The following is a 123,373-nucleotide window of genomic DNA, read 5'->3' on the forward strand; positions in this document are numbered from 1 at the left end:
TCCTCCCCATTTTTTGTTGCCTTTTGATGAAAACTGCCTAAAGGGTGTTGGATAAGAGGTTCCGGTCAAATAATCTTTTGCGGCTTCATAAATGGTGGATAATTTCATTAGGGAGGAGCGGGAGATGGCCATCGACCACGATTCGCTTGCGTAGGTTAGATTCCGTTGTATGAATTGATGATATACTGTTGATAGGGCTTTAGTGTTCTTACTGAAGGGTTTTGAAATCATTGTTAAATATAGACATGTTTTTTAATTTTTATTATTCTTATGTTTTCAATCCTTTAATTTTATTTAAGTTAAATGACAGTGTTTTTAAGTATTTGCCATTTGGGCTGCGTATAATATTCCATATACACGAATGCCGCATTTCTGCAAATTTAATGATTAATTTTTTGTTGTAATCGTTTTTAACGCAGTATTAATTTTTTTCTCTTTATTACAGTATCTTAAATCAACGGCATTGTACCTTCTTAGTTATTATAAAGAGCATTTTTATGGTATATTTAAAATTTTTGATAACCTGGAAAATGAACATATTTTAGGAATTTGATTTGGTTAAATTAAAAGATGAACAAAATTCCTCAATTCTAAAAGTGGAATTTGATGACATTCTATCTGATTTTGAATCTTTATTTTTAACGATTAAATTTATTTCAAATCAAAAGAGAAATAGTCATTGGCAGATAGCCAGAGTATTGCCTCTGACTATTGCTATAGATATTCTTTCGATTAAATACCGGTGCTCACACGGGTCGCCGGTAACCCTTTCGATTAATGAGGCAATACGCTGGAGTAGGGTCCGAGTAGAAGGCCCCTGTATTCCTGACGTCTCAACAGCCAGGGGGACAAACACTCTCCCATTCCCAATTCCAGCGTATTTCTCAGCTTTTCTTTTCTCAGTCCGTTCAGACGGGGCTCCAGGATTCTCGATGCATAATTTGATATTCTGATTAGAAAAGGAGTTCACACACGTGACGTCCCAAACCAGACACTTTCCCCTCTGGAATGGAAATGTAGTCATCCCATCGGGTCTTCTGCCGTCCTCTACGAAAATCCCTGCAGGTTCCAATTGTGTGTGGAATCCCGCAGTTCGAAGAAATCGACAGATGATCTTTATTTAAAAACTATTTTAATTCATGAAACATTTATGTTGAATGCTTAAAAAACTGATCAGCTGCAGATAAGAATGATGGGTTTTACAGGTCAATGGTAAAAAATATTAGATCAGAGTTTGATCATTAGAAATTAAAGCATGTTGAAAATATACAGAAAAAAATTATTCGAAAATTCCCGAATTAAATGGGACTATTCAGAACTTCAACTAATTTTCGAAAAATGATCTCACAAACGGAAAATTTATTGCTTTATATGAAACCCAAATGATATGACGCAACATTGTCTAATTTTATCCAGCGATACAAGAAGACAGGCACAATCCATCGGAAACCAAGATCTGGAAAGCCAAAACTACTTAATGGAAATTATTTGAAAAAATTAATAAAGTATTCCGAAAATAATCCAACAAAAACGTTAAGAGAGATCTCAGATGAAATTACGCAACTAACAAATAAAACAATCTTCTCATGAATATTTATAAGAAATCTTAACGAAAATGTTTTCGGTCGAAATCGACTTTTTAATCAAATTAAGAAAATCTTAGTATAACTTGAATTCTTTATCCCAATGAATTCAATCGACAAGCTATCAAAAATTTTGAATCGCGATGAACAAGCATGTACATCTAACCCGGTTCTAACCAGAATTAGTAAGCCTCCACTACGGCCAGTAGGTCTGTCGCTTCTTATAAAGATAAATCCTAAAAGCCAGGATATAGGCTGGGCGCGGGTTTTGTTTCTTGTAAGAGGCAGATATCAATTGAGTGCTTTTCCAGGAACATTTTCAGTTCAGTGATTTTCCCACTGGGTCCATTTATGTTTAGTAGTAAAATTCGAAGAGATTTCGTAAGTCCAGGAATGGATTCAACATCTCAAAAGAGGATCAGAAGTACCTTTGACAAGAGTGGAAAGTCGTAAGAAAGGGAATGCCGTCCAAAAAGAAACAATTGAACGTTATGAAGGTCTCATAAACCCCCAACATTGATTTTTAATTTTATTTAAACATCAAGGCCACGGTCGAGCCCGAACAAATAGTCACGTAATCCAAAAGCATTCTAGCAGTAACCCAATCCTCCCTCGGTAAACTTCAAACGAGCCCACACAAAATCGCACCGGGCGGCTAGTCGGTTTCGCCGGAAAATTGGTCGGCAATCTAAAGTTCTGAATAATCAGATGCTACAGAGAAGCCGTTTTTATCATAAGAATAACGTTCGGTTAATCTATATGTCCTTAGTTGGGCCTCCTCGATTCTCCTCCTCTTGGTCCAAGATACCAGCAGACCCATGATACGAGGCGTAGGAGATGAACGGTTCAAAGTATTGGCAATAAATGTTTGCCAATAACGGGTGGGAACCGTTCCTCCATAATCCAGATAAACTTCTCACCACTTTTGTTTTCTGTTCACGTTTCCGAAGTGTGTTCTCTGAGTGTGGAGAAAAGTAAAGATGCATGTAGAGAGTCACTCCAAGGACCGTCTGTCTTCTGTTGAACGGCATGGCCACATTATTCAGCTTCAAAGCGACTGTCTTCCTTTCAAATCTTTTATCAGATGTAAAAAGGGACGTAGGGTCTTCGCAGCGTTCACAACGAGCCGGGTATCAGTTAGCCAGACATTGAGGCAATCCATATGACTAAATTAAGGAAAATAATATTTTAGTTGAAAGAAATAACGTTTATTATTAAATTTAAATATTGATCAATTTAAATTTAAGTTTTAGTATAGGCGTCAGCTGATCAATTTAAATTAGTGATTGTCATCGTGGAGCCAGTCTGTCAAATAAATAGAATTCAATCCGATTTGAAAAATTGACAAGTTCATACAAAATGGAGTCAACAGAAATACTTGAGATGACCAAAGAAGGTTTGCACTATCATTTGGTGACACGAGTAGTAGAGGATCAACATGTGGAGGATTTGCGGATGAAAAAGAAGAGTCTACGCCAACCTTCGTAAGAATCACAATCTATAAATCACTAGAATCGGTCTCCAATATCTTAAACTGTTCTTGAGTATGCTTTACGCTTTGTTTGCAATGTGTATCTCTTCCTACGTGGCAGTCATCGTCAATGACACTCGGCCCGACACTGACCAGTACCCTCCACTCCCAGATCTAATTTTGGACAACTTGGCCTACATGGAGTATGCCTTTTACTATGCAGAGTTCTGTGGGATATTCTTAAATATAATTTGGCTACTAATATTGGTGTTCCACAAGCACAGGTTGGTCTTGAATTTTAATCTTAGGATTATTCTTATTCGTCGTTTTTTCACTATTTTGGGGACGATTATAATTTTAAGGACTGTAACCACCAGGATTACTTCTCTTTCTGTTCCAAACAAGCACTGGCCCTGCACTGACGTAACAGTTTAAAATCATACATAGTTTACGACCGACCTTTTCCTCGACCGTTTGGCTAAATCTTATGAAATATTAACACGGATGTCAATGCTAACAAACGGAATTAGAACTTGTGGGGATTACATGTTTAGTGGACACACTGCCCTGATCACCCTCATCAACTACATGATTGTAGAATGTAATCTGTTGTTGGGCCACTTTAGATTCTCCGAACGATCTGTATTTCCTTCGGTCTATTTCTTGGTTTCTGAATTTTATGGGAATGTTTTTTATTCTTGCATCTCACGAGCACTATTCGATTGACGTGTTTATTGCATTTTTTGTGGCTTCTCGGATTGCTTCGTACTACCACGCGTTGAGTAACTGCAGAGTGAATGAGATGGCTTACATGCGCCGGTTCTGCTTTGAGTTTCCACTTTTGTATTTCTTTGAACAAAATGACGACTCGAGAGTATTGAACGAATATCATATACCATTTTACGATTACTTTTGTTCATTCTACCAATCCAGACGTGATCATTCCGATTGATTTGTTATTTAATGTCTTTTCTTTTATTTTTTTATAAAATTATTTTTGGGCCTGATAAGATTCAATTTAATATTTGCGACATTGGTTTTTCAAAGTTGTTGGATACTAAGATTTTTGACTTCGAATGGAAATGGTCGATGCTAAATAACCGGCGATAATTATCGGACTAAGGCCAAATTTATGAAACTCTTGTGGTTTTGTATTATACTTACGAAAATGGTGATTAACTTGGATAGGCATTGCTTTAAGATGTCCAGATTATTTTTTAGTCCAGAATTTACTGGTACCGTGCAAAGTTTCCATTTTATTTTGGTTTATTGTTGTTTCACGTGCGGATAGTTAGACAAAAGGATGTGCATAGTTAGACGAGTACATTTAGAATCTAATATTGATGCTATTATTATTTGTCATCTGTGAATATAGACTTCTAATAAGAATATAAATACACGACTGTTGGGAATGAATAGACTAGTTGATGATTTGGAAAAAGATGTTATGTTGACAAACATCCAGGATATTATGGCTATGTGATTTTTACAAAATCTGTGAAATTGAAAAAATAGTAAATATTTTTAAATATTTTACGAATAAAAATTATAAATAAATTAATTTAGCGCTGTTTGCTGATAACTGTTGTTTGTTGGTGCTATTTTATATTTAGTCATCTAATTTTAGAGAATTTATCATATTAATATTATACCATAGTTTATGAATCAAATGGAATACAAGCTTTATCAAAAAATGGAAGAAATGATCAGCGGAATGTGTAAGCTCACGGAATCTATGAACGCTCTCGCGATAACACAAAAAGAAGCTCTGGCCAACTTCGCTGAGGATAATCATAAATTTCAAAACCTTATCGACAGTCTAGCCTCGAAAAAATCATTTCAGCAAAAGGTTCAGCTATCCTATTCACTTTAGATTTCCGAGAATCACAGTTCTGAGTCATCGGTGAGTCGGTGAAATACTTTATTTTAGGCTTCTGTGAATTCTTACGAAAATTCTACGTTTATTGAAAGGAGTATGTTGCTTTTATAATTAATTCTCTTCAGTTGATGAAGAAGCCTGTAAACGACAGCAAACGCCCGTTAAGTCGAGTGAAAATGGTTTTCCGGTTCCTTGCAGTTTTTTAGATACGTCGAAGGACGAAATGGTGCTTACTACTGTTATTTGTTGTGTCTATTTTTGCAGGACAATGCGAAGGACAGTGAAGTTCCCTCAAACCAATTTTCTGTTTTTATATTTATTAATTTTTAGTTCAACTTCGGGAATAAGACAGATGAGTCTACAAAGCCTTTTTCATTTTTTCAGGGGTTTGGAATTTCCACTTCAAAGTAATTTATTTATCCCTATATTAGTTACTTAAATTATCAGTCAATAATTAATTTAATTTATCAGTTAACAAAAAATCCTATACTTTTAAAACTGTTATTTTAAAATAGTATTTCAAGCGAAAACCCGATAACCAAAACAACTGATAAACTTCCCAAGTTGAATATTATTGATATTGAAATAGTGATTCAATATTCCAACCTGCATTTTCTGCTCCTTCTCTTTTTGGGTTCGTAGTGTCATTTAAGTGATTTATTTAGTTTCAACAAACCATCCATTCCCACTATCGCGTATTACTTTGTTGTGTTTCTGATTTTAGTCCTAACCCTGAAAACCCTATCGATACTTCGTCTCTATTTGGGTAGACGATTTCTTAATTATTTTAGTACGAATCAAATTGCCGATACTACACCAAAATCATCCAGCTCCGTATTCGAAAGTACGTGATTTACCTTAATTTTATAGATTCTTTTTCCGATATCTTTAAAAAGTATGTTTTCTAAAAATATAGCAAGTTCGCAACCTCCGTTCTCATCTGGATTTCAACAAACAGGAAATCGTAGTTTATTCAACCAACCTGTGAAGAGTATATTTGATACTACCAAAGAAGAAGTCCAAGGAGACGGTTGGTCCTAGGTTTATCACTTCAGACGAGGAAGACGAGGGCAATAAGTCTTTTGCACAGAATTACGACGCGATTGTTAGTCTGGCTCCAGTAGAAGTGAAAACCGGGACGGAGAACGATGATGTCCATTTTAAAGCACATTGCAAAGCCTTTCGCTTTAATAATGAGTTGAAGGAGTATAAAGAATTCGGAATTGGGGACATTGAGATTCTTTACAATAAGGAAGCCGGTTTTTATCGCGTGGTAATGTATCGAGACACTGTTTTTTATTTGTATAATATTTTATAGTTGTTGACTGTTTGCATTAATCATTGGATTACGGGTTCTTCGTTAGTTCCAAAAACAATGAAGAAGCCTAACTCGGTCAATTGGGCAGCAACGAATCAGGTTACTGAGGAAGGCAAGATAGAAACGTTTGCTGCTCGTTTTGAAAAAGAGGAGGAAGCACAAAAGTTTATTGAGGTGTTTAAGACTTCTAAGGTTTTTGTTTTCTCTAATTTGCTTTCAGGAGTCTTGCGCGTCAAGATAGTAAATTTTTTGATTTTTTTCCTTTTCGATGATATTTTGTTTTGTGTTATCAATTCATTTGATTATCATATTTAAGATGACTAGCAATAAATGTTTTTATATCCTCCTCGACCATTCACCAGCGCAACTATTGACTTTTCCTGATCCCTATTCCCGATGTGGTTGCAATTCCATTTTTTAGAAAATACAAATGCTTTCTTGTTCATCACTCAGTCCCATGCACGCTCCCTAGTGTTAGTTGTACGCATAGAATTTTTTTCTATTGTTACACCAATATTAAGTTTAGTCAGTAATCTTTTGTCAACATTTGTATCCCGTTCCCAGGTTTCTGCTTAAGCTGTTATCCAAAGCTTACTACCTTAAATTTTATTTTTTGAGGAGAATTATTAAAAATATTTTTTACAGTTAGCGCGTTCAGGGAAAACTTTGTTAATAGTCTTTTAGTTTCGATGGTTTTTCAAATGAATAAATGAATTTAGGATACGACAGTAGTGAAGTCATTGCGTTTTTTTTGATGTTCCTGTCAGGGGTTGATATTGTCGAGAGATTGAGACTTGGGTGGTTTTTGATTATACTGGCCGTGGCAAAAAATTGAATTCCTTGATTGTGCTGGTTTCCTACGCATATGGTCAGTCAGAGTAGACTTAGTTTGAGGGATTGAATTTTGTTGGTTTAATTTTGACGAGGCATACATAAAGTAACTGATACAAATCATTAAAATAAACGACAAGAAATACATCTCAGAATCAAATACCAACAAGAAGACTTCATTTATACTTGTTACAGAAAACTACCCAGAATCAGTAGCATATTTTGGGAGGTAGAAATTCTTTTTAATTAAACATAAATAATTGTAAAAAAACAATTTTAGCAACTTCCAAATTAATAAAAAAGCGCTAAATTTTGCGTGTCGTTATGTCAAAAAATTCGTTTAGTTTCCCGTATGATCCTTACGGAATCCAAATCAATTTCATGGATGATATGCAAAAGTGTTTTGATATTGGAGGGGTGGGAATATTCGAAAGTCCTACAGGCACGGGGAAGTCACTCAGTCTCATATGCGGCAGTCTTACTTGGCTAACTAAACATAGAAAAAACATGGCAAAACAACGTGACGCTCTCGCCCAAGAAATTTTCAAACGTGAACAAGAAAAACAGACTGACTGGGTGTCTCAGCACCACCTGGTGTCCTCTCTTAAACGAAGAAGAGACGAGATTGAAGATAGTCTCCATCAAATTTCACTTCTCAAAGATAAAGAACTAGCACTCGACAAACCAAACATTCTTCGCGTGTTTTACTGTTCTCGCACACATTCTCAACTTACCCAATTTATCGACCAGTTTAAAATGACCGACTTTTCTGGAGAATTCCGATTAGTAACAGTTGCTTCCAGACAACAACTATGTTTAAATGAAGAGATTCGAAATCTACCCTCGCTGAACAGACGTTGTATAGAAATAATCAAAAACAAGACTTGTCCTTATTACAAAGCTTCAAAAAGTGATCTTTTAACTGAGAAAATCTGTTCTCGACCATTAGATGTAGAAGATATGTTCAAAGCCGGAAAAGAGACAGGCGCATGCCCATTTTATGCTGCCAGAGAAAGTGTGGATTATGCAGAATTATTGGTTGTTCCGTATTCTATTCTTTTACATGAACAAACACGTCTAAGCTATAATTTAGACTTATCGGGTCAAATAGTAATCATAGACGAGGCACATAATTTGATGGAGGCGATAAGTTCGATTTACAGTGCTGAAATTCCCCTATCAACTGCTCTTTGTTATTCTGAGATGCTGGGAATATATAATTCAAAATACTCGAATAAGTTATCTTCTTCGAATGTACTATCTATTAAAAAGATCATATTTTTCGTTGACCGTCTGATTGCTTTTATGAAGAAAATGGACCATAAACAGGCATGCTTTACTCTTTCTGATTTTATGTACCAATCAGGCCTGGTTGATGTGCGTGTGGCACATTTGGCTACTTTTTTGGAACACTCATTACTCACAAGGAAATTGAGTGTCTCTAAAGGGGAAGATATGGACTGTGTTGATAAGTTCGTTGACTGTATTGCTTATTACGACTCGTTTGAAGACGGGAGAATTATTCTGAGTACCACCCCCGTTGTCTCTATTAAATATATTCTGCTTAATCCAGCCGCCCGTTTTATTGAACTCGCCACAAAAGCACACTCTCTTGTATTCGCTGGAGGGACGTTAAGACCATATGATGAAATTAAGGAACTGATTTCTCTTCATACGAACAAGAAATTAATTGAACACTGCAGTTCTCATGTCAGTGACTCCCAAAACAGCCTCCTTCTTGCAGTTGGGATTGGTCCTGGAGGAATGGAAATAAAACTTAATTATTCAGCTCAAAAAAACGATTCCCACGTCAGACAAGTCTGTAGTGCATTGGTTAATTTGTCACGAGTTGTGCCTCGTGGGGGAATCGTATGCTTTTTCCCCTCTTATGAGTTTGAGGAGCGGTGTCATGCTGTGATCAAACAACAGTTTGGGGATTTTCTACGTAAGAAAAGAAAGCTCTTTCGAGAGCCTAAAATTTCTTGCCAAGTTGACCAAGTGCTTCGAGATTATGGGATTTCTCCGAGCGAAAGTATTTTGTTTTGTGTTATTGGCGGGAAACTGAGTGAGGGAATAAATTTTCGCGATGATTTGTGTCGACTGGTGGTGGTTGTTGGTGTTCCTTTCCCCAATGTAATGACTGAGGAATGGAAGGCTAAAATGGACTATATAAAGAACAAGGATAACAGTGATAGGATTACTTGCATGCGTGCAGTTAATCAGAGTATAGGACGGGCCATTCGACACAAAAACGACTTTGCTGCAATTGTCCTTTTGGATTCTCGATATGGAAATTCTTCTCTCTCGGATTATTTACCTTCCTGGCTTATGAGAAACCATTGTATTGCTACCAGTTTTCCTCACGCATTGACTGCTCTTCGTAATTTTTTTATTCTCCATAAAGATTCTTATTGATTGTAATTTTTTTTATTTGAGTCTCATTTCCACTTCCGTAGACTCACTTCGAGATAGAATTTTGGTTAGTTATCCCACGTTAGAGAGATAAAATTTATGTTCTGCAGTGTCTTCAAAGTTTGCAAACAAATGATGTCTTAAAAACGGACCGAATTTGCATAAAACCTGGCATCACGTCATCGAAATTTTTAGAAGAGGTGTATACTCAAGCCTGCCTAACAAATTATGAGATTCTACTATCTATATTTTATTTAAAGAACGCTTCTAAATTTTTTTGCTGTGAGTTCTAACTTCTCGCACAACGCTGTCCCCAATTTTGAACACAGAGATATAATTTTTCGACATCCGCTTTTTTGACAAATCAATTAGATCAAAAATACATCTAATATTAGACTAAATATTGATACCCTTCTCTCATGGTATAGGCTCTTATGGGCTTAATTAATACAAGGTGTTGATGAGTATTCTTGCTTGACATTGACAGCAGGATTTATTTTAAAGAACTTTTAATTATTATGAAAATATTTTTGTACACCATGGAAGCAGACACTGCAACGCTCCATACGTATATCAACTTGAGCTTCTTGAAATGTAGTCAAGTGTACAATTTGCCGTGGTATTTAAGTCAAATAAGCAACTAGATTTTTTGAGTCGAATTCCACAATAGAAGTATCCGAACTTGGTCGCAATGCTAAAAAATGCATCAGTCCTCGGATCGAAGTATGCATATGAAACTTTTTTGAACAAACATACACGAATAAAAACAAAGTATTGACTGATAAACACTTAATTCCATTTTACGTAAATTGTCTTCAAAATTTACTCCTTGTTTAGATAAAATAATAGACACCGATGAACAAAACCGGGGATAGGACGTCTCATTGGGAGGTGCCGTTGTTTGTTCTAAATGAATAGTAGCGTAGAGAAGAGTAGATAACGAATTATTCGAATGAAATTTTCATCGAGTATTAATTTTAATATTTGTATTATCTAGACCAGCGGTTCTCAAATGCGGCCCGCAGGATTTTTTTGCGGCCCCTCTAGAGTAACTAACTTTTTTAATTTTTTAATAATGTTAAAATTTAATTATTTATTGATCGTTCCAAAGATATAACCGAAAATAGTTTCGATCAATTAATATGGCATCACTGCATAATTCACCAGGAAAATCTTATCGCCAAGTCCATTAAAATGGAACATGTTTCCAAAAAAGTCGTTAATATCGTTAATTGGATACGCTCAAAAGCGCTCAATCACCGATATTTTAAATCTTTTTTGGAAGAAGTTGATGCTGAGTATGGAGATGTTATTTTTCATACTGAAGTGAGGTGGTTAAGTCGTTCGAAATGCCTTAATATTTTATTAAAGGTTCTATAAATTGCTTCCAGAAATTAAGGAGTTTACCAAAGACAAAGTAATTTCGATGAACTTTACGATGAAAGATGGATTGCCGATTTGGCTTTTTATGTTGATTTAACCACGCATTTGTCGGATCTCAATGTTGAATTACAAGGAAAAGGCAAACTCTGTTATCAGTTATATGGATATATTTCTTCGTTTATCGAAAAATTATATTTATGGATGACTTCCCTTAAAGAGGGAGATACATCTCATTTTTATTCACTATCTGAAAACAACGAAGGCGCTGCTTATGAAAAATACATATCCATAATTGGTGATTTAATTAATCAATTTGAAGCACGTTTTGGGGTACATTTATATAAATTTAATTTTTAGAATTTTAAAGAATTCCTTCTCTTAATGAAAATATTCGCAACTCCATTCAGCGTGGAAATTAAGGATGCGCCTGCAAAGTTTCAACTAGAACTCATTAATTTACAACATGATATAGAACTGCGGCATTGTTCAAAAAAGCGTCCATTATTAATTTATACGAATTAATTCCTCAAGACAAATTCAAAAATATAACACACAATGCATATATGAATATATCAATGTTTGGATCTACTATTTATGCGAATCAATATTTAGTAAAATGATTCGCATAAAAAATAAATATCGTAACAAACTCACGGATAATCACTCGAGTCAGCTTTTACGAACTTCTTTGACTTTACTTATTCCGGATTTCAAAAACTTAATAAACAAATAATACTTTCTTTTTAGTTACAAACGCCTTTTTTTAGATTTTTTAGCTTGTAATTCTTTATAAAGGAAATGGAAATTAAAAAAAAAACAGAGTCCAAAAACTCATTACGCATCAGCAGTGGCTGCACTTCGGATTGCAAGCGAGTTACCGGCTTGGAAAATATAAAAATATATAAAATATTTTTTGTGCGGCCCGCGAAGCTAATCTTAATTATCGATTTGGCCCTTGAGCTAAAAAGGTTGAGAACCCCTGATCTAGACTGCTGATTGAGTCAAATGCTTTTATAAATAAAATTACAGTCTTACGCCCGTTTTGAACGCCAAGTGTTCCAAAACAGAGGTTGTTCCAAACACAGAGGTTGCTCCAAAAATTGTATGAAAATGTTTTATTATTGTGTACATAATTATACTTTGTTAATTGTAAACCTGAGAATTCAACGGTAAACTAAAATTGTTTGAAATAATCAGCAATTTTTTGTTCACAGCTATATTTAAATTGCATATGAATTTTGTTCTAAACTAATAAAAATCTTTGAGACAATCTGGCAACATATTTAAAACGTTTCCCTCAAATTTATTTATGTTATCAATGCCTGTAGTTACGTAAGAAAAGGTGGTCATCCCATCAGATCTTTTTCCATTTCCACGATCTAGGCCCACTAGCTCTAGCTCCTAGGGGAAGCCTGTTGATTCAGGAACTCGTACGACAACAATATTAACAGCGGAGTGCCGAGGAGCTCCCCCAGCACTTTGTTTGCAAGAGAGTGGGTGGAAACCTTTAACGTCAACCATTTTCAATATCTGCATTGATGTTGTTCCCAGATGTCAAGTCCGAGTCTCAAGGCGGTACCAATGTCTCAAGGTATCCTCTAATAATGTTCCGAGGTCAGCAATTGGCATAGCATTTAGCCATCTGGGGATTTATGTAGAATCTCTAAGGATAGCCTTTGACAGAATGAGTGAAAGGACAGGAAAGCCAGGAGGGCAACGTACAGGGCAGATCTTAGGTCAGCTCCGCAGAATTAAGTAATAGTTTACATTACGTCCACTCAGTATTATCGAAACGAATGTTTAGGATCGATTCGGCATACAATCTTAACGTATTATTCAAAAGAATGCAATATTTCATTTTGTATATATCAGGGCGAGAATCTCAATAAGTATAATAGTTTGGAAACGTCAATGCAATTTTTGAAAATTAATAAAGCCATGAGAGAGTCAAATAGAAAGAAGCGTTTATAAAAACGGAACATTTCGACACTCTTAGCTTGGAGGTGGTTTTGCGAATTGCACTCTTCAAAAGGATACCCAAGAAAATTAATATCATTAAAGTGTGTTTTTTTGTGCCTGCCAAGATTTCCGAAATTTTTATATTACTAAACCAAAATTTTGTGTTGAAAATGAGATATTTATGATCTCAGTTTTTTGGTATTAACTATCAGCCCTATTTTTTTCTGGACAGGAACAATTTTAAATAACTCATCCAAGACCATATTAGCAGGATTCCCAATAGTAGCATCGTCGAGGTACCAGAGGTTGAAAAGTGTCGTAAAATTACGAGTCACATCGTCGATAAACAGAGCAAATAGTAAGGATCCGAGAGGGTCACCTTGTTGGACTCCAGTCCAGGAACGGACGGTGTGCTTTTCAAAGACAAGCGAATTTCCAAACCCGTAAGCAAGTTGAGCCAGTCTCATGATCTCAGGCGTACGGCGCGAGCGCAATTTCAACATACAGTTCCTCCTCAGACTGTTGAACGCGTTTTAGCCTCACTGCAAAGATATTCGGGGATTGTCTTGTATCGGCCCTAATTAATTGAATCTTCGTTTTGGAAAAAGTTTAACAATTTCAATTTTTTATCGTAGTTTAGGCTCATAAAACGTGAAGATAACAAGGAAAAAATGATCAAACAGAGAATACAAAACTGAATTGTTTATTTTCTATATAAAAAACTCGTCACTAAATTAAAAGAAGAAGAGAAGGAAAAGGGAGAAGAACCAAACAAAACCAATAAAGCGAAATAACCGAGTTTCTTTGCTGATTGGGGTTTAATCTGATAAATTTGTAATCGAATTTATTCTTTTTTAAGACAGATAGCGTCTTGCGGGTCCTAACCCTGCTTTAATTTACTTTCCAACTTGATTATTTACCAATTTCATAGAAATATAAAAATTGAAATGATTTTAATTAATGTTGCTGATATAACCAAGAAATACATTTTCAGTGAGAAATGCTTCCGCTAGTAATTTCATCATTTATGGAAGATGATCACTTTCCAAATCATTTTCAACGTACACAAACCACTTAAGGCACCACTTAACAATCCTAATCGATCACAACTTATTTATTTATTAGGACCAAAAACACCGTAATAACCATAATTAACTATTTCAGGTGATCCCAGCCTCTTTTAAAAACCTTCGCATCTTTTCTCTGTGCTCTACAGCGCATTGTCTAAGAAGTCGGGGATCCCAAACATTGACTTTTTTCCTGAGGTCTCCCCCGTTTTCTTTCACGATTTCTTCTAGTCCTTTTGGTTAAATTTTGTTCCCCGTGACATCCGCTAAGAGGTTTACAATCTCCATTTGAATATTGTCGATTTTTTTGACATTTTTATATGCTAGATTGCTTCCCCATACTGTACATCCGTAACCAATTGTCGGTTTAATGTATTGGGTGTATAGAGACTCTAATCCGTAAGTTCCTTTGGCGTCTTCCAAGTTTACAAGAAATGCTTTAAGAAAGTTTAGTTTCTTATTGCATTTCGTCAACACGTTTTCCGTATGGGGAGTGAAGGTTAGAAAAATGTCAAAAATGATCCCTAGTATCTTTAGAGTTTTATTTTGAGGAATTGATTTCCCTTTCATGGTCACATTTATCGACAAATTTCCCAGTCTTTTGTTAGTTGTGAAAAAGGTTAGCTCAGAATTTTCTGGCTTTGCTTTCAACAGATTGGCATTGAACCATATACACAAGTTATTTATATTTTTCTGTAATCTTCTTGTAGCTTCGCTGACACATATATCCTTCGATGCAACGATTATATCATCCGCATATGTAGTAAAATGCCATTCTTGTTTTCAGAAAGAGCCATATCGTTCAACATTAGGTTGAATAATACGGGGGATAGAGGGGAACCTTGTGGCACTCCATTCGGTAGTAGTCTTGATGCAGATCTTCGATTGCCCTTGTAGACTCTACCCCGACGTCCATTCAAAAAATTGTTAAGCCATAGTTTTAAATTTGGTTTCATATTCAATGAGTAAATTTAAACTCATAGTTGTTTGTTGAAACAGACCCTCCACAATAGCTAGGTCGCGGTGAGCGAAGCGAGCTGCCGAGCTAGTTTTAAATAATATTGTTTGTGATGTCTGGAAAACGTGTTAAAAGATGTAGAAAATTTATCCAAGAAAATCGTGTATTTTTTTGAATTTCAAAAGTAACAACATATTCCGAAAAATCTTTGTTTAAAAAACGTGTCGGCAAGTATTTTAATCTTTAATGTGTTTTCCTTTTCCTTATAAAATTCCAGAACTATTTTGTAGAAGAACAAACAAAATTTTTTGGCCAAATGTGACAAAATCTAGATTAAATTGTAACAAAATAGAATGTGAAGCACGCATAATTTTTCAAATATCAAATATTTGTTAGATTAATTGATTTAAAATAGTCACTTCCACGGGAAAAATTATAAGGACCATGATTATTAAGACGAAATTTCTTGTAATGTCTATTGTTGTAAGTCCGATATACTAAATATAGTCAAATAAAAATGTTTATACTCATAAGTTATGAGTCATAACACATATTATGGCCGCAACAAAAAATGATATCAGGAATGACAAAATGATTGTAATTTGAGGAATGGCTGACTAATAATTACAAGAGTAAAATGTAAAATTTACAGAGGTATGTGTGGTTTTAATTTCATAAATTAAATGATAAAATTCCTTATTTCCTTCTGGTAAAGTGAATTTCACAACAATCTTTATATTGCCAGTTTTATTTGTTAATATTTGCCCGATTTCTAAATTGTAAAATCAAATAAATACTATTGGTCGTTTCACTACATGAATCCTCGATGCACAAATTGCACGAACTGAAGTTATTTGATCTTGTATCAATGGAAAATTGGAGAACATTTTTGCGCATAATAAAACGAACTTTTTTGAGAATAAACGAAAAATCTAAATATAGAAAAGAATTCAAGCGACTACTAAATGAAATGGTTTCGTTTAAAATTTTTATTGTATATTTTGATGAAAACTTTCTTATCTGGGACGATGCAACATTGTAAATTATATTTGGTTTTACACGCGTAAATCCAATTTTATTATTAAACTTTGTCACCGGTTTTATAGCCCACTGGGTTGGATAACCCACCTACTGCCATATTTTATAATAATAATATTTTTCATATATTTAATTTCATTGGAAAAAATGATTTTCTTAATTATTTTAATAATTTATTGTTCTTTTTTTAACTATTTTAGCGTGAAAACTATAACTTTTTATTAATAAAGTTTAAAAACTGTGAAAATAAGTAGGGTTGTTCAATAAGTTCAATTAGAATATGGTTCTTTTGAAATTAACGACAAACCAACTTAATGAAATAAAAAATTTTGATGACACCACTACTATATTCGATAAAGAGAAAAGGAGAAGGCTCAGGACGCTTAAAAATCGTTTTTGCTTTAAAGTTCCTGAAAGAACGTATATAAAAGTCGGAAATAAAAAACTGCGTTTTTTTACTCTAGAAGAAAGTGAGCTAAAGTTAAAAATTATTGAGGTATCTATTTCAAAACAATTGAAGATCGAGCATATGAATACTCATTTTGGTAGAGACCACATGAAACTACCAAATGGGCGCCCTTCAAAATTTTTATGGGGGATAAAAGAGATTCGGAGCTGGAGAGAAAATGAAAAAACGTCGTAAGTGGAAATATGACGCAGAAGACATTGAAATTAGAGATACAGTGCTGCTGAAACACGACAGGGATGATAACCCTGGTAACCGGAGATACCCATTATATGACGAACTGGATATAAATAAGTACACAGTTTCAGAAAAATTTGAAACTACGTGTACTATTAATAAAGAAAAATTTGAAACTACGTGTAGATAATGGAGAATCAGTATCCACCGTTCATTTTAGTAGATTAAAAAAAATTTGATTAAAATTTTGATTTTTTTAAAGAATTAATTCTTATTTTTTATTGACTCCCATTAAATAAATAAAATTTTATTTATTTAAAAAATGTAAAGCACAAATTAATGATGTGTGATTTATGCAACATGCAGAAATATAAAAACTAATAAAAAAGAAGAAAATCATAGTTAATTATATTTTCTGATGATTTTTAGATTATATTTATATTTTTTTGGTAGTTTTTTCGATGGTGGGTTATCCAACCCGGTGGGCTATAAAACCGGTGACAAACTTTATTATATAAAATTACTAAAATCACCATAAATATATGTTCCATTGACTTAATTTCTGGGTCATGTTTCCTATTAAAACAAAAAGAATATAAGCGAAAATTTTTGTTCAACATGTAATTCGCATAAGGAACTTCTAAATTATGTTAAATATTTTTTATTAGTAACCTTGATACCACAGTTTAATTTTTAAAGTGTTAGAGCAATTAAGTACAATGTTATTTGTTTGATTTTGGATAATTTGAAAAAAATCTCACGAATTAAAAAATACAGTAGACTATCCATTTAACGAAAAAAAATTTAACGAAAATATTCATTTTACGAAAGTCAAAATATTTTTTACGTTTTTCCTTAGATAAATTCAAAAATAAAAATTTTTTTTCTTTGTATTAGTGAATATTTAAATATATTTAACGAATATTTAAATAACGAAAATTAAAATTTTGATAAAATTTTAAAATAATTTTTCCTCGCTATTTCTTTGTAGTAAACCATGTGTACAAGGGTGAACAATATGAAGAAAAAGAAAAACTTATCAAATTCAACAAAAACTGGAAGTTATTGATTTCAAGAAGAATAATCCTGCTGTTACTCAAGAAAATTTGGCTCAGCGGTTTAATATGCCTATTGGAGTGATCAATTCAACGTTGAAGAAAATGCAATTGTATGGATCAAGGCGTCACAAACAAAAAAAGATTACATTTAAAAGTTGTACTGATAAGATATGAACCACTATATGCATGGATTCAGAACAAACGTTTCTGTAATCACACCATAACTAATGAAATGGTACGCGAAATGGCACTCAAAATTGCTCAAAGATTTTATATTGAAAATTTCAAAGCATCTCACCCATGGATTTCACGCTTTAAGGAAGAGTATGGAAGGAGATAAAGAGCATCCGTTGGTAATCGGAAAATTCAAAAATCCTCATGGTTTTAAAAATATTAATATGAATAATCTTGGGATTCAATATGCAAATAGCAATAAATCTTGGATGACCAGTTTAATTTTTAAAAACTGGGTTGAACGGTTAAATTCCAAAATGAGTGTGGAAAATAGAAAGATTTTGCTTCTTTTATATAATGCGCCAGTTCACTATTTTGATGGCGAATTCAGTAATATCGAGTTGTATTTTCTTCCTCCAAAGACAACATCTAAGATTCAACCAATTGATCAAGGGATTGTGCATTCATTTAAATCGTTGTATAAAAAAGGAATGACTAGAAATTTGAGTATGGGAACAAATATAGGAACATTGTCATATACAGATGAACTTACCAAATTCAAATTAGTGAATGCTCTACCTTTAATTATTGAGGCTTGGAACGAAGTCACAGTGGACACTATCAAAAATTGCTTCAACAAGGCATTAAATAATTGGGCGAAGATAGATGAAAAAATACTTGAAGAATCCACTGACGAAAAAGGTATTAAATTTAAATCACCTTACAATTAGAGATAATAAAAGTGAAATTATGATTGAGTTTCCTGTCTGTGCACCTGTCGTCTGCGAAGAAAACGCGTATCTTGATACAATACAATGTGAGGAAGAAAATGAGCATGAAGAAATAGATAGCACAAATGACAATCCCATTGGTTATGCAGATGCACTTAAATATTTGGAAAATATTGAAAAATATTTTTTGCAAGAATCTGGTGAACATATTCACCTAATTACAAATTTGAGAAATATATTGGCAAAAATTAAAAAGAAAGAACCTAAAATTACCGATTACATGACACATTTTTAATTAAACAATTTTTTTCGTTAAATTCATTTAACGAATGCTCAATTTTCATTTTCGTTAAATGAATAGTCTACTGTATATACTTTTTAATGTACACTCATTTTGAATTGTATTTGGAATTAAAGAGAGGTTTGATAAAAATATTGCTTCCTTTCGAGAATTGTTAAAACTATATATCTGAGATGCAAGAGTTGCAAAAAAGCACAACACTGGGAGAACCATTAAACTACGTTATTAAATAACTATTATGTATATCATTTAACGTCGTAATCATCCAATTTGGATAAAAAGTTTATCACATACTTATTTTTTTAAAACAAAATTTTTTATTATAACAAATGAATTTTAATGATTTGATGGGCAAAAAATGACCGAATTGTGAAGAAGCTTGGCTCTTCGCAATTATCGGAGGGACCATTATGTGGGGCGATAACACAGGAAGAGGTTGAAAGGGCAATTGCTGGGTTGAAGAACAAGACGCCTGGCTTCGACTACATCCCTCCGAAGTTGTTAAAGAAGGCCCCTGAAATCTTGATACGAGCATTGACTATGTTGTTTCACGCCAGCTGGACGTTCGGGCACCTTCCATCGGCGTGGAAGCATACGATTGTTCGAATGATTCCAAAATCTGGTAAATCGACACTGCTGGCACAGAACTACCGGCCAATTAGCCTCATTTGTGCTTTCTCTAAGACAGGGGTCACCAAACTTTTTGCACTCGCGGGCCGGATTGACCCCAACACAATGAACGCGGGCCGGAGCACGTGCATAGGATTATAATTTTACTAGAAATTCATAAGTGTGTTTTTTACAATAAAAACTAATTTAAACAAAAATAAAGTAAACAAAAATTTTAATGAGAGCTATGGAACTGTGATCTTTTTTTGTATAAGTTCATCAATATTTGGTTTTAAATTGCTGCATCCTATCATGAGAATTGATTTTAAGTGTCCGTCAGTCAATCTTGCACGATGGGCAGACTTAACATATTTCATCCTAGAAAACGTTTGCTCACATTGGTAAGTTGTGCCAAATATAGAAATCATCTTTATCGCAAAATTCTTTAGTCTCGGAAACTCATCATCCTTGAGATATTCGTAGAACTCAGCGAGTTTGGTCCGTCTGTGACAATCTTTGAGCTGTTCATTTGATTGTAAGTCAATAACTTCTAATTGTAATTCATGTTGAACATTTTCAACATTACAAGAAAATGGATTTTCGAACAAAATTATATCGCTTTCAATTTTGTCAAGTTCAGAAAACTTATGTAAAAAATGATGTTTTAATCTTAATAATAAAATGGTATGGTGTGTGTCTGTCTGTGTGTCTGTCTGTCTGTGTGTCTGTCTGTCTGTCTGTCTGTCTGTGTGTGCACACCAACTTCAAATTGGCAATACGATGTCCTCGACTTACATGATGAGGTCCTTAAAACCTTCCCCCCCAAAAAAATTAAAAAAAAATTTTCTGCATTTTGGTTAAAATGAACAACTACAATGTCCTCGACTTACATGATGAAGTCCTTAAAACCTTCCCCCCCAAAAAAATTAAAAAAAATTTTCTGCATTTTGGTTAAAATGAACAACTACAATGTCCTCGACTTACATGATGAAGTCCTTAAAACCTTCCCCCCCAAAAAAAATTAAAAAAAAATTTTCTGCATTTTGGTTAAAATGAACAACTACAATGTCCTCGACTTACATGATGAGGTCCTTAAAACCTTCCCCCCAAAAAAAATTAAAAAAAAATTTTCTGCATTTTGGTTAAAATGAACAACTACAATGTCCTCGACTTACATGATGAAGTCCTTAAAACCTTCCCCCCCAAAAAAAATTAAAAAAAAATTTTCTGCATTTTGGTTAAAATGAACAACTACAATGTCCTCGACTTACATGATGAAGTCCTTAAAACCTTCCCCCCCAAAAAAAATTAAAAAAAAATTTTCTGCATTTTGGTTAAAATGAACAACTACAATGTCCTCGACTTACATGATGAAGTCCTTAAAACCTTCCCCCCCAAAAAAAATTAAAAAAAAAATTTCTGCATTTTGGTTAAAATGAACAACTACAATGTCCTCGACTTACATGATGAAGTCCTTAAAACCTTCCCCCCCAAAAAAATTAAAAAAAAATTTTCTGCATTTTGGTTAAAATGAACAACTACAATGTCCTCAACTTACATGATGAAGTCCTTAAAACCTTCCCCCCCAAAAAAATTAAAAAAAATTTTCTGCATTTTGGTTAAAATGAACAACTACAATGTCCTCGACTTACATGATGAAGTCCTTAAAACCTTCCCCCCCAAAAAATCAAAAAATTATTTTCTGCATTTTGATTAAAATGAACAACGCGAATGTCCTCGACATTCATGATGAGGTCCATTAAAACCTTCAAGGCAAAAATCTCACGTATTAAGAATATCCTTGATGAAAACGACAGCGAGAATATTAACAATGATGAACTCCCAATTATTCGCGATAAAGAAATTCAATTCATCCTATGTTTTTCTCTTTAAAATTAAATGCATATATCATTATCGACCATGAATCAAAATTAAAGCTATTATCATATTTGACTTTGACAGAATGTGCAATCACAGATTGCACGACTTTGAATAGAGTGTGCAATTAACAGATTTTGAAAAACCACTTTGATAGTTGAAACCAGATTAGCACAATCATTAACACAATTTACCACCAATTGACGCACGACCTTGAATAGAGTGTGCAATTAACTGATTTTGAAAAACACTTTGATAGTTGAAACCACATTAGCACAATCATTAACACAATTTACCACCAATTGACAGCGCAATCAGAAGAATTTGCGTAAAAATATTAGCTATTTAGTTAAGTTTTTCGTGAAGATAGAATTTATTTTCGGTATGCCTCTTTTCCTAAATTTTTTTATTATTCAAAATAATTTTTTCAATAGATAACCGAAAGAGGGAAGACGACCTTAAGAAAAGAAGTTTTTCGTAAAGATAGAATTTATTTTCTGTATGCCTCTTTTTTCCTAATATTTTTTATTATTCAAAAATAATTTTTTAAATAGATAACCGAAGGAGGAAAAATGAAGCTGAAGAAAGATGGCTAACGTAATAGAGGCGACGATATTAACAGGTAAGTATTGAGGTGAGGATGTTTATATTCCACGAATTCCGATAATTTCTGATGAATTACCATTTAGATTTAAAAGGCTGCAATTTCCTTTGAGGATGAGTTTTGCAATGACAATAAACAAGGCCCAGGGACAGTCATTAAAGGTAGTTGGGTTATTTTTAGAGAGTGAGTGCTTTTCACATGGACAGCTGTATGTGGGATGCTCGAGGGTAGGCAGAAGAGAAAATTTATTCATATATGCCAAGGAAGGACGGACGACAAACATCGTTTATCAACAGGCGATAGAATAGGGTTACATTAAACCAGGTAGTTTTATACATCTACATAAACTTATAGTTGTTTGATGAAACAGGCCCTCCGCAGGAGCTAGGTCGCGGTGAGCGAAGCGAGCTGCCGAGCTAGTTCTTTGATAATTCCAATTTGGAAAGTAATGTCGATCTCATTACAGTTTGCCTCACAAAAACTTTTAAAACAAGAAAAGTGTGAAAACTGACGTACTCCAAGTTGTGACTCGAATAACATCAATTTTTGTCGAAATGCTTTAATTATCCTGTAGAAATCACAAATTAAGTTTTCCTTTCCTTGTAATTTCAGATTTAGCTCATTCATGTGAGTTGTAACATCAACCAAAAATGATAATTTTGATAGCCAAGCAAGATCTGATAATTCGGGATAATAGTTATTTTTACTGGTTAGAAAAATATCAATCTCACTTCGGAGTTTATAAAATCTATTTAATACATTACCACAGCTAAGCCATCTAACTGCAGTGTAATATGGTAAGTCAAAATATTCAGATCCAAAATCGTCAAGTAAAACTTTAAACTGACGGTGATTAAGTGAGCTCCCTCGAACAAAGTTTATTATGCGAATAACTGGATTCAACACACATGAAATATTAAGAGCCTTCGCACATAGTGCGTGCTGATGAAGGATGCAATGAATGAACAAAGTGTTTGAAATATGTAATTCCTCCAATTTATTAGTTATTTGCCCAACTAGACCCTTTTTAGAACCAGCCATATTCTTTGCCCCGTCAATCGTAACACAACTCAGTTTCTCCCATTCAAGGTTATAGTCACTTATAGTTTGTTCCAATTCATCAAAAATATCTTTTCCAGTGGTTGTTCCATGAATAGAACAAACAGATGCCAGTTCTTCAGTTATGGAAATATTCTCATCAACTCCACGAATAAAAATAAGAAGTTGCGATGTTCCCGAAATGTCAACTGACTCATCCAATGCAAGAGAATACCACAACATATTACTTGTCTTTTCACAAATTTGTAAATATATATTTTTTCCAAGCTCTTCAGTTCTCCGTGATACAGAACTCGCCGACAAACTTATTCCATCAAATAAGGAAGAATTTAGTGGGCACAAACAATTAACTGCTTCAATAATGCAATTTTTGATATACATCCAATCACTAAAGGGTTTCCCGTGTTGTGAAATAATTTTCGTTATCTCGTATCCAGCTCTTGTTACATTTTCATTATTTTCAAAATTTTTTTTATAAGGCCTTGTTGAATTTGTAAAGTGCGTTTCAGTGATTCAACTTTATCCTCACGTAGCTTTCCAGTGTACTTGGAATATATCGGAGCATGATTCGTTTCATAATGACGTCGAATGTTATACTCCTTCATAACAGAGAGATGTTCGTGGCATATTAAACAATAAGCTTTCTGCTTTAATTCATCTTTCGCAAAAAAATACTTCAATTCCCATAATTTATTGAATACACGGCATTCGCGGTCAACTTTTCTTTTCATATTAGACATAGCAACAAAGAAAAATTTAACGTTAATGCTGATAAGTTTTTTTTCGAATTAAATCTTGCAAAATAGTTTTATTTAAGTTAATTATTAAGGTATTAATTGAATATCTCGAAATAGTGCGCGGGCCGGATCCGGCCCGCGGGCCGTAGTTTGGTGACGTCTGCTCTAAGACAATGGAAAAGATTGTCTTTAACAGACTCTCTGGTCATATAGAGTCACAAAATTTGCTTTTACCCGAACAATGGGGATTTCGTGGAGGAAGATCCACAGGGGACTGCCTCAGGGAATTAGAGCACCAATTATCCCGTGCTGACAGAAATGAAGCATGGCTAACTGTGGTGTGTCTGGATCTGGCCAAAGCCTTCGATAGGGTGTGGCACCTGGGCCTACTCTCCAGAATCCATGACATCGGAGCCGGGATAAAGACCTATCGATGGCTGGAGAGCTTCTTGTCAGGAAGACAATCATTTGTCCGCTGTGGAAACCGCCTATCGGGGTGTGTGGAACTTAGAAGGGGAGTCCCGCAGGGATCTATCTTGAGTCCACTTCTGTTCAACCTCTTCTTGGCGGACATTCCTCTGCCGTCGACACGTACTGGCAAGCTCGTTATCTATGCTGACGATATCCTGGTCATGGATACCTCGAAAAGGATATCGCAGTCTTGGAGACGACTGAAATCATACATTGCAACGCTAAAGATGTGGACTATAGAGAAGGGTTTGACCCTAGCACCGGAGAAGAGCACCATTTCATGGTTGCGGAGAGGGAGTCGCTATGCGGAGTCGTGTGCATATGCGATGAGTAGCTATGTGATGGATCTCCCGAAAAGCAAAAATCTTTCTTACCTGGGAGCAACCATCAACTGTCGTGGCTCGTACGTAGAGCATATAGCAAATCAGAGAAAGAGGAGTGTGAGGATCCTCAAAAGCTTAACCAGGTTCCATCTGGATCCGGAAACGTACATCTACGTATACAAAACGTGTGTGCAGCCAGTCCTCACATATGGCTACGAGGGCTGGTACGGTACGGAGGAGAGTGACTACCTGATCGAACAGTTGGAAAAGACAAGACGTTTCGCTATGAAATTGGCTTACGGAGTACAACTTGACGGAAGGTTAAAAGACTCACAAGAATCCTCTGTGCCCACGATCCGGATGGTCTTGGAGAATTGTCGTCAAACATGACTAGTATTGGGGATACGCATGGAAAGAGACACTTCGGTGCCTTGTTTTTATCTCCCCGCCGATGATTTCTTCCTTGTTTTTCTTTTTCTTTTCGCTCAATAAACACTATTCTATTCTATGGGCAAAAAATGGTCTTTATCGAAATATTTTTTTGATAAGAATTAAAACCGCACTTAAATTGCAATCATCTGATTTGATTTTAATTTCGAATTTATAAATATATTCATATATTTTAGCTCCATTCCTCTGTAGAATATCTCTTGGCAGCCCCAATAAGATCCACTATCTTATATTCTGTTTTTTGTCTACTCTGAGGCGGCTCTTCGAGACTTGAGACCAGTCCTTCGAATAGAAAAAAACTACGATTGCTTTTGCAGATGATATCCAACAATAAAGAAAAGCTCAAGGTCCTAATTTAGAAGATAACAGAGAAGCTGTTAGATTGGTCACTAAATGTGAACATAGAAAGAACAGAGATCACGAAGCTGATTAAAAAAAGACCATACTAAGAAACCAAGGCGCAAAAACAAGAAACTGGACTCTCTCCTTATTGAATCAGATAATATTACAAGAAGTAAAATCCATACTTACACAACACTCAAAAACAGGAGAAGACCTGGCTTGCTCGCAGAGGATTTACGATTAGGATTTTACGTACAAATGAGAGTTAGCAAAATTTTCAGTATGAACTCACATTGTTTTGTACGAACCACGCTTCAGAGGCTGTGCAAAGAAAATATTTCCGGATTTCCTTGACGAAAACCTTAAAAGCATTGTGAACCACCTTGAAAGCAAAAAAGGCGGTTTGGGATAGAACGAAATGGAGAAACCTGTCCAGAGATTTGATTTATTGTGTTGCACATTCTTCGTCATCGCCATTGAAATCCTTAGTGCTATTAATACTTGTTTACATCCCCCGCGGTTTTCCTGTCTATCAAACAAGAGAAACCGTTTTTTGTGTAGACAAAGATCTAGAAGTGTCTTCTTTATTTCATAATCTACAAGGTTTTTGTACGTAACAGGAGGGTTTTGTAGTTAATTGGAGGTCGTTTGTCTTAAAAATTTTCTCGGCTTAAAACATTATACTCTTGACAATGCATACAGGATTTGAATTTTAAGAGTTTAAGAATCTTAAAAATAAACATTAAACGCTTTTTGAGTTTTATTTCAGTAAAGACATGGCGTAACAAACTGAATGTTTTTTAAATCAATATTTCGCTCTTGTAAATATTTATTGTTGCATTTTTCTAAATAAATGAAAGGAGAAAAAATACAGGCGTAGGCAAACTAAATCCGACAGAGGGAGTACTGCCTTGTTTTTAATAAAAAAATTGAATTCAATGATATTTTTTCAATAAAGACGGATTCAAGTCTGCATGTGTAATTTTTTATAAAAAGTTACCGTGTTCAGGAAATATAATATAAAATGTCACTTTCAAATCAAGCACAACGGAATGTACGGCCTGCGATCAACAAAATTTATCCACCTTCACTTTAATACGACGTTATAAACCTAATAAATCAGATTAATTATTTGTCGGTTTTATTGTATTTATGGTAAGTAACCCACAGTTTTTTGTTTCTCATAAAATGATTACCCAGTCCCAGGTATGTGGCTTCCTGCTGATAAAGAGAAACACAGTAATCCCGTCTGGTCTCTTCCCGTCCCCCCGATCGATCCCAGTGGGTTCGATTATTAAGGAGATTTTGGCGACTTTTAAGGCTTTAGAGCAGCGTGCCGCGGAATACGACCAGCGTTGTATCTACATGATAGCGCGTGCAGATCAAAGCGACAATTGGTTAATTGTGCCTAGAAACTTTCATTTAATGATTTAAGTTTTCAAATAAGACAGTTTATAAGGAAAGAAGTTTGTGCGTAATTTGATTTCATCTAAATATGAATATCCCGAAAAAGTTATCTTTTTTATATTTTCAAAGAACTTTAATCTAAAAATAATTAATGGGATCACAATTTTTCCATTTGAAGAGGGGAAATCCCTAGTCTGGGACGCAACCTGTGTGGACACTCTCTGTCCTTCCAACATTGTCGGGAGCGCAGTGTACAGACTGTATGCCGCGGAAAAAACGATGAGGGCAAATGAGGGAAAATATGAAGCTCTGCGAGACCGATTCGTGTTCTGTCTGATTGTGGTCGAGACAACTGGAGGAATAAGTGGGAAATCGTTTCGCTTCCTAAAGAAGCTTGGACGCTTAGCCACATTAAAAAGCCACGACACACGTGAGACCCGGTGGCTTCTCCAGTTGATCTCCGTTGCTATCGTGAGAGCCTCTCACGATTTAATTAAAAGGAGAATTGATCATGAAGTGATTACTCTACATTGTATTATTCACCAAGAAGCACTATCTGCGCAAACGTTTCCGTAAGAAATTTTAGAAGTGATGGAATTGGTCATAAAAATGCTCTTTTGTATATGAAGGAATCTTTCAATGACAGGTTAAAAATGAATGTTTAAATATAAAAAGGTTTAAGGATTTTAGAAAAGAAAAGGCAACTTTATTGTTCGTTATAAACCCTCCATGGCTAAAGTCAGCACTTTAAATTTATTCCCATTTGAAATTAACGCAGCTGAGTTCGAAATGCAGCTATTGGACTTGACATGTAAAAAATTATGGGCATCAAAGTTTATTCGCCTTTCAGAATTACTTGAAACCTTGGAACAGAAACATTTTCTGGTAAAATTAAAAATGATATTAATGCTATACAAAAGAAACTTGAAGATGTGATTTTCGAAACTTGGAATTATCTTCCAGATTCTTATTATGAATTAAAAAAATTTGCAGACGGAATTTTGACAATATTCGGGTCCATTTATATGTGTGAACAAAGTTTTTCTCATATGAATTATATAAAATCGAAATTACGGAACAAAATTACAGATTCGAATTTGGAATCTTACCTCAGATTAAAATTAACAACTTACGACCCAGACATTAACCAACTCTCCAAAGAAATGAGGAATCACATTTCTCATTAATGTGTCTAATTAATTTAATTTCTTAAAATGAATTCTTAATTATTTTTTAAATTAATTTTTCGAAATTTCCAAAAATGTTCAAAATTGGCTCTTCTCCAAAAGTATTTGCCGACCCCCGGTGAGAGGCAACGCAACGTCAATAATGTTGGTGGGGTCCACTTCGGATAGATCAGTGGTTCTCAACCTTTTTTGTCCGCGGATCCCTTGTGAGTAAATGAAAAATTTCGCGGACCCCCTACATATTTATTAAGTTTTTTGTCAAAAAAATTTTACTTATCTAAAAACAAAATTTATTATTAAATCAATAGAGAAAATTAGTGAGAAGGTTGATATTGTTTTTTCGAGGCAATTTTTTCAATAAGAGGCTCGGTTGTCGACAAGCAAACCCTGATGTCATCTTCAATATTCAGTCTTGCGCGATGATTATTTTTTATATTGAGAAGTGCTGAGAAGCCATGTTCGCATAAATATGTTGTCGGGAATATAAGCAACAAATTTAATGCATTTGCGCTTACGGAAGGATAATGCTTACACATTTCGCACCAAAATCTTGATGAAGCAAGTTTTTCATACAAATCTCTTGCGTTTGAATTATTGATCATGTCAATAAAAGCCTCTTCGATATTTTCATCGACCAAACGTGGATCAACACTGAATGGTGTACGAATGAATTTCAAATCAATTTTGTTCAATTCTGGAAAGTATTTATTTACTTCTTGTTGAAGATATGTTAAATGTGCATAAATAAGTTCGGTTATTTTGTTGATTTCAAATGCATCTATATTTACAGATTGTTCTTCAAAAGATTCAAACATAGTAAAATTATTTAGTTTTATTTTTTCTTTCCACAGTGTTAACTTCATCAAAAAAGCACTAACAATTAATATGAAACAGTTAACAAACTTAATTTTATCCACAAAATCAATTATTGTTTCATGTCTTCCCTGAAGCGATTTGTTGAGTGAATTTATACGAGAGAAGACATCTCTCAAGTAAGCAAGTTTAGATAGCCATGAACTATCCATTAATTTCGAAATAAATTCCGATGATTTAGAATTGTTTTCGCGAATAAAATATTCAGATAATTCATTCCTCAAAGAAAAAACTCTGGCAAGAATGTTTCCCCGAGATAGCCATCTCACCTCAGTGTGGAATAACAAAGCCTTTCCATCCTTTTCAAATTCCTCGCAAATAAGTCTGAAAATGCGCGAATTTAAAGCACTCTTTTTAATATAATTTATGATATGTACGACATCACCGAGAACATATCTTAAATCTGAAGGTAATGTTTTTGCAGCAAGTGCATAGCGATGTAGCATACAATGCATATGTTTCGTTTCCTGGTTAGCAAGTCTAACTTGGCTGCCAGACATAGCTGTTTCTTGGCAGAAGCTCTAAAGGAATCGAAATAAGGCTTTCAAACAGTCGAAATATGTAAACATTTTTAGATTTTTCTTAATTTTTTAAACTGATATCTTCAAAATCGAGCACAAATCTAATATAGATCGGAAAGGCCTACAATTCAAAATTATGTAGGATAAATTTTATTTTTATCATGGATACTCGAAAATTTTATTAATTCTACTTAAATAAAATTAATTCTCACACATAGGTCTATTTATTCAGAATAATATCAAAAATTGGAAATTTACGATTATAAATCGCAAAACAGTTTATTTTCAAATTTATACATCAATCAACTCCCACAGACGAATATCGTTGTCATAGAAAGATGCAGAAATAACCTTGTTAGGCTCCGCCCAGTCACAAGCATATACCAATGTCTCATGTTCTAAATATCCAACAGTAACATTCGTTTCAGCTAAGAAAAAATATTTAATAAAAACCTGGATCCGACACGTCGATTACTCTCAATCCAGAATGGGTAACAGACACTAAAAGAATGTGAGGGTTGGACGGGCAAAACTTTAACCCCCACACACCTCCTCCTAAATTAGTAGATGATATATGTTCTCCCGAGAAATTCCTTTTGTCGAGAATATTCAAACATTGATCGTATCTAAAAAAGTGATTCCCGTCCTTACCCCCCTGTGTATACTGTGTTTCCAGAACATAGAATCCCACAAACTCCATATTTATATCTAGAATATAGAAATGAAAGATCAACTTTCGAAATGATACTTGCGGGTTACTACCAACCCTAAGATCAGAAAGTTTTAAAAGACCTTCGTCGTCACCTTAGTAAATATTGATTTCAAAAACAAACCTGAGTAAAACAAATTACTGTCAGAATCAAAATGAACTTTCCAAATCTGTGAATTATGTAATGAAAATGTATTTATAGTAACACAATCCTGGCCAAGTTGGCAATAGTGAACACGGCCGTGTAAATCAGAGGATATAAGCATATCTCGGGAATCAATGTCTAATGACAAAAGATGTTTATCGTTCAATTGAGTGGAAAAGAGTCGAGTAATCATTTTGTCGTCCACTGTATAGCCACAAACGTGACCATTAGCGTCAATTGAGATAAATTGACTCTTTTTTTCTCGCCAACAAATATCGAGAATGGCGGAAGTTGGTAAAGAGTAAATCGGTTCTAAATTTGATATATTGTATAAACATAGTTGTCCTTTATATAATCCCTATAAATGTTATATTTTTAAAAAAAGCCTCATTCAATTGGTACGATCCGCATATAAAACTATTTATTGGATCTTGATCAATAGGACAAGTAGAAATAACACAAGGATGTGGAGATGATTTTTGTTTATTTAATGTTAAAGTTGACACTGTGTGAGCCATGCTAAAAAATTAAAAGTTTAAAATATTCCTAAAAAAATATTAATATATAACAAAAAATTCTATATTTTGTAAGTAATTTGATATACGGACCCTCTGAATAAAGTGCTCACGAACTCGCGCTAGAATCTATTTGGGCATATTCCAAAATTGGACCCTACTATACAGAGAAAAAATTTGTATTTATTGCCCAAAAAATCAAAACCAAAAATACAAAGGAAAATAATTAACGGGGAGATAAAAAAGGGACCGAACTTCCTCTTTTAGTGCTACCCAAACTATGATGATAAGACACAGGTTTTCTCCAGGATCATCTCGGCACGGGGGATTCTTGCGAGTTTTCTAGGCGTCCGTTAAGTTGTAATCCGTAAGTCAATTTCAATGCAAACGTCTTTTTTTCCAACTGTTTCCTCCGTACCGAACTAACCCTCCTAGTCATATACGAGAACTGGCTGTACACAAATTCTGTATACGTAGATGTACGTTTCCAGACCCAGATGGTACCTAGTTAAGCTTTTAAGGATCCTCGCACTCATCTTCCTCTGATTTATTACATGGTATGACAGCTTACAATTTCTTCGAGGTAGTATAAATTCAAGCTCTTGGGAGATCCAGCCATGGTGCTCTTCTCAGGTGCTAGGAACAAATTCTTTTCTACTGTCCACTTCTTTAGCATGACAATGTGTGGCTCAAGGTTAAATTGAAATTTTTCAAGGTCAAAAAAATGTAACCGGTTGCCCATACGTATCCAGTCACATATTACATAACTGGATCACTGCTAACCGCCTGTCAGTAACTAGGTTTTATTCTGGACAACAACAAAATTCAGTTTTTCCGGACTCAGAAGATCCTAGGAGTTACGTTCAATGCGCGCGTGTGCTTCTCTCCACACGTGGACAACATATTCATAACGTGCAAAAGGAAAACCAATATATTAAAGTGTCTCTCTGGAATTTGGAAGTTTGGAAAGCACTCAGTACTTGGATGTCTATACAATCAGTACATCCCGCCTTGTTTCTCGCATGCATGCACGGCATGTGGCAACTCCATTTTCTGGTCCAATAAACAGAAGAGTGAGGCGAGCCGGAAAAGAACTCTAGCATTCACGGAGCGTTGGACAAAATGCAAGCTTTCGACTCATACAAGCATGGAAAACCTCTTGATACTATATAAACGATCAGATGAAGACATGGAGAAATACGACCACTACGTGCTCGCGCGGGAACCAAGAGGAAAATCAGGCCGACATAAGGAGTCTCCTCGTGCGTGTCGGGATCACGAAACGTTACTTGCTCTGTCTTTCGTGTTAAAAGATAAACTCCGTTATGGGAAATTTAATATTTTATATATTTTTTTTTAATTTTTGAATTTTATTTTATAATAAATAATAATAACGTGTTTGTATTTCTATGCCGAAGAAAATTTCTGTCAAAGACAAATTAGACATATAATTTTGATGGATGTGAAGGTTCTGAGCCCTTAAGAGAACCCGAGTGACAAACATTCATTTCTGGACAAGGTTGTTTTTACTTCGTTTAAAATGTAATAATTAAAAAAAATCAAATATGCCTAAATTTTTATAGATTAAGAAATGATAATTTAGTTGTTTCCGGACCATTATTACAATCTACCGCTAAAAAAGCAGTACAAATTTCAAATCCTAAAAATACTACTCCGCTGCTTCAGCCGCTTGATCTGGGAATAATTCGTTCATATAAAACATTTTACTCACACGAATTGGTTAAATTTATATGCTTGTTTGAAGGCGAAGAATTAATATTAGATGGTATTCAAAGTAGACAAATATGAAATAATCTTTTAAAGTCTATCAAATATAAATATGAGAAATGTTTTGTTAGCAATTGAAGATGCTTGGATGAATGTTACTATAAAAACGATCACGAATTGCTGAAATAAAATTAATGAGCAACGTACAGATGATGTTCAAAAAAATGTAATCAGATAAATGAAGAAAAGATCGAAGAAACTGTTATATCAGTAGAAATCTCTGGTATAGAAAATGACGAGGCGTTATATGACGGTGTTGAAAAATGCCAATCTACTAAGAAACTAATTTCTACAATTAATGAGATGGAAGATGGTATTTTCAGCTTGCTCCAGAGGTATTAACTGCATTTTATAACTTTAAAAAGATAACGATGGATCAATTAATTAAAAAGTACAAAATCTGAGATAAAATAACGGATTATTTTAAAAACAAAAATTAAAATCGTTAGATGTGAATTAAAATAAAGATCTTTTTTTGTTTTCAACTAACAAAACGTTATTTTATTGTTAGTATAAAAAACCCCTCTTTCTGGGGAAACTCAGAAAAGAGGTTAGACTGTATTTTGTTTATAAACAATGGAGCTATTTCTTTTCATTCTAATTAACACGCCAGGACAATTAGCGATTTAACAGTTAATGTAGATTTCTAAAAAACCATTATTCTTAAGATACGACATTTTGCTCAGGAATTTCTCGCGCAAGCATTATGATTTAATTAAATAATAGAATTCCGATCATTTTTATAGCATTTATATTTTTTGAAATTATCTGAATTATTTAAAATCAATGAATCGTAGTGGCAATTAATTTGTATTGATCTCTGCTTTTATTATTCAAAAGAATAGATTTTAAGCCACTTCATGTTAGCACTAGGTATTAATTATGATTTAATGCATTTTTGATTATACAAACTGTATGAGTTATGGTTAGATTAGTCGTTACCACCTGGCCTATCGTTATTTCAGTTTTATTTTTATAATTGCAGTTAAACAAAAATTCGGAAAAAAATAAAATTGTTTCAATGTTTCCAAATTTGTTACTATCTAAAAACTCGTTAAATTGTTCAAAATGTGATCACATTGAAACATTAAAATTGAATAAAACTTCAAAGTAGTTTTTACCTTTACCTACATTTATAAGCACGCATCCTAAGCATTCGATGAAAACTAAACTGAATCAGTTTTCAAAAGTATTTGATTCAAGTACTCCACTCAATCAAAAAATTAAAATTGCGATCAAAAAAACGACTCAAAGTTATAATTTCAATAATATATAAAGACTGTATTTTAGTAAAATATTGTTTTCAAGACCCATTCAGTTCTCCTCCAGATGATTTTATCGATAAAATTACGCAACTTTGTATCCTTGAAAAACAATCAAAAAATATAGAGATTAAGAAAAAATACAAATCAAAAAAGAAATAAATATAAGTTTATAAAGTTTTATTATACACTAATATAATGTTTTATTGGCATTAAAATATTTTCATTAGTATAGATCTTTAAAATATTTTCAAAAACAGTTTTTTGATCAAATTGAAAAAATTTAAGTTTCGGTTAAAATTTATCCAAACGATAAAATTTTAAATATACATAACAAGAATATAAAAACAAAGTGCAATTATCAATTAATTAAAAAGTACAAAAATCTATTAAATTAATAAGTATATAATTTCGATAATTTCAATGACAATTGATGAAACTATTGTTTCAGATTTACTGACAACTGATCTATAATCAATGATTACTTTTTTTAAACCGTCCTATTTGAAACCTCTGGAGTCACAGGAAATCTCACTACGTCCTTCATCTATAGCATCTGGAGAATGATTCCTATCTGTAGAAGATTGATGGGAATCGTCGTGGTTCTGACAAAGAATTTTGATTGCCGTTTTTTGAGGGAACAGTCAAGCAATTTTTGCCTCAACGTAAATGATTTTTTTTAATTTTTTCTTTATTTTTCGACGTATTAGACAATTTTTAATTAAAAAATAAAAGATCAGGTTTGTAATTTCTGAGTCACAATATCGTAAACTGACTATTAAAGAGATAATAGAAAATTTTTTCATTTTGTAGCGTGGTTTGTGAAGTTATCTTTCTCAATTTTCAAATGAATAAATGTTTAATGATGTGTGTAAAAATTTGATAACCTCAATAAAAGAAATCATCTAAATCAATACCATCTGGTATTCGCATTTTAATAAATAGAGACATATGGATATCCAGAAATGAATGAACAACAAAAGCAACAACCCTCTATCAATGAGAAAGTTCCCGCTAGTGTATATGTATTGGTTCTTGTGATTCTATTTGGATTGGTCATTATTTGTACAGTTATTTTTATATTTTACGGAATTTCTTGACTTTAAGTTATTCGTCATATCATAAAAAAATCCGCTCTGGTCTCGTCCCGGATGCACTCAGGGACCAACTCAGTCGGGTACAAGAAATCGATGCCGTCGTTTCACGACGGACGTATGACAGGATTGTGAAGAAGCTCAACTCTTTGCAGCTGCTAGAAGGACCATTATGTGGAACGATAACACAAGAGGAGGCTAAAAAGGCAATAGCTGGGTTGAAGAACAAATAACCTGGTTTCGACTACATTCCTCAGATAAACTTTGATGCAAGGACTGACTATGATGTTTGAAACTAGCTGGACATTTGGACATCTTCCATCGACATGGAAATGTACGATCGTTCGAATGATACCAAAACCTGGTAAATCAAAACTGCTAGCAATGAACTATCGGCCGATTAGTCTGATTTGTGCTTTCTCTAAAACTATGGAAAAGATTGTCTTTAACAGACCTTCTTGTTATGTAGAATCACAGAATCTGCTTTCGTCCGTACAATGGGGATTCTGTGAAGGAAGATTCACAGGGGACTGTCTCATGGAATTAGAATACCAACTATCACGTGCCTACAGATCTCGCAAAAATTTTTGCTAGCGTATGGCACTTGGGCCTACTTGCGAGAGCCCATGAGACTGGAGCCGGAATAAAGACCTATCGATGGCTAGAAAACTTCTTGTGTAGAAGGAAATCTTGTTTGCTGTGGGAACCGCCTATTGGGATGTGTGGAACTTAGAAGGGGCGTCCCGCAGGGATCTGTCTTGAGTCCACTTCTTTTCAACCTCGTCTTGTCGGACATTCCCCTACCGTCTGTACGTACTGACAAACTTGTCATCTACGCTGATGATATCCTAGTTATGGATACCTCGAAAAGAATATCACAGTCTTGGAGACGACTAAGTCGTACATTGCCGAGTTAAAGAAGTGGACTGCTGAGAAAGGCTTGACAATAGCACCCGAGAAGAGCACCATTTCATGGATGCAAAGAGGAACACGTTGTGCAGCTACGCTATGAGTGGTTATGATATGGGTTTGAATCTACGCTTCCTCGGAGTAATAGTCAACTGCCGTGGTTCGTACGCCGACCACGTAGCTAAACAGAGAAGAGGAGCGTTAGAATCCTCAAAAGCTTAACCAGGTTCCATCTGGATCCGGAAACGTACATCTACGTCTACAAAACGTGTGTACAGCTAGTCCTCACATATGACTACGAGGGCTGGTATGGTACGGAGGAAAGTGACTACCTTGTCGAACAGTTGGAAAAAACAAGACGTTTCGCATTGAAACTGGCTTATGGAGTACAACTAGAAGGCTCGCAAGAATCTTCTGTGGCCACAATCCGGATGGTTTTGAAAAAAAGTTGTCGACACCGACAATAATTGGGGATACGCATTGAAAGAGACACTTTGGTACTTCGTTTAATCTCCTCGTTATTCTTTCTTTACACCTATATGCGATAAAATTCTTCTCAAAAATCTGAATCAGTTTTTAAATAAATACGTCCCTTAATGATATGTTTAGTCGGTATTATTATTCAAGAAATCTCCTCTGACCTTGGTTTAATCTATATTTATCAAATAGTTTTGGCACAGTTTTTTATGAATATTTTCCTTAGTTTTACAAAAGACATTCCTTTGCGATTTAAAAGAGCACATAATATGAAGATCAAGTAACCTCAGTAGATAAATGTGTGAAAATAAAACAACTTAATAATTGGTATTTTACTTCACTGTCATCCAGTGTTTTATTTACTCTAAGTAGATTTTTAGTTTCATTTCCTAACGTCGTCGGAAGGGCTGCCTCGTCCGTGATAATAACGTCATCGGCATAAATAAGCACATTCGAATTTCAGTTTTTTCCATGATTTTGGAACGCATCCTCTCTGGAGGCTCGAATTAAAAAGGTTTGTGAGCCAAGACACCAAACAATTTGGTGCATGCTTAAAACAGACCATTGGAATCTTGTCATATCCTGTGGCCGCATTTTTGGCTGCCCTTATTGCTTCAAGAGTCTCAGACTAGTAATTGGATAGCGTCTCAATCTTCTTGTGTAGTTTGCTGGAGGAGGTTTTGGTAAAGACGCACATCGGTCTGCTTCCAGAATAGCTGCAAACTGATTTCGCAGGAGTTCGGTTGTCTCCTCTTGGCTCGACAGGCATCCTCCCGGGAGTCCCACGCGAATTACTTCAGCTTTTATTTGGGTTCCAGTTATTTTACTGTAAGCTGTCCAAAATTTTGGGTTTTTTGGATGGAGCATTTTTGATTGGCGTAACCAAGCACGTTCTTTTTCAATTTGAGCTGTATGACAAAGTGATTTTTCAATAGCACTTATTCATTCTTTCATTAAAGTTCTGTCGACATAAGTCTATTTTTTAAAAACAATGTTTATCATAGACCCCGGAAGTATTTGGGATTTTCTGTTTTGAGTAGATTTTTTCAGAGTACTTCACCATGAAGCTGCTCAACAGGCTTCTAATGTAGTCATCTGTTCTTTCTATTGCATCTTCATTCTTCTCGACTGTTAAACAGGAGTTTCCAAGATTAAAAGAAATGAATAGTTTATAGAAGGCCCAGTCCGTTTTTACGGTTCTATAGTGCAAAAAGATATCCTCCATTAATGTCGGGTACAGCATCATCTGGGGAGTATGATCACTCCCGATGTCTTCGATTTTCCTCGGGAGTTCACATAAGAACTTCAATAAGGGTGAAGTTAGGAACATCCCTAAGAAATAATCTCCATAACATGAAAAATGATTTGGCTCTTCCCATGTCCAAATATCAAAACCAACTTGATCGGATATAGCCCGCAGGATTTTTCTATCTGCCGATTTCTTTTCGACAGCCATAAGATAGGCATTTATTATTATTATTAAAAGCACTCCCGAGAAGTCATAAAACTAATTAAGCTTCCCTTGTGCCGCGTGAACAACAATACTGTCCCACAACCTTCTCCAGGTGCCTCTCCTCTTTGCCAATTCTCTTAGATTGTCGAGATCATCAGCAGTTTCGAGTTTCCTCCCAATAGTTTTGAGATCCTGATTTAGCACCGATGGAAGTGTTGTCCTTGGTCTTCCTCGGAATGCGTCTCCGCATTGCATGAAATATGTTTCCATAGCAATGTTTGCAGGAGTGGCGAAGTCCATCCGCAGAATGTGGTCAAATAGCCTCCATCGTGATTTCAGAATTTCGATCGAAAGAATTTCTGAGTTGCATAATTTGTATAGGTTGTCGTTTGTAATCTTCTGCTACCCCGTTTCTTCTTGTTGCCTTGCAAATTCTTCTGACAAATCCTTCACGGATTCTTCTGCCCTAATTGTCAATAACGTTAACCCTTTTCCTACTAATGTGCGCATTGCGGATTCTCACAAAATTGCAACGTGGAATGTAAGAGGACTTAGTACCAGGAAATTGGACTTGGGGCACGTGCTTCGGGAGAATGGTATAGGAAAAGAAATCCTGCTGTCTTCGTTCGCTGGAAAAAGGAAGCAGGGTAGACCGAAACTAAACTGGACATCTGAAGTAGTGAAACTTACCGGACATCATTTGTCGGAAATAGCAGAGCTGGTGGGGGATAGAGTTTCGTGGAGGGACTTGTCTTACAGAATCGCCAATGGCCGGAATCGGCTGAATATGGCTTAACTAACTAACTAACTAACTATAGAGACATAAGCTTTCTAAAGGCTCCATTTGAAAAGATTTTCCTTCGGGTAACATCCTCTGTGTCTCCCAGGAGCGTTTCCAACTTTTTGTGCCTTCTCCATGATTCATCAATGCGTCTTTCCAATCGGCTTAAGGATATATTCGGTTTTTTCGGTGTTCACAGTGAGAAACCATTTTTCGAATTTGTTCGGGAGCATATTATTGAGAATTTCTGAGAATTTCTCCGTCGTCTGACACAAAGTCCAAGTCATCTGCGTAGGATATCTCGTGATAATCATTTTTATAACTGATTTAAAGTCCCTCAAGATACACAATAAAAAGCACGGGAGATAGCGAGTATCCTTGTGGAACACCCCGATAGGCATTTAAAATTTAGATCTCCAGCAATTAGTGAAAATTGGTTGCGTTTGAAGAAATCAGCAATTTTGTTTTTCGCTAATTTTTTTAGAGTACATTTCTCAATCAGATCCACTCTTGTCCAGATAATTATTAACTCGAGAGAGACAAATTCACAGATGGTTTCGTTTTCTATTATCAAGTTTTTTCTCTTCAACTCATTCATATAGAAGATGGCCGTACCCGTGGCAGTAACCCCACCATCCCTCCACTGGACATCATATGAAGTATAGCCATCCAAGGTAAATATCATTCCATGTTTTAATTTTGACTCGTTTACTACTAAGATATCCGGCTGGTGGAAAGCAACGAGCCGGATTAGCTCGGAACGCCGTCTCCATATTGATCTAGCGTTCACTAGGGTGACCACAGAGAGCCCTTAATATGATAAATGTTCTTTTTCTGTCAATAAAATTTTTTTTTTTTTATTCAAAGTAATTATTGAAATAAGTTAGTCAATGATTAAAAGGCACTTGCGGTTGCACGCATGATGGAGTGTGCATTGCCGCGAACGACAGCTATTCCAATTTGTTGGAATAACCATGACACTTCTCGAGGCTCCCCACGTCGCCTAGCAACTTTTCCTCCGACTTCTCTGATGAAAGAAGTCGTAAGAGGGCAATAAAATATAAAAAAATTCAAAATTTGAATAAAAATAATCATAAGTTTTCCAAAACAAAGTCTTTTTTATAAGAATTTTAGAATAAATAAGGAATTTAAGTTGTTGTGGTGTTGTGCATGTCCGTTCCTAATGATATGAGGAAATCGAATCCTAGGGGCCTTCCTGCGAAAAAGGATAAAAATAACATAACAAGTGCAGGAGTGTCGTCTCTGGGGCTGGATAACAGCACAAGGACTAGTATTCATGACAATCCAATTGCTGGGAATCCTACTATCCCAACTAACTTGCATTCCCTTTCGGCCATTATCGATGATGCTAGTTGTGTTTCTGAAGCTGAGTGGGTGTCTCAGATTGTTTATGCCACGAAGCAAAGAATTGGGAGGATACCAAGAGGTGGATGGAACCTTATCCGTGAGAAGTTTAATTCAAAATTCTCGAAGAGTGCAAGTCTCAGTCAACTCAAAGGAATGGTTAAACCAATGAGAGTGGATAATAATTATAGAAGCAATTGCCATCAGAAGCAATTTCTTGAGAGCTCAGAAATTTCCACTTTTAGAAAGTGTCTAGAAGAGTTGAATATACAAATTAAGAATATTGAATCGATTCCAAGGGATTCACGTAAACCAACTCCAAAAATTCAAAATAAATATTTGAAAACTGATATATTGACAGGATTGAATTCGGCGATATATTATATTACGAAAGATAATCATCCTAATGATATCGATAGCATTTCTGATATTCTATATGCTGCTCAATGTGCGTATTTATCTCTAACCATGAGAGACAAAGCACAGAGCACATGGGTAGAAAATATTGAAAAGAAAATTTCAAAATTATCTGCAGAATTGGAAGTTGTTAATTCCCATTCCAATCAAACACTACCTCCATCTGAAAAGCAAAAGGTAATGGATGTTCTCTGTCGCTATGGGTATAAGAAAACTAAGAAAGGTGAGCTGTCGAGGATTCAGATATTATTGCAAGACCTGATTAGGATTAACAATAAGAAAATAGAAGTTCATAATTCAAGGAAGCAATTTCGTAAGGATAATCAGTGCTTTGAATTAAATCGAAAAAGATTCTATCGAGACTTAACAAAGAAAGAGGAAGTGACGCTGTATGGATTTGATGATGAAGAATGTGTCTCTTTTTGGCAAAAAGTCTGGAGCGAGAGAAATGAGAGGCCTCAATCTTATGACGTTGTTGGAAAACGAACTACTTGTGCTGAACATATGCTTCCAGAGTTTACGGAAGAGTTTTTTGGAAATGTTATTAAGTATCTTCCTGACTGGAAGGCATGTGGATGTGATGGGATATATAACTTTTTCATTAAGAAGATGGAGTCATTACATGGATTTCTGTGTCACGAGATAACCCGAATAATTAATGGAGAGTACATGCCTGAAAGTTGGTTTTACACTGGAATAACATATTTGATTCCTAAAAAAGATGATTGTGAGACCCCGAAGGACTTACGTCCTATAACGTGTATGCCGACATTGTATAAACTTGTCACCAAATGTGTTAATGTAAAACTGGCTGATTTTGTCGAGGCATTTGGCCTAATTTCAGACAACCAACTTGGAACGAGGAAGTATTGTCAAGGCGCCAAGGAGCAAGCTCTCATTAACCAATGTTTGAACAAGGAGTACGGGAATGGCCTTTATTCTGCTTGAGTCGATGTGAAGAAAGCATATGACTCAGTTGATCATGATTTTTTGTTTCACGTTTTGGATTGTTCTGGAATCCCGCTTTGGATCGTAAACTTTGTGAAGAGCGTAGTTAAGAAGTGGGCAGTAAAGCTGCATATGGAAGGTAGAAGAATTGGATCAGTGAAGTTAAACCGAGGAATTTTACAGGGAGACTCATTGTCTCCTTTACTATTTGTTATGGTATTAGATCCTCTAAGCAGGATCCTTAATTCCGTGTTTCCAAAACTTGAAATTAACCAGGAAGATCCCAATATGTTAACATATTCCACTAATCATTTGCTATTTATTGACGATCTAAAAATATTTGCTCTCAAACAAGACACTTTACTCAAAATGATGGAAGCTGTTAACGGATTTTTTAAAATTGTTGGTTTGGAGATGAATTCAGAAAAATCAGCGTCTAATTTGGAATCATTATCATGTTGTAAGACTATTGATGGAATCAATGGATATCGGTATTTGGGTGTACTTGAAGATGGTGGAAGCAATGTTCTTAAGAATAGAGTTATGGACTCTATCTTTGAGAATGTTAAGAAGAGGATAACTATGCTATCGAAAACAAAACTCAACTCTGTGAATCTGTTTCGTGCTATAAATGAATATGCATTGTCACTATATAATTATTATATTGGGCTAATCAATATTGAACCTTCTGAATTTGATGATATTGACAGACAAATACGGCAATTGCTTACGTCGCTCAGATTACATCTCAAACCTGCAAATAAAGAGAGACTGTATTTAAACCGGAAGGCTCTTGGAAGAGGGCTTTCATCAGTTACTTTCAAAAGTGAACTAATGCTCTTTCAGTTCCTTACGAGTCTGGAAAATATGTCAACTATATGCTTACGGAGGGCGGGGATTCTGCGTGTAATTAAAATGAATAAATGGCATTTGGCTATGATCGCAGGATTTCTATCCTCCAAATATGCAATTATTGATAAGAAGAGTATTACTATAGAGTCTCTAAAGTCCAGTCAGATACAATATTTACAAAAGAAAATTAGTTCTAAAGCACTACATTCTGTGCTTTTCAAATGTGTGGATGAACCTAATGTTGATTTACCTGCATCCTCAGAATGGCTATCTAATGGAAATAATGGGCCACGAAGCGAAGCATTGTATTGTCTTTTGCAAGATCGAAACTTGTTCTTTGCATCCGCTGACTCATTATGCAATCATTGTAAGAAAAGCAAGAAAACTGTTGACCACATGGCTACTCAGTGTGGTAAAATGCTCAACAGTGATTATCTCCGGAGACACAACGAAGTTGTGAAGTGTATTCACCTTAACTTGTGCCGAATGTATGGACTCAAAAAAGCAAGACGATTGAAGGGACATTCTGTTCAGTCAACACTGTCGACGGGAAAAGTTGAAATCAGGGTTGATTCTACAATCCTCACCGAAACAAAAGTAGAATATAACAAGCCAGATATCTTTGTCCACGACAAAGTCAGAAACGAAATAAATCTAATTGAAGTGGGTATTACTTCACAGGATCGCCTCAAGCAAGTGGAGGTTGAAAAGTGTCACAAGTATGACCTATTGGCAAGTGAGCTTTCGCTTCTGTATAGCTGTCAAGTAAAAATAATTCCTGTGGTTATGACATGGGATGGAGTTGTCTCGAAATGCTTCAAAAATTATATGAAGAAACTATCTATTGAAGCAGGAACGAGGACATACATCCAATCCGTTGTACTGAAAAGAACGCTTGAGAGTATGATGATCGAACACAAGCACGGAATGAAGGTATCTGGTGAAGAATACGCTTCTGCTTCCAACCGGTATGTGGAGATGGCATGCAAAAATTAAGACGACCCAATGAATGCTAAAGAAGATGCAATGGTTGAATCAGATGTGGTAGTGGGGAGTAAGAGGCAGCTGGAAGTAGACTCTTCTTCCAAGAGAAGGAGAGTGGATATCAGCGAGCTGGAGTGAGATCTGCTTAGTTTCTGATTAACTATTAATTTATTATTGGTTTAAAAACGTTAAAAAAAAATAATAAGAATTTTATAAATTTTCTAATACAATTTTCGAAATGTTTCAAATCCCGAGGGTCTGTCAAAAACGAAGGTTTCCACCTTCGAAACCTTGGTTGTAAAAGTTTGTGAAAATCCGATTATTTTAATCTTTTAAGTTTCAAAGATTCCCTATTTCTAAGTACAAATCTAAAATAATAGCATTGAAACTCTATTTTCCTAGGCGGAGAAATCTCGGAAGATTTTTTTAAGCATTTAATATAGACATAACACAGAAAAGTGGTGTTCTGTGTCATTCTAATGCAACTTCATTCGTCGTTGGTAACTTGATTGATTTCCAAAGCTTTAAGGGATCTTAGTAAAATGATATATTTAATTTTTTAAATAAACATTAATATTATTTATATTGTTGATAATTTACAATAATTCACAAAGAAATATATTTATCCTACTATGGGCTTGTTGGACAAAATATTTGGGAAAAAGAATGATGGATCTGTTCCAACAATCGCAGAAAGTATTAAAAGAATTAGAGAAATGGAGGAAATAATGTCAAAGAAAGAAGAATTTATTTCTAAAAAATTTGATGAAGAGCTCAAACTGGCAAAACAACTCGCAGCCAAAGGTGACAAACGAGGAGCTCTCTCAGCGTTGAAACGAAAGAAAAAATACGAAAAACAACTGCAACAAATAGACGGAACTTTGACAACATTAGAATATCAAAGAGAAGGTCTCGAAAATGCCGGAACAAATAAAGAGTTGATGACTGTCATGTCCCAGGCAGCGAAGGCTCTCAAAATGTCGGGAGGAATGTAAGTTTCTCACTAAAATAATCTTAAAGTGATCCGGATAAGGTTCATGATGTAATGGACGAGATTGCTGAACAACGAGAACTCGCTGATGAGTTTTCCGATTTAATTTCGACTCCCATCGGGGCTCAGCAGTACGACGAGGCAGATAATATTTGTTACTCGATACATTAGGGAGAATTGTTGGATGAATTGAAGGAATTGGAGAACCAAATCCCGCTTCCTGCCTCGTCTTCTGGCGTACCACTTCCTTCTGTTCCTGAATCAACCCCCACGGTCATTCCTTCTGAGGCTGATGAAGGTGTATTGGGGGATAATTTAGGTATTTAGAGGATGCACAATTGCAAGATCTTCTTAAGTGGTCTGCTGAGTAGTTCTATATATCTTTACTCTCATTAAAATATAATGACCTGTTTTTATCTTAGTTAAGGATGAAATACTCTACTTTAGAGTGCATATACATTAGATCTAAAGGAGATATGCTATTTTGTGAATAGTTTTTTGAAATATTATATGATGTCTCTAAGATTGAATTAATATTTGAGAGTACACTTAATCGCCATATCGCACAGTCTCGGGCTTTACTGACTTAGGTCTCGGTTCTCGTCCGGGCGCTGCTCATCCGGCGGAAGGTTACACGCGTCTACGATGCTAAAAAACTTGATGAGTGACGCCGTCATCTAAGAAGACTTACTGCGGAACTGGATTGTCTATTTTGAATCCACAAAAACAAGCAAAGATCATTCCTTGGCCCTACTTACGATTAACTAAAAATAAACTTTTTACTTAAAATAAAGTGTGCGTCTTGTCTGTGCGGAGCTATAAAATACTATGGCTTTGCGGAGGGATATATTATTATTTATAGGCTTGGAAATATTTGCCGAATCAAGAAATACAGTGTAGTTAAAATTTACAGATTACATGCTCTAATATCTATAGGCTCTACTTAAAGGCAGTTCATCGAGCTACTTAAAAGTGGTCTGTTTGTTACAAAAAATAACTTTATATTATTTTGGAAAAATCTATCACAATCAGAAAACCATATTTTGCAATTATGATTGGTTACTATTGATACGCAAGTTCAGATAATAAATCAAAATTTATTCATTGGCGTCTAAGAAATCAAATAAACATTTCTTAGAAATGGCTTAGGTCGAAAAAATTTCAGAAAAGAAAAACAATCATAATACAGTGAAACTCGTCTAAATGGGCCTCTAAATGTACCGAATCTTTCCATATACCGGCTTTTTTCTCAGGTCCAAATTTTTTACAGTTTTTTTCAATATAATTTTGACCTCTTGATTCCGAATCCTCTACCGGCCGTAGTCAATCGTGCATACCGTATAAAGATATATTACTGTTATTTTTAAAAATTAAACAATAATAATTTTTAAAATTATTTGACTTGATCTTGAAGGTTATCGCAATTTGTGAATCTTCAATTGTGACGAGATTGGATTGTATTTCCGTTCCTTGCCTGACAAAACTCTTACTATCAAAAGTTCCAATAAGTCTTGTGAAGCTTTCCACGGAGCGTTTGACAGTCAAAAACTTAAACCTTTTAGCATTGGAAAATCTTGTCAATTGGGAAATAAGTTTAACAGTGTAGTCTTGTGTAGATACCTTTTTCAACAAAACGTAAAGTATATCGAATGCAAAACGTTCTAAAAAAGTGAAAAATTCAATATTTCTTTGCCGATTTAAACGGAAATTCTTTGTTTGGTGTGTACTCAAGAAATTTCAGTGGCTAGAGAATATAACATTCGACGTCACTACGAAACCCACCATGTTGAAGAATATAATAGCTTGATGGGAAAAATGAGAAAGGATAAGAGCATTCACTACTTGTATGTTTTCAGAATCGGCAATCTTTTGCCAAATTTCGAGATGATAATGAGGATCATCAAAACCATATAGTGATCGTGATTTTATAAAATCATGAATTATGAAAGCTACTGAAATCATATGCCCTACTAATTGACCTGATTTCGAAAGCATTAGTCTTGCAAAAATACTTTGGTGAATAGTATTTTAGATTTTGCCGTTGATTTTCATAATCAACTTTAGGTGAAAATCACTTATTCATTACCTTTTCATTGCTATTAACGATAGGACTGACATACTGGATGTGGTTAAGTTAGCTCTTTTATTCATAGTGTGGACAAGAATTTGACGGTCACAAAGGAATTTCTTGATTTGATATCTATGACAAACTACACTACCACAAATGAAATATTCGAATCTCTTGTCATTGTCTAAGATAAGTTTGGAGTGTTATTGTAGCTACAGATGATGTTTTTGCTCAATTCAGAGAGAAGTTACGGCTGCAAATGCAAGATGTGATTTTTGGATATTTCACTGTATTTTGCCTCAGGAGGTACTCTGCATTAAATCGAAGCGGTCGTCTGGACAGTAAATTTTGTCTGTGTCAGAGGTCTAAATCACCGTTTTGATTTTAACCACGGATTATCATATCACTCCGAGGTAAGGTGTATAGATTATCGCAGTCGTTCTTGAACCTTTTTTTGACTCACCTTGGCATCTAAATAATTTTTCGCCTAACCCTTATCGATGTAAAAAAATATTAAATTAATGAGATGGATGGTGTTGTTTATCAATGACTAATCTTTCTATTTCTGGATTTTTTAACAAAAGACATTCTCGAACATCATGCACAACATTCAGTCTCGGACGATTAACTGATTTCAAAATGATCAATGATGAAAGTCATTGTTCGAAGAGATATTTAGTTGGAAACAACAGCACAAAATCGATTACATAAAAAATCCAAAATCCATTAGATTCGTAAGAATTTATTAATTCGATAAATTCTTTTTGAATTTTAGAAAGTAAATCATAAACTTTTACAAAAAAGGATTGACAAAAAGTTCAAGATTTATTTCATTAATTTAACCTATATTTTTCAACTTCTTTCTTCAATTCAAGTAAATGGGAAGTTATTTAATTTTTTAAATTTTCTATTTGATTCAAATTTAGATAGCAGATGTAATCATTCAACTTATCAAACATAGTAAAATTAGAATTTGTTTTATTAGCAAATGCACTGCTGATGTTTCACACCGTTTTTAACCACGAAATAATATCCATAGCTGAGATAATTATCGTTTTATTTTTAAATCTAAGAATACGAAAAGTTTTCTATCCGCGGTGCGGCCACTGGCGAATCTTAATTTCCTAATATGTATTGACTGTACATAATTAATTATCTTTCAAAAAAATACGAAAAGTTCTTTGCTGTTATAACTGATGTTGTATATAATTAAGAAATGTAAATGATTTTATGCCAATTACATGATTGAATCGATACATCTGTACTCCGCTTAAGAATTACTCTATTCTAAGTTATGTAACTTTTATCACATACTTGAAGACTACACTTATTCTAAAATATAAATTATTTTATATTTACGCGTAAAGCATTACTAAGAAAACAAATTAGTGAATTTAAAGATTAAAAATATAAGTGAACTTTGATAAATATAATAAATTAAACATCATCAGTTGATATGATTGTAGAACTCGTGGATGTGACCTCTGTCGAATCACACTAAGATAAGGCAAAGGATCTTACATGACCCTTCACTATTTTGACTAATAACTCGAGCAACGTCGCAGCTTCATGTCTGGCGCTTCGGTGATAGAGAGTAGCCAGATTCGACAAAGCCGTTAAAATAGAATCTCTTAGCAATATTTACATTCTGCCATACCCATAGGTATCTACTATTTTGATCCATTTAGGGAGAACTCCATTCAACAATTCAGATCTACTTTGCCCAATTGTCCCTTTACGTTCCCTTTCTTCTGCAATCTCCCAAATAGACAAGCCAGAGTCTCCAACATCAGAAACTCTGTCCATTTTCGACTGAAATTCACTGATCACGGACTTATATAAAGCTTCGGCCTCGTCGAACTTGGTTAGTTTAAGGTATGCAGATGCCTTCGAATGACTGACAGTGAGTACCAAATTATTAGTAGTCTTCATTATATTCAGATCATCTCTGTCGGCCAATCCACGGTAAATATCCAACGCCCGCAAATAGTAACCCTCCACATCACCATACTTTCCTTGGTGTTGACAGACAAGACCAAGATTATTCAGCTGTTTGGCTGTATCAGGGTGGTCGTATCCCAATGTCTGTTCCCTAATCATCAATGCTCTCTTGCAGAGAGGCTCAGCTTCTCGATAACGTCCTCGTTTTCCCAATAAAATCGCCAAATTATTGAGAGTTGCAGCGACAGAGGGATGATTGTCACCCAAAATCTTTTCTCTGATTTCAAGACACCTCTCAAGGTACGAAGAAGCCAGTTTATACTGTCCTTGGTCTCTAATACTTTGATTATTTGTGGATAACCGGTAAGCTAAAGCCAGAATGTTGAGAAGAGTAGCAACTTCGGGGTGGTCCTTCCCCGTAACGAGTTCGAGTTCATTCAGGGCCTGTTTACACAAAGGAACGGCCACTTCGTATCTGCCCTGTGACGCATACTGGACAACCAGACTACTTAGAGTAGCCAAGTTTTGTGGGAGGCTTTCTCTGAGAGAATATTCTAATAAAATATATTATTTGTTATTTTTTTAATTGTGCAACAAATTTATTTAGAGACCTGTTGGTTGGTCTTCAACTTCTTCTTTGGGTATACTGCTTTCGTTATAGTTCTAAGCAATAAAGTTAAGACTCAACCTTATTTCCGATTTCATTGAGCTGAATCATTAATTTCAAATGTTTATTTTCACTTTCCAGCTCAATAAGTGCATTTTCTTGGCTTATTAACTTTTCATGGACGATATTTAACTCCTGTGAAATCCATTCTTTATCCGTCTTTAGTTGAGCAACTTGAAGTTCCAAATTTGTTCTATGATACCTCTGCTGGGATAAAAGCTCGAGTATATGTTCAATAAACTACCAATATAGTGATTATTGTGCCTTATATCCCTCGAATCCATAGTCTATCATAGTTTTTAAACGTTTCAGGTCGTGGCCTGTTTCTTCGGATTCACATTCTTTTATATTTTCAGATACTATTTTTTGAAGCTGTTCGAGGTTGTGAAGTGCCAGTTCTTTAGGTTCTTCAGAGAAAATCATTCGTTAAAACAGAAAAAGCGTATAACAACAGTTGCTATTAAAGCTTTTCCAGTCTATTACTTATTTGAAATTCAGTCTATTTTTTACTAATAAGAGAATAATTGATTACACTATTAATAAAGATAACCGAATATTAACGATTAAACATTCTTCTTAAAAATTCCATGATAACGGCTATTTTAATCAATTAGACTCAATTAAATAATTAAGAAACAAATCTGATTTAATAATGTTCATGAAAAGAGTCTGATTTATGTAATAAAAGACGCAATTATTCAATTAATTATTATTCAACATGTAAAGTATCAAAGTTGTTGTGGTGTGTGAATGTACGTCTCCAAACAGTTAAGGAAAACGAAGCCTATGGGCTTTCTTGCAGATAAAAATAGTTTAAAAAAGACAGGACCGTCGCCTGAAGCCACCCTATATGGGTTTGGTGATGGGGGGGCGCCTGTTGAAACCTGTTACTCTTAAAGAAGGTTCTCCTAGTCTTGTTAAAAAAATTTTGGTGAACTTATGACTTTGGAAATCGTAACTTCACTTGGATGAATGCGTGTGGGAGGTCTGTACTTCAAAGAAATAAAGAATTATTGTAAACTTATAAAAGACTTCTTCGCAAACCATTACAGATGAATTCTAATAGGTGACCTTAACGCAAAACAGACCTCATATGGATGCAATCAATCAATATAGCCGTTCCGCGAGATCGCAACCTAATGTTGAAATCTCGCACTGGCCAGCCACATAAGATCAAGATAGAGAGAGAACATGTTATTAGGAACTAACTAATCCAAACGAAGAGAATCCAAACGAAGTGTCCCCGCTGCGTCTATTTTTCTCTTGTGCTGTGGCTGATATAGACATCCGGTTCCTCAGTGAGAATGAGGATGCGGATGCAACCTCATATGGATGCGAAAATACAATTAGGGACAATCGGATACTCCTCGGATTATCGGAGAAATGCAGCTTCAGTGTCTTGACTTCACAAGAAACAAACTATTTCTCTTATCACTGGGAAGACCGGATAGTAGTTTTCCTCGTCTTGGCTAGTGTCATTTACCAATCCAACATACCACAGATAGAGGTAAACATCGGCAGCGATCACCTACCTCATTCTTTATGCGTGCGAAAATAGACTACGATTTGTGAAAACCACTTCATCGGGTATGATATGTCCCGGAAAAACTAATCCGACTGGATGAATCTCTAGGAAAGCTTATAAAAAGGAAGGGGAACCTTGAAAAAAAGTTAAAACGATGTTTTTGACCTTTTGGACTGCACTTGTATTCTGGAAAAAGTTCTTATGAAAACAGAAATAAATGATTTCACAAGAAAACAAACTCCGCTTGGAAGAATTAATGCCCAAAATTGAATAAGAAAAATCCTCAATTTTGGAAGATTTTCAATCGACTCAGTCGTATGGAGAGCAAAAGGAAAAGACATCTGGCTAAATCGACTAATGGACTGCCGTCTCTCTTAAAGAGATTCCCTCATGTCTGCGGAAACAACTGGCTAAAACTCAAGATGTGGACCCGATTGATACAATTCCTAGAGAATTTGTACGTGAAGCACTAAGAAATCTCCAAGCAAACTGGAGTCGTGCGGGACTTTTGTCCCATGCCATAACGTTAGAAGAAACATATAGTGCCATTATGGACTGCAAAAATAACGCACCTGGCTATGACTACATTTCGATTACTGTCTTCAAACATGCCCCGGAAATTCTCATACGATACTTGACCGCTCTATACAATCCAAGTTGGACATTTGGATACGTACAAAACTTTTGGAAAAAGTCAATCGTGCGTATGATTCCAAGGTCTGGCAAAAACAACACAAGTATCTATGTTCTCGCTACTTAAAACGATAAATATGTATTTGAAATAAACACTTAAATAAATTAATTATCTAATTTTTATCTAGAGAGATACTTCAAAATCTAAGCATGATCAACCTTTAGAAATTCTCCTAATTAATTTTATTTAGTCACCAAGATCACGATAGAAACTAAACAAATTAGTCACGTGATCCCGATGCATTTCACAAGCGACCTCATCCTCGCACGGTGATCTTCCCATAAGTCTACACAAGATCGCACCGAGCGGCTAATCGGTTCTGGAATTCAGATTAATCAGATATTCCATAGAAGCCAGTCTAAAACATTTGTCACTATGTGCCTAACTTTCGGTTATTCTTTACGCTCTTAGTTGAGCATCCTCGATTCTCCGCCATGTGATCAAAGATAATAGCGGATTTTCTGAAAGCTGCGAGTAATCAACAAGTCTCTAATAAAGACCCATACATAATATCTATTAAAAAAAATTTCAAACAAATCTATTCACTCTGTGTTGTTTGAGCAGAAAGAGGAATAAGAAGGGAAGAACATTTATGGAGTGTCATCACTTGTTCACTCCGAAGACTTAATACTTAGTTAGGCAATAAATAGTTAATTAGTTTTTTTATTAATAAAGGATGAATCGGTTTAGTATAAAAATCATGTAACTTTCATCACCGTACATGATTATTTTCATTATAATTATCTTCATAAAAGCGGTCGTCTAAATAGAAATTGTGTTTCTCTATCTTACTTTGAGGTCCTTGTCTGAAGATAAATTCTGACTCTAACAATAGAAAAATTAATAAATACTAAGTGGGTTTAAATTAGGAAATATAATTTCATGTTCTACCTATAAAATTAATAATTAATTTTCCGACTATCTGATTTGACGCATCATCCGATGATATTGGAGACTGGTAGCCTTTAAAAACAAAAACACAAATGAATATGGCGAATAAACACATAATTTATTATTTGATCGAAAATTTACTTAAATAATCCAATGTTCGTACTAAATTTTGTACTTTAGTTATAATTTATTGACAAATTATTGAATTCTTCAATGTCATTAGTCAATGGTTACAAAACCCAGATTACTGTTTTTATCAAATTTTAGATTTTGGAGCGAATTTCTAAATTTTAATAATAAAATGGTATGATGTGTTTACGCACTAACTTCAAACTAGCAAAATACAAATGAATTGTAAAAATCCTAACAGATTTTAAAGTATTCAAATTAGCAAATAATAGAGTACAAGCTAAAAAATGGTTAGGTCTTCCAAGAACCTTTCACCTAAAAATCTAACATATCAAGAATATCCTTGATGATGAGGTCTTTGATAATATTTTCTGTATTTTGGTTAAAATAAACAACGTGAATGTCCACGACTCTTATTATGAGATACATTAAAACTTTACAGGAAAAAAATTAAAGAATTATTTTCAACATGTTAATAAAAACGACAGCAAGAATACTCCCAATAGTGTGCACCCAATTATTGGTGGCAAAGAAATTCAATTCATCCTAGGATTTTCACTTTCAAAACAAATGCCAGCAATTAATCAACATTAAGACTATTATCATAGTCCACCTCGACAGTGTAATTAGCACATTTTAAAGTACCTATTTAAATAAAAAAACATTCATCTAAAATAAATTATTAATATGCGAGTAGGGTTAAAGGGTATCCAGTTTATACAGCGGATTCGACCAGTTTTCATGTCTGATTAGCAGATTTCAAAATACCACTTGATAGTGCAGTTAGCAGATTTTAAAGTGCAGTCAAACCTATATTGCAAGGTTTCCCAAACCTTTTCTTTCTCGACACCCCTAAAAATCTAAACTTTATCCTCTGCACCCGTAAATAATATGTGACATGGGCAACGCGTTACGCATGGGCAACCGGTTACATTTTTTGACCTTGTAGATGTCAAAATTAAATCCTTTGATTATCACAACTAATATTTTTTATGGGCCAATTATAAAGTTTAACTATGCCTTGTATTGATTTAAATTAGTTTTTGTTCATGTACTTAAATAATTTTAAAAAGTTATTTTTTTAAATGTTGGTAAACCTAAACTTATTGGAAAATTTTTAGCGTGCTAGATTTGTTTCTTGTAATGGCTTCATATAGAGCAGGGGTGCGCAAGTGCGGCCGAGAGTCGATGAATGTGCGGCCGTGGGCACAATTAGGTCATCGAGCAACTAATCTTAAATATAATGCTCATAGTGTTAATTAATCAAGAAAAACCCTAATAATAATTAAAAATATTCATATTAAATAAATTCTATTTTTAATATAATGGTTAACCTTTATTAAAAGTAATTATCATAAACGGCTTAATTTATTTATGTCATTACCTGTTAAAAGACGACGTGCTTTGAATGAAGAAAAAAGAAAATTTAATATCAACTGGGAAAGTGAATACTTCGTAGTCGAAACAGACAACAATAGCATGCAATGCTTATTGTGCCATGAGATTGTGAAAACTATAAAACGGGACAATGCTAAACAACATTTTCAAAGACATCTAGACCACCTATTTGTCAAGTCCATATATCAATAATTTGAATATATCCTTGCAAGACCAAACAATTTGTCGAATGTATAAAAAAATTAACAATTTTATGGATACATGCCGCCTACTGAAGATTCACATAGAAAAAAATTAATTATTTCATTTTCAAAAAGTCAAAAATCTCATTGATGACAAAATAATTAGTTATGACGATCTTACACCAAATACATTTAATACTATATTCGATTATATTTTGAAACAATTTGAAGAGCGATTTAACGAATTAAAAAAAATTGAACTCAAACTTCAATTAACTGCAGCACCACATACTGTTTCGATTGAGAATGCGCCATTGGAATTTCAAATTGAATTATTGAAATTAAAAAATGATTTAATTTTGCAATGATTTAATCAGCGACAGATTATCCAAATTTACGTGAAATGGCAATAAATATTCTCGTTTTATTCGGATGCACATATTTATGTGAGTCTACATTTTCCAAAATGAAATACTTAAAAAGTCAATATAGATCTCGGATAACGGATGCAAACTTAGAGTCATGTTTGCGCATAATGATAACTACCCTACCAGTGGATTTCAATAAGCTCGCAAAAAATACCATAGATCCTGGCCGTCATTAGAATAACTTGTATAATACATTTCTTTTAATTAATTTTCCTTCTTTCTTATCTTTTGTCCATGAAATAATTATTTATTTTAATAATATGATGTCCCTGATGAACGAGAGCATTTCCTGTCCAAGAACTCATTCGGTCTCGATGACAATGGGCAACTTATGCGGTCACTTTTAATAATTAAAAAAATTACTATATTAATATCGAAAAAATAATGCAGAAAATGTGCGGCCGTGGAAGAAAAGGAAAAAAACATGCTATGCGGCCGCAAACCCAAAAAGCTTGCGCACCCCTGATATAGAGGTTATGTCAAAGATTCTTCAGAGTATCGAATTTTAAAAGATGCTTTGGAAAATAAATTCCCGGAAGATTTTTCTAGGCAAGCAAAATATAGACTTATAAAAAAGATCGAGAATTTTACAATAATCAATGAAAGGTACTCTAGATTCACGATTAAAGCGCAGATTGTATCTCAAATCTGATGATCCAAAGCTCGTCATTACTTTGGACAATGAAACTGAAATGGAGCATGTAGCTAAATCTCTACACGAATATTCACACGGAGGAGTAAACAATATTGAGTATGAGTGTCGACAAAGATACTTCATTGTTAAAAATGACATAATCAGAAAAGTCATTCGAAATTGTGAAGCATGTAAATTTGCCTGTCTATTGAAAGTTTTAATTCTTTTTAATTTTTAATGTAGGTTGGTGATATGAATCATCATATTTTTGCTTCTTCTCCGAATGAAAGGTTTCAGCTAGATCTTGTAGATCTAAAAAAGTTTTCAGTCGTAAATAATAATAACAAATGGATTTTAACAGTCATCGATGTTTATAGTAGGTTGGTAGTAGGTCTCTCAACAATTTATTCAGATTTGCTTTTGTTAGACCACTTTTTCATAAATCTTCAAAAGAAGTATGCAGCAACCTGAGATCACTTTTCTACCTTCATGGACCTTGCAAAATTTTGCAATCGGATAATGGTTCAGAATTCAAGAATGTGTCTCTGAGAGATCTATGCGAAGAGTTCAATGTAGTTCAGATACATGGAAGACCAAACAATCCCCGTACACAAGGGATTGTTGAGCGTTTTAATCAAACCATCACCCGAAAACTCTCCAAAATGATGGACACGGATGAAAAAAAGTGGCTGGAAATTCTCGAAAAAGCAGTGTACTGTTATAACAAGGCTGTACATTCATTTTCAAATCAGAGTCCTTTTCAAAGATATCGAGGGATAAGCGGAATAAACACTAATGTTGCAGGTTATAATTATAAAATTATGTTTTAGAAAATATTAAAAATCAATTTGAAAATTCAGAGATTTGTTCAAATTTAGACTCAATTGAAAATTCAAGTATTTTAACTTTGAATTTATATTTAGGCGATTCTAATTGTCCAAAAAATTTAAATTTAATTTAAATCCGATTGATGGAAACTCAGCCTACTATAAGGCAATGAATAGAAAAATGAATGTACACAATAGTAAATACGAATTTAGTGTCGGAGATAAAGTTTAGATAAATAATTATAGATAGGTTCGAGTTAAAAAAGATTATGGAACAAACCCTTCGTTGCGGTTGGATAAATTCGAGTCTCCATTCTATCCGACGGCTGAAATAATTAACATTTTATCAAATAATCGAGTCGAGGTAAATCAATCATTTTTATTTAATAGATAAAATATGCTAAAGGAGAGATATGGACGGTACCAATGACAAGACTAAAAAAATGATTAATTTTAATTTTTTTTGTTAAAATGCATTATTCTCTAAAGTTATTCAATGATTAATAATTGACATCTACAAGGTCAAAAAATGTAACCGGTTGCCCATACGTAACGTGTTGCCCATGTCACATAATATCGATGCATGTTGTTATACATGACCATTAAAGTTTTACCATCTATTTATTTAGATACTTTTATATCACCAGAAATCATATAATGAGCGGTATCTGAAATTAATAGATAAAAATTCTCACGAACAATCTCAATCTCTCTAATGACGTTATCTATTATTTGGTAGATGATACCAGCATTGGCATGATTTTCCAGTGGAATGATTCGGACGGATTAATAATTTTAAATGTTTCAAACATTTTTTTGATCGAATCATTATTTAATTTGTATAGCGGGATGTTTGCTTGCACAAAAACTTCCGTGATCGTTTCATTAACCGAATCTACTTTGATTGATTCAGTTAATGCTGTTTGAACTGAATTACATGAATGATCTATAATATTATAACAAATTTATACGCATATTGTTATGGTCGAGCGTGGTCTTTAATACTATTCTTTGTCAGTACCAATGTGTTGTTTTGTATGGTAAGCCGAAGAAAGAGTCGATGGCCTAATTCGTCTGACGTCATTTGCGATGGTCGTAGGACATGTCCAAAAAGCAGCCGCTTTTCCTGGACATCAAATGGGCTGTGACATTTGAATGTCCTGATCAGGACTGTGCAGATCAACTCAACCACTTTGCTTGGCGCGAATTTTAAAAATTCTGCATTCACGTTGTCCGGTCCCGAAGCCCTATCATTTTCAGCTTGCTCAAGGCTGAAATGACTTCATAGCGGGTGATGTTTTTATTGAATCCTCTGGGAGTTCCTTTGAATGGCTCCAGCTAGTAATTAAGATTTAGGCTGCTGATTCTTGGCCTTTCCCACTTTTGGAATCTTTTATGAAATTACTGTTTCTAATCAAAAATTTTATAAAATTGACTAAGTAACTCAAAATAGTTAGTTACCCCGGCTTCTCTAGCATGTAGAAAGCCGACTGCAATCAGGTAGGGAGAGGCAGAGATTGGGCGCTTCCAGAGATCCCGAATTCCAATAGGTGGCGACAGGTCAGGCGGTCCAGGACGGGAAAAAAGTCATCAGGGGTGAGGAAAGCGGTATTGGAGGTACCTGTCGAGTGATTGCTCTGAAGGATGTACCGGTGGCGGGGAGAATTAAGAAGTTCGTTATTTTTAAACATCCTGATAGCATGAGATGAGATTTAATCATGAATTAGTTTCTTGCCAGTTTTCCCATTGTTCGTTAAGAGTATTTTTGAGAGATATCTGCAATGATCGACTAAAGTAGTAATAATATGTCTTTTGTTTTCTGAAATAGAAATTTTGTGACATGACAGGCCTAAGTCATTAAATTTTCAAATTGGCCTCAGATTTAAGTGAATCGCAATTTTTAAAGAAAACAGTTCACTAAAATAAACGTTACATCAAGTTTTCCGTTTTTAGAAATAACAAGTTTTAAAGAGAATTAAAAGATATGAAAGAAAAGATATGAACAGAACATGATTATAAAAAAATCAAGTTTTAAAAAGACGAGAAAAAATTTCGGCCAGATCAACGTTAGAATATGCGCTATGACTCAATATATTGTCTACGCGAGAGAGAAGACGTGCATAACCACTCCGACAGATTTCCAACTGAACAGATAGATTACCTTACTCAATTATCACACGAACTCAACTGGAGTGCCGCAGGTTATTGGGAACAGTATTTATGGCCTTTTCAATGTCAAAAAGAGAACGGAAATAGTTCAGTTGGCCATACAACGTTGAGGCCGAATACTAAAAATGATAAATGCACGAGGGACAACCTCCTCAGTTAAACTAGTCTTAGAGCATTCTGGACAACGCATTTTCCCCCTCTCGACATTAATTCCACCGATTCGAGTCCGATGAAGACAGTCATCGCAAACCATCCATCCCTGATAGTGAGAACTTATAAGAAGCGTACCTCGTAGTACAACGATATATATTTCCTGGCAGATAACACCAATTGGTTTTCGATGAAGGGAACATACGAAATTGGCGAATGTTGACACATTTCATTTGCGCATTTGCTAAGTACAACTTGCAGAGTTCTCTGGTTAGGAATAATTAAAAAAAATTACTGTTATAGGCGGTCCATCCAGCTTGAAAGGGGTGTTACAAAAAGGACAGTCCCATTTGAGTCCATTGAATTTTTGAACGAATGACGTTGGGTTATAAACTGGAATGTTGGCATCAATTCCCAATGATTGTGCAATGTGAGCTGAGGATATTCCATGGATTGGGAGACATAAACGAGCCACTACTGGGTGTACTTGGTGGGACAAATAGTAGTCCATATCAACAGTACAAGTATCATCCAATTCAGACGGATGATATACACGTTGCGTAGGTGGTCGATTAGTCCCATCCTAATAAGGTGATCTTCTCACTTTACATTGCAGATAATATATTCCACTGTATCTCCTGCCCGTATCGTTTTACCAGCCTGAATCCGACGAAGAGCCACTTGTACGTGGGGGAGAGATTGTGCATAATCCTGCGGAGCTTTTGCCAATTGCTGAAAAGTGGGAAATCACAGCTTTACCTTAGTTATGACATATTGAGAGAGCGGATATGATGATTGGCGAACATTAAGCGCAACAGACGCAAGAAGAGAATGAATTAACTCAAGGACTAATTCTCTTGGTGAACCAGAAAGAATAAGTTCGACAACCTCACTGAAGTAAACCAAAAACAACATACTTCCCAGCCTGTCTGGCAAGAAGACACCAGTCTCGACGTACACTGTCAATTCCCCTCAAATGCTTTGTTTCAACTCCATCCTCGGCTATCTGCAGTGCTGCGTATTTTTTCTTTCGTAGAAGAAGTAATGTCTTGAAGACACCATCGATATCCAATTCCAAATTTTTGTATAGTTTATTAACACTTGTCTTAATCTGAACATTGCTACTTATCAAAACAACCCGGCAGCCAAGTTTCAATGCTTGTTGTAAATCTCTACAGTTGCTGTTAATCATCAGCGAATCAGTATCGCCGTATACCACTTCCAACCCCATCCCTTCCACCAATTCTTTAGATCTCAACAATAACTGGAATGGCTGAAATACCAAACCTGTCTCCCTTGGAATGTTATAAACGCCGCAAGATCTTTTGCGTAAAAACGACTGTTCGAAAATCCAAGACAACCATACATCGAGTTTGCCGTCAACTTGAGAGCTTGTTGGCGAATATTGTACTATATATCAAAGAATATACTATACTTGTGCCTTCATATCCAGGTTGCTGTTCGGTTGCTTCATTAGAGCCTTTACCTCTCTTCTACTGTCAACCAACTTTTTTATTTGTGCAGGTAATATTCCAGGAGATGACGAAAACTCAATTCCATCTCCACAGGCAACTTTGCTGGTAAAACAGACGTTAAATTCAATTATTATGGACGGGTATAGACTGTTAAAGTCCAACAACAAGATCATTGTGTCATAAAAACCTAAAAGTCATAGAGAAAAATGTGCCTATCTTAGGATCTAGTACAAGTCCCCCAGAATATGTCTCCTTTTCGTGCGTAGTTTTTTCAAATGCAAGGTAGCCAGCTTCGTGGAATGCATGAAGAAGCAAGTACTCATTCCTCTCTGCACGTCCACCCAAAAGCGTATGTGACTATGAAATTAAATGTCCACAAGACCATCAAATTGCCACAAATCTGAGTAATTTGAATTGCTAAAGGAAGAATGTTGAGTTTCTCCATTACTCGCAGTCCTTGTTGGCATCCCATCAACATTGCCCCCAACAAATCGAATATCCCTGATGAAGACTGCTCCCAAACACCCTCTCTGTATTCCTCATTGAGAACTGTTTTCACAATCTCCTCCATTTCATATGTCCTCAGCTTCAACAATTCTTTCGAGGACACTTTAAGGTCGCACAACATCCTCCCGCCCAAAAAATTAACATCTCTAAGCCCACCATTCTACAATATTTTAATCTGTCAACCAATTTGGGCAAAGTGAAACGTCTCAGTCTCCCCACCTTGGACCAATGCTGAACTTTGTTTTTCCTAAGTCGGTTAAGAAGCACGTCCAATCCGAAACCAAGAAGACCGTGGCCCTACACCTTCTTTGACAAATACGCACCACAATCACGTCTGGGTCAACTTTATGTATCTTTGCTAGTAATAGGCCCAACAAGGCTCTTTCACTAGCCACGACCTCCACCTTGATTGAGGAGTCCTTCCGGTTACAATACTGCTTAAAGTCCAATGGAATTGTATGATTGGAAGTACGAGTCAGCACTAGTTGTATTAAATGAAAAGACCACGGCAAAAATGATCTGTAAACACACGTTTGTTGATCTTGTTAAGATAGAGGTTAGAATTAACTAGACAAGCCACTCCCACGATTACGTTTTCTTTTTTATTGGGGCTGACGAACAGGTTAATGTACAAAACGGTAAGACTTGGCGGAGGCTTATTATTATCCACTGGAACGAGACATTGAGGAGAATCAACCTTCAGTTCTGAATCACACCAACACAATGAACTTGTCATAGACACTATCCATATTACATAATGATTCACCGACTCGTTCTAATCTCAGCCAGCATGGCCCACGCAATCTCCTTTCCAAAAGCAAATTTTCTAAAGGAGGGCTTCCCGTCCCCAAAACTCTTCCAAAAGTACTCCCTGTAGTACTTGGTTGTAGGGCAGGGTACTTTGCCTTGACATAGAATGATAAGAATACATTATAGCGCACTTCCAAGTATTCTGTTTCCTTAGGAAGGTCGTCCTGTGCACATTTGAGTCGAATGACCTAAACTCACTAAAAATAGTGAAATTCACTTTCATTCTATATTCCTGAACTTTATTCTGCCTCAACGTCGTTTCAATTTCTTTGTAAAATGCTGAATCAAATTCTCCGTAAGGAAGTACGTGAATTACTCTCTCGGTGTTTTGTACATGGACACATGCGTTCTTCCCGTTAATCTTGCCAAACAGGTAAATTTGTCCCGATGACAGGTCTTCTTGTGCGTCCATCCAGAATATAAGCAGGTCGTCCCCTGTCTGTGCCATTTTTTCAGGACTTGGTGGGAATTCCTCCATCGGTTGCGATTCAAAGGAGAGGGGGAAATCCTCCATAGAAAATTGGAGAATCGACTGAGACTGTTCATTTGAGAGCGGTTGAGAATCCTTTACGGGGCTCACAATTTTCAGCGGGGAAATCGACTCGAAATTAATTTCAGGAGAGTGAGGCATTATATTTTCGGGGATGAATGTTGGTTTTTCTTTGACGGGTAATTTGTGGTGAGAAATAGAAGGTGAGTTTTCTGTTTTGGCGATAACCCTCTGAGACTTTAGCTCTGCCATGATATCATTGAGGATATGATCGTCTTCAAGATTGGGTGCCAGTATATAGATAAATAAATACCTTTTTAGTCTTTTTCGAGGAAGATTGGAGTAGTGACACAATATCTCTTTTCTTAGGATTGACAATATTTTTGTTCTTCAATGTTTTTGGGGGGACTATTTCATGGTCTTGGTCGAATATTTCTCGGCCGTCATCAACAAAACTCGGGTCTATATTTGGATTATGACTAGTGAACCATCGCATATAACAAAATTTGATTGTTGTCTCTCTCTAACAATTTCGGAATATTCGTCCTCGTCCACATATCGGTATATTGGTGCCTCTTCGAAATCCATAGAAATCTTATTTCCTGCTTTTCTTGCATTTGATAGTTGTTCTAAAGCTGTCACTACTCGGTTATTCTGTCGCGATTGTCTTTTAGCCCTTCTGTCGTTGTTTGTGCTGTCCTCTGATCGATTATCATATTTAATGAGACAAACACCACAAACCCATAATTTTTTAGTCGCCAATTTGTAATTTTATTAAATAAAATGAGAATTTAATTAAGTATCAATTTTTCATTAATTAAATAATTTGATTAAATTAATTTAGTTAATATAAATTATTTAAAACTAATATAATATTCACAAATAATTTAATTTTATAAAATCCCCATGGAAATCAAAAATGAATTCTCAGAGTGATGACATGTCTTACACCCCAAGTGACGATAACGGAGTTGAATTTATATAAAAATAGTGTTAAAGGTCAAACGAAGTGTGTTCGAACATTTAGAAGACTACGATTCTAACGAAGAAACTTTCAAAGTGAAGAATGACTCATCAGAGTATACAGGCCCTGAGATAAACATAAATACTCTGTACTGACTAATATAATAACAAAAAGTCCTTACAATCGATCGGACTATGATCATTTGATTGTTGATGAGAAACTTAAACAGTTGTTTTTACAGATCGACAGGTTTAATCATTTTTCATCAAATTCAAGTTACCATTCAATTGATGTTGATATGCCTTCGTACCTCAGACCCTTCATACCAGATTATCTACCAGCAGTAGGTCACGTCCCAGACTTTATCAAAGTCACATATAACTACTTAATGTATAGGTTCCACGTCCAGATGGACAAAAAGATGAGTTAGGGTTGACTGTGGTTGATGAACCTTCTTCCAACCAGTCAGATCCTGCAGTTTTGAATTTAAAATTACGCGCTCTATCAAAAAAGTCTAATTTTGAATCTCAGGTTTTGTTTTTATATATTCCCAGGTTGTTAAAAAACTAACTAACCCCGAAACTCGAGAAAAAGAAATTGAGAAATGGATCTATGACATATCTGACCTTCACATGAATAATCCTCCGCCAGTAGTTTTATACAAAAAGTAATTTTTAAATGTATATTATAGAAATATGCCCGACATTGAACAACTGATGCAACAATGGCCTCCGGAATTGGAAGAAATAATTAGCTCGGTCTTTCTGTATATTGATTTTTTAGGGTGAGCTGCCACTTGACGAACTAAATGTATCTTTGGAAGAATTCGTGGCTATAATTTGTGGCCTGTTGGATATTCCTATTTATGAGTCAAAGATCAAATCTCTTCATCACTTTTTTACTTTGTTTAGTGAGATTAGAAGTTCGCAAGTTTTTTGTTTTTTTTACTTTTTAGCACTTTCGAAATATTATGTCAAACAATCAACAATCCGATTCAAATGAAAAGCTAGAAGAAACGGATCGTTTAATATTATGATTTTGTTAAATTTTATTAATTTTTCATTCCAATAAGAGCTAATTTCTTTCACTTCTGACTTGTTTTTTTGCGACAGAGATCTATTATTCCTTACCAGGGTACATTTTCACTTTCTATGAATATCGATATTCGTAAAGAAACATGATAACTTCCTTGTCCCAAAATAAAAGTAATTTGTCAGTTTAAAAGAGAGGTTCCTGAGCTTTATTCTCTCTGGATCTCTCTGTGCTTCTTTTTTAATAGGAATGAGTCTCTTTGAACTGTGTCTATAACAGCCATGACTTCACGGAATGTGATATTTACTGTACTGACTATAAGATCTTGAATCAAACCATTCTCAAAACTTGCTGAGTGTAGAGAGTTTTTATTTTATATTTTAATTGTCTTTCCATTATATACATTTAGTTTTTATGCTGTTACTTTTTTTATCAGGGGCTTAGCATTTGGGTGAAAAGTTGTTATAGAATGTCACGCGTTAGATAACTCGCTAGATACGTATATATCACTAACACTCCTTTTGCTGCTGTAGAACATTTCTAATTTTCTCAATTTGTCCAAATCCTTCTTCCTGGCTATTGTTTATTTTCTCGTCACCAATGTAGAAATTTTAGGGGAACTTGAACAGATCTATATACTATGAATGTACGGCTATTTTAGAAAAAGTGAAAACTCGAGGTGGTCAAGCATTAACTTTTCACTTACTTGCGAATCTAATGGACCCAACATGTTGTGGGAAATCTTTTTCAACTGTAGAGATTGACATCGCTTTGGAGTATTGTGCTGAACATTATGAATATGCTCTCCCGATCCTGATTAATTTCTAATCAAGTTCAAGCTTATTGAGTAAAGTATCACCTATAGCTTGATAGGAGTCGAATTCTTACCAGTTACCTGCTGAAACAATTTCAATCTTCAAAAAATACTTGAAGCAGCCGCTTTAACAGGTGGTATAGAACGAATTTTTTCGACTTTTGGGTTCCTACATTCGAATGTACGAAATAGGCTTGGAATTGAAAAGGCTGTCAAACTTGACTTTGTTTACAAGCTTGTAAATAAATACGATTTATTTTATTTATTTTGTTTTTAAACAAAGATCATTTATTTCACAAAAATCTGATTTAAATCAAAAAAATTTTGTTTAAATTAAACAAATCAGATTTTTTTGATTTCTTTAATAAAAATCATGATTTTTAACAACCCTGTTTAATTTTAATAAGTTTTTAAAAGGGAGATTATTAAACGAAGTATTATCCACCCTATGTTATAGAATTTAAAATATGAATAATGACTCAGTGAGCTGACAGCTATAAGTCTCTATAGACTGTTTAACTAGAAGACTGATCAATATGTACATTCCTCCAAATTCGTCCTGTCCTCACAATTGAACCTCTTCAATTCAAAACCTCCAGTCATTCACCAATGTTATTATTTGTGGTGATATGAACGCAGAATTCGATTTGGCTAAAAATTAATGTCTCAACTCAAGATGACTTAAAAAAACTCTCTCAATGATTTCAATATCAACAGTTAGACAGATGCAGCAGTCAATCACCTAAATGCTTTCATCATTTCTAACCCCAAAAAATTCATTCCTCAAGGAACAATTAAAAATTCCCGCCAAAGTTACAGCCACGAAATAAACTCTCTCATGAAGACTCGCTACAAACTAAAACAGACAACAAGGCACTCTGCCGAGTGCTCTATTGACCTGAGGAACCTAAACAAACAAATCACCGCTGCCATAAATCTGCATGTAGAATCCAAGTGGACTTAATTTATCGCCTCAATCCACTACAGATCAAACAGCTTCAAAATCTCGAAGACCCTCAAAAACAGGAATGGTTAATTTATGAATAGCCAAAATCCTACAAATCTGGTACTTCTCATTTAAATACTTTACTCAATTAACAACACTTTCCCAATTCGTGCAGGACAACTTTAATGAGAAGAGACTGTAAAAGTGAACAGTCCTAGCTTACATTGACATCTCTAAGACTTTCGACAAGGTTCCTCGTTGTGAACTCACCAACAAAATCCTGAAGACCGACCTAAACTCAAACTAAAATCCTGGCTTGCAAGCTTTTTATTGGGCAGAATGGGTTACGTCTCCCTTATAGACAATTGTTTTAAACAACGTTATCTTCCAAACGTGGTACCATAAGGTTCCGTGCTGTCTCCGGCCTTGTTCAACCTTTATTTGCACGACTCAAACAACTTGACACTGTCTTATGCAGACGACATTATTATTGCCTAAAAACAGGAAGACTACTACTAAACTGCCTCCTTCAATTACACTCCTCGACAAAAAAAATGATTCAAAATTCATATTTAGTTTTTCTTTGAAAATCTTATAAATATTCTAATTTCAAAAAACTTAGTAGATTAGTTGTAATTATTATTACTTAATTTTAATAAAATATTTGTTAATTACATTAATTTGGAAAAATTAAAAGCATGACACACAATATGTTAGTATATGTCAGTGACAAAAAAATGATTCAAAATTAACCCATTCCTAATTAATATCTGGTATGCTCTCCTTTTGCTGTAAAAATTTCCCAGCATCGTTTTTTAACTGATAGAATGAGTTTTCAATAAAATGTTTTGGAATATTTTCCCAAATATGGAGAAGTTCCTGCTTTAGTTCTTTGACATTTTTTACATCGACTTTGCGTAATTCAGCCTTCATATGAGCCCATATATGCTCAATTGGGTTCAGATCGAGGAGTGTATACTCCGTTAAGGACAGGCTTGAACCTTCGTCCTCAAGTCCTCGGTCACCCTATTATCTACCGACAAAAGACAATCAAACAAACATCCCATGCTATCTCTTTTGGATTCTGACCTTCCGCTATCCAAACACTCCATTGTTCTCAGATTTACCTTTAACAAACAAACCATGTCCTTTAACAAAGACATCTCAAACATCTCAGACAAAGCAAACAAACGTACAAACATTCTAAAAGCAATAAGTGGTCGCATCACTGGTGCCCAGAAGCTATTCATACAACGAGTCTACAAACAATTAATCCGCTTTACGTAAATCCTACCTTCCTTGCACTGCTCTAAACATGCTAAATGACAATGTCCGTGCACTGAGAAATACGCCTGCTAGACAATACTCCCAGGTCCTTGCTAAAATCAACAACCTGAACCATTGTTCACAGCTAATAAAAAATCAACGATTTTATTTCCACGTCGTCAATTCTAGCTGACTCCTGACTCCATTCTCAAAAAACTTTAACCGAAGTTCACCCCTCCGAAATGATTCTGGAGCGTTTATCACCACTCATTAAACTTCTACACCCACACAATGGACGACTCGATCTTTCCTTTTTGTAACTTTGGATGTGTCGACAACCACTCAACCGATCACCCTTTCCGCTGACCTTGTCTTTTCCTTATCCGCAGAAAACTTGCCGTTCACTCCTCGAGGTCCTTTTGAAGGATCCCGTAAAGTCGCTCTTGTTCCTGCCAGCCACTGGTCTCATATTCTTATGTGTTGACCGAGGTTATGCAACAACAATTAAAAATATCCTTCAAAATAAACTTATATTCTGAAGGATTTTTAGCAGAACTTCTATATCAGTATCAAATGAAAGGAAAGATTAAACTTCAATTTTGAGTATTTTTTAGCGTAGGAAATCCATTTGATTATAGAAAATGAATTAGTTCGTTTCTTAGAGGTCCCACGTAATACTATCATCTGATACAGTAAATATATACAATTAATGAAAACCATCCAAACAACATTCAATCCGAAACTGGTTCTAAAATGTTTCAGACAAAAACTCAGTACTGATGCAATAAACATTATCTACCCAGACTTTAGTTACAGACATAAAAAAACATATATGAGGAGGTATTGTCGGAATTATTAAATATCAATATTACAAAATAGAATATATATAAAGACACGATTTTCAAAAAACATGAGACCCGGGGACACACAAACAAGCTAGGCTTATTGCTTAGGAATGAAAACATAAATAACTCAATTAAAAAAACGCAAGAGTAGCCTTTTATTGTGTCTGACATTTTAAAATTTTATCTAAATATTATACAATGAAAATCCTTGTTAATTTGTTTAAATAAATACAATAAATTATCAAATTAAATAATTTTGTCGTGAATGGGGTTAGATGATGATTTTGTGTCCGACAAAGGTTTACAACAAATTTATTTATCCGAGGACTATATCAAGAAAAAGTACCTGGAAATTTTTCAAAGAAAAATGCACATATTATGTCAGAGCAACGTCGTCGAGATTCGATCAAAGTAGAATTTCTTAATTTAATTAGAACGGATACTTTGACCTGGCTAATTTGTTAGCAAGTCTTGCAGGTCAGAAGTGTAATTCCGATATTCCCAAAATGAGTAAATCGACAATTTTGCAAGCTGGTAAATATTTACGGAGATTTTCTACCAATTAGCAACTGAGCATATAAAACTCCAGAATGAACGTAAAAAGGCGTTGATTGCGGAGGTCGATCAAATGGAAAAGGAACTTTACGCTGTAAATATAATGCTTGAGTATTAGAGGTATATTTAGAAATTTTAGACACTATGAAAATATTCTTGAGCAATTCCAGTTAGTTGGGAGATTCTCTGATTCAAAATTGAGTGGTGACCAAAAGAGACGTATTGTTGGGATTATTGAATAATTAATTTTCTAGTTTCAGAAATTGTTAGATGATATGTTTACATCATTTGACTCTGCAGTCACTACGAATAGTTTTAATGAGATGGCTTCGTCGACTTTGCGCTGGGTAGAAGATTTTTTTATCCGTGACAATATCCAGAAATTTGTTAAATCATCTCTCGAGAAAATGGATGTAATTTTATAAGGATATCTAATCATTACTAACATTTATTACACCGTGTCACCGCATTTCTTCATTATTTTAATGTCCTTAGTTAAAGAATATGAGTGTCATGAAATAGAAATATTAGTGACTAGCTCGGCAGCTCGCTTCGCTCACCGCGACCTAGCTCCTGCGGAGGGCCTGTTTCATCAAACAACTATAAGTTTATGTAGATGTATAAAACTACCTGGTTTAATGTAACCCTATTCTATCGCCTGTTGATAAACGATGTTTGTCGTCCGTCCTTCCTTGGCATATATGAATAAATTTTCTCTTCTGCCTACCCTCGAGCATCCCACATACAGCTGTCCATGTGAAAAGCACTCACTCTCTAAAAATAACCCAACTACCTTTAATGACTGTCCCTGGGCCTTGTTTATTGTCATTGCAAAACTCATCCTCAAAGGAAATTGCAGCCTTTTAAATCTAAATGGTAATTCATCAGAAATTATCGGAATTCGTGGAATATAAACATCCTCACCTCAATACTTACCTGTTAATATCGTCGCCTCTATTACGTTAGCCATCTTTCTTCAGCTTCATTTTTCCTCCTTCGGTTATCTATTTAAAAAATTATTTTTGAATAATAAAAAATATTAGGAAAAAAGAGGCATACAGAAAATAAATTCTATCTTTACGAAAAACTTCTTTTCTTAAGGTCGTCTTCCCTCTTTCGGTTATCTATTGAAAAAATTATTTTTGAATAATAAAAAAATTTAGGAAAAGAGGCATACCGAAAATAAATTCTATCTTCACGAAAAACTTAACTAAATAGCTAATATTTTTACGCAAATTCTTCTGATTGCGCTGTCAATTGGTGGTAAATTGTGTTAATGATTGTGCTAATGTGGTTTCAACTATCAAAGTGTTTTTCAAAATCAGTTAATTGCACACTCTATTCAAGGTCGTGCGTCAATTGGTGGTAAATTGTGTTAATGATTGTGCTAATCTGGTTTCAACTATCAAAGTGGTTTTTCAAAATCTGTTAATTGCACACTCTATTCAAAGTCGTGCAATCTGTGATTGCACATTCTGTCAAAGTCAAATATGATAATAGCTTTAATTTTGATTCATGGTCGATAATGATATATGCATTTAAGGTACTTTTGTCGAAGTGGTCGCAGTTTTTTTAGAAGATAATTAAAATTAATTAATTTTTTTAGTGAAAAATAGATTATTTAATTTATAACCCTCTATCAATAATTTAAATGGTTATTAAAATTATTTAAAAATTTATTTAACCAATTTAGTCATTTTTAGTACGCGGCATCCAAATTCCAGGACTGTAGAAGGAATTTATGTCTTTTACAATCTGTGCAAAACATTCCTTATAGTTCTGTATTTGTTTTCGCCACATAAATTCTGAAAAAATAACGGTACTTTTGTCGAAGTGGTCGCAGTTTTTTTAGAAGATAATTAAAATTAATTAATTTTTTTAGTGAAAAATAGATTATTTAATTTATAACCCTCTATCAATAATTTAAATGGTTATTAAAATTATTTAAAAATTTATTTAACCAATTTAGTCATTTTTAGTACGCGGCATCCAAATTCCAGGACTGTAGAAGGAATTTATTTTGAAAGGATATCCACATTTTGCAGAAAATGCACTGCATCCTCCTTACTTATTGGGAGCTGTCGGAATATAAATTAGTAAAAAATTTAATAATATTTTAAATTATTGATAGAGCGACTTAAATAAAATATAATATATTCCACCTCAAAAATTATTAGATTTTTTAAAAGGCCTAAAAAAACTGCGACCACTTAGAAGATAATTAAAATTAAGGCCTAAAAAAACTGCGACCACTTCGACAAAAGTACCGCATTAATTTTAAAGAGAAAAACATAGGATGAATTGAATTTCTTTATCGCGAATAATTGGGAGTTCATCATTGTTAATATTCTCGCTGTCGTTTTCATCAGGATATTCTTAATACGTGAGATTTTTGCCTTGAAGGTTTTAATGGACCTCATCATGAATGTCGAGGACATTCGCGTTGTTCATTTTAATCAAAATGCAGAAAATAATTTTTTGATTTTTTGGGGGGGAAGGTTTTAAGGACTTCATCATGTAAGTCGAGGACATTGTAGTTGTTCATTTTAACCAAAATGCAGAAAATTTTTTTTTAATTTTTTTTGGGGGGGAAGGTTTTAAGGACTTCATCATGTAAGTTGAGGACATTGTAGTTGTTCATTTTAACCAAAATGCAGAATTTTTTTTTTAATTTTTTTGGGGGGGAAGGTTTTAAGGACTTCATCATGTAAGTCGAGGACATTGTAGTTGTTCATTTTAACCAAAATGCAGAAAATTTTTTTTTTAATTTTTTTTGGGGGGGAAGGTTTTAAGGACTTCATCATGTAAGTCGAGGACATTGTAGTTGTTCATTTTAACCAAAATGCAGAAAATTTTTTTTTAATTTTTTTTGGGGGGGAAGGTTTTAAGGACTTCATCATGTAAGTCGAGGACATTGTAGTTGTTCATTTTAACCAAAATGCAGAAAATTTTTTTTTAATTTTTTTTGGGGGGGAAGGTTTTAAGGACTTCATCATGTAAGTCGAGGACATTGTAGTTGTTCATTTTAACCAAAATGCAGAAAATTTTTTTTTAATTTTTTTTGGGGGGGAAGGTTTTAAGGACCTCATCATGTAAGTCGAGGACATTGTAGTTGTTCATTTTAACCAAAATGCAGAAAATTTTTTTTTAATTTTTTTTGGGGGGGAAGGTTTTAAGGACTTCATCATGTAAGTCGAGGACATTGTAGTTGTTCATTTTAACCAAAATGCAGAAAATTTTTTTTTAATTTTTTTGGGGGGGAAGGTTTTAAGGACTTCATCATGTAAGTCGAGGACATTGTAGTTGTTCATTTTAACCAAAATGCAGAAAATTTTTTTTTAATTTTTTTGGGGGGGAAGGTTTTAAGGACCTCATCATGTAAGTCGAGGACATCGTATTGCCAATTTGAAGTTGGTGTGCACACACAGACAGACAGACAGACAGACAGACACACAGACAGACAGACACACAGACAGACACACACCATACCATTTTATTATTAAGATTAAAAAATAGGGGGAACCGATATCGACTAATAAACACTTTGTACAAAAATAACTTGAAACCAATAAGGTCAAGAGGGACGAACCAAAAGCTCATAAATCATCTTAATTAATTTAAAGTCGCTTGTAGTGACGCGACCAACACCTACACGCCTGCTTGAGCAATGTAGAGCAATTCTCCATCAAAGATTGCTTGAACAGTACGTCGAAGAAGTTGAACAGGTCAATTATGGTCCAAAAATATTTTGAGCTATTCAATTGCTAAACAGAATAAACAGACCCAAAAAGTTAATTCTAATAAATGAAGAATGTTTGATAAAAAAAGCTGGGCGAAAAAATTTCTGTATAGTTTGAATGTCTCTTTAGAAATGACAATGAGCACATACCTCAGTTTTTAGGCAACTGTTCCAATTACTATCACAGAGATGCAAACTGCTCTGCAGAATTTGAATAATGATAGGAGTCAGGATATTGATGGCATTAATGAAGAATTTTTAAAATACTCGCGAAGCTCACTCGTTCATCAGTTATGCGGCATACTAAATAACATGTTTATGACACATGCAGACGTTCACTTGGACAAGGAGTGCTATTTTTTGTTCAGAAACCAGGGAAGCCGGTTGAACCGGTTGAAAATTTCAGACCTATAATTTTCTTAACATCTCTACGAAAACTAAGAGAAGGAGATTAAGGCTGATAGTGTCTGGACACACAGATGGGTGTGTGCCATGACATAGAGGTCAGAAAAGCAGTTCATGTACTGGGGATAGATTTATCCAGAGCGTTTGACACTTCGCCGAGAAAAGCTTATTCATCTATTAGGAACATTGTTAGATGAGAACAGTTTGAGAATGATACGTGTCCTATTCGCAAACACTGAATTGAAAATGTGGCTATCTTACTGTGTAACTCGGGAACATGAGGACTGAATCAAAAATATGTTGAAAATATCAGTGCTTTTCACAGGAAACAACTCAGGTCACTACTGGATATACACTATCCGATGAAGATCAAGAACCAAGACCTATACTCCATTTCCAAGGCAGAACACTTAGAGACAATTATTACTAAGACCCGATGGGGACACTTCGGCCGCATACTACGGATGGATCTCTCTGTTTTAAGCCAATGACAATATAGAAGCATACTTTCAATGCTCTGAGCCTTTTCGATGAAGGCCACGGACGACACTACCACTGATCATAAATAATGACCTAAAGAATGCTGGATTGCTGCTAGAAGATGAAGACAATTTAGACAGCTTTCGGTAAATCACAATCTCAAAAAGAGTGTGGAGGTGTCTAACATACAAAATTTTCCAGAGTATGGCACAAGCGACAAGAGGATTATGACTTTCTTATTGTCGCGGATATGCTAATAATAATAATTTTACAGGACCAAAAAACGTTATGTTGACTAAAATCCTGTTTGTGCTATTCACATATTTATTTTAACAAGAGAAAAAAAACAAATGACTATTCATTCTAATTAATCCAAAATGAGGTTCAATTAATTCGTTTCCGATTGGTATAATTTAAGGAAAAATTTTCATGCATTCGTGATTTAGTAATTATAAATTCGAATTCCGCTAGTTGTTACAATGTTAATCATCACGTTACTATTTTTTCAATCCTTTTCTGAAGAATGTTTGGCGTTCAAAAACCCGAACTGTGGCTTCTCTTTAATCGGAAATTATTTTGGAATCAGGATTAAGGATTTTGTAAATTATCAATCAAGCTCTGATCATGAAAATACCTTTAAAGAGTTATTAATAAGCATTCAAAATTACATAAATCAAAAAATCAGCATAAACCTAACTATAAACGTTGTTTATACCTGTAAAAATTCATTTGTACGAGCCGAAATTTTAAATTACTTTAACAGTCAGAAAAATAGATCATTTAATATAGCAGATCAAAATTTATTTAGCAAGTCAAACTGTGGAAAAAATGCAGATATATTTGCTATCGAACGAGTTGAAAACACAGTGGCAATAAAAAGCCTATTTATAGAAGTATTTCAAAATTCTACAAATTTTTTCAAACAAATCTCAATGAAACTTTCTTTGTCGTTGACTTCTGATGAGCTAGTTTCATCTATAGCTGAACTATTTCGCAGAACCGATCCGAATATAGTGAGATTTATTGTTGAAAATGAATTTGATTTTCAAGTAGACATTATTAAACAAAAATTGAAAAGCCAAAAAATATGTATACTGGAAAAATACAATATTAACAAGCAAAAGCATTATAATATTCTTATTATCGGCACAACAGACTTTATTAACAAAAATTTTGAAACATATAAAAACAGAACAAACTTTGTCGTGGCCCTAGCAAACGAGTCTGTTGTTATTTCCAAGTTCCACTTATTGACAAAAAATCAATTCATATTTGGATATTTTTTCCCTGAGTCTAACTATAATCTTCTTAAAACTTCAATTGAAAATTTCCGGAAAGTAATTAGTGAGGATGATTTTAGCACTGACCTGTTAAATAAAGTAATCTCCGCATTACTTATAACCTCTGACATTATTTCAAGATGTAAAGAAGGAAATAACTTAACAAATTTTTGTAAATCAAAAAATATTATTCATGAAATCCTAAAAGGAACTAACTTAACAAATCCGCCTATAAACTTTACAAATTCATTCACAATGTCGGGAAAACCAATAATTTTTATTCCCGTTATTAGCGGTGAAAAAGAGTTCACTATAGAGGCTCATGGTCTAGATGATGACCAATGGCACAACTACGTTCATCATGATAACATATTCCACGGGAAAATTGACAAGAACTGTAAATTCGGCTATACTACGTTCAGAAATGATGTCGGTTGTCATTACGAATGCCACAAATGTGATACATTAGAATTTGTTAACGAATCGGAAAAATCATGCCAAAAATGTTCTGAAGATTCTATTCCTTTGCATCCCTTTTTGAATTCGTATTTTAAAGAGTAACTTTTAGATGTGTTACAATAGACTACACAAGAAATCTTCTTATAGAAAATCAGAAAAAAAACATATATTACATAATTATTGCTGATTTCTGCATATTTCTGTTATCGCTGATATTGTTTGCTTACAAAATCAACTCTAAAATAATTACTTATACAGACATTAGTCTCCACATATATATCATACTGTCAAAATTTGTTGCATTTTTCACCACGTTAGTAATAGCCAATTATTTGACACCTGAGCTATGCGAGGTATTTTAAGTATATTTGTATTTTAGTTATACTACATTCTGCCTTTCATGTCGGTGACGCTAATATTTGTACCTCTCATAATCAGATTGACTAAAATATACCGCAACAAATTATACGTGGACCTTAATGACGGGAAGAAAAAAGAACAAATTTTCAACAAGGATTCTATTAATACTTTTATCATTACTTCTTTGGCCGTGTTCATACAGGTCAGTTCATATTTATGACTAACAGGTGGTTGTCGACTATTTAATTGTGGCTGGAGATATTCCAGATTTTTATATTTCAATAGACGAGAATAAAATAAAGAGAAAATATACCTTGTGTCTGAGAAGCAAAATCCGTTCAAATATGTTGTTAGTAGTGACGTTCTTTCCAATAATACCGATAATAGTAATAACGTACCTAAAACGAAAAAATAACCGAAACTACAACGAAACCAAGATATTGTTGGCTGCAGAACTAACAATGGTCTTAATTTGGATAATGTACTTGCCGAGTATTGGTCGATCCGATCCAATATACGGCGTTTTCATTGACCATCTAATTGTGACGCTGCATAACACTTCAGGCTATGCAATCATTGTGGGTACAAAGTTATATGCAGCTTTTTTTGTGAAGGTGGATGAACTCAATTTGAATAAATATTTCCTTTTCAGTTTAACCTAATACTAACACCTATTAATGATATTAACATTAAATTTATATAGATAGGAATAAAGATTATTTAAAACTTTTGTATCATACTGAAGTTTATTTTTTTTATATTCTTTAGGTTCGCAATAATTAAAAAATGCCTCGCGAAAGCCCACTGACACTCAGTGTCGATGTGGGTGGATGTGAAGAAGGCATATGACTCGGTTGATCATGCCTACCTCGTTGAGTGTCTGCGAAGGCTCAAGTTGCCTTCGTGGTTTATCAAATTTGTTGCAACTGTGATGGACAGGTGGAACGTGCATTTACACTATAACAAATGCGATATGGGCAAGGTCAAGCTAGAGAGGGGCATATTACAGATCGACGGTATGTCTCCGCTGCTGTTTGTCCTCTGCCTAGAACCGCTGAGTAGAGTCCAATTCGAATAAATGTCGATCGAACATGAAGGAGGGTGTTTTAGCACCAACCATCTCATCTTCATAGACGACATTAAACTGTTCGCTCGGTCTTGAGAGATTCTCCACTCGATGGGCAAAGTCTTGGAAGGTTTCATGAAGGCCGTGGGTCTGGAGCTCAACTACAACAAGTCGGCCACTAACTTAGTCAAAGTCTCGGAGGAGAACCAAGGGTATAAGTATCTTTGCGTGGTTGAGACCCCAGCCTCATTAATCACACCCGAAACGAGAAAGTATGTACTGGAGGATGTGCGTAGTAGGGCAGCAATGTTATGTAAAACTCGCCTCAATGCACGGAACTTATTTCATGTCTTGAACGAGTACGCCATCTCATTGCTAAACTACTATGTTGGCCTGATCGAATTCGAGCCGAGTGAGTACGACGAAATGGACCTTATTGTCCGAAGAGTACTCCGAGAGAATCACGTCCATGTTTTGGCAAGCAATAAGGAGAGATTATACTTGACTCGCGGGCAGCTAGGACGTGGACTGAATGCATCGTACACTTAAGTGAGCGAATTCTTACTAAGATGCACGACACCTTGTGGAGTGGGTTAGTGTATCCCAAAGGAAGGCTGCAATCTTTGCTGCTGAAAAAGCGCGTGGTACACACATAGGGACTATAAAAGGCTAAGTGTCGGCTAAGTATGGTCTGAGTATTACTCAAGTTAATGTGAAGGAGCTGATCAAACTTCAGAGATCAACTTAAAAGTCCTTAACAAGACTCTCTTTAGCAGCCTGGACAACCCGCACATTGACGCATCGTCATCAACGTGGCTGAAATATAGGAATAACTCTCCCTGATCAGAAGGGTTGTTCTCATATTTGCAGAATAGAAACTTTTTTAATGGTCAACGGAAAGAGTGTAACCACTGTAAAAGTAAGGCGGTGACCGTTGACATTTAGCCACGAAATGTGGGAGTATGCTTTACCATTATTACACATGGAGGCATAAAGAGGTGGTGAGGTCCCTGCTCTACAATAAGTATGGCTTGAGGGGGGCCAGAAAGTTGCGAACCCATCGAGTTCAATTGGTGTGTGAGAACTCGAAGGTGTGCATTAAGGTGGATACCCCATACGCAAAAAAACTCGTCACTCTGATTTCTACCACAGCAAAACAAATTTTTTTGCTAAGGCGGTAGCTATATTTTATGAACGACGAGTGTTAGCACGTGAGTTTCGATTCATGATTTTTGTAGTCGTCTAAAAACAATCTACCTCTGCTCAAAATTGAATTTTATTTTGTTATTTTATTAAGAATTAAAGTTTTACATCAATTTATTTATTAACAATACTTTTTACCAATTCAAAAATGTCGTCGTGTAACAATAATACGAGTGAGCCTAATTTTGGACAGGCTGTTATTGGAGCTCCAGGATCTGGAAAATCAACATACTGTTCAGCCATGTCAGACTTCCTGAGGACAATAAAACGCTTAGTTGCAGTTGTAAATCTCGACCCGGCGAATGACTATACAAATTTTGAGCCCCAAATAGATATCCGAGAACTTATAACGATTGAAGATGCAATGGAATTTAAAATACTTGGCCCAAATGGAGCCCTTCTCTATTGTATCGAATATTTGGAGCAAAACATTGATTGGCTCTGTGAAAAATTAAACAATTTTATTACTCAAGGATATAAATACTATATATTCGATTTTCCAGGACAAATCGAGCTTTTCACTCACCACAGATCAGTTTATTCAATTTTAAATCATTTGGAGAAGAGTTTAAACTTTCGTTTAACGGCGGTCAACCTTGTCGACTCTTTTTATTGTTCTGATAGTTCAAAATATATCGCGGCTCTTTTAACGTCATTGTCAACAATGCTTAAAGTAGAGAACTTATTTGACCAAGTTTAGATTGCTCTTCCACACGTGAATCTCCTTTCTAAGATCGATTTGGCAGAACAATATGGAAAACTTCACTTTGGGTTAGACTTCTACACGGATGTACAGAATCTTGAATATCTCACATCAATTAATGAACATGGAAGAAAATATACAAAATTGACTCGCGAGATTTCAGAAGTTGTGGAAGACTATTCTCTCGTATCGTTTCTTCCCTTAACCGTACATGATCAGAATACCATGCTGAGAGTACTTAAGGTGGTGGATAGGGCAAATGGATGCACATATGAAAGCATGGAAGCTCATGACTATCGCAGTCTTATTGCACATAGTACTGGCGAACAAATTGATGCACATGACTTTATTGGTGTGATTACTGAAAAGTATCTAGACCACGAAAGTGGTGAGAACTAAGCTTATTTTAGTTTTTTTAAATATTTTTGAGTCTCAAAATATTTTTTTTTAGCTAGTAATTTGAACATATGATTTTAATTTTATTTTCGGAACTCGGAGTTTAGAATGTCACGATGACCTAATCTGGATAATCTGCCGGTCTGTAAAAATAGAAGGCTTCCATTAACAGTTGCAGTCTGTTGGCATCTTCAGTGATTGGGTACCAGGAGCATCTTCTAAACTTACTGAGAAGGATAAAATTAAGAAGGACGATGGTGTCCGTGATATAAAAATTTGTTCCATGTTGAATTTAACCCGTTTGGAGTTCAGGGACATGCTGTACGGTTTTTCATTACTTGATGTAATAAAGTCACTAAAAATCTCCTGGTACGATACTGTGAACTATTAATCAGAAAATAGAATTATTAGCGACAATCCTCCGTCATGCTACAAATTGGATTATAACAATAGTGTTAAATTTATACGTGGTCTGCCTCGAAAGGAGCTGTTGCTTGAAAATACAATTTCATAATACCATTAGTAGAAGCAGCCGGATCCATGGCGATGTGCGCTTCCCCTGAAAAAGAAAATAACAACGATATTAATAATAACATACATAGAGCAGGGTAGACAACCGCATCGGAGAGGCAGACATCCGGTAATAGAATTTGTTCTTGTTATCACAGAAGAGACTGCATGTACGACCAGGAAGACTGGGTTAAATCCGCTCTCCCAGAAGTGTTGGGGAAAGCTCCCAGGATGCCCAGGAATAGGCAACTTGCCTTTTTGATGTGGTTCAATCGACTCTTTAGCATGAAATTGTCTGTAAATACAATGAAGAAGCTGGCTAAGACTCCTCCTCCTGGCTCGCAAAAGAGAAATTGTTCAGCGGTTACTCCGTGAGAATGCCCTCTGTGATCTGAACAACATGAGGAGCAGGGTAATGAGTTATCGCTACTTTTGCAGCCTTATAAGATTTTAGTAGGCATATCTTTGCTAATCGTGTCTTCCCCTTTGCAGGTCGCAGAATTACTTTTAAAGATACCTCGGTAGCAATTCAGGAGCGACGTTATGAGTTGCATCAATCGTGCCATATCTTATGCGATCATGAGTAAGCCTATAGAGACAATGGAAAAGATTTCTCTATATTTGTATTCAGCACAGACAAACTATAGAGAAGCCTAGGCCAAAGAGTATGTGGAAAAAAAACTTAGCTGCAAAGACACCCGCGAGAAAGAGCGAGCTGGATGCTCAAGCTAGGAACATTAATGATGTGAGCAATGGAGCCAAAGGAAGACTCTCCCTTAGTGAGTGCTGTACATGTCGAAGACGAGTTGCTAAATAAGACCTTAGTGAGTTGAGGTGTGTCCGGACAGAGAGAGAAGCTCTCAACCCACGAATCTCGATGTCAGCGCAGGGGAGAGAACAACCTGTGTGAGTTTAATCGCAGCATGTTCATTGGGAGCTGCACGGAAAGATGAAGAAGAGTACCCAGCATTAGGCCGAAATGCTTGAAATACACCTTCGAAAGTCTGCGTCGTTTCTGTTTTGCTGATCAGATGTTCCCTTAATGACGAATCTTCTGATGTCTTTGATGACGAACTAACCCTCGTCTCTGACTGGAAGATCTGGGTGCATAACTTCTTTATGAAAAAACTGCAAAATACTACATGATTGCATGTATCGAACAGTTTACATTTGACCCAAATTGAATTCAGAGTAGTTATGCACTAAGATCACTTATGTGATTTCTAAAGTAGGTAACCTGGGATCGCTTTGAATCAGCTCAGACTTCTATTTCAGCGTTTGGAGGTCAAACTTGCTTCATTCTTGCCCAGCATGGTCCCAAGTAGACCTATTAACTTTCTTCTGCATACAGCATGGAATACTCAGAGATACCCACAAATCAGGGTATTAACTTCAAAGACGACCATGAGATGTGGAATGTATTACATATTTGATATTATATTTTGGTAGATGACTGTTTATTATCGTTTATTAATTAAAAAATCAAGATTAAAAATAAATTATTATTTAAATTAAATAGTTTTATACTAGTTTAACATGGCGGATGAGGCTGCTCGTAAGCAACAATATGAATATAAAAATGTAAGAATAATTTACCATTATTCACACTAAAAATCATTACAACTTGATTAATACTAAATAGAATTCCAATCTTGTTTTGCAACCAGATACCCATTTAATTGACCGACGCCCGAGAGACGAGCCAACTGGAGAGGTTCAATCTCTTTCAGGGAGGATTTCTAACATAAAAATGGGTGATAAGGCTGTCCGCGAAGCACCATTCTCTTCTCTCAACAAGCCACAGTTACTAAAATGCGAATTATTTTCCAGAAAGAGAATGGCAGACATAGAAAATGACTCGTTTCATTCCAAAAAGCCAGTTATTATTGACGACTTTGAAGATGAGCCTTCAAGAATTTTATATAAGCCACAATCGAAGGAAACGGAGAGGACATACAAACTACTGCTCACTTGTATCCAAAGTTGTCTTGAAGATCAGGTTGAATATTTAATATTTACAGGGATAGCCACGGGAAGTTATATATGGCGCTGCAGATGAAATTCTTTCTGTTCTAAAGAATGTTAAGACTAAGGACAAAGAAAAAAAGAAGGAGATTGAATTGTTGCTGGGTCCAATGACAGAGGAGAAGTTTTCAATTTTTATAAATTTATCCAAAAAAATTGTGGATTGGGTTAACGAAGATAAAGAAGAAAGTGGTAAGATTTATTTATTAATTTGAACACTTTTTGTTTTAATTTCTGTAGACGCGAATATTGATGAGACAATTGCAATCAACGTACAGTTTCACGAGGGGGAAGAAATGGTTTATTATTGATATTATTTAAATTAAAATCTAAAGATTTTATTTTTAGGAAGAGCCAGAAATTTTAAACGTGATTAAAGAAGATGAAGAGAATGACGATGATGATCAAAACGGGGAAACGGATATTCTGAGAACTGTAGTCCATATTTGTTGATTGTAGAGCGAACCTAAAAGTGCGATATCAATTAAAGAAAATTCACTTCATTCAAGGGAAATTGACGCATATTGGCTCCAACGGAAGCTAAGCAAATATTTCACGGATCCGAATATGGCCCAATCAAAGGCAAACGAGATTCTTGACATTCTCAAAGTATTTTCTAATAATTTAAACAACTTAGAACTCTTCTGACGACGATATTGAGGGGAAACTAATTCTTCTCCTTGGTCATAAGCAGTTCGCCCTAATCACTCAACTCAAACAAAACCGTCAAATGAGTTTTAAAAAATGTGAAATTTTCAGTACTCTATTGTACAATGCTTTCCTCTGCTCAGTCAGATGATGAGAGGAACGAAATACGAGAAACTATGTCACGTGATCCATATCTGGCCGGAATTCTCCATGATTTAGTTTCAACGGAAACTGAAGATATGGTGATTGAAGAACAGGAGCGAAGGAAGAAGGCTCGCGAATCTAGGATTGATGCGGAACTTTATTCCGAAGTTATCGATGCCTCATTTGTAATTTTATAAATTTATAATCAGAATGCTGCTCAATTAGTTAATTTGGATTTCACTGCTCTCACATCAGCTCAGCTTGCTACCAAAAAACGTTGTAAGCTTCCAGAGGGCTCTTTCAAAAAGGCGGGAAATGGTTCCAATAATTGCCAATTTTACGCTAAATAGGTTTTGAAGAAGTTCAAGTTCCTGCCTTTCAACCCAATGCAGAAGATGATCAGGTTTATATTCAAGTTTTGACACTACTAGCTCATATCAATAACTAGACTCCCAAAATATGCTCAGCCAGCTTTTGGAAACGTACAACACCTGAATCGAATTCAAAGCAAATTATTTCATGTTGCACTCGAATCAGAAGAAAATATTTTGTTGTGTGCTCCCACTGTATGCCTATATTTCATTACTTTGTCAGGGTGCCGGTAAAACAAATGTTGCCTTGATGACAATACTTCATGAAATTGGGAAACATGTGAACCAAGATACAACTATCAATGTCGACGAGTTTAAAATTGTGTATATTGCACCAATGAAATCACTTGTTCAAGAAATGGTGGGGAATTTCTCTGCGGTTTTCTCTAAGTATACGAGTAAATAGAGACTCAAACCTTACGCAATTAAAGTCGACGAACTCACCGGCGATCACCAGCTAAACAAAGAACAAATTCACTCAACTCAGGTGATAGTCTGCACTCCAGAAAAATGGGACGTCATTACTCGAAAAAGCGGCGAAAGAACATTTGTTCATCTCGTCCGTCTTGTTATTATCGATGAAATACATTTATTGCACGATGAGAGGGGCCCTGTACTCGAATCTGTGATTGCTAGGTTGTTCTATTTTTATCACTACGACAGGACTGTCCGTTCCATCGAAAAGTCTGGAGAAAATGTTCGTTTGGTTGGACTCAGTGCTACTCTTCCAAACTATGAGGACGTGGCAACACTTCTTCGTGTCAAAGACACTGGACTGTTTTATTTCGACAATAGTTTTCGTCCCGTACCACTGCAACAAGTGTATATCGGGATAAACGAGAAGGCTGCCCGACGTTATCAGTTAATGAATGAAATTGTATACAACAAAGTTGTCGAACATGCCGTTTCTAACCAGGTTAGACTTTCACTTTTACAATAGGTGTTAATTTTTGTTCATTCTCGTAAAGAAACTGCTAAAACAGCTCGTTGTATTAAGGATATGTGTCTTGCTAATGACACTCTCGGAATGTTTTTAAAGGAAAGTAACAAGTCAATCGAAATTTTGAGAAGTGAGGCAGAACATGTCAAGAATCTTGATTTAAAAGATCTTTTGCCCTTCGGATTCGCAATTCATCATGCAGGAATGAATAAGTTACGTCTTGTTCGTATTAATTTTTAGAGTGGATAGGACTTTAGTTGAGGATTTATTCAGTGACCGACATATTCCAGTTCTTGTTTCAACTGCAACCCTTGCTTGGGGTGTCAACCTTCCCGCACACACGGTCATAATAAAAGGAACCCAAGTCTACAATCCTGAGAAGAGTCGTTGGGTGGAGTTGGGATGTCTTGATGTAATGCAAATGATGGGGCGTGCTGGTCGTCCACAGTACGACACGCGAGGAGTCGGGATTCTCATAACTAATCATACAGAAATGTCATATTATCTTTCGTTGATGAATCAGCAATTGCCTATTGAGAGTCAGTTATTACATAGTTTGGCTGATCATCTCAATGCTGAAATTGTCTTGGGAACTGTTCAAAATATTTCTGACGGTGCTGAATGGCTAAGTGAGTGAATGCATGTCATATATTAGAATATACTTATTTGTACATCAGAATGATTAAATCTCCCACTCTCTATGGAATTAATGCTGAAGATATAGAAAAAGATCCCACCTTGGAATATAGGCGTAGAAATCTAATCCATTCTGCTGCCATTATTCTTGACAAGAGTTCGCTGATTAAATACGATCGAAAATCCGGAGTTTTTATATCAACGAACCTTGGGCGTATTGCATGTGATTATTATTGCAAACATGAGACCCTGACAGTATTTAATCAATACTTAACTCCGACTATGAATTCTGTAGAGCTATTTAGAGTATTCTCATTATCATCTGAATTCAAACGTATTTCCGTCAGGGAGGTTTATGATGATTTCATTAATTTTTTCAGGAAGAAAAATTGGAGTTACAGAAGCTAGTTGAGAGAGTGCCGATCCCCGTAAAAAAGAGCATAGATGATCCCTCTGCCAAAGTAATGTTTGTTTGGAAATAATAGGTGAATGTGTTATTACAAGCATATGTATCTAATTTAAGACTTGATGGGTTTGTATTAATGTCCGACATGGTTTTTATCACACAAAGTGCCTCCCGTCTAGTCCGGGCTATCTTTGAAATTGTGATGCATCGAGGATGGGCAAGAATAGCTGAACGTGCTCTGACTTTAGCGAAGATGATTGATCAGAGAATGTAATTTTATTTACTATTTTGTTATAGGTGGTCTTCTCTATGTCCGTTAAAGCAATTCAAAAAACTTCCAGTTGATATTGTTAAAAAGATTGATAAAAGAGGCTTTGAAATTCATCGACTGTATGAACTGGGTCCAGAGGAACTGACTGAACTGATTAATGTACCACGTTCGGGGCAGGTTATAATCAAATATCTGAGACAATTCCCTAAAATGGAATTAAAAGTTCACGTGCTGCCGATCACATGCTCAACACTTCGAATTGATCTAACAATTACACCCAATTTTCGATGGGATGAAAAAGTACATGGGAATGCTCAGGTTTATTTTATAAACATTTTGTAATTAGGGGTTTTGGATATTTGTCGAAGATTCTGACAGCGAATTAATACTCCATTCTGAATTTTTCATTCTGAGGAAAAAGTTCGCCGAAATGGAACATTTCCTTAAGTTTTTTGTTTCTGTCTTTGAGCCACGACCTCCTCATTATTTTGTTAAAATAATTTCAGACAAATGGATAGGTTATTTTATTTTTAATATTGTTAGGTTCTTCTACAGTTTTGGCAGTTTCTTTCCGGCAACTAATAATGCCCACTAAGTGCCCTCCACCTACGGAACTTTTGGATTTACAGCCGCTTTCTATTTCTGCTCTCAAAAATTCCAAATATGAGAGTTTCTTTACTCAACGTCATTTTAATCCGATTCAAACTCAGGGTAGGACCATTGCATATTTTAGTATTTAATTCTGTATATAACACCGACACTAATATTTTCGTCGGAGCCCCTGCAGGATCTGGGGAGGATGTCATTGCCCAATTTTCATTGTTTAGATTATTTTCCCAAAATCCAGATGGTCGATGTGTTTACATATCGCCTAAATACGCAAATGCTTCTTTGGTTTGTTCATTATCCATTATAAAAAATATTTAGATTTTTGACTCTTTGGAAAAATTCAGTTCGATCCTGAATAAATCAGTAGTATTGTTAACAGGAGATACTCCTACTGATCTTAAACTTCTTCAAAAAGTTCGTCGTTCAATTCTTACATTAAAGGCCAATATAATCGTCTCAACTTCTGAACATTGGGATATTCTCTCTCGACGCTGGAAGCAGAGGAAGGTTATTCAAAACGTCGATTTATTTATCGCAGCTCATCTAGAACTTGTTGATGACGAGGATGGGGTTATAATTTGACTCTAACATTTTTCAGGCAATTTATGAAGCCGTCTGTACTCGCATGCAATACATGTCATCGCAAACACAGCGTAGTTTACGAGTGTTGGGATTATCTATTCCATTACTAAATGCGAATGATGTGGCTCATTGGTTGGGATGTGGTGTTAATTCAACTTTTAATTTCCATCCTAATATTCGTCCACTGGCACTACATATTCAAGGATTTAATATGAGTCATTACCAAACTCGATTTCTTTCCATGCTCAGACCCGCTTATCAGACTATTGTTTCTTCCGCAAAAGACAAACCTGTTGTTGTTTTTGTTGCTACTCGAAAACAAACAAGAACAACTGCTTTTCATTTAATAAATTATGCAGCAGAAACTGATTCACATAAATTCCTGCACATAGGTCCTGAAGATGATTTAAAGCCATTCATCGATAGATTGATTGATAAGGTTATAAAATCTCACATTCTTTTAGAATTTGGCATGTGTTGTAGAAAAGGGTGTTGCTTTTCTACATGAAGGACTCTCTCAATCCGATCGTCAGATTGTCACACAGCTATATCATTTCAAAGCTATTCAAATTGTTGTTATTGCCCGTAATTTGGCATGGGGCCTTGATTTGCCAGCTTCACTTGTTATTGTGCTTGATACACAGTCCTACAATGGAAGATATCACACGTTTGAATGAATTTTTATATTCCCTATAGCTTTGAAGATTATCCGATTGCTGATATTATACACATGACCGGTTTTTGTTCTCAGTATTCCTCCACCGAACAGGGAGAGGGGCAGGGGAAAGTACTCATTTGTTGTCAGACCTCCAAAAAGGAATATTATAAAAAGTTTTTATGTGAGCAACTGCCTATCGAGGTTTTATTATTATTTTTTAATTACATATGTTGAATCGAGTTTTAATTAATAATATTCTTAGTCTCATTTTGACCAAAACTTGCATGATAATTTTAACTCTGAAATTTTTTCGAAAATAATGGAAACAAAACAAGATGTTGTCGACTATCTCACGTGGACGTTGATGTACCGCCGAATGACTCAGAATTCCAATTACTACAACCTCCGAGGTTAATTATAGAATATATTTATAACTAGGTGTTACTCATCACCACTTGTCAGATCATTTATCATCATTAGTAGAGACAACTCTCGAAGATTTAGAATCCGCCAAAGTATTGATAATCTGTTGACAATTAGTGTATCGGTATCGAAGATGACATGAATCTATCCTCCCTTAATTTTGGAATTATCTCCTCATATTATTACATATCTTATAATACTATAGGTAGATTTACTTCCTGGTTGATTAATAGAATTATTTAATATTTCACTGTCATCGAAGACTCGTCTCAGAGGAATATTAGAAATTGTCTCGAATGCCGGAGAATTTTCCAATGTAGTAATCAGAGAAGGTGACGAAGATATTTTAAAGCAATTGGCTGCAAGACTCCCGAATAAAATAATCGATCCAGATTTTACGGATCCACACGTAAAGACAAATTTGTTGCTGCAATCATATCTTTCCAGAGTTCAACTGTCAGTTGAAATGCAGGCTGATATTGTTGACATAGTTATAAAGGTAAGAAATTTGTCTATATTTAAAGTCGGTGAGATTGATTCAGGCGTGCGTTGATGTCCTTAGTAGTAATGGGTGGCTATCGCCTGCTCTTGCTGCCATGGAATTGTCACAGATGATTATTCAGGCTGTTGGAACCAAGGAGTCTAATTTGAAGCAAATTCCACATTTTACCAGTACTTTAATAGAAAAATGCGCAGCTCAAGTAATGAGTACTTTATTATCAATTTCAGTCTATCGAGGGTGTTTTTGATCTTTTAGAAATTGATTCTGACAAACGGACAGATATATTAAGTTCCCTTACTGATTTGGAACGAAACGACGTTGCAAGATTTTGTAATTCATATCCAAATGTCGATTGTGAGTTTTCCGTTGCCAGTCAAGATATTTCTAGCGGCTCTCTTGTTAACGTTAACGTGTCTCTTACTAGAGAGGATGATGTTTCTAAGGTTATAGCTCCTTTTTTCCCAAAGGTTTTAATCTCACTGGTAATTTTCCTTAGAAAAAGGATGAAGCATGGTGGTTAGTTATTGGAGATCCTGTTTCGAATAGTCTCATTTCTATTAAAAGAGTCAGTTTTGCCAAATCAACTGTGGTCAAACTAGATTTTATTGCGCCGGACGAAGGGGAGCATAAGTACTATCTGTATTTCATGAGTGATTCGTACATGGGCTGTGATCAGGAATATACTTTTTCCATTAAAGTTGGCCCGTGATTTTTGATTTCCTTTCATTTCCCTGGAATAAATTTTTTTCAAGTTAATATATTTAAGTGGCTAAGAAACTTTAAAGATATCATTAACTTCCGTCTAGTAACAAAATTTATATATATTTCAAACAAAAAAGAAAATTTTAATCTAAATCGTTAAGTAAGTGTCAATTTAATAGATAATCTAAAATTAAATTTTTCAAAAATATAGTTTCTTAAGTTCACAAATAATTCAATCAAATATTCGGACAAGCAAGTGATGATAAAGACGACAAGCAATACAGCAAAGGGACTTGGAGTCGACAGGAAATGCAGAGTAACAAGCTAAAAATTCATAACACATAATTGATTCCAAATTAAATGGAACTTTCAACTAATAAATATCTAAATGTAAAATCTCAAAAATAGTTTAAATATTGTTTCTAAGCAACATTTTTACAGTGCTAAAAAATTAGGTCTCAAAATGGTTCAGATTGAAAAAAATACAATTTTATTTGATTTATCTAAAAATGAATCGATGTCCCCGACAAACGGACTTAACAATCTAACTAAAAAATTGAAAAATGATCACAAAATAGAATAGTTAAGCCTCAATAATCCGTGCTCATTTTTAGTAATCATAAACTCATCACTTCGAATGTTTTAGAAAATGTCAAGCTTTTTGTGATTTCAGGTCCAAAGGAAATGTTCACAAACGACGAAGTTTTTATAATTTTTTTCATATTTTCAGTTTGAAGCAATAACAAATTTTGTTAGCAACAATGGAAATCTTTTGATTTCACTGGGAGAAGGTGGTGAGCCTATTTTCCAGACAAACATTAATTTTTTTCTTGAAGAATATGGTGTAGTTATTAACAGCGGTTGATCTGGTAATATCAAATTTAGATTCGGTTTTAAGATTGAATTATCATAAATATTTTGATCCCAAAGAGGCTATAATATCTAATGGAATCCTTAACCGTTCACTGTGTCAACAAAACGGCAGCAATTTGAATAGAAAATTTGAAGAAGATGATAACCCCTCAAAGTTGACAATAATTATAAATAAGAAAACTATATTTAGAATGGGATTCGTATACCCCTACGGAGCTTCGCTTTCTGTGCAAAAACCATCAATAGCGTTACTTTCAACTGGATTAGTATCTCTTCCGCTCAATAGGCCGATTTGCTCGTATTATGAAAAAAATGTTGAATTAAAATAATGAAATAATTTTTGTTTAGCTAAAAGGTGGGAAAATCGTCGTTATAGGATCCTCACTTTTATTCAATGATAAATATTATTATAGTGAAGAAAACGAAAAGCTAATTGTAACAAAATATCTAAATTATATTAGAACGGTATATTTAAAATGTTGACTGAAAGCAGCAATAATTTGAATAAAATTGATAAAGATAATTTTGAGGTATTAAATTTAAAGTACTACAACGTATAGCTAAATGATTACAACAACATACCCAGCATGAGCCATTTTACTGAAAACATAAAATCATGTCTTCAAGACAGCGACGATTTTTTTGTTGATATTTCTAGTATTTTTGATTCAAATTTGTATTGGATCGGAACAGAAATGGTCCCATTAGTTCAAAAGTAAAATTATTTCATTTATGCAATTCCAGAACATATAAGCAATTGAAGATTGAGGATCAACAGCTTTCTTTGATTAAACCACATTTTGAATGTCCTTTACCAAATCTACAACTCTGTGTAGATTTATATAAAAACTTAATACTTGGAAGGTTTTTGAACCACGTTTTGGATCTCTTACATCTCCAACTCTGGAATTGTATGATTTGGACCAAGAATTTTACACCGAAAAATCCAAACTTGCGTTGATCGCTAATAAATGCTTGAATGAGTTAAATTATTGTTTAGGTTCTGACGAAGATTTGGAATATTACGTAAGAGAGTGCTCAAATGTTCTTATGAACAGTAATGAGCAACCTTTCTTCACAGACCCCAAAAAAATACTTAATTATTTCTTTAATTTGATTGTTCAATTCAAGAAAAAATTTTGAACTTATTATTAAAACTAATTAATAGCATCACGTTTATATTAATAAAACTAGTGCTTTGTTACGTGTATCCTCCAACCAAACAAATGGAACAAATAGGAAATCTATATCTACAATATTACAAAGTATCTCTATCTTATATTTATCAAGTCCCAAAACATCATAAAAGAAAATGAACTCCAGGAATTTACAGAGTGCATCAAAACTGAACTACCGACAGCTATATGGATTTGCTGTCCAAAACCGTATTAACTTTCCATAGTTTTTGTTAGTTATTTGGTTTACTATCGAGAATTTATCATCAGAACGTTGAACCGCTTTATGACAGAGAATAATACCCTGAAGCCCCTCAAATGGTAAATTAGAACCAGCGTGTATAAAAAGGTTTCCCGATAAAAGGGCCTTCCAATTCAATCTTTCAAGGCACGAAATTAAAAAAGACAAGCAACTTAAAGAACTCAAAGACATTCTTTTCGCAGAGATGGAAGCTGTTGTATTTTCATGTCATATGTTTAGGGGTTTATTCGCAGACAGGAGACGGTTAGCATGATTCCCCCACTTCTAATGGACATTAAACCACACCACAAGGCAAATCTTCGTATCTAATAGCAGATTTTGGATCTCTGTTCTGCTCCAGGATCAAAGACGGCCCAAATAATCAGCAGCCTGGCAGATTCTGTTGAAGGGGGATTCGTTGTTGCAAATGATAATAATCCTGACCGATGTTTTGTTATGCTCCACCAACTTTCTCCTCTAAACTCTTCGTCGTTGGCTGTCACGTGTAATGATGCACAGAGATTCCCGGATTTGCTTGTTTTTGTGCCTAAATACTTATTTTAATAGGACTCTGATGGAAAGCCGTTTTTCTTTGATAGGATTTTGGCTGATGTACCTTGCTCCAGTGATGGCACTGTTAGAAAGACTCCTGAAATACTAAAATCGTGGAAATCTACCAATGCATTTTCACTACACGTGTAAGTATAGCGATAGATAAATAAATTATACTTATTTTTAGAATAATATATTCCATTATAATTTTATAGACTTCAAAAGAAAATTCTTTTGCGTGGGGTACAACTATTAAAAAAGGGTGGCAGAATAGTATATTCCACATGTTCTCTTAATCCTCTGGAAGACGAAGCCGTGGTATCTGCAGTGCTCGAACAGGATGATACAGTGCAACTTGTCTCAGTACAATTGGATGACATAGGACTACTTGCTAGACCAGGGCTTGAGAATTGGAAAGTTTTTACTCAGGAGGGAGAGTGTGATAGCTGGGATAATTTACCCATAAAATTAAAAAAAGACATGTACAAAAGTTTATTTCCTTCTGAATATGTTGGACACCATAATCTTAATTTTTGTCGACGCGTTCTTCCTCATTTACAGGATACCGGAGGGTTTTTTTATGCTGTACTGGAAAAGATAAAAGAGACTGATCCGGTACATTTTGCGTATAATAAAATTGATTGGTTTTTAGTAATAAATAATTCTTAGGCGAGGGGATAAGAGATCAAAAAGTTTCAAACGAATTAATGAGCTTGAAAAAGAATACTTTCCAGTTTCTCCAACTATAAGCATGGATTTGATGTTCTATTTTATTTTTTGATTTTTTCAAGAAATTGCTACGGACTTAATGCGATAAGTCCAAACATGTTCAGATTCCGAGGGAAGTCTTGTCGCAATATTGTTATCATCAACGAATCCTTATCGTCGCTCATGGAAGCCAACCAGACGAGATTGAATGTACTTTAATTTTTTAACTTAAGGTTGTAAGTATGGGGGCTAAAGCTTTTAAATCAAAGGGAAATTTGACAAATGACTTTCGTTTTTTAAGTGCTTTTGCATGCAACCAGTTTTTCGTTCACATAGAATCGACGAATAGAAAACTGATTTGGATGACTATACGACATATAAAAGAGATCTTGAGTAATGAATCTGTGTCTTTTTGCCAAATGAGTTGTGATTTGTCTGCAAGATTGAAGAATCAGAATCCTAATGACTACATTGTTTCCTGTTGTGGGGATAGCTACGATGAAATTTCTGACTTCAAGACAATTCCTTCGTTTGTTGTGCAGATTACTGCAAATATTATAATACATATGGTCGATACCACCAGGAGACTTTCTATTCTTCGTTTTTGCGACGATTTGCTTGGAAATTAATCATTTGTTGATGAACTGTTGCTTTTTCTTATAATTAACTTATAATATCATATCAAAAAAGAATTGTTAGTTTATTATTACCATCATTTTAAATTATTATTATATTTTTATTTACTTTCGTTGTAGTTTTATAGGTCATTAATTTCATATTTTTTTCATAAGGTCATATTTTTTCCATAAAGTTATATTTTTTTCATTTAGTCATATAATTAAATTTATAAATTAATAATTAAGCACGCTTAAATATATTTGTTGTGATGGCTAAACCTAAAAAATCAAATAAAAAGAAAATATATAATATAATTGACAAATTTCCTAACGAATTCGAAGAGGATGATCACGGGAGACTTTATTGCTTAAAATGCTGTGTTCCTTTTAAATATGGAAAAAGTTTCAACGTTGAACAACATCGCCAAACGTTGAAACACAAAAAGAGATTAGAATCAGGAAAATTTAATATACAAATGAAGTTGATTTCTAAAGATGTGGTTTCCGAAGAGTCTTTCGCAATTAGCTTGGTCGAAATGATGAATAAAACAAATATTCCGTTGTTCAAATTAAGGGATGTCTATTTTCAAACTTTTTTGAAACTTTGGGATTTAAACTGCCTAGTGAGACACATTCTAGAAATCTTGTTTCCACTATTTTTGTGAAAAAGGTTGAAAAACTTAAAGAATATTTCAAAGGGAGTCAAATATTTTTAGTAATAGACGAAACCCAACATTCTTTAAGAAATAAATAAAACAAATTCTATGAAACCCTGCCGAAAGGAAATTGTCCCTAGATTATTCTGCTGCTTGTAGCCGGTAGGAAGCTCGGTTTGGCTGGAAATTTTCCGATTCTGCATCTATCCAGTGTTAGTGGGACGAAATCTCTTATCAGTCAACTAGCTCAGCAGTTCGCTTCGCTCACTGCGAGCTAGCTCCTGCGGAGGCCCTGCTCGCTACGCTCGCAGTTTCCTTAAATAACTATAAATTTATGTAGATATATAAATGCGACCTGCTTTGATATAACCTTATTCTAAGGCCTGTGGATAAACGATGTTTGCAGTCCGTCCATCCTTGGCAAATATAAATAAATTTCTCTTCTACCTACCCTTGAGCACCCCACATACAGCTGGCCATGTGAAAAGCACTCGTTCTCTAAAAATAAGCCTACTACCTTTAAAGACTGTCCCTGGGCCTTGTTTATTGTCATAGCAAAACTTATCTTCAGCGGAAATTGTAGTCTCTTAAATCTATCGCAGGCCCTTTCATGGTCCATAATAACGTCGACCGATTTATATATTCTTTCTCTGCCAGGGATTTTCATTAATAAATCTAAATTTATATTAAGTACCTCATCATTAAGTGGAGCTAATATAGCTCGTTCACGCAGCCAGTCGAAATTCACGTAGTGTTCAGATAGTTCGGAATAGACGGCATTCAATAATTCTTCTGCTGTTTCTACGAAAATACATAATTCTTCCGGTAGCCTAATTTTCTGGTCGTGCATTTCTGAAGTGATTGCCCCATTTCCAATATCTAGAAGGATTTGTGGGAATATGCTATTAACGCCTTGTAAATGTGCATGTACATTTACATCTAAGCTTACCTTTTTCACGTGTGTCCACAAATATGACGATTTGAGGCAGGCATTCAATTCATCCGCAGGCGTCCCTCTTTGAATAATTGGCAGCGTCTGTCTAAAATCACCTGCCAATACAACTAATGCTCCCCCAAACAAATGGTCGCTACAATTCTTGATATCTCTATATGTTCGGTCAACTGCTTGAATGCGCCTTTATGAGCCATCGTACATTCATCCCAAACAATTAACCTAGAATGCATAATTCTATTACCCGTAGTTGAGTCTAACAGCAGTCCTGACCTTGTTCAGCTGTTGTCTAAGTTCCCTCACCATTTAAGCACATCTTCCCTCGTTTCTCTTTTTTTGTTATATGGTTCATATTCTCTTGTTTGTTAACATTCTCAGATCTCTCTTTATAGGACATTCTTATGATTTTGTAAACGCGAATCAGTAATTTATATTAAATTTTCTACGTAAATTTATTTAGTGAAATTTATGTAAAGTGTATTATCCAATCAAAGCCATTATACTTAATTGCCTCTATGTTTAAAGGAATTGAAACTTTAGCATAATCGAACTTGTCTGTTTCGGTAAAGAAAATGATAATCAGCTTCATCTTTGTAGTATTATAAGGAAAAAAATTAAAGCCTGTTAAATCAAGGAGATTTAAATATAGGCAAATTGAAATTTACATGACTAATTTAAATTTTATTTGCCTCTATCTTTTAAGAAATCTAAACAGTAGCATAATCGAATTTGTCAGTTTCGGCAGTTAAAAAGAATCAATTATGTAAATCTCTAATAATTTTTGCTTTTTCCTTTTTAGTGGTTTTCAAAATCTGATAATTGCACAGTCTATTCATGGTCGATAACAATTAGAGCTTTTATTTTATTTTTTTAACGAAAATTTAACAAAAAAGAATTTATGTCATCGAAAAAAGATAGCTAAGCTAATTAATGGCCTCACGAGGCTTGAAGGTTGTGGAGGACCTCATCATGTGAGTCGAGGACTTTCTTGTCGTTCATTTTAACAAAAACGCAGAAAATAATTTTTTTAATTTTTTGGCTTGAAGGTTTTGGGGGACCACATCATGTGAGTCGAGGACTTCTTGTTGTTCATTTTAACAAAAACGCAGAAAATAATTTTTTTTAATTTTTTGGCTTGAAGGTTTTGAGGGACCACATCATGTGAGTCGAGGACTTTCTTGTTGTTCATTTTAACAAAAACGCAGAAAATAATTTTTTTAATTTTTTGGCTTGAAGGTTTTGAGGGACCACATCATGTGAGTCGAGGACTTTCTTGTTGTTCATTTTAACAAAAACGCAGAAAATAATTTTTTATAATTTTTTGGCTTGAAGGTTTTGGGGGACCACATCATGTGAGTCGAGGACTTTCTTGTTGTTTATTTTAACAAAAACGCAGAAAATAATTTTTTTAATTTTTTGGCTTGAAAGTTTTGGGGGACCACATCATGTGAGTCGAGGACTTCTTGTTGTTCATTTTAACAAAAACGCAGAAAATAATTTTTTTAATTTTTTACCTTGAAGGTTTTGGGGGACCACATCATGTGAGTCGAGGACTTCTTGTTGTTCATTTTAACAAAAACGCAGAAAATAATTTTTTTAATTTTTTACCTTGAAGGTTTTGGGGGACCACATCATGTGAGTCGAGGACTTTCTTGTTGTTCATTTTAACAAAAACGCAGAAAATAATTTTTTTAATTTTTTAGCTTGAAGGTTTTGGGGGACCACATCATGTGAGTCGAGGACTTTCTTGTTGTTCATTTTAACAAAAACGCAGAAAATAATTTTTTTAATTTTTTGGCTTGAAGGTTTTGGGGGACCACATCATGTGAGTCGAGGACTTTCTTGTTGTTCATTTTAACAAAAACGCAGAAAATAATTTTTTTAATTTTTTAGCTTGAAGGTTTTGGGGGACCACATCATGTGAGTCGAGGACTTTCTTGTTGTTCATTTTAACAAAAACGCAGAAAATAATTTTTTTAATTTTTTGGCTTGAAGGTTTTGGGGGACCACATCATGTGAGTCGAGGACTTTCTTGTTGTTCATTTTAACAAAAACGCAGAAAATTGACTTGAAGGTTTTGGGGGACCTCATCGTCGAGGATATTCTTTCTTATTAAAATTTTTTGACAGGAAGGTTCTTAGAGGATATCAACCTTTTATTGTGCCTCATTATCGAATAACTACAAAAGGGAAGGTTTTGACAATTTGATCTGGTTTGTAACAATTTGAATGTGGGTGTGCACAGACAGACAGACAGACAGACACACAGACAGACAGACAGACACACACCATACCATTTTATTATTAAGATATACGAAGACTTGGAGCAGAGACACATGACTTCGTTTGGATTAGTTAATTTTTTGGTAATCTGTTCTCTTTCTGTCTTGATCATTCTATAATTACAAAAAAGTGTAGCCGGTTTGAGCGAGATGTCGTTTACATCTTACGGCAGGGCTATTTACGATTTTTTTACATGAAAAAAAATAAAATGAAACTATACTTGAAAACAGTATATTCAACATTTTAAAAGGGCATTTAAAGAACTAATCCCATGTCCTCGATTTATACTAGTAGAGTCTATCGACTAAAAATGATAACGAATTCAATATACAAGAAATGATCATCGCAGCCTGGGTAAGAAAGAAGTTCACTCATGTGACGTCCCAGACCAAACACTTTCCTTTTAAAGAAAAAGGGTCGTCATCTCTTCGGGCCTTCGCCACTCTCTGAAAAGATCCCTGTAGGTTCCAGTTAAGAGTAGAATTCATCAATACGGAGTGATCGATGGATGACCTGCTTTATTTCTGTGTGTCTCAAAGAGCGGCCAATTCCGTTACAACATGACCCTGGGTGGTAGCCGAGCTCGTCGGTCTGTGCGCCGCATCGGGATTGGTGGTTGACAGATCTCACAAGTTCATCGTCCAGAAAGAAGCCAGTTGTCACATAAAAGTAAGAATTGCTCAATGGATGGTTACCCATACGTAAGCCGGCAAGCTGGCCTTAGTCTATGCCAGACGTCACCAAACTACGGCCCGCGGGCCGGATCCGGCCCGCGACAACATTTTATCCGGCCCGCGCACTATTTCGAGATATTCAATTAATACCTTAATAATTAACTTAAATAAAACTATTTTGCAAGATTTAATTCGAAAAAAAACTTATCAGCATTAACGTTAAATTTTTCTTTGTTGCTATGTCTAATATGAAAAGAAAGGTTGACCGCGAATGCCGTGTATTCAATAAATTATGGGAATTGAAGTATTTTTTTGCGAAAGATGAATTAAAGCAGAAAGCTTATTGTTTAATATGCCACGAACATCTCTCTGTTATGAAGGAGTATAACATTCGACGTCATTATGAAACGAATCATGCTCCGATATATTCCAAGTACACTGGAAAGCTACGTGAGGATAAAGTTGAATCACTGAAACGCACTTTACAAATTCAACAAGGCCTTATAAAAAAAAATTTTGAAAATAATGAAAATGTAACAAGAGCTGGATACGAGATAACGAAAATTATTTCACAACACGGGAAACCCTTTAGTGATGGGATGTATATCAAAAATTGCATTATTGAAGCAGTTAATTGTTTGTGCCCACTAAATTCTTCCTTATTTGATGGAATAAGTTTGTCGGCGAGTTCTGTATCACGGAGAACTGAAGAGCTTGGAAAAAATATATATTTACAAATTTGTGAAAAGACAAGTAATATGTTGTGGTATTCTCTTGCATTGGATGAGTCAGTTGACATTTCGGGAACATCGCAACTTCTTATTTTTATTCGTGGAGTTGATGAGAATATTTCCATAACTGAAGAACTGGCATCTGTTTGTTCTATTCATGGAACAACCACTGGAAAAGATATTTTTGATGAATTGGAACAAACTATAAGTGACTATAACCTTGAATGGGAGAAACTGAGTTGTGTTACGATTGACGGGGCAAAGAATATGGCTGGTTCTAAAAAGGGTCTAGTTGGGCAAATAACTAATAAATTGGAGGAATTACATATTTCAAACACTTTGTTCATTCATTGCATCCTTCATCAGCACGCACTATGTGCGAAGGCTCTTAATATTTCATGTGTGTTGAATCCAGTTATTCGCATAATAAACTTTGTTCGAGGGAGCTCACTTAATCACCGTCAGTTTAAAGTTTTACTTGACGATTTTGGATCTGAATATTTTGACTTACCATATTACACTGCAGTTAGATGGCTTAGCTGTGGTAATGTATTAAATAGATTTTATAAACTCCGAAGTGAGATTGATATTTTTCTAACCAGTAAAAATAACTATTATCCCGAATTATCAGATCTTGCTTGGCTATCAAAATTATCATTTTTGGTTGATGTTACAACTCACATGAATGAGCTAAATCTGAAATTACAAGGAAAGGAAAACTTAATTTGTGATTTCTACAGGATAATTAAAGCATTTCGACAAAAATTGATGTTATTCGAGTCACAACTTGGAGTACGTCAGTTTTCACACTTTTCTTGTTTTAAAAGTTTTTGTGAGGCAAACTGTAATGAGATCGACATTACTTTCCAAATTGGAATTATCAAAGAATTAAAACATCATTTTTTACATAAGTTTTCTGAACTTGACAAAATTGAAAGCGATATAATTTTGTTCGAAAATCCATTTTCTTGTAATGTTGAAAATGTTCAACATGAATTACAATTAGAAGTTATTGACTTACAATCAAATGAACAGCTCAAAGATTGTCACAGACGGACCAAACTCGCTGAGTTCTACGAATATCTCAAGGATGATGAGTTTCCGAGACTAAAGAATTTTGCGATAAAGATGATTTCTATATTGGCACAACTTACCAATGTGAGCAAACGTTTTCGAGGATGAAATATGTTAAGTCTGCCCATCGTGCAAGATTGACTGACGGACACTTAAAATCAATTCTCATGATAGGATGCAGCAATTTAAAACCAAATATTGATGAACTTATCAAAAAAAGATCACAGTTCCATAGCTCTCATTAAAATTTTTGTTTACTTTATTTTTGTTTAAATTAGTTTTTATTGTAAAAAAACACACTTATGAATTTCTAGTAAAATTATAATCCTATGCACGTGCTCCGGCCCGCGTTCATTGTGTTGGGGTCAATCCGGCCCGCGAGTGCAAAAAGTTTGGTGACCCCTGGTCTATGCGGTTGTTCAAAATGAATTGAAACTTAGGAAATATTTAAAATAATAAATAACTCAGTTATAAACTAATTAAAAATATGTGTATATCGAAGTCAGTCTTTAGGTAATTTTTTTAGTTGAGTACTTGCATGGCGGAATAAAGTACGTACAAAAAAAGAAGTCTACCACATAATTACATTGCTGCACCTAAAACTAAAAAAGCTAGGTGTGGGTACCAATAAGGTACAGTATTTTGTTTTAGATTAGTATATTCCAACGACATAACTTCAGTACTAAAAATCATGTTTGTGAACGCAAGGACGACACTACGATTTGGCTGAGAAGGTAAACAGTGCTTTCCTGACTTAATCGTCATTAGCGAGTTGAAGCTTAGGAAACATAAATTTCTTGATATATGTGGAAACTGATTTTTGGATATCAAATATACCGATAATTATATTTTTAAACTTACTAAACTATACAGTATCTCGCAAAATGGTTTTTGTGTTTTGAGATAAAAAACAGAACCTGGCTTTCTTGTGATCTTTTTGTTCATACCCCTCAATCATTTCAAATCTGTCCACAACAGCCTCAAGATCTATGGAATAATCACGGAAAAGACATAAGATCTATGGCATAATTCAGGGATGTTCGAACAAATTGTTTCTAAACGGTTAGTCAATTTTGGTTTGCTTGACCAACGATTGACCCGATATGACTTTAAAGCGTTTAGTTTACGTTTGACTTTACTACATGTGAAATCAATGTGCTCGGAAAGGAATTGGTCAAAGATGACCACCAAAATTCAGTGGGGTTTGAGGAATGGTAGTTTTTCGTTGTGTTTATATAAATCAGGGCTGATGTTGAACTGTCGTCGGTCGGCTGTGAATAAAGTCACAAATGATTTTAACGGAGAAGGCATCATGTGGTTAAGTCCTAGCCAATTGGTGAGACAGTCCAGGTATGTTTAGAGCCTGACTGTGGCTTAGTTGATTTCCCGATGTTTTGAGGCAATCAAAATGTCGTCTGCGTAATTTTTGTTCGCGCATTTTGTACAACTGAGTTTTCTTGATAGGACGCTGGTTAGTCATATTTTGTTTTTATCGGGAATGTTCGATTCACAAATTTTTGTGCCAGTGGCATGACGCGATCTTCGGTCAAATGCCTTACTGATGTACACTAATGCCAGGATGGCTTCTTGGAGTGGAGTTGTTAAATCCGTCTGGTTTCCCAAATAATGTACACCATCGACGTATATTTATTTGTAATGAGGAAGAATAATTAGTTAATTAAATTAACAATGTCAAGTGCACATTCAATAATTGGAGAAGACTTGACGGTGCTCAAAACTTGGACCAGTTCCACTAGCTGGGGACATAGCCGAACAGTGCGATAGTGACATAAATTACGGAGAATGCTCAAAACTCGGTGAGTGACTCCGTCCACATTGGCTGCCAAAGCACTTATCAATCTCCCCTCCCAGTGACTCACCTATAGAAAAGCTCGGTAATCTCTCATACATTGCAAATAAGCTTACAAATCGCTTCATCGGCGGATAGTATAGCCAATGCACCAGAAGCTGCCGAAACCAAATCTAAGATGAGATCGCTAGACCCCTCTTCTTCCAAAAAACCAACAAAGATGACCAATAACTTGACTCTATCATTCCCCGGGGCAGCAAATAATGCCACCACGTCGTCGAGCATTGCCATATTACACATACATTGAGTAGCAGCCAACCGAATTCGAGGATTCTCTGAGAACATACACGTTTCTACAGAGTAGAATCCTTTATGGCGCATTATGCAGCGACTATCAAATAAACCCAGCAAACCTACCGGACGTCGTCGTCCACGGAGGCGAGATTCCCGAGTGCTAAAAGACCTTCATAGTTTTGCAACGGAGTCATCGATATGCACAAAAGTCGAACAAACGGACCCACTACTTGGAATATCTATTGAAATGTGTATTAGAATGCCACAGTTTGATCGGGGAAGATTATAGTGGGGTTGGACGTAATGCCTAATCTGGCCAGTGCTTGAGCAGCTAAAATGAATTCCCTACTCAAATCGAGCAGACTGCGAATGCAGCCCATTTGAGCACACAATCCTCGATGTCTCTTCTGTCGCAAAACACGCAGGAACACCCTACAAAACGGCTGTGATTTTCATTCAAAACCTCGACACATTCTCACAAACTTTGTCACTTTTAGCAGAGGAAAGCAAGCGCAGTGACTTGAAGACATTTACTTTGACCAACTTGTCCACTCGTCTGTCCACGTATTCTTCACTATCCTGCATATTTAACATAAAATAGACTTTAGGGTGTTTCTCAGGAATCTTTTCTCTAGCGAATTGTGCAAGCTTCTTCATGTTCTCATCCATTTCCGTCTGGTCGTACGAGTTTGTCAAATTTACCAAAATCTGAGACACCAAGTAAGAGTATTTATTCGCCGACTAAATCGAATTAACATGATCTACTTTAACAAGCGCTTCAAGAGCGGATTCATCCTCACATAGCAATTCTTTAGAATCGGCAGATAATGAAAGGAATAGCAGTGCCTGCAGTGAGTAATTAATCAAGTCCGAGTCATCCACAGAGTGTCCTCGTCCACTCAAAACACTAAAAATAGAGTATTCAGAACTAATAACTCAAGCACACATTTCGTAATTCCCTGATAGTTCAAACTATATTTAGTATCCTCACTCAGCGAATTCGAGAATCCCTCAATGGACAGTGCCTTGCAGAGTCCCTAATTCGACAAATGAATTAATCAACCACTAAAGCCCGTATCCGTACAGAATCAGATTTATTGGACTCAAAATGTTTTCTAAAACACAAATAAATCGAGTCGGAGTGAGCTAAGGCCAGTTTTTTAATGGAAATACAGCCAATGAGACAATCCAATATTGAAATCTAAATAAATATTTACAATTCAAACAATTTCTGTTATTAAAGGGTCATCCTCAGAAAGTATAAGAATGGCATCGACCAGACTATCTTTGGTGGAAAGGATCTCGGAAGCCACGTCAGGGACACTCTGAATTTCAGACTTATAAACTTCAAAAACCTGGAAAAGAGCGGAAATCAGATCAACTGAGGCCACATGAGAACAATCAAGTTCATTGATAGTATTCAAGAAAGAACTAAAGTCAGAATATCTCATAACTACTTTGTGTACTCCACACACTGTTTTTTGAAGATTTTTGTTTGGTTTTCATTACGAAGGCCTTCGTACACTGTAGAAAGGAGTGACTTTACTAGATCAGGTGTGGTATTATCGACCAAAACAAGATTGTTGGTTTTATTAACCCCCAACAATGTAAGGATTTTCTCCACCACTACGACTATCAAAAATAATCAAACTCTCAGTCTGATCGATCAGTTCGAATGTTGGGGAACCCTTCAAATGCTTCATTAGAAATAGTAAAAGTCTGTTCCGGCAAAATACTCCCAATCGGTTAGAATCAATATACTGTGTCACCACCTTTGTGAATTGGGTGACTAACTCTGACGAGTTTTGGAACAACGAGTCACATAATCCCCAAATCGAGTCAACCATATCATTTGAAATGTCTGCCTTTACCAGAAAACTAAGCTTAACTAGCAGCCAATCAAATGTAAGCTTTAGAATTCAAATATGTGATTTACCCGTGAAATCTCGACGGATTTGAGACACAAGTCTCTTAGACAATGACATGCTGCGATACGGATGTCCTCCCCATAGTTAGCCGATTTGATGAGAGAAAAGAGAACTTCCACTCCGCCCGATAAGACAATTTTCCTACAATTCTGACTGCATGACCCAAGGTAGTGCAATTTTTTGATGTTCTGAAATATTTTGAATAGAAAAAACTACAATAAATAGGTCACTGCCATCCTTCATCATTTGGACTACATCAGTCAATTTATCTACAGAAACAGCATTTTCTTGATTCTGACAGTACAAGTATATATAAAACCTTACTGATGACTTCTTTCATAAGATTATTGACTAGTTTGTTGTTCCCCTGCACTTTCAGCAGAGTTTTTAGTGTGGAAGCAGAGTCTTCGTAGCGACCAACTTTATTAAGGCAGCAGGCATATCTGTAGAGGGTTTTTGGGTCAAGGGGAGTTTTTGCCAGAACTAATCGAAATTGACAGAATTGAATGACTTGATTGACACTGTTTGATTGCTTCTTCATATTTTTCCATTTTGACGAGGCAGGCTGTTATGTTTTTGGATAATGTTAAAAGTTCTTCTTTGTTTTGAGCCAATTCCTGACATTTCTGGTATGTTTCCAGTGCCAATAGATACTTCCCTTCGTCGTATAGTGTTTTGGCAGATGACTTTAAAAACTCCATTAAAGTATTTTAGACAACACAGCAGAAAATTTAAAATGTATTTAGTAATTTTTATTATGACTTAATTATGTAAATTTCATCTTAAATTATTTAATTAAAAATCCAGATTGTCAGTGATTTCTCTTATTCGCTTGGAAGAAGAAGAGTTTGCCACAAAATTCTCTTCATTTTTCATTCCCACGTCAAAGTAATTGTTCAGCTGAGTTTCCTCGCAGCATGCCAACCCCACAAGTTGATTGGCAGCAGCGGCGTACTCTTTTATGTCTACCTTCACTATGTGTCTTTGTTCAATGACCATACTCTCCAGCGTCCTCTTCAGCACAACCGACTGGATGTGTATAATAGTTTTTACTTTTGTTTCATAGAGGATCGACAATTGGTTTGCAAGCATATCGTATTTGTGAAATTTCTCCACTTCAACTTGCTTTAAAGTTTAAACGATCTTGCCTTTAAGAAGGTAATTCCACTTTGATCAAATTTATTTCTTTTTTTTCTCTGGTCATAGACAAAAATGTCAGGTTTATTGAATTGGACTTTCGTCTCAGTAATTTATTTACAGCTAATTCGGTAAAGCAAAAGTTTTCTTCGAGCGTCTTTGAGTGAATCAATGTTCAGATTTTCCCAGCCAACAGCTGCATATTTGGATGCAAGAAATTCCGCGATTGTGGCCAAGTGCCATTTTTTGTTTTAATTACTCGCAGAATACAGATAGTCGATTGTTTTGGCAAATTTTTAAGAAACTGAATGAGTATTAATTCGCTTTTGAAAGAAATGAAAGCAAATCTTCTTCCAAGCGTTTGCGATCTAAATACAACCTCTCATTATTTGCAGGCTGGAGATGTAACTTGAGAGTCTTAAGCAATCGGCGTATTTGTTGTTCAATTTTGTCAAATTCGTGTGGTTCGATATTGATCAAGTACCGATATCCGTGGATTCCATCCACAGTCTCACAGCATGATAATGATCCCACATTAAATGCTGATTTTTCGGAATTCATTTCTAAGCCAACACATTCAAAGAATCCATTAACAGTCTCCATCATGTTGACTATCACATCTTTTTTGAGAGGAACTATTTTCAAATTGTCAATAAAAAAGAAATGATTTGTGGAATATGTCAACATATTGGGATTTTCCCGACTAATTTGGAGTTTAGGAAACATGAAGTTAAGCATCCTGCTTAAGGGATCCATCGCCATAACGAATAGCAACTGAAATAATGAATCTCCTTGGAGTATTCCCCGGCCTAACTTTACCTTTCAAATTCTTTTTCCATAAATATATAAGTTTGCTGTCCACTTCTTGGCTATGCTCTTCACAAAGTTGACGATCCAATGTGGTATTCTAGAGCAATCCAATACATGGAACAAGAAATCGTGATAACTGAGTTAAATGCCTTCTTGACATTGACTCAAGCGGAATAGAGGGCATTTGCGTACTCCTTATTTAACCATTGGTTAATGAGGCCTGCTCTTTGGCGCCTTGAATTGCTTCCTTGATCAAAGCTGATTATCTGAGATTAAGCCAAATGCCAAATGTTGGAGTGAATGTGGGTTACAGTTAGCGAATAAAGTAACCCTGAACGAGTATACGAGATGGTCAGTTTTGTCTTATATTCAGAGTTCGAATTGACTTTTCTTTGTAAATAAATAATTTTATTTATTTAAAATTTAATTTTTGACAATTTTATAGTGTCCCAAAATTTCCGTAATTTTGTATCGATTTTTGCATGTTACTATATTAAAATGAAGGTCAAAAATTAAAATGCCACAAAGCCGAGCTTTACTTTGTGTCTCCGACCTTGTTCTTGACAATCTTTAAACTTTTCAAACTTCAAATGAATAGCAAACAAGCCATACTAGCGAAACTCTATTTCTATCTCCCAAAATTTACTGTACTACTTAAAAGTATCTTAACCAGTCAGTAATAATCGTTTCAGTAACACAGTCAGTTTTTTTAATTCTTTCAAACCCTGCGAATATTGAAAACCATCTGCTCCAATTGAATGAAGAAAATAGTGCCTATGTCGAGAAGCATGCTCTAATATCTGCTTTATTTGTCATTTATTTTAGAAAAAAACGTAGAGTATATTAATCAGAATTAAAGTGGTGCTTTATACTCAATGGAATGCTGAAATTTGACAAGAAAAAGTGAGAACTCTCATTTTGCGTTGAATGAAAATGAATGTCTTTTATTTTGGAAAATCTCATAAAGAAATCAATCCGGTTTATAAAATTGTATCCAACTATGGTAGCTATGCCTAATAAACCCTTATTTCAACATTTCCATTTGATACAATGAATACAGGTTATTAAAATAATATATTAATATATTTTGGTTTAAAATATTTTAATAATTAAAAAAATCGTGAATTGTTTAAGCACATGGAAGTTAAAACTACATTAGTAGTGACTAATTAATAACAACTGTAGGGAAAAAATAAGGAAAATGGCTCAAAATCACAGAAAAAACAGACGAAATTGGGAATGGAGTACGGAAGAATCGAAAACTTCTCGAAATGGTACCGAGAGGTAATTCTTATATATTCTACTCTACTCGTGTAGGTCATCGTAAAGGCAGAGATGATTGACTATTATGATGTTTCTGGCTGCTACATTCTTATGCCATATGCTTACTCAATCTGGGAGAGAATCGTAGAATTCTTTGACCAAGAAATTAAAAAGCTTGGGGTAAAAAATGCTTATTTCCCAATTTTTGTTTCCAAGACTTCCCTCACTAAAGAAAAAGAACACATTGATGATTTTTCTCCTGAGGTATTGGGGACAAAACATTTTTAAGGTTGCTTGGGTGACTCATTCGGGCGATACTAAGTTGTCTGAGCCAATTGCTATCAGACCTACGAGTGAAACTGTTATGTACCCGGCATTTGCTCGGTGGATTCAATCTTACCGTGATTTGCCACTTAAACTAAATCAATGGAACAATGTTGTGGTATGAAAAGTATATTTATTTTTAGAGATGGGAATTCAAGGATCCAATGCCTTTTATTAGGACAAGAGAATTTCTTTGGCAGGAAGGTCATTCAGCCTTTGCAAATCAAGAAGAAGCCGCGGATGAAGTCGATATTATTCTCGCCCTCTATAGACGAGTTCACGAAGAATTATTAGCCGTCCCAGTCATTCCAGGTCGGAAAACTGTAAAAGAAAAATTTGCCGGCGCAGATTATACCAAAACTATCGAAACATATATTTCTGCCAGCGGAAGAGGAATTCAAGTTTATCTTTATCAATTTCACGGTTAAGTGTGCTACTGCACATCATCTTGGTCAAAATTTTTCGAAAATGTTTAAAATTGATTTTCAAGATCCGGTTGATGGCTCTTCCAAGTTTGTCTACCAAAATTCGTGGGGACTCACAACGAGAACTATCGGAGTAATGGTTATGGTCCACAGTGACGACCATGGGCTTATTTTGCCTCCGCGAGTAGCTCCAGTTCAAGTCGTGATTATGTCCTGCGGTCTAACGTCGAGTACAAGTCAGGAAGTGGTTAATGTCGTCACGTTGCAAAAAAAATATATATACGATCAACTCATTGGAGGAGGTATCAGAGTGGAGTGTGATGACCGCGAAAATCGTACCAGTGGTTGGAAGTTTAGTTACCATGAATTGAGAGTATCTTTATATTCTTACAATCAAGGGAGTTCCACTTAGGATTGAAATCGGGCCCAATAACGCTCCTGACGAAAATTTTGACTATGTGAGGAGGGATAATTTGTATCGGGGGAAAATATGCGCAAGAGAAAATGTCCAGTGGGTTGAACAAGTTGTGGAAATTTTGAATAATATACAAAACGAGCTATTATCAAAGTGATATTTATTCATATTTTTAGAGCATCGAATAAATTGGAGGAAACGATAGTCACCACAAATGATTGGAATACATTTAAGAATTCGTTTGATGACAAAAAAATGGTTGTTTCCCCTTTTTGTGGAGAAGATGTATGTGAAACCTACATTAAAGCCAATACTGAGTTTGTGGAGTTATTATTTATTTAAGGACAACACAAATAATTGACGAGCATCTTAAATCAACTGGAATGGGTGCAAAGTCTTTGTGTATTCCTTTTGATCAAGCAAAATATGGGGAAATAATGGATGATACGGTATGTATCAACACTGACTGCACTCGCAAGCCGCAATATTTTGTTCTTTTTGGTCGAAGCTATTAGCTAAGTATCAATTATTTACTTTTATTTGGTTTCTTTTATTGATTTTATTTAAGGCTGCCTTTATAAATAAGAGATTTTACTTTTTCACAACAAGTCCATGTTTTGACTAGAGCTTAGATAGCCCATTTAGACCCCTACATCATTCGCGTTAAATTCTGTTTTAAAACTGACGAAAATCTAGCAGAGAAAAGATTTCTTTTGTCAATTTTGTAGCATTTTCTGCTAAAAGTTTAAATACCAACAGAGTAATAAGAATCTGGTTGAGAAAGGTAATAAAACCATCACGAACTGAAGAATTTTCTGGTGGAATCTTGTCAGTTTCACTTTTAATTAAATTCAACAAGGAAAACCGTACTATTTAATAAAAACGATTCACATAATCCCATCTTATTCACCCAAGCATCTTTTTTATATTCTAAGTATGAAAAACAACAATAGCGTTCTTCAGTTTTGTCTGGATGGCGATAATCCATGAACTAACTGCTCGTTCACAAATTTCTGAGTGACTACAACAATATGGCACAGTTTTTTTATTTTGTTAATTTGCCAGTGATAGGTCTGAAAAGTTGTACCAATATAATTCCATGGGTTCCCGTTCTTTAGTTGAAGTAATAACATGTCATCTCTCTTGTGTTGAGAAAAACATTGTCTTGGATGGTTGCCTTTTTAAAGTAGTAAAGATGTCTCTTTTTTGGTTCCATCATCAAATACAAAACCACACGCGACAACATCCTCATCGAGATTAAGGCGGTAGAAAATTTTCGGAGAATGTTAGATGGCCTTCTAGACGACGTTTACGTTTTTAAATACCAAAAAGAGTTTAAAAATGCGCTGAGGAGATCCCAACAGCTCTAGGGAAAATAGAATCAACAAATTTTATTTGCAATGTCATTAACGGCTTTACGCATTTCATTCCTTCCATTTTCCGTTATTTCAAGAAATTCCCTTACATCACGCTCCCGAAGTTGTTCTAGTTCCCTCACAGTTTCTGCAAGTATGGCATTCCTTTCTTTCAATGCCTGCACTTTTCCTTCGCCGGGACCTATTTCGTTAGATTTTGATTCCCCCGATAACACTAATTCAGCGTTTCTACGGTTCAGATTATGGCAATAACTTTTTTTGAAGATGAATCACTTGTTCGGCTAATTTAGCCCGTTCTGCAGAAAGAGTCGAGTTGAGAACACTTAGTTCAGTCATCTTCCAATCTCTGTTGGAGTGAAAATCGGTTTACAACGGGACTTCAACTTGCTTTTTAAGAATTACGTTCTCTGTAGTCAAGGTCTCCAGTGAATTTTGAAGCTGTACGATTGTGGAGTGTAGACGGGACGACTCTGCTTGGGTCATTGCCACTTGCCTCGTCTCATCTCCAATCGAATTTTTCAGCTTATCCTGATTGTTCTAACGTCATAATCTAATCTCTCTTACAATCAAAGCCTCAATCAACTCATCGTCGTGTTTGCTCTTTGTTAGCACGTGAGCCATCTGTTCACGCATAACTTTTAATTCTTTGACTAAAATTTCTTTTCTTTACACTCAAGACTACAAGCTCACCTCAAATTGACTCCCTCTAGTTTCTCCTTCTTTTCACGAACTGATTTGTTTAGTGTATCCACCTGCAGCTGAAGGTTCTAACTTCCTCTCAGATCTGTGTTACCTCAATTTGTTTAGATTTATTCTCCTCCATATTAACAATATGTTTTTGAGCCTTTGAAGTCCCGCCTGGAGGATCCCTTTTTCGAGAAATTCCTTTCTCATTCGCCAACTCCTGTTTGGTCTCTTCCAACTAATAAGACTTAATTTTGATTGGGATACTTTTCTTTGGAGGATTGCTATTTGTTCTGCACGGCCTTTCCAGTTAGAGTTACCAGAAAGAATGGACTTGATATCCACGGAATGACCGACTTCGAGACCGAGAACCTTTGATAGTCCAAACGAACAGAACTTTAGTCAGCACTTTATTTTCTCGCCCAATTGCATCGCACTCATTCCTAAGTCCCACAACTTTCCCCTCCGCCTTTTTCAACTTTTCAGAGAGTATTAACATGTCCATTTGCAACTGTATAGTTAGAGGAAGACATAGCTACTTGAGGTTTGTATTCCGCACTAATGCTTTCGCTGTGCTGAGTTAGCATGTCCTTTTCAAGTTGTTTGACTTTGCTAGCCAGTTGTGAACTCCGAGTCTTCTCACTGTGCAGTTGAGACGTTAGACTCCGGACGGTTTTTGATAACTCCAGAATTTTTGAGGCAGCAGCGTCTTTTTCCAAAAGGCCTATATTTCATGGGAGAGGATTTGCCATTTCCGGTGAAAAGGTCCTTTTCCTCTGCGTGTCTAATCTTGTTTTTTTGGATCTCAAAAGTGAGGTCGTCAATGTTTTTGAGTAATCTGCTTTTCTCGTTTGTTAGTTGCTATATCAATGAAATAACTGAATCCAACCCTGATCTGCTCGTTCAGATGAATCACAAGACCATTCGATTCTGCATTTATCTCCTTTCAGGAAGTTAGAATATTTTACTTTCAATAGCATATCTTCTTCCACTCCATACACGTTTTCCTTAGGCATTGTTACTTAGATACTATTCACTTTTAACCAATATTAGTTTATCATACACTTATGTCTATTTAAAAAAAAATGTCGAAAATAATATTTTTTATGATCTAACTCGAGAGAAGCTCTTTTAAACTGGCATAGTGTAAATCATTGTTCTAACCCAGTCGGCACACGAACTTTTTACTTCTTTTAACAATTTCCTGACCTGTCCAAAACTAGCAGCTGTCGTTTACTGCGAAGAGCTGATCCATTTTTTGAAAAATAGTTTATTCTCTTCAGTTTGTCTTTGCATTCAACTACACAGTTAAGCCAGCGTCATTGGCAACGAATGCAAAGTCATATCCTCACTCAGCATTAAAGTTTTAATTTTCTACTCACGTTTTTGAGATCTTTCCGTTTTTCCAGTGTTAAAAGTTCCCTAGAGTTGTTACAGTATTTTTCTTACTAATTCAGTAATACCGTACTTTCTTTATTGGATAGTTTGTAATGTGAGACCCGTTTTGTGTCGATCGATCTGGAAAAGGTGTCATTTGGGAAGTTTGGCTGAGACGGTACATCTGGTAAAAGATAACGAAAATGTCCAAATGAGAGCTCAAGTGGAACAAAAATCTACCATAGTGCAAACGCAAAGATGGTGGTGTTAAATGGATATTTAACATCTTTATTAAAAAAAACTGATTAACTAAGTAATTTTCGAACTAAGTCCAGAGGCTTCGAAGTGAGCAGAAAATGGCACTCCACGCACCTCCTCCCATTTTTCCTCCTCCTCTCTGGCACTGTAGAACTCCGAGAAGGTGCAGTCCAGCATCTCTGGGAGTCTAAATGTCAGAAAGAGGCTAGATCGGCAAGCATCAAACTAGACACTCTCTATACCTTTCCAAGTTTAATATGGGAATTTCTAAATTCAATATGGGATTTCCAAGTTCAAAGTGGGATTTTCCAAATTCAATATGGGATTTCCAAGTTAATTTTAAAATATTTGAAAAAAAATCATGACTCATTTATATCAAACGAAAAAATTAAAATGTTACGTCCTTGTAATTTAATAAAGAAGGCAATAGTCCTTGGATTCTGGCTATTAACTTAGCACAAATCTTTGGAGTAACTTCGTCCATAGATTGTTTAATTAAATCCTCAAATCTCTGTTTCCGAAATTCTGTTTTTGACAAGTCAGGTTCATTTCCATCTAAGATATTTCCAAGATTTTCAGCCATTTTTCTTTTTACAAAAGCTTTCATTTTAGACCATATTTGTTCGATTGGATTTAACATTGGACTGTAAGGTGCAAGTCGAAGTATTTTGTTTTCTGTGAATTCATTTTCTTCAAGTATTTTTTCAATGTCTGTATGACATGGAGCATTGTCAATTATTAAAACTACTGGACTTAGATAAACTTCATATGCTTTTTTAAAGCATGCTTTAATCCAATCATACGCAGTTTGTTTATTAAAGGATCCTCTTCGTATTTCAAAGTGTATTACTCCTTTTGTACCGATACAACCGATAACATGAATGTAAGCACCTTTAGATGAAGCTGCACGTGTATTACATCGCTGCCCCTTTTTCGACCTCCCTTGTTTCCTTGATATGTGTAAATTAAAGTTGGATTCGTCCATAAAAAGAATCGGAATTTCTATTGCTTGATAACCAAGCAGCTTTTCACAAAATCTTTTGCGCTTCTCTTTGTTCTGCATTGAGTTGCTTTTTCAGGTTCGAATCTTATGTTTTTTATGGTATACTAGCTCGGCAGCTCGCTTCGCTCACCGCGACCTAGCTCCTGCGGAGGGCCTGTTTCATCAAACAACTATAAGTTTATGTAGATGTATAAAACTACCTGGTTTAATGTAACCCTATTCTATCGCCTGTTGATAAACGATGTTTGTCGTCCGTCCTTCCTTGGCATATATGAATAAATTTTCTCTTCTGCCTACCCTCGAGCATCCCACATACAGCTGTCCATGTGAAAAGCACTCACTCTCTAAAAATAACCCAACTACCTTTAATGACTGTCCCTGGGCCTTGTTTATTGTCATTGCAAACTTTTTTTTTCATTTTTTGTGGTTTATTTTTTTTTATATTTAATTTTTTCATTTTTCCTTTGTAATTTCCTTTTTTTTTTTTTTTATTTTTTTGTTTTTTACTGGCGGAAATGGGGCAGGGGGAGAAGCGGCAGGCGGAAATTCGGCAGGCAAGAAAGCGACACACAAAAAAGCGACACACAAAAAAGATTTAATTAATTACCTTATTAAGCTGACCGTTTTTTCTTCAGCTTCGTTTTTCCTCCTTCGGTTATCTATTTAAAAAATTATTTTTGAATAATAAAAAAGTTTAGGAAAAGAGGCATACCGAAAATAAATTCTATCTTTACGAAAAACTCAAGTAAATAGTTAATATTTTTACGCAAATTCTTCTGATTGCGCTGTCAATTGGTGGTAAATTGTGTTAATGGTTGTGCTAATGTGGTTTCAACTATCAAAGTGTTTTTCAAAATCTGTTAATTGCACACTCTATTCAAGGTCGTGCGTCAATTGGTGGTAAATTGTGTTAATGATTGTGCTAATGTGGTTTCAACTATCAAAGTGGTTTTTCAAAATCTGTTAATTGCACACTTTATTCAAAGTCGTGCAATCTGTGATTGCACATTCTGTCAAAGTCAAATATGATAATAGCTTTAATTTTGATTCATGGTCGATAATGATATATGCATTTAATTTTAAAGAGAAAAACATAGGATGAATTGAATTTCTTTATCGCGAATAATTGGGAGTTCATCATTGTTAATATTCTCGCTGTCGTTTTCATCAAGGATATTCTTAATACGTGAGATTTTTGCCTTGAAGGTTTTAATGGACCTCATCATGAATGTCGAGGACATTCGCGTTGTTCATTTTAATCAAAATGCAGAAAATAATTTTTTGATTTTTTGGGGGAAGGTTTTAAGGACTTCATCATGTAAGTCGAGGACATTGTAGTTGTTCATTTTAACCAAAATGCAGAAAATTTTTTTTAATTTTTTTGGGGGGAAGGTTTTAAGGACTTCATCATGTAAGTCGAGGACATTGTAGTTGTTCATTTTAACCAAAATGCAGAAAATTTTTTTTTAATTTTTTTGGGGGGGAAGGTTTTAAGGACTTCATCATGTAAGTCGAGGACATTGTAGTTGTTCATTTTAACCAAAATGCAGAAAATTTTTTTTAATTTTTTTGGGGGGGAAGGTTTTAAGGACTTCATCATGTAAGTCGAGGACATTGTAGTTGTTCATTTTAACCAAAATGCAGAAAATTTTTTTTAATTTTTTTGGGGGGAAGGTTTTAAGGACTTCATCATGTAAGTCGAGGACATTGTAGTTGTTCATTTTAACCAAAATGCAGAAAATTTTTTTTTAATTTTTTTGGGGGGGAAGGTTTTAAGGACTTCATCATGTAAGTCGAGGACATTGTAGTTGTTCATTTTAACCAAAATGCAGAAAATTTTTTTTTTAATTTTTTTGGGGGGAAGGTTTTAAGGACTTCATCATGTAAGTCGAGGACATTGTAGTTGTTCATTTTAACCAAAATGCAGAAAATTTTTTTTTAATTTTTTTGGGGGGAAGGTTTTAAGGACTTCATCATGTAAGTCGAGGACATTGTAGTTGTTCATTTTAACCAAAATGCAGAAAATTTTTTTTTAATTTTTTTGGGGGGGAAGGTTTTAAGGACTTCATCATGTAAGTCGAGGACATTGTAGTTGTTCATTTTAACCAAAATGCAGAAAATTTTTTTTTAATTTTTTTGGGGGGGAAGGTTTTAAGGACCTCATCATGTAAGTCGAGGACATCGTATTGCCAATTTGAAGTTGGTGTGCACACACAGACAGACAGACAGACAGACACACACCATACCATTTTATTATTAAGACATAAGCGAATCAAGATGCAGGCGAACGCACTCACCTGACACTTTTATTCCGTACTTATCTTGGATCTCTGCAGCCAATTGTTTGCAAGTAATTCTTTTATCCACCTGTACGCAGTTGTTCTTTTTATTCCGAGAGAACATGGAACTTGATTCCAATCCCCATCATTTTCGTAAACGGTCAACAAATTTTTTCTTTTTTCAGCTAATTCTTTCTTTTTATTAACGTACATTTTGTAATTTAAGACGATTTTAAAATAATAAATGAATCAAATCTTACGATCCTCGGTGCCCCCATGGGGCCTTCTGCCCTCGAATGCTCACTCGCTGGAAAAATTTCCCACTTATCCAAAATGATCGAGAAGCTTAAAGTCATCGAGCCTCATGTGGCTCTTTTCCTTCTCCGAAACCACTTTTCCGTCCTTAAGATCCTTTACACCCTAAGATGTGCACCCTGCTTTCAAAGAGGCGACCTTCTTTCCGACCTTGACAATATCCTCAGGCTCGGTACGAGCTCTCTTTGCAATCTGGCTTTCGACGATCCAGGCTGGACTCAGGCATCCCTGCCTGTGCGCTGGGGCGGCCTTGGTTTGAGATCCTATTCCAATCTTACCCTCCCCGCATTCCTATCCGTCCATCACGCTTCTCGTACTCTCTCAGACATCGTTCTTAGAAACCTCCCCGAACGGAAATTGTCTGAGGTTTACTCTGCTGCCCGTGGTCGGTGGGAGGCTCGGTTTGGTTCGAAGCTGCCCAATTCTCAATCTGTACAGCGTCAATGGGACGAAATCTCTTGTCAGGCAATTTTCGAAGGCCTCCTTCCTGTCTCCAATCAACACCGTGTCGCTTGCCTCCGTGCAGGTCGCTGCGAAGGCAGCGGTGTCTGGTTAAAGGCTCTCCCTCTCCCTTCCATCGGGAACCTGGTGGACAAGGAATGCCTAAGAATTGCAATCTCCCTCCGTGTCGGGCTGAAAATCTGCCAGACGCACAAATGCCGTTGTGGGGGAACTGTTGACGAGTACGGTTTACACCCCCTCGCTTGCCGTCGGAGTGCTGGCCGTGTCTCCCGTCACAGTGAACTCAACTCGATCATACAGAGAGCCCTCGCTTCAGCTGGCATCCCGTCAATCCTTGAACCTGTTGGATTGGATAGAGGGGATGGCAAACGCCCAGACGGCATGTCCACCTTCCTATACGAGCAGGGGAAATCCCTTATTTGGGATTCTACCTGTTCGGACACGTTCTCGCTGGGAAATCTCGCTCTGTCCGCCGCCAATTCTGGGCACGCTTCGAGGCAGGCCGAGGAGCGAAAGATTCTAAAGTACGGCCACCTCTCCAACTCGCTGTTCTTTACTCCAATTGCTGTGGAGTCCTCCGGGATCTTCGGCCCCAAGACACTCCGCTTCCTTCGCTCGCTCGGTCGACGGATTTCAAGGACTAGCCACGATCCAAGAGAGTATTCTTGGCTCCTGGAACGTCTGTTGATTGCTGTGATCCAAGGGAACGGCTTCGCCATTCGCGAGGCTGGCCGGGTGTCTCGTGAGGCCTTTAATTAGCTTAGCTATCTTTTTACTTTTTGCCAATAATATAAACTTCAAAATAAATGAATTCAATAACCGACTTGAAAATCCTTGAACTTGGAAATCCCATATTGAATTTGGAAAATCCTACTTTGAACTTGGAAATCCCATATTGAATTTGGAAAATCCTACTTTGAACTTGGAAATCCCATATTGAATTTGGAAAATCCCACTTTGAACTTGAAAATCCCATATTGAATTTGGAAAATCCCACTTTGAACTTGGAAAGGTATAGAGTCCTCTTAAAAACAGTTGAATACATATAAGTTTGTAGAGCAGTGCTTCCTGAGTGGAGTGCCTGAAATTTTTTAGGGGGTGCCTGGAACGATTTTAAAAATCATGATTACTTTTACAAATATTTAAATGATTTATAAATAAAATATATAGCAAGAAAATTTAAGTACATTTATATTTTTTTAAATATATTTTTGAAAACTCGTGGTTTTTATGTCAACGTGTGACAAAATTCAAAAATGGAATGAAGACTATGTTAACTATGGTTTTAAGAAAATAATCATTGATGGAATCGATCGACCCCAGTGCATCCTTTATGATACAATCTTTTCTAACTCTAATTTGAAACCATCGAAGCTGAACAAGCATTTTTTGGTTATGCACGGGGGAATAAAACGTTCAGGAAATGATTTCGAATGTTTGAATGCTAAAAGGACCAGATACGATATTAAAGGAACGCTTCCGAAGTATGGATTTATTTCCATTGACAAACCGTTACTTTTAGCATTATTCCAAGTAGCATATGAAGTTACAAAATACTATTCCCGAGACTCTTATTAAACCGTGTGCATTGGAAATTGTGAAAACAGTTCTGGGCCCAACTACGGTGGATGTCCTGTTGTCAAGGAGCTTCTTAAAAAGAGATTACCTCGGAAAACTAGAGATCAGTCTACTAAACTGAAATTTGATACGTCTTCCGCAATGAAAATACAAGACAAAAAGATCAAAATAGAACAAAATACCTGGAAAGGATGAAACTTTAGTAAAAGTATAAAATTAGTGGACGCTGAGGTTCAGACCGACGATATCTATGAATACATGTAAAACACTTTGAAAACTGCGACACCCATTATATTTACGCAAAAACCAAAATTAAAGTTGGAACAAAATCGTTGAAGAAAATTTGTGCGAACTAATTACATTGAAAATACCAACATCCCTTGGATGGATATCTGTAGGAGCTATGTACTCCATATCAATGAAGAATTATCTAAATCTTATAGAAGAATTTTTTCAAAACAGTGATAGAGGAATTCTAATAGGAGACCAAAACACACATCGTACGGTTGTGCTAATACAAATTCAGACGGTCATATATTCCTCCGATTATCGAAAAACTGCGGCTTTAGTGTTTTGACCTCACGAGAACCAAACCATTTCTCTTGTTATGGGGAGGATTGTATTGGAGTTTTCCTCGTATCGGCTGATCTTGTTCATCAATGCAGCATACCACCAATTGAGATAAACATTGGTAGTGATCACCTACCTCAATCTTTATGTATGCGAACATCATCTACGACAGTGATTCTCAACCGTGGTGCATGTGCACCATTTTTGGTACATGGAAAATACTCGAATGGTGCATGGAAAAAAAATTGGTACATGGTATTATTTTTTTACTATCAGTAATTAGTACATTACGATGGTTAACCATTATCATTTGATATCTATAAATACTCGTGTCAATCACATGTCTGCTGGTAATTCATGTACGCCTCGGATTTATCGTAAAGAATATCTGAAATATTGATTTATCCCTTCCAATGGAGACAAATCTAGGCCTTTTTGCATAATCTGCAAAATTTCTTTGGCCGATAGTTCAATGAAATTATCAAGATTAATAAACCATTTGAGGACTAGACATCCAAATCTAGTCGGATCTTCGCTTGAATATTTTCAAAATATAAAAAAAAATTGATGAACCTACAACTCTTCAAAAGTTAATCACTCATCATGCTCTTGCGCGAAAAAGTATTCCTTTTAACCTATTTCATAGATGGGTTACTTGCATCCTACAAAATTGCCCATATTGTTGCTAAAAATAATGCTACCCATGATTTGGGAACAAATAATTAAAATTTTATTATGTTTTCCAACAACATATCTGTGGAATCAGGATTTAGCGTAATAAACAGAATATTGAACAATGAACGTAACAAGCTTGATATTTGCTCGCGAGGAGATGTCAGATTATTTTTAACAGGCTTGGACCCTGATATTCAGGAACTAATTAAAATGCATGAAAACCAAGGCTCTCATTAAATAGTTAAAAAAAGATTTTAAGTCAATAAAATTAATTAAAAAATTAAATAAGTCTTTGTTTCTTTGGTACACGAAATAAGATGGTTTGGTACACTGACGTTTTTTTTGGTACACCAAAAAAAAAGGTTGAGAATCACTGATCTACGATATGCTAAGATCTTTTCATCGGATATGATACGTCTCGGACAATCTGGTCTGACTTCGAGATGTCAATAAAAATGCATTTGATACCGTATCCAATAGAAAACATCTCCTCGAATATACAAATTGAAAAAATTGATAAAATTCTCAGAGAAGCTATACTGGATTTTCTTCAAAAATCTTCGGTCAGAAAATACATCATGTCAAATAGTAACAGAAAAACCCTGATAGACGAATCTTTGAGAAAACTTATAAAATAAAAGGGAAACCTTGAAAAGAAGCTAAAACGTGCAATGACTCCATAGATCGCATTCGTCTTCGGGATAAGATTCGTATCGTGAAAACAGAGATAAATGATGTAGCAAAAAAACATTCAGACTTTGCTTGGAACAGTCAATGCTCGAAACTGAATAAGAAAAATTTTTTGAAGGTTTTCAATAGACTAAGTAATATGAAGAATAAAGGAGAAGAGATCCGACTAAAAACAACTAAAGAAATAGCTATTCCGCTCGATGAAGTTCCCTCACATTTGCGAAGACAACTGGCAAAAGTTCAAGAGGTGGATCCGATCGACATGGTTCCGAAAGAATCTACATGTGAGGCACAGAGAAGTCTGCGAGCTAACTTGAATTATACGGGACCACTGTGCAGAGGTATAACGTTGGAAGAAACGTATGCCGCTATTATGAGCTGCAAGAACAATGCACCCGACCATGACTACATTCCAATTACTGTATTCAAACATGCTCCAATTATTCTCCTAAGATACTTGACCGCACTATACAATGCAAGCTGGAGACTTGGATACGTACCGGACTCTTGGAAAAAGTCAATCGCACGTATGATTCCAAAGCCTAGCAGAGAACTATCGGCCAATAAGCCTAATATGCTCCGTCTCTAAAATTATAGAACGGATTGTCTTTGCAAGGCTTTCGAACTTCGTAGAGGAATCAGGTGCACTTACAGCGGAGCAGTGAGGATTCCGACGAAAAAGATCCTGCGGAGATTGCTTCGGAGAAGAAGAAAAAGCATTTTGCTTAGTCTTGCAAACAATATAGCTTTTGACAGCGTATGGCACCTGGGCCTCTTAGAAAGTGTCGCCAGAATCAAACCCGGGTCTAGAACGGTCAATTGGCTGAAGAGCTACCTATCCATGAGGAGGTCATACATACGATGCGGAAACCGTTTGTCGGGATCTGTCGATCTCAAAAGAGGGGTACCTCAAAGCTCGGTCTTGAGCCCTCTGCTTTTTAATATCTACGTTGCTGATATTCCAAAACCGAAAGATCTTACCAGTCGTCTCATGATCTACGCGGACGACATACTACATACTAATGGAGAAAAGACATTTTGTGGAGGAAATTAAAAGGATACGTGACAAGTGTGGTGCAGATCAAAAGGACTGACACTCGCAAAAGAAAACTGCACCGCCACTTGGATTGCAAAACAGGGAGTTAAACGAAAACCGCCGAGAAACCTCCATGGGTTTACAGTAACGGAGAATCTGAAATACCTTGGGGTTGAAGTTAAATCCAAGGGTTCTTACTTCAGATACATCGATTCGAGAAGAAGGAAATGCGTTCAAATTCTCAGGAGCATAATTCACTTCCACCTTTGTCCGGAAACTTTTTATATGTTTATAAAACGTGCGTCGAACCATTGCTTACCTACGGGTTCGAGGAATGGTACCCTACTGCTGAGAGGGATGGCATTATCGCTAAGCTCGAAAAGACGAGACGATATGCTATCAAATTGGCAAATGGACTCCAGCTGGACCAACCCATCCCTCAAGAGATGGAAGACGCGACGGAAACGATTGGAAGTGTTCTTAAGAGTCTTTTCCTTTCGAATCTTGAACATAAAAAAGATGGAAACAACGGAGAAGAGGCATACGTTGTCTCATTAACTTTCTCTCTCTTTTTTCGGCTTTTCCGTTTTAATAAAAAAATTCATTCAATTCAACCCAGTCTTCCCGGGTCGTGCAATCAACCCCTTCTGCAATGGCAAGAACCCTGAATTCCCTACCAAACTGGAACATGTTGGGCTTGATCGTGAAGACGGAAAAAGCCCAGATGGAGTCACCGTTTTTCCATGGATTCTACAGACACGGACAGATTTCCGGGAATGAATATAGTCAACTCGGCAAACAGTCCAGGGTCAGCCGCTAAAAAGGCTAAAGATCTTAAAATCTTGAAATACTCTAACCTGTCGGACAACGTGATCTTTTCCCCAATCTCCGTATAAACATCCGGAGCCATGACCAACAAATCTCTGGAACTCGTTGGGAGAATCAGACAATTGATCTCAAAAAGACGACGAAAGCCTCGGGAGAAGCAATGGCTGGTCCAAAGAATCTCCATTGCGATTCTGAAAGGCAACATCTTCACGATCATTAGTAGTTTTAGATCTAACTTAATTTTTTTAATGTAATTTCGGTATATAAAAAAAATTATATCAACTAAAATATAAAAAACGGAAATAACGGAACTGATTAGAAGAAAAGACAGGACCGGGGAACCATGGAAAAAACTAAGAAATTAGGTTTCTCAGTGACCCTAAAATATTACAAGAAGGAGAACACCTACTTACTCCGCACTATACAAACTGAGGAAGACCTGGCTTGTCTGCAGGAAACTTGACGTGAGAACTAGAGTTTGTCTTTACGATGACTGGTGGACTTTATACCTCCCTAAAACTCGTGAACCTGGATAGTAAAAAAGGAATACATAAGGTGAACTATTTCCACAGAGATCAGCTATCACTAATCCTATTTTCACGAGATCAATCCAAAAGGCCTTCCGGAATTCTCTACAAGAGAACAAGAATCACTCCAATCTTAAAGGAGATTCTGGAGGCAGATAGAGCCTGTTTGGTCACATTCATAGAATAGACATGGATTCCCCCGAACGAGGCCCGCTTCCGGAATAGCTAATCTCATGTTAAAGTGACTTAAATCTGAATAAATAAACAAATAGGTAGGTAGGGTTTATTGTAAAAAAAACAAGGAAAGTGTTAGATAATTAATAAGATGAAACATTTACCAGATAGCTGTTGATGACAACCAGACTTTTTTAAAATACAACCTGTAAGTCACCGGGAAGACGTAAGTTCATCATTGCGCTGAATATTTGATCTCCTCACCTGGGTCATTTACAGACATGTATTTCTGGATCTCTTATTCCATTGTAGGGATCTCATGATCAGCAATATGATCATTGAGACTAAGTCTAAATACTAATTAAAGAGTGAAACGGCGAGTATACTCAAACTTTAAGACGATATTCTGGAACTGTATCAGACTTCTAGTCCAAATAGAGGACGTGGGAAGATAACTGATTTATATATAAAGGTTTTCAGGAGGCAGAGTGGTTTTTCATTAAAAAATGATTCATGATACGGTAGAGCGAAAAATGTGCGTATCCGTTACGGTAATAGATATCTAATATAAATCAGATTTCCGCAATGCATCTTGGATAGGATTAAAGTGTGACATAATGAGTGGTAATTTGTACATTCGAAATAAAATTAAGAATCTGAAGATTTGTTTGGAGAAGGAATTGGAGAGTATAGAGGTGTTTATTTCTAATATAAAACATAGAAATAGAACTCGGTTGCAAGAAATCATCACCAATTGAAAAGAAAGGTGAGTTTATGATTAAACATTCATTAAAATAATTTATATAAAATAATTAGAATCAGTACATGACACAAATATTCAAAGAATACCAAATACCATTCAGCTTGGTTGATTATTAATAAATAAACAAAATAGGAAGTTTAACTCAAACAGGAGCTAATATTCAACTAATTACCCACGAATCGGGTAAATATAACTATAAATCGTTTAAAGACGACGGAAAATTAGAAAATCAACCGAATCTAGAAATTCCATACGACGAGGGTACAAAAAAGTAGCTAAGAATATTAGGAGAGACGGAAAAACAAATGGAAAAACAAATAGAAACGTGTGACGAAATAGACGATGAAGAAAAGATGGATGTCAATGTCGTAGGAGATGATATATGTTTTATTTGATATTTTATTTAAGTAAAACCCGCATACGAAGAGATATCTAAAGATCATGGAAATAAAGAAGATGGTTCTACTATTTCTGAAATGGAAAAACAGATAGAAACGTGTGACGAATTAGACGATGAAGAAAAGATGGATGTCAATGTCGTGGGAGATGATATATGTTTTATTTGATATTTTATTTTAGTAACACCCGCATACCAAGAGATATCTAAAGATCATGGAAATAAAGAAGATGGTTCTACTATTTCTGAAATGGAAAAACAGATAGAAACGTGTGACGAATTAGACAATGAAGAAAAGATGGATGTCAATGTCGTGGGAGATGATATATGTTTTATTTGATATTTTATTTTAGTAACACCCGCATACCAAGAGATATCTAAAGATTATGATAATAAACAAGATGCGTCTACTATTTCTGAAATGGAAAAACAGATAGAAACGTGTGACGAATTAGACGATGAGGAAAAGATGGATGTCAATGTTTTAGGAGATGATATATGTTTTAATTGATATTTTATTTAAGTAAAACCGGCATACCAAGAGATATCTAAAGATCATGGAAATAAACAAGATGCTTCTACAATTTCTGAAATGGAAAAACAGATAGAAAAGTGTGACGAAATAGACGATGAAGAAAAGATGGATGTCAATGTCGTAGGAGATGATATATGTTTTATTTGATATTTTATTTAAGTAAAACCCGCATACGAAGAGATATCTAAAGATCATGGAAATAAACAAGATGGTTCTACTATTTCTGAAATGGAAAAACAGATAGAAACGTGTGACGAATTAGACGATGAGGAAAAGATGGATGTCAATGTCGTAGGAGATGATATATGTTTTATTTGATATTTTATTTTAGTAACACCCGCATACCAAGAAATATCTAAAGATCATGATAATAAACAAGATGCTTCTATTATTTCAGAAATGGAAAAACAAATAGAAACGTGTGACGAATTAGACGATGAGGAAAAGATGGATGTCAATGTTATAGGAGATGATATATGTTTTAATTGATATTTTATTTAAGTAAAACCGGCATACCAAACGATATCTAAAGATCATGATAATAAACAAGATGGTTCTACTATTTCTGAAATGGAAAAACAGATAGAAACGTGTGACGAATTAGACGATGAAGAAAAGATGGATGTCAATGTCGTGGGAGATGATATATGTTTTATTTGATATTTTATTTTAGTAACACCCGCATACCAAGAGATATCTAAAGATAATGATAATAAACAAGATGCTTCTACTATTTCTGAAATGGAAAAACAGATAGAAACGTGTGACGAATTAAACGATGAGGAAAAGATGGATGTCAATGTTTTAGGAGATGATATATGTTTTAATTGATATTTTATTTAAGTAAAACCGGCATACAGAGAGATATCTAAAGATCATGATAATAAACAAGATGCGTCTACTATTTCTGAAATGGAAAAACAGATAGAAACGTGTGACGAAATAGACGATGAAGAAAAGATGGATGTCAATGTCGTAGGAGATGATATATGTTTTATTTGATATTTTATTTAAGTAAAACCCGCATACCAAGAGATATCTAAAGATAATGATAATAAACAAGATGCTTTTACAATTTCTGAAATGGAAAAACAGATAGAAACGTGTGACGAAATAGACGATGAAGAAAAGATGGATGTCAATGTCGTAGGAGATGATATATGTTTTATTTGATATTTTATTTAAGTAAAACCGGCATACCAAACGATATCTAAAGATCATGAAAATAAACAAGATGCGTTTACAATTTCTGAAATGGAAAAACAGATAGAAACGTGTGACGAAATAGACGATGAAGAAAAGATGGATGTCAATGTCGTAGGAGATGATATATGTTTTATTTGATATTTTATTTTAGTAACACCCGCATACCAAGAGATATCTAAAGATCATGGAAATAAAGAAGATGGTTCTACTATTTCTGAAATGGAAAAACAGATAGAAACGTGTGACGAATTAGACGATGAAGAAAAGATGGATGTCAATGTCGTGGGAGATGATATATGTTTTATTTGATATTTTATTTTAGTAACACCCGCATACCAAGAGATATCTAAAGATTATGATAATAAACAAGATGGTTCTACAATTTCTGAAATGGAAATACAGATAGAAACGTGTGACGAATTAGACGATGAAGAAAAGATGGATGTCAATGTCGTAGGAGATGATATATGTTTTATTTGATATTTTATTTAAGTAAAACTCGCATACAAAGAGATATCTAAAGATCATGAAAATAAACAAGATGCTTCTACTATTTCTGAAATGGAAAAACAGATAGAAACGTGTGACGAATTAGACGATAAAGAAAAGATGGATGTCAATGTCGTAGGAGATGATAAATGTTTTAATTGATATTTTATTTAAGTAAAACCCGCATACGAAGAGATATCTAAAGATCATGGAAATAAACAAGATGCGTCTACTATTTCTGAAATGGAAAAACATATAGAAACATATGACGAAATAAACGATGAGGAAAAGATGGATGTCAATGTCGTAGGAGATGATAAATGTTTTA

General features: G+C 35.2%; 10 protein-coding genes, 1 long non-coding RNA gene and 4 pseudogenes across 11 annotated transcripts; 11 read left to right on the forward strand and 4 right to left on the reverse strand.

Annotated features, from left to right (window-relative positions):
• The first annotated feature begins 3,104 nt into the window (after window positions 1-3,104).
• On the forward strand, window positions 3,105-4,006 carry LOC118761944 (sphingomyelin synthase-related protein 1-like). The gene is made up of 2 exons (XM_036500140.1): window positions 3,105-3,477; window positions 3,653-4,006. The coding sequence occupies exons 1-2, from the start codon at window positions 3,130-3,132 to the stop codon at window positions 4,004-4,006; spliced, it is 702 nt and encodes a 233-aa protein (XP_036356033.1). The 5' UTR covers window positions 3,105-3,129.
• Window positions 4,007-7,406: 3,400 nt separating this feature from the next.
• LOC115231678 (ATP-dependent DNA helicase DDX11-like) lies at window positions 7,407-9,497 on the forward strand. Its single transcript, XM_029801649.1, has one exon. It carries the CDS (start codon window positions 7,407-7,409, stop codon window positions 9,495-9,497), a length of 2,091 nt encoding a protein of 696 aa, XP_029657509.1.
• An 8,330-nt stretch (window positions 9,498-17,827) lies between these two features.
• Window positions 17,828-18,505, forward strand: LOC115231679 (tigger transposable element-derived protein 6-like). Its single transcript, XM_029801651.1, has one exon. The coding sequence runs from the start codon at window positions 17,828-17,830 to the stop codon at window positions 18,503-18,505; it is 678 nt and encodes a 225-aa protein (XP_029657511.1).
• A 1,155-nt stretch (window positions 18,506-19,660) lies between these two features.
• LOC115231680 (general transcription factor II-I repeat domain-containing protein 2A-like) lies at window positions 19,661-23,178 on the reverse strand. The gene is made up of 2 exons (XM_029801652.1): window positions 22,414-23,178; window positions 19,661-20,059 (listed from the first exon to the last, which is right to left on the reverse strand). Exons 1-2 carry the CDS (start codon window positions 23,176-23,178, stop codon window positions 19,661-19,663), a joined length of 1,164 nt encoding a protein of 387 aa, XP_029657512.1.
• A 16,410-nt stretch (window positions 23,179-39,588) lies between these two features.
• LOC115231681 lies at window positions 39,589-41,130 on the forward strand. The gene has a single exon (XM_029801653.1). It carries the CDS (start codon window positions 39,589-39,591, stop codon window positions 41,128-41,130), a length of 1,542 nt encoding a protein of 513 aa, XP_029657513.1.
• Window positions 41,131-48,642: 7,512 nt separating this feature from the next.
• Window positions 48,643-61,194, reverse strand: LOC115231682 (annotated as a pseudogene).
• A 15,310-nt stretch (window positions 61,195-76,504) lies between these two features.
• LOC115231683 (GPN-loop GTPase QQT1-like) lies at window positions 76,505-77,056 on the forward strand. Its single transcript, XM_029801654.1, has one exon. It carries the CDS (start codon window positions 76,505-76,507, stop codon window positions 77,054-77,056), a length of 552 nt encoding a protein of 183 aa, XP_029657514.1.
• A 2,445-nt stretch (window positions 77,057-79,501) lies between these two features.
• Window positions 79,502-82,333, forward strand: LOC118760855 (annotated as a pseudogene).
• A 184-nt stretch (window positions 82,334-82,517) lies between these two features.
• On the forward strand, window positions 82,518-87,101 carry LOC115231693 (annotated as a pseudogene).
• Window positions 87,102-87,827: 726 nt separating this feature from the next.
• On the forward strand, window positions 87,828-88,186 carry LOC115231658. Its single transcript, XR_003883540.1, has 3 exons — window positions 87,828-87,909; window positions 87,946-88,069; window positions 88,104-88,186. It is a non-coding gene; the product is annotated as an uncharacterized LOC115231658 (long non-coding RNA).
• A 1,127-nt stretch (window positions 88,187-89,313) lies between these two features.
• On the forward strand, window positions 89,314-90,532 carry LOC115231684 (RNA cytosine-C(5)-methyltransferase NSUN2-like). Its single transcript, XM_029801655.2, has 4 exons — window positions 89,314-89,708; window positions 89,739-89,869; window positions 89,939-90,338; window positions 90,515-90,532. The coding sequence occupies exons 1-4, from the start codon at window positions 89,628-89,630 to the stop codon at window positions 90,530-90,532; spliced, it is 630 nt and encodes a 209-aa protein (XP_029657515.2). The 5' UTR covers window positions 89,314-89,627.
• Window positions 90,533-95,851: 5,319 nt separating this feature from the next.
• Window positions 95,852-97,525, forward strand: LOC115231686 (general transcription factor II-I repeat domain-containing protein 2-like). Its single transcript, XM_029801656.1, has one exon. The coding sequence runs from the start codon at window positions 95,852-95,854 to the stop codon at window positions 97,523-97,525; it is 1,674 nt and encodes a 557-aa protein (XP_029657516.1).
• Window positions 97,526-102,901: 5,376 nt separating this feature from the next.
• Window positions 102,902-103,348, reverse strand: LOC115231687. Its single transcript, XM_029801657.1, has one exon. The coding sequence runs from the start codon at window positions 103,346-103,348 to the stop codon at window positions 102,902-102,904; it is 447 nt and encodes a 148-aa protein (XP_029657517.1).
• A 2,103-nt stretch (window positions 103,349-105,451) lies between these two features.
• On the forward strand, window positions 105,452-105,820 carry LOC115231688 (proline--tRNA ligase-like). The gene has a single exon (XM_029801658.1). The coding sequence runs from the start codon at window positions 105,452-105,454 to the stop codon at window positions 105,818-105,820; it is 369 nt and encodes a 122-aa protein (XP_029657518.1).
• A 1,916-nt stretch (window positions 105,821-107,736) lies between these two features.
• On the reverse strand, window positions 107,737-108,899 carry LOC118761945 (annotated as a pseudogene).
• Window positions 108,900-123,373: the final 14,474 nt, after the last annotated feature.

This window comes from Octopus sinensis, unplaced genomic scaffold, assembly GCF_006345805.1.
Source record: "Octopus sinensis unplaced genomic scaffold, ASM634580v1 Contig18749, whole genome shotgun sequence".
NCBI classification, from domain to species: domain Eukaryota; kingdom Metazoa; phylum Mollusca; class Cephalopoda; order Octopoda; family Octopodidae; genus Octopus; species Octopus sinensis.

Coding starts and splice junctions, on each gene's coding strand:
- LOC118761944 (XM_036500140.1), top strand. CDS start 3,130: ATGCTTTACGCTTTGTTTGCAATGTGTATCTCTTCCTACGTGGCAGTC. Junction 3,478..3,652: donor AGCACTGGCCCTGCACTGAC/GTAACAGTTTAA, acceptor ACATGATTGTAG/AATGTAATCTGTTGTTGGGC.
- LOC115231678 (XM_029801649.1), top strand. CDS start 7,407: ATGTCAAAAAATTCGTTTAGTTTCCCGTATGATCCTTACGGAATCCAA.
- LOC115231679 (XM_029801651.1), top strand. CDS start 17,828: ATGAAATGGTACGCGAAATGGCACTCAAAATTGCTCAAAGATTTTATA.
- LOC115231680 (XM_029801652.1), bottom strand. CDS start 23,178: ATGTTGTGGTATTCTCTTGCATTGGATGAGTCAGTTGACATTTCGGGA. Junction 20,060..22,413: donor TATTCGAGTCACAACTTGGA/GTACGTCAGTTT, acceptor TTTTTACATAAG/TTTTCTGAACTTGACAAAAT.
- LOC115231681 (XM_029801653.1), top strand. CDS start 39,589: ATGAGGAAATCGAATCCTAGGGGCCTTCCTGCGAAAAAGGATAAAAAT.
- LOC115231683 (XM_029801654.1), top strand. CDS start 76,505: ATGTCGTCGTGTAACAATAATACGAGTGAGCCTAATTTTGGACAGGCT.
- LOC115231684 (XM_029801655.2), top strand. CDS start 89,628: ATGCTCCACCAACTTTCTCCTCTAAACTCTTCGTCGTTGGCTGTCACG. Junction 89,709..89,738: donor AGAGATTCCCGGATTTGCTT/GTTTTTGTGCCT, acceptor TTATTTTAATAG/GACTCTGATGGAAAGCCGTT. Junction 89,870..89,938: donor AATGCATTTTCACTACACGT/GTAAGTATAGCG, acceptor ATAATTTTATAG/ACTTCAAAAGAAAATTCTTT.
- LOC115231686 (XM_029801656.1), top strand. CDS start 95,852: ATGTCTAATATGAAAAGAAAGGTTGACCGCGAATGCCGTGTATTCAAT.
- LOC115231687 (XM_029801657.1), bottom strand. CDS start 103,348: ATGGCGATGGATCCCTTAAGCAGGATGCTTAACTTCATGTTTCCTAAA.
- LOC115231688 (XM_029801658.1), top strand. CDS start 105,452: ATGTTTAAAATTGATTTTCAAGATCCGGTTGATGGCTCTTCCAAGTTT.